At 46.1% G+C, this 144,179-nt stretch overlaps 1 protein-coding gene across 1 annotated transcript; it reads left to right on the plus strand.

Moving 5' to 3' along the window:
* The first annotated feature begins 5,601 nt into the window (after positions 1-5,601).
* On the plus strand, positions 5,602-68,166 carry SH2D4B (SH2 domain containing 4B). The gene is made up of 7 exons (XM_047073061.1): positions 5,602-5,793; positions 7,147-7,294; positions 21,662-21,809; positions 35,151-35,367; positions 37,391-37,515; positions 61,102-61,322; positions 65,571-68,166. Exons 1-7 carry the CDS (start codon positions 5,693-5,695, stop codon positions 65,661-65,663), a joined length of 1,053 nt encoding a protein of 350 aa, XP_046929017.1. The 5' UTR covers positions 5,602-5,692; the 3' UTR covers positions 65,664-68,166.
* Positions 68,167-144,179: the final 76,013 nt, after the last annotated feature.

The raw sequence follows: 144,179 nt of genomic DNA on the forward strand, positions 1-144,179 counted from the left end.
AAATCTCAAGAAATGATTTCCTTTCACAGGGACCGTTCACAAATGCTAATGGACCCACGGTTTTCCCCACAACAGGTAGAGTGCATTGTGAAATGTAAATGAGATATGTCACTTTCCCCGCCCTCCGCTTCTTGTGGCTTCCATCTCACTCAGGATGAAATCCAGAGTCCTTACCTGTGCCATCCGTGTCCACCAGGGCTGGGGCTGCTGCTGCCTCTCCACCTTCTTGCCCACTCTCCTTCTTGTCCACTCTACTGCAGCCACAATGGCCTCCTTGCTGTTTCTTGCACTTGCCAAGCACTTGGCTTCCATAATGATCCTTTCAGGCCCCTGCTTTGCCTGGAGAACTTTTGTTCCCCTTTTCTCTGTAAGAGTTACATTCCTGGTGACCACGATTTGCCAGGGGACCCATGTGGAGTCCAAGGCTTCCACACCGTTCACTGTTTCCACATTCCTGTTTGGAATAGATTCCATGGAGGTGTTTCTTGTATTCCTATGCATTTTTTTCCCCTATTATTTTGTATTTATTATTGTTACGTGCTTGGAGAAGAGAGGTGCATCTTCATGGGGACATCAAAAAGGAAAGCCTTTAAGTCTATAATTTTTCTTTTATGTGCCGATAGTTTTGGGCTACATTTTCCTTTTACATAAAATGCATAATTTCAATTTTGATTTTTTTCTAAGATTTCATAGAAGACCTAGGAGATATCTTGTTAATTATGAATTTATTAATGGCTTTTATTTTTATTTTTTAATTTTTATTTTTTTAGAGAAAGAGAGTGCGAGCAGGGATAGGGGCAGAGGGAGAGAGAGAGGATCTTAAACAGGTTCCACACCCAACGTGGAGCCTGAGGCGGGGCTCAATCCCAAGAGCCTGGGATCATAACTTGAGCCAAAATCAAGAGTTGGATGCTTAACAGACTGAGCCACCAGGTGACCCAAATTTATTAATGACTTTTAAAAATGGCTATTTTCCCCATCGATTTCTAGTTTTTGTATTATTATTAGAGATTATGGCCTATAAAGTTCTCCTCATATTTGCAAGCTCAAAAGGAAAAAAGTATAATGTCAAAAGCTAAGGAATAAAGTTCTGTAATTAGTAACTAAAATTTTGTTGACACATTATTCAAATCCTCTATATTATTTTTAAATAATTTAAAAATTTTTAAATATTTAAATAATTAAAAAAATCTATGTGATCCATCAACTTCTGAAATAAATGTAGTAAAACTTGCATCATATATATATATATACATTTTCAAATTCTTCTTGCCTTGTTAGGAGTTTTCTGAGGGCACTGGGGTGGGTCAGTGGGTTGAGCGTCCAACTCTTGATTTTGGCTCAGGTCATGAACTCGAGGTTTGTGAGTTTGAGCCCCGTGTCGGGCTCTGTGCCGACACCTCGGAGCCTGGACCCTGCTTCGGATTCTGTGTCTCCCTCTCTGTTCCTCCTCCTGCTCACACTCTGTCTCTTCCTCAAAAATAAAGATTAAAAAATTTTTTTAAAAAATTTAAAAAGTTTGGAATGTTGTTTGATGCAAGTTGTCTGCTGTATCACATATTGTGTCAAGTTTCATGACTGTTACATCTTCTTTGTGGAGTGCATCTTTTATTACCACACAGTATTCTTCTTTGTCTTGTTGAACACATTTGTCCTTGAATTTGCTTTGTTTGACATTGCCACTCTTGCTTTCTTTTTGCTCACCTTTTCACAGTCTATTGTTAGCTAGCTCTTTATTTTTAACCTTTTTCTTGTAAAAAAAAATGTATGTTTTATTTAAATAATCCACAGTTAGATTTTATTCTTTTACTCTTTTTTTTATTTTTTTAAGTAGACTTCATGCCCAGCGTGCAGCTCAACGTGGGGCTTGAACTCATGACCCTGAGATCCAGACCTGAGCTGAGATCAAGAGTCAGATGCTAAACCGACTAAGCCATCCAGCTGCCCCTAGATTTTATTTTTTGACCACGTCTGGAAGCCTCAGATTTTCAACAGGGGAATTCTGTTCGTGTTTTTTGTGTTAACGAACATACTTAGGGTTTAGGGTTTCAGTGTTATTTTGTGTTTGTTACCTATATCAGTTAATGATGTGCTTGACTTTACCTAATGGAGCACCTAGCAAATAGTTGCTTCATTAAATAACTATTTCTTGTTTATATGGTCACATTTCATTTGATAATGATAGAACTGTATTCTGTGAAGTTCCTTACTTGCCTGCAATGGCCAGGCTGGAGATGTACTGCACGGGTTAGTATTGGTGTATCTGCTCAACAGAATCATGAAGGCCCCGAATCCTCTCTTTCTCCTTGCTTGCCCTTAGCTTGTGGCTTTCTTCCTCCTAGAGACGAAAGTCTTCCAGCTGTCCCTGGCCTCACCTCTTCATTCCAGGGAGGAGGAAGGAGGAAAGGGTGAAGGGGTTTCTTCCAAGGAGTCTTCCCCTTTTGTTCCGAGGGGGAAAGCCCTTTGCTCAGACTTGCACTTACGTCCACTTTGCCAGAAACAGGGACATTTGCTCTCTTCTAGATCGATCGCTCACCAGTTTTACTTGTCCTTTGAGGCCGGCGTAGAAACATGCCTCTCCCAAAGCTGAGAGATGTCTGTAACACCCTGAGCAGATCGGGGTTTTCTGATGCAGGGAGGAAGGTGGGGGTGGGGTGGGCGGTGGTCAGGAACTGACTGTCTGCTGTAACAGCCGCATAGTTTTTGTTGTTTTCTCTTGTCCCTTTACATATTTTCATAAGATCGGTAGGCCTCTTATCACTTATTTCCCCCCCACTATTAATTTAGAAGATGTATGGGGCGCCTGGGTGGCGCAGTTGGTTAGGCGTCGGACTTCGGCTCAGGTCATGATCTCACAGTTTGTGAGTTTGAGCCCCGCATCGGGCTCTGTGCCGACAGCTCAGAGCCTGGAGCCTGCTTCGGATTCTGTGTCTCCTTCTCTCTCTGCCCTGCCCATGCTCACACACTCTCTCTCTCTCTTTCTCTCCCCAAAATAAATAAACATTAAAAAAAATTTAAGAAGATTTATAATTTTAATAGCGGTTGCCTCCCTGTTTCTACCAGTCATAATTAAGCCTGTGTTTCTCTATTACAATATTTCTTTCAACGTGCAGAAAAATGACAGTGCCCTCCTGTATCAGGGAATTAATGCTGCCCTCGGTAATAGATACACGCTGAAATTTCAGCGAATTAAGTGAGGAAGCTTTATTTCTTGATGTGGATGAGGTAACTCTTCTGTGTCATTGGCTTTCAAACACGGGCTCGTGGATCAGGCTGCTTTTTTCTCACGATGCCACCATCTTGGATGAAATGGGTGGATGAGAGACAACGAGGAAAAGACATACCAGTTGCAAAAGCCACAGCCTGAGAGCGTACAAATCAGATCCCCTGACATTCATAGACTAGAATTCCTTCACATGGCCACATGGAGCTGAAGGGGAGCTGAGAAAAGTAGTCATCTGGTGGGTTCAGGGAAGGGAAATAGGGTGCCAGACAGCACGGCCGTTGTCATAGATTGTCATTCTGGTCCCTCACACATTGTGTTCTCCTCTTCATGTAAATACACTCACCATCTCCTTAACGGGGACACCCTCAAGTCGCAGGCAGTCACTGCATCCAGCCCAAAGTCCACAGTCTGCATGGATTCTGCATTAATCTCTAGAATGTCTGGATGTGGCTGAAAAGACATGTTACCTAAACAACCCCACCCCCACCCCCACCCCGTACGACACAGTGCACGGCAGTAGAGCAAGTCCACTATGGAAAAGAGGAGAATGTGAGCCTCACTCAGTCACTAGTTGATAGCATTCCTGAAGTCCTGCTAGTCAGGCACTGTGAAGTTCTCCTGTCCTGGCAGTGAGGGGACAGCCTTGAATGAGGGTAGGACTGTGCCCTAGAGGAGGCTCCTCCTTGTTCATTGTCCCCCTTGGCTTCATCTGAATGAGTGTTGAGGACCACGCCCTCCTTGGATCAGGATACCCTTTGAAATCTGCCTCCCATTCATTCATGGAGGTTGGGTACCCAAAGGTTGCTGAAGTCTTGAATAATCGAAGGCTTTTTTGTTTTAGTTCAGACTCAAAAACTTAGTAGGCTTCTGATCTGTTTGCTTCCATGTCCCAGGAACAACATCTAAAATTCTTTTCTAGACATATTTTGCAAGCTGACTGTAATTCTCTGCCTCTTTTTCCCTATACCTCTACTTGCAACCGAAGGGCATCTATCTTCAGGCTCTTTGAAAAGTAAGCGGGAAGGATTGCACTCTTCATGCGCTTGTGTTAGCCTGGCTCCTCCGAGGAGTTAGAGACAGGGATGGGGTTACACACACAAGGGAAAGGGGAAGAGTGCTGGAGGAGTGTGGGAGAGCCATCACCCTGCAGCACAAGTCTGACCCTGAGTGAAGGAGGCAGGGAAGGCAGATGAGGGGATGAGGTGTTCTAGGCAGCCATGCAGCCCAAGGGAAGCTTGTCCAGGCCACATGGAAGCTGCCCATCCGAAGGGTCTGGTGTCCCCTAGGAATGGGCCCACCATGCTGAGTCAAAGACTGGGGCCACCTCTGGGAAGCACGGCCATGGGCAAACACAAGAGCACAGGGACTGTACTGTTTGCTCAGTTATGCTGTCTGTAGTTGGATGTCTGCGGAGCACATTCTCATGGCCACCTGTACCTTAGGTCACTTTATTCACCTTAGAAGTTTTATTAGGCTCTGTCATGCAAAACTTAAAAAAAAAAAAAAATCCCATCTCTTGTAATTTGGGCCCTAGAAAGAGGTGGCTTTTCCAATCCTACAAAGTCCCAAATTTCTATATTCTCTCTATTCTCTTTCATTTTGATTTGCTAAGCACTCAATCCTTTCTTGAACTCCTTTCTTTCTCTTAACACCTTGCTGAACACAGCTGCTAGCAACCAACACCCGCTCTCAATGTTCTGTTTTCTAGCGTCTTCCTTAGAGTGGCAAGGTCAGAAGGTACGAGGGTCTGCCTTTCCAGTTGCAGCATCTGACAATTTGATCAAGTGTTTTGCCCTTGCATATCATGGATCTCTGGCCATCCATTCAGCCTGCTGCTGAATGCCAGCAACCTGCTAAGGCAATGGCATTACATAGTTTACATTTCTGTGTCAGCACTACCCCGCTTTGGGGACAGATTTGCATTTTAGTCACGGGAATCGATGGGGTCTGTTGCCGCCGGCAAACCAAGAAATCTCAGTGGCTTAAAACAACACGGGTTTATTTCTTCCTCACGTTACAGGCTGATGTGGGTCAGGGGCCTAGCGTCTTCATCTTGCAACACTATCTCCGTTCCCCGTTTCCAGCCAGTGGACGGGAGGGAGAGAGAGGAAGGACTGGTGCGCTGTCTGCTGAAGATCTCAGAGGGGCTCGGCCTCCAACACCAGTTCCAGCCTTGGGCACCGGCTTTGGCAGCTGTGATGCTCCCCAGAAGGGGCGGGAGGGAGAGAGGGAGGTGGCATTGCACTCGGGCCGGCCGGTATCTCTCTGGAATGCCTTTGTCGATGACACTGCTCTGTAGAGAGGTGTGAAGGTTGTGCTCCGTCGGCCAACCTAGCTCATCCCGTACTAATTGGGACTCAGACCTGTTTCTTCTTCCTTCCTGGTGCCTCCTTCTGCTGTGAGGCAGCGAGTGACAAGCACATCCAGTGGCTCCTGGGGGCAGATGGTGAAGTCTGGGTCTGGATCATGGGAGAAGGCCCTGGCGACAAGCCCTATGAAGAGATCTCTGAGGAGCTGATTGCGGAGAGGGCGCGGCTGCAGGCACAGAAGGAGGCCGAGGAGCTCTGGTGAGAGGTGCAGATGGGTACCGGGTCGGGTCTGAACACAGAGCCTACGGTGGGTCCAAGCCGCAGGACGCTAGGTTGTGGGTGGGAGGGGGGAGGTGCCAGGCAGCTGGCTGGCCGTTTTCTTAGCTCAGCTAAGATTAGGGGACCAAAGCACCAGTCTTCCATCAGGTAGGTCTGGTGGGTTCAAATCCCGGCTCCACCAGTTACTTGTAAGCTGATCTGGGGTCTCAGTTTTCACATCTGTGGTTCGGGCATAACAACACCCTTTCCGTCTGGACATAGATTGGATTCACTGCGATGGTACAGATGGCATGCTTTTCCTCTATTCCTCGTGGAGTTGTCCCTGGGACAGCAGAGGAGTTTGGGTTCACGTTTGTGGCTGCTTGTTCCTCTTCACCGTACCTGCCTTTCTCACACAAGGTGCATAGTTGAGCCCCCAGTGAGACTTGGAGTCAGACTTCTTTCATAAACAACTTTTAACTTTTATTTTTTCGGAAATCCATATGAAGTTGACTTCAACATTCCCCTACCCCCCCTATAAAATAAGTGACAATATTTTCTTTTATTTTTAAGTATTTATTTATTTATTCATTCATTCATTTACTTACTATATGTATGTATTTATTTTTGAGAGAGAGAGAGCACAAGCACAAGCGGGGGAGGGCAGAGAGAGAGAGGGTCAGAGGATCTGAAGCGGGCTCTGCGCACACAGCAGAGAGCCCGGGGTGGGGCTCGAACTCACGAACCGTGAGATCGTGCCCGGAGCCGAAAGCAGACGCTTGACCAACCGAGTCACCCAGGCTCCCCTTAATAACAATATTTTAGTTGTAAAATTGTAGCAACAACTCAACGCCCACCGCCTGAGATAATCACGGTGAGCATTTAGGCAGCACGTGCTTTATAAACTGCTTTATTCACACCTTGATAAATTGATTAATATAGATTCACAGTGTTATTTAAGACTACTATATAGTATCCTATTACATGAGAAACCCAATTTATTGGCCCTGTTGATGGACATTTAGGTTGTTCGCCGTTTGTTATGTTATAAAAATTCTCTGATGAACATCTTCTACCTACATCTTTGTAAACTTGAGTGAGATATAGGATTTCTGAGTCTTTTTTTTTTTTTTTTTTTATCCCTGGCTTCCTGACAATTCTGTTGATTGACACTCCCTTCCAGGAGGGTGACTGTTTCTCTCCAACTTGGCAACATTGAGTTTTGCTGACCTTAGATCGTTGTCATTCTGATGGACCCAGAAATATTGCTCATAGTTTTTATTTGAAGCTCTGTGGTTACGTGGTCCTTCAGTCTCCTGCATGAGCTTATATCTGCTGGTGTTTTATTGGAAGGAGACAGAAGGAGGCAGAAATCACCAAGAAGTTTCGGGATGCGCTGGCCAATGAGAAAGCCCGGATCCTGGCGGAGAAGTGGAAAGTGGAGACGGAAGACCGTAAGGCTGCCAAAGTCCTGGAGGAGCGCATCCATGAGGAATTCAAGGTGAGGCCGTGCGTGGAACGTGTGTGTGGCCACCTATGCGGGCTCCCAGGCTACTGGCGCCCACCTCTGGTTTGAGCATTGGTTGGCACTGAACAGAAATCTCACATGTCTGAGCAGGAAGGAATTTGACACAACAGTTGGGCCAAGTCACTTCTCACTGGACAGATGAGGAAACTGAGGGTTAGACAGAGGAAGAGATTTGCCAAGGACAAGTAGCTGGGGACCGAGCCAGGATCAGAACTCAGACCTTCTGCTTCCCAAATGAAGGGTCCTGCAAAGAGACCTAGAAAGTATTGAGTTTGTGGTCAGACCAGCCTGGCATCCAGTTCCAGTTCTACTGGTTCGTGCTGCATGACCTTGGGAAGCTGGCTGAACTTCTCTGAGCCTTCACTTTCTTGTTTATAATATTAGGGTAATAACAACACCCAACTTGAGATTTTTGGAGGATGTAAGGATATGAAAAATGCACATTTTCTGGCCCCGGACAGAAAATTGTTGGGAACCTTGAATACCTATTCATGCTGGGAAAGTTCAGTGCCAGTAAAGGAGATTTACTGCTCTAGTAAGAAGTTAAGATTACCTGAAAAAAATTTTTTTTCCTGGTCCCTATTTTACGTTTTTTCCCCCTACAGGAATAATACATTTTGGGGGTGAGGGTAGAAAACTCAAAAATACATATAAGTGAAAAGAAGAAAATAATAATCTGCTGAATCCTATTAATGATATTATTTTATAAATTGTATATTCATGGAATGTGTACATTTAAACATTTTAAAAGTATTTTTTCCTATAATGACTAGATAGAACAATGGCCCCTTAAGATCATTTATGTTGCAAATATTCTTCTCAGTGTTATTTTTTCTTAATTATGGTTATAGTGCTTTTGGACGTACAGAAGATTACAAGTTTTATTAGCCAACTATATCAATCTTTTTTTTTTAATGTTTATTTATTTTTGAGAGAGAGAGAGCACGAGTGGGGAAGGAGTAGAGAGAGAGGGAGACACAGAATCCGAAGCAGGCTCCAGGCTCTGAGCCGTCAGCACAGAGTCCGATGTGGGGCTCGAACTCACAAACTGCGAGATTGTGACCTGAGCCGAAGCCAGACGCTCAACTGACTGAGCCACCCAGGCGCCCCTATATCAATCTTTTAAAAATTATTGTTACATGCTAAGAAAGATCTGTGCCACTACAAGCTTATAAAACACGAATCTACGTTGTTTTCTATGTCTTTCATGATTTTATTTCTTTGCACTTAATTTCCCTCCACTTTAATTTTTTTCTTTTAAGGTTTGTTCATTTCTAAGAGACAGAGACAGAACGTGAGCGGGGGAGGGGCAGAGAGAGAGAGGGAGACAGAATCAGAAGCAGGCTCCAGGCTCTGAGCTGTCAGCACAGAGCCCGACACGGAGCTCGAACCCACAAACCTCGAGATCATGAGCTGAGCCAAAGTCAGACACTTAACCGGCTGAGCCACCCAGGTGCCCCAATTTCCCTCCCACCTTAGAGTGTGGTATGATATAGGGCTAGAACTTTGTTTTTCTTCCAAATAGTTAGCAAATTGTCCCATCATCATTTATTATATTATCTACCTTCTTTTAGTGCACTCGCTGCCTTGATTCTTCTTACCTACCTTTGGATCTCTTCATGGGTTCTTCTTCATTGATTACTCCTGAACCAGATTCACTTATTTAATTATTGTCACTTTTAAAATGAAGTTTAACATCTGCTATCAGGGAAGAACCTATCCTTGCTCTTCATTTTCAAAATGTCCTTGGCTAATTTTAGTCATTCTTGGCCCACTAGAGATACATCTGAATCATCATGTCGCCGTCCTCCTCCCCGAAACAACAAAAAAACACATGGTGATTTTCATTGGAATTACATCCGCATTAGAGTTGTATTTCTCATTCAGTCTTCTTTTTCAGGGTGTGGTGTCTTCTTCCTGTTACTCAAAGCTTCTTTTTGTCTTTGATAAAAATTTTTGAAACACCTCTCTATGCACCGTCCACCCAATCCCAAACATGCACAATAACTTATAAATACGCATGGTGCCTCCGTCTTTTGGAACTGGGCGAAGTTTATTGTTTTATTTAAATGCTCCACGTTTCTTTTCTACGTAAACCTTAGGTTGAATATTTTTTGTTGCTATCGTGAAGAAGATTGTTCTCATTACTTTAAAACCTATTGCAATTGCTGCTTATATATTTACATTGCTATTGATCTTATTTAATTTTCCCTTGCGTTATATACACATTTTTAGGAGATTCATTTACTCTCAAAACATACGATTTAAAAGCAATTTCAGACTTGCAGCAACATTGAGAGAAAAAAACAAATGTTCGTGTGTTCTTCCCTGAAATTCACCAGTTATTGATGCCTTGTCCAATTTTCATTCTCCTTCCTCCTCTTCCTCTATATCTGCATCTATCTATACGCAGACATATATATACACACACATATCTACGTATGTACATTTTTATTGCTACTGCTAAATTGTTTCGCTAAACAATTTGAACGGAAGCTGTAAGACATCATATCCTCCAGCCCAGGGGTTAGCAAACTATTTTCGGTAAAGGTGCAGATAGCTAATATTTTAGGCTTTGTCGGCCGCACCGTCTCTGTCACAACTCCTCAACCAGGCCATTGTAGCACAAACACGGCTATAGACAATATGTAAGCAAATGGGGGTGACTGTCCTTTAACAAGACTTTATTTTAAATAACAGGGGGCAGATCTGGGAGCCTTAGTCTGCTGACTTCTGATCACACACTATGTACTTCAGCGTGCCTCTCCCATGACTGAGTACCTTTGCCCCTGGGTAGCCAGGGCAATCCTGATCGCACCTGTTGAAATGAACAATAATTCCATGATAGTATCCATAATCCAGTCAATCCATAGTGGAGAGATGTTCAGTTTGTATCGTTGGATTTTGCTTTTGGTTGTTCAAGTCTGCTGGGGAAGAAAACCAATACTTTCTGTGTATCTCTAACAGCAAGAATCACATGTTCTAGTCTCTGGCCCCCCTCCTTCCCAGAGGTGGGCTGAGTCCCAGATACTGGGAGGGTGGCTCCTTGGAGCTGGGGTCCTGGGGTTCATTTATTTCACAAGGAGATTCCAGAGGGAATGAGTTCTCAGAGATTTTCGGGTTGAACTTCTCCTTGAGAACTTCAGTGAGAGAGAGAGAGATGATACGTTGTGGGGTGCTCTGTGTGGACGTTCATGGAGGGCTCAGTAAAGCCATGAGGTTCACTAAGGAACCCAAACGCAGACTTTTGGTGTTATTTCCAAAGAAGGCCATGGTAATTATATGTTTGTTTTTGTTTTAAGAATTCACTTGCTGAATGTGAATGTTTACACGTCAGTACTCACATTCTGATTCTGATTTGGCATATCTGCATTTTGAAAAGCCTCAGACTTGCAGGTTGTATCTGTGAGGCCCTGGTGGGGCTCATCAGGGCAATGTCTGACAGGAACACCAGCACATGGACTCTGGAGTGGGAAGGGCCAGGTTTATGAACTAGGATATTTCCTGTCAGAGCTGTCTGTAAGCGAGCTACCCTTGTATTGTGATGAGATCTTCATTGCAGGAACCGCTTACCATGGGCTGAAATGGTATCTGAAAAGTTTCTGTGGAGGATTAAATATGGCCGGTGGCAAGTTCTTTGCCATGTCTCTCTTTGAGACTGCTCTTCCCTTGAGTCTGCCCTGGCCTTGTGACTAGCTTTGATCGGTAGAGTGCAGTAGAAATGACTCTGTGTAACATTTGGGGACAGGATACAGGAGATTTGTAGCTTCGGCCCCTCTTGCGATGCTTACTTTTGGAAGCTGCCCCCATGAGAAGCCCTATGACCTTAGCCCATCACTCTGTAAGGAAACCCAGGCAAGCCAGGCAGAGAGAAAGGGGCTGTGTGGGGGAGCACTGAGTCACCAGACACGTGAGTGGAATCTTCTTGGTTCTTCCAGTGAATGACCCCAACCAAATGATTGGCCTCGGATGCCTCGGATTAACCTATGGAACCACAGGCAAATAAGATTGTTGTTGTTTTAAGCCATTATGTTTTCTGGTAGTTTGTTACTTGGTAATAGACAAGCGGATCAGTTTCGCCAAAGGGATTTCCGCACTGGATTAGAGATTGGCTTAGATAATTTTTATCGTGTCTTTCAACAACCAAGACTCTAACCTGACGTGAGGCTCGCATGCAGGCATACGCCAACAACGTTCGTTTAATTTCATACATTTTTCCCCCTTTCCCTGAGAACCTGAGTGCAGGTTGTTTGGGGGAAGTGATGGTGGTAGTTATAAACTCCCTCCTCTCCTCAAGCGTAGCGGGTGCCAGGGGAGAGAGAGAGATAACTCTGGGAGTAACCTTCAGCCCCCACCACGCCTGGGGGACTATGATGGAGCTCAATGGAGCACCTGTACGTGTCAGGGTGTGAGCAGAGATGGGAAATGGACAGGAGATATGTGGAATCCTGAATGGTCTGCTGGTGGGAGAGGAAAAAGTGATGGGGGAAGCCAGACCGGGATCTGGCAAGGTAGGCTGTGGAGCCCTTGGGTGCTACCACAAAGAGGCAGACAGTTCCCTGCGGGCAGAGCGGAGCTGTGAGGATCTCGAAGCAGAGGGACATGGCCAGATCAAGTTCAGTGAGAATAACTGGTGGTGATGGTTATGATTCAAGTGCTGAAGGCATGGCGAGAGGGAGAGGCCAGTGGTCCAAGTGGGAACTGCTGAGTGTGACTATGGTGAGATTCAGGGGGATGGACACAGAGAAACGGAGGTGAAATCGGCAAGGCTTGGCATCAGTTAAATGCCGGGATGGGGGGAACCCAAAGAGCAAAGACATCAGAGCCCCAGGCTGAGGAGTAGGGACAGGGTGCCACCCTGTTGCTATGGAGATCTGGGAAGGCAGAGTAGGCTTGGGGGAAGAGAATGTGCTTGGGCTGGCTGGGCCAATGTAGTTCTCTAGAAGGGGAACTTGGGGTGGGGGCTGGAAGAGAGGGGAGACACTGGATGGGAAGCCTGCTGGTGGAGGGGGGCTGGCTGGGCTCACTTCCGGCTACCGGTGTGGAGGATGCAGGCAGGTTCTTGAAATCCTCCTGCTTATAGGACAGATAATAGCGAACATTCCTTTGAGAAAATGGGGAGGAAAAAAATCCCAGAATCTTGTGTCAGGTTAAAGAGGGAACTTCAAAATAGAAGATACAGACAGCTGGAAACCTGTTTTTAAAAACCATTCTGTTGTGGCTGGCACCATTGGAATGCAATTTACAATGCATATGAAAATGTTCCTTTAGTAAAAAAGGGGATCAGGAGGCCAGATATAATTTGCATATTTTCTCTGCTTTCTTAACTCATAAAACTGCTTTTGGCTGCTTCTGTCTCTGCTTAAGACCGCAGAACACGGACAATAAGGCTCCTTCTCTCTCACTCTTAGTCTCCCTCCCCTCCCGCCTCCTGCCAGGGTTCCTGATAAGGAACAGGCACGGGTTGATAGAGTTAGGCTGCCCTTTAATTTTTTTTTTCCATTTTCTATTCAAGGCCACTCACGCTCTTTGTTTTTTCTTTCTCCTTTAAGGTTGTAGTTCATTTTGGCCCTTCGTGACATCTTGTATGACTACAGAAACTATCCCCACCTTACTTCCAAAAGGATTATATAAATGGTGGGGACACTTTCCACTTTTCAATTTTCTCTAGAAAATTGTAGACTTTATCTGAGTTTCTCTTGGACAAGGCTGGCATCAACAGGACAACATGATATAGTTTATGCTTCGCCTTTCAACAATCATCACAAGCCCTGTCTTACCTTCACTTGTTCACTTGCTCCTCCAGTCAGTGTTTATGGAGCACCTGCTATCTGCCAGGCTCTGTGCTGGGGGCTGTCGATGGGGGAATAAATGATACAGGCCTGGCCCTGCCCTTTTGGTGTACCTCATCTCGAAAAGCATGATGGTATTATTTGGGCCAGATGAACAACTAAAGGGTTTGGGACAGCCCTCCCGCCCCTGGAATGTGCCACTTTGGCATGTGGACTATTTTGAGCTGAAGGCAATTGAGACCCTGAGGTCTCAGGAGAAACTATCGTCCCTCCCTCCAACCACATAGAAGAATCTCAGTGGGGGCTGTTTTCCAGAATGAGGGTTATTAACAGTGATAAATTTTATCTGAGTGACCCATCTGTATGGCAGGGCAGACATCTAATTGCCAAACAGCTGCTCATCTCTTTATCACCCTGTGAGGTGCATTCTTTTCTTTTGAAGTCCCAGACCCCTATCGCCTCTCCTAAGCTCAGGATGACACAGATCCCTCATTTTGCCTGATGGTCTTTGGAATTTCCCTATCTCTGTGCTTTCCTTGTATATCTGTTTATTAAATCTGATTTTCTCCTGTTAATCTGTCTCACGTCAGTCTGATTCTTAGTGCCGCAGGAAGGATCCTTGAAGGGGACAGGACTGCTTGCTCCCCAACACAACAAAAGCGACTATGCCTTCCAGAAAAGCATCTGTCTCGGTGACATTTTCCATCGGGGTGGGGCGGACCCGGGCCTCTGGGGGCTCCTGTGGTGTGCTGTTACTGATGGGTTATCAGAAGGGGGATTGAATAAGCCGGACGGCTCAGAGGGCTTTGGGCCTGCCAGAAAAAGGCATCCATTCCTAATGTGGAAGGGAGTGTTTTCATAGTCGCCTTTTGGCTGCCTTGGCCTGTGGCTGCTAAATTTAAAGATAGACTTTTCACTGGGGCTCATGGAGGAGCCGAAGGATTCTGAAAGCAGCCCCAAACAGGGAGAGCTTTTCAGACAATTTCAGCTGTGAGGGGTGAGTCATTTCAGCAAGACCCTGGAGGGAAGGATGCAGTGCTCTTTATCTGTAGGTGCAAAATGTTTCCTTTTGTTGTCCCCATCCCTGTAAGAAGCTTGTCTTTGTCACAGTAAGTGGCCAGTTATTTTCCTTGGAGATGGAGGCTGTTTTCCGACTCCCAGTCTGTTGTTCATTCGTGGGTGCGGAGGATTGAGTGAACAGTGGCACTGCCGTTTATTTATGTATTTATTTATTTGCTGGTAATTATCACCCCCCCCTTTACTGAGCTACAATGTACAAAGAAAAATTGTATATATTTGAGATGTGCAATGTTTTGGTGTATGCATACATTGTGAAATGATTACCATAATCAAGAAAATGAACGCGTCTCTCACCTTACCTGGTTACCGTTTTCGTGTGTGGTGAGAACACTTAACATCTGCTCTCTTAGCAGATTTCAAGTATACAGTATAGTATTAACTATAGGTACCATGCTGTACATTGTATTTCCAGAATTTATTCATCCTGCATCACTGAAACTTTGTAGCTTTTCACCAAACACAATCTAGTGTCTGTTGACCAATGAATGGATAAAATGTGATATATATACATAATGTATATGTGTACATATATATGTGTATGTAATGTGTGTGTATATATATATATATATATAATATGATGGAATATTATTCAGTCTTAATAAAGAAGGAAACCCTGCCATTTGTGACAACATGGATGAACTTGGAGGACGTCAGGCCAAGCATCAGTCATGACCCTTCTCTGGGGTGCAGTCTCTTTGTTATGGGCCTCATATGTTGACGGCCTAACTTCCACCATCACAGAATGTAAGTGTATGTAGAGGTAAGGTCTTTAGAAAGGTCATAGGTTAAGACGAGGTCTTCAGGGTGGGCCCTAATCCAGTATGACTGGTGCCCTTATAAGAAGAGGAAATTTGGACACAGACATGTGTGCCCACAGAAGACAGGGCATGTGAGACACAGGGAGAAGATGGTCCATCTAGAAGGCAAGGAGAGAAGCCTCAGAAGAAAACAGCCCTGCCCACGCCTTGATCTCGGACGAATGGGTGTTCTAATTGATGAGTTATGGCCTCTGTAGCTCATAAGTGTCTGTTTAAGCCTCCTGGTTTGTAGTACTTCGCTATGGGAGCCCAAGCAAGCCAATACACTCCTTGTCTGTATCAGAAAGTAGGACCAGGAGGCTGAAGCCCCTCTGACTCTGACAGGTCTTGGCTGACTGTATTTTCCCTAAGACCTGCTCCCGCCTGGAAGACCTGACGTGGGCAGGTGCTGGATCTGAAGTGTCTGGGTGGACGCCATTTTGGCTGACGCTCTGTGTGTTGGGTGATGTGACCTCCTTGGTCAGAGGTGGGGGGGCCCTGTGGGGGCACAGGAAACCTGCTGTGTACACTGTAATGCTGTGCCCACGTGGGGCTGATTTTTGCTCTGCTGACATGCTGGTGATTGCCGAAGGGGAGTTTTTTTCACGGCTTTGAGCTAAAACCCCGCTTGTTCTGCTTTGGAGCCAGGCCGACTTTGGTTCCAGATTTGTATCCATCACCAACTCTTGACTCTAGCATTTCTCACCTGAGGCTATTTCCCTCCTGACCCCACACTCCCCTCCACCTGTTGATCCCTGTCTCTGCTTGTCTGCAGATGTCCTTAAAGGGCTGCCTGCGGTCATTCCACTCCCTCCCCTCAGTCGCCTGGATGGCTGCCTTCCCCTCCCCTTACCTTGGCCGCTTTCGCTCTCCCATCACATCCTGTGGCCACCACCCGCCTTCCCTTGTCGCTTCTCTGTCCTTATCTTCTGCGCTGTCTCGATGTCTCTGGGCCTGCAGCTCAGTTTACCACTCCCTTTTACTTGAAATGTTCTCTTCTATTGGCTTCTCCAACAGACATCGCCCCTTCTGGATTTTTAGCTTATCTGTTGGCCTTCCTTCTCAGCCTCCTTTCCTGGCTCCAGCTCTTTCTCTCAAGTTTTAAATGGTGGAGTGGCCCAAGACACTCTGGTTGTTCTCTCTCCCTCTCTTTTTGACTGTTATTATTGAAGTGTAATTGATGTACAGTGTTAGTTTCAGGTGTGCAACATACTGATTTGACCATTGTATGCATTACGCAACGCTCACCTCGATAAGCGTGGTCACCATCCGTCACCATGCAACATTATTACGGTTTTATTGACTATATTCCCTACGCTGTACTTTCATCTCTGTGATTTATCTCTGGTTGTTTTCTTTTGATCTGCATTCTTTCTCTCAGGGATAGCATTAGGTCCTGTGGCTGAGACACTTCATCCCTCTGCAGATGGCTTCTCAGCCAATATCTTCAGCTGAACTTGCCCTGGAGCCCAGGCACACGCATCCTGCTGCTAACGGCAGGCCTCTGGGGACGTCAGATGGCTTCTCGAACTCATCAAAGATAGCATTTTCACTTTTCTTCTTTCAAACAAGGTAGATGATTCCGTACTCAAACATGGCAAACCCATTTGCAATGCTGGCCCTATTGTGTGTGTGGTTTTTCTCTGCCCGGAAATTTCTTTTCCCCAGTACTTACTTACCAATATTCTTCCTTATTGTTCGGTTATCAGATCACATTGTCCCTCCTAGGAGGGCTTCTGGTCACACAGCCTAAAGTAGCTTCCTAAATTCTGTCACTTACCCTGTTTTAATTCTTTGCACACTGTTTATTATTCTCTGGCATTTCCTGATTTTTATTTGTCTGGTGTGTTTCATGCACTGGAAGGTGAGCTCTGAGGGTGGGGCCTGTGTGCGTCATGCCCATGGCTGTGTCCCCAGAGCCCACAGCCCGATGCCGGCCTGAGCCTCTAGGTGCTTTGTGTTTGGTGAGTGACTACATGAAGCCACTTGCCTTCTTTAGCCCTAATTCCCAACTCTTGAGAGTGGCTCATTCGGAAGTGGAAATTTTATTCTTTAGGATTAAAAAATGGATTTGAATTAGTGGAAAAACCTTAATCTATACCATTTCAGAAGAAACAAAAAACTTTGTCTTTATTAAATGAGGGATTAAAACTCAGTTATCTTTTTTTTTCTTTCTCTTGTTGATCCATTAAAATAGTAGCAAAGGACCGAGAAAGTTCTAAAGCACAAGGAGATAGAAGACGAGAAGAGAGAACAGATGAGAAAATATTCACCAGAGTTTGGTTGCCGGGAGGGGGAAGTGGGGAGGGGTTCAGTGGGGCGCCTGCAGGAAGAGGGTGAGTAGGTGAGCTGTATTGGTCTGGTCCAGACGGGCTCAGGACCCGGAGGCACCAGGGACTATGGCGAGGGGAGCTCAGACTGGCTCAGTTTCTCTGTGGTGTGGCTGGACCCCCATGTCCCCATTTTCATCCATTTCTTCCAGGCTGCTACATCCCTCCCTCCAAGCGGAAGGAGATGGGGCGCTGGCAGGGGTCCAGAGCTCAGTGTGTCAGGCAGAGTGGAGAGAGCAGGCCCGGGGCAGATGGGAAACGGTAAAGGTCTGAACACGTGCAGTGGGACCTGCAGCCAGGGTTCCCCTAGGATGCACAGGGCCGCAGGTATTTCTGCATGGTGTCTTTGTTTATAATAAATTATTAACTTGAGCCACATAAAATCAGCCTGTTAGCTCTGTTCTGGTGACCTAATCGCATGCGATCCTGTGATGAAAATATGGTGCTGCGGGCACCTGGGTGGCTCAGTCAATTAAGTGTCCAACTCTTGATTTTGGCTAAAGTCATGATCTCACAGTTCGCGGGATCAAGCCCCACATCCGGCTCTGTACTGACAGTGCAGAGCCTGCTTGGAATTCTCCTCTCTCTCTGCCCCTCCTTCTCTCTTACTCTCTCTCTCAAAAAAAATAAATAAACATTAAAAAAAAAAAAAAAGAAAATACCATGCTAGCTGGCAGGTTTCATCTTCTTGCCAGGTTACCCTCCTGGAACCATGGCCTGGCCATCAGGCTCCAGGATGACTCCATAAATGAATCCTGGAGCCCCTATGGGGCATATGGTTAACACCTTTCACGAAGGAAGGGTCAGAGAGCACCGAGGGGGAGAAACGGAGACTAGGGCTCATGCAGGAGCCGATCTGGACTTGGAGTACCTTACCTGGATTCCACTGCTGCCCCTGCCAATCCTGGGAGGACTCTGTGGCCATTCCTGGGGGGGACCTGAGAGGGATGTTTGCAAAGAAGACATTTCAAAGCATGGTGTTCCTATGAAATGTGAGGTGTAGGCTATGGGTTCTGCTTGCTAGGGTCTAAGGGCTGTCCTGCCTGCAGCCTGCCTCCCCCACAGACTTCTGGTATGCTGGTGGTCAGACATCACTCAGATAGGATAATCTCCGAGAAAGGACTTCTAGATACTTGAGCGTTCCCCAGCGAAATGGCTGATTCCTTGTCCATTCATCCTAGAGTGGAGCCCACCTCTCAAAGAAGTCCTGTCTATATACTCTGAGTCTCTGTGTAGTTATTTTCTCTATTGAATATGAATAGGCAGCCAGGAAACATCAGACATCTGAGGAAAGCCTCCAACACGAATGACAAGCATCACATAAAACACACTTTAAAGAAAATAAAAAACAGAGGAAATAGATCTAAATCAGAATATAGGGGAGAAAAAGCTCTAACATCCTCAGAGATGAAACATTACACTCATAACAGGGATGAAACCAGAACAGGGTGCAATGAAGCCAAAAAGAACGACCAACGAATAAGAAGGAGGGCTTGGGGATTACAAATGCAGTGCTTGAAATAAAAAATGTAGTAGCAGATTTAGACAAGAAAGTCAGTGAAATCAACCAGGAAGTAGAACAGCAAAGACAGGAGATGGAAAATAAGAGAGAAATGATAAGGCACCAAGAGGATCAAGTCAAGGAGTCCAGCATTTGACAAACAGGAGTTCTAGAAAGAAAAACAGTGAGAGGAGAAGAAATTATCCAAGAAATTCTAAGCCAAGGTGTATTAGACTGGAAAGATCTGAGACTTCAGGCAGAAAGTTACCTGAGTGCCTGGCACAGTCAATGAAAGAAAATCGCCACCAAGGCACATCATGTAACTACGTTCAGAATGTCAGCGATAAAGAGAAAAATTAATATCTCATGCAGAAGATTGAGAATCCGAGTGGCAGTCCTGGATGCTAGGAGGTAAAGTCTTCTAAATTCTGCTTTAGGAAAATGATTTTTAATTAAATTCTATGCTCAGCCAAATGAGCTGTTATATCTGAGGGCAGCATATAGATGTTTTCAGCTAAGACTCAGTGAGTGTCTCTCTGTGCGTCCATAGCTGACAAGTCCTGTTGCTGCCAAATGATGAAGGGGCCAGAAAAAGAACAAGGAACAAAGAAACAAGAGCTTCAACTCAGGGAGGGCTGAGAAATGAGTCCCTGGTGGGTGGACAGACAGGAGACTCCGGTAACAACCAGTTGAGTTGGGAGAAAAAGGGAGGCTGGCATCTGGGGGCAGTGATGATCCTGGAAAAATAATAACTGCTGTTTATCTGTTATAATAATAAGCACAGTGGGGCACCTGGGTGGCTCAGTTGGATAAGCGTCTGGCTTCGGCTCAGGTCATGATCTCACGGTTCGTGAGTTCAAGCCCCGCATCGGGCCCTCTGCTGTCAGCAAAGAGCCTGCTTCAGATCCTCTGTCCCTCTCTCTCTCTCTCTCTCTCTGCCCCTCCCCAACTAGTGCTCTCTCTCTCTCTGTCTCAAATAAATAAACATTTAAAAAAATCTTTAAGAAATAATAAACACAGAGAAAGATCTACCACAGGTCTTAGAGAAGTTTGGGAAAACTCAATATTCAACTTCAGGATAAAACAATTATAAACTCAGGAAAGAAACAGCCATCATACTACCATGTTTTACTAAATATAAGATGCCATTATTAGTTAAGTAACGACTTGTCAATCATCATTTTAGGAAGAAAGAAAAAACCGTTGCCCATGAAAAAGGCAGATTGTAGGTTGTGAGACATATACCCACGTTTCAGAGATTGTGTTAGAAGGCTAAAGGACATCACAGCGCCCCACTCTGGCTTTGCGGTGAGCCATATTTAGTCTGACTCCTTGATTTCACCACAGAGAGCGATGTCGACATTGTGAGGATGAAGAGAGGGAAAGTTCAGGTGTGTACCTGTGTGAGAAACATTAGTGCTAAATAGTCATGAAGCAAAAATGAAAGGCAGTAGTTTAATGCCTAGAATTGATACATCAAAATATTAGCCACATTAGGCAGACGGAGATGTAACCACACGAGCAGCCAAAATAAGGGAGAATGGTGGCCTTTGGGCACTGGGGAAGGGTGGGGTAGGTTGGGGTGAAGTGGTTTGGAGACTTGCCGGTTTTTTTTTTTTTTTTATTTATTTTTGGGACAGAGAGAGACAGAGCATGAACGGGGGAGGGGCAGAGAGAGAGGGAGACACAGAATTGGAAACAGGCTCCAGGCTCCGAGCCATCAGCCCAGAGCCTGACACGGGGCTCGAACTCACAGACCGCGAGATCGTGACCTGGCTGAAGTCGGACGCTTAACCGACTGCGCCACCCAGGCGCCCCTTGCCGGTTTTTATTGTATTAAAAAAAAATTTTTTTTAATGTATATTTGAGAGAGAGAGAGAGAGAGAGAGAGAGGACAAAGACAGCTTGAGAGGGGGAGGGGCAAAGAGACCGAGACAGAATCTGGAGCAGGCTCCAGGCTCGTAGCTGTGAGCTATCAGCACAGAGCCGGATGCAGGACTCGAACCCACAAGCAATGGGATCATGACCTGAGCTGAAGTCGTATGCTTAACCAACTGAGCCACCCCCAGGTGCCCTGAGACTTGGTGGTTTTATTCCATTTATGTATATATGTATGTTTATTTTTGAAAGACAGAGAGAGACAGAGCGTGAGCAGAGGAGGGGAGAGAGAGAGAGGGAGACACAGACTTCGAAGCAGGCTCCAGGCTCTGAGCTGTCAGCACAGAGACTAAGGTGGGGATTGAACTCACAAACCGTGACATCATGACCCTAGCGGAAATCAGATGCTTAACCGACTGAGCCACCCAGGCACCCCATAGACTGGCTGGTTTTTTAAATGAGCCTTTGGCATATAATGCACGTTTGACCAAAGGTAGAGGAAAATACACACACACACACACACACACACACACACAGCCCTTTTGGAGATTAAAAGAGGGACAACAATTGCAGAAGTGGGGCAACCCTGCTTGTCTCTGAAATACCTTATTTGTACATAAGGTTAGGACATGGTCCTATCCTGCTTCACTGGCCCCCAGGAAGACTGGTACTTACCCGCCTTTCCCCGCACAATGCAAGATGGCCCAGCGTCCCCTTTTCTTTGCAGAAAGCTTTAGAGTCTACACATTGTTCCATGTGTTTTTACCCATTTGATCCTTCCCGCTGCCTGGATTAGGCCTAACGAACTGTTGCCATTTCTGCGTCAGAGCCGGAAACTGAGCCGCCGCCACCTGCCGGGCCGGCCCACCCCGCCCCGCTGCGCGACGGCTCAGCCCTGCTCAGCCGCACAGGGGCGCTTCTCTCTCGTGACCTCACGCCCCTCTGTCCCCATGATATTTTAGAGGAAAGAGGAAGAGGAGCGGAAGCGGGGAGAGGAGCAGATTCGCCTCCAGGAAGAGCAGAGGGCGAAGGAACTCTACTGGACCCTGAAGCAGGCCCAGCTGCAGAGCCACGCCAGCGAGAAGGAGGAGCGCGAGTGGGAGGAGCAGCGTGAGTACTCGGGCCTGCCTCCCCGCCCACCCACCTCCCACTTGTGTCTGTGCTCCGTCCTCCTTCCGGTTCGCTCGCGCGCGCGGCCCACACGCCTTTAGCTGGGGCCACCCACGCGCGGCCCTGCCGAGGACCCAGAGGGTAAGGGCTCTCTGCCAAGGGGGGAGATTTCTTACACTAAAAAACGAAACCCTACATTTACTGAGCTACCAGTACTTCACTGGCCAAGCCCTGGGCATCCAGAAATGAGGGTTCATGGTGCTTATCTTGGAGGGACTCATGGGCCAGACTCACAGGCGACGGGCTTGGAGGGAGAAAGTAGCACGTACTGCTGGAACAGAGAGTGGCGATCCTGGCGGGCTTCCAGACGCAGCATTACGGAGTGGAGCTTGATGGGGGGCACAGGAACAACTGAGGCAAACAAGTGGAGGAGGGAGAGGGCGCAGGAGATGGAGACCCCAGCAGGTGTAAAGGCATGGTGACCGGAGTGTGGGGTGCTCAGGAGGGTGGAGATGTACGGGGGTGGCGAAAAGGCTTGGAGGCTGTCGGTGGCGAGAAGTTAGGTGGGAGAGGGAAGGCGGGACCAGATTTGCAAGGTGGTGTTTCAGTATGTGCTCGCGGTTCGTTTGAATCAGGTCTGGTGTCACATGCAGATGTGGAGATGTGGATCTTGCAGGAGGAAGTTTTTACTCGAGGGGGCGGGGCTACGTGGGGAAGGCCTGGGGCCAGTCAGGAGGTGGTAGGAGCCAGGGGACAGTGTGGGCCAGAGCCTTTGCTGTGGTTTGCTTGGGAAAGGGAGGGCCAGGCAGGGTAAGCATGTTTAGGATTGGCGGGCTTGAATAATTTCTGCAGTCTCTGGGGCATAGGGGCTGTCTCTGGTTGCCTGACACCTGGCCCTGGGGTGATGGGGGCGTGTGGATAGTGACCCAGAGTATAAGAACTAGATAAAGGAAATGGTTGGGATGTAGGTTTTTGATTGGCTGGTTTACAAATCACTGATTGTGATTGTGATTTGATTGGCTGGTTTACAAAGGCACACTTGCACGTGAGCCCTTTAGTATCTTTGGGACTTGGCTAACTCTGGGAGGGGCAGTCTCTCTGGGCTCAGGTGTGAAAACATCAAAAACTATGGAAAATAAAAAGGCATGGTTCATGCAGATGGACAGTGGGAAGCATCCCGAAGTGGGCTTGGGAGTGAGAGGGAGGAGGTGGCTGTTGCCGGGGTACACGTTAGAGATGATTGGAACCAGGGCCGCAGCAGGGAGAGCGGAGATGTGGGGTGACTTCTACTCGCCAGCCCTCTGGTCCTCAAGCTTTTCTCAACCACATGCCAGAGTCCTCAAACAGACCTTAAAAAAATTGAAATACAATTCACATGACATAAAATTCACCATCCTAAGGTGTACAATTCAGTGGCTTTTAGTATACTTGCTACGTTGTGCAGCCTTCACCACTATTAGTTCCAGAACATTTCGTCACTGCAAAGAGAAACTCTGTACACATTGGTTATTCCTTCTCTTGCCATGCCTCTGGAAACCACTGATGTAATTTCTGTCCTTATGCCTTCGCCTATTACAGATATTTCATATGAATTGAATCATGCGTTGCGTGGCCTTCTGTGTCGGACCTCTTTCATTCAGCATGCTTTCAAGTCCAGCCATGTTGTAGTTTGGGTCAGTACTTCATTCCTTTTTGTGGTGGAATAAAATTTGAATGTAGGCATGTGCCACCATGTTGTTTATCCATTTGTTAGCTGATGGACCTTTGGGTTGTTTCTACTTTTTGGCTATTATGAATAATGTTGCTGTGAACATTGGTGGGTTTTTGTGTGCACATATTTTTCCGTTCTCTTGGGAGTGGAATTTCTAGGTCATATGGTAACTATGTTTAGCATTTAGAGTAACTGCCATACTGTTTTCCAAAGTGACTGTACCGTTTTACATTTCCACAAGCAGTATATGAGGGTGCTAGTTTCTTCCCATCTTTGCCAATGCTTGGTATCTTTTGTCTTTTTTCTTTAATTTTTTAAACGTTTATTCATTTTTTTAAAATTTTTAATGTTTATTTATTTTTGAGAGAGAGTGAGTGCTGGAGAAGGGCATAGAGAGAGGGAGACACAGAATCCGAGGCAGGGACCAGGCTCCAAGCTGTCAGCCCAGAGCCCGATGTGGGACTTGAACTCACAAACTACGAGATCATGACCTGAGCCAAAGTCGGACACTTAACCGAGTGAGCCAGCCAGATGTCCCCGTTTATTTATTTTTTGAGAGACAGAGCATGAATGGGGCAGGGTGGGGGGCAGAGAGAGAGGGAGACACTGAATCTGAAGCAGGCTCCAGGCTCTGAGCGGTCAATGCAGAGCCTGACGCGGGGCTCGAACTCACAAACCATGAGATCATGACCTGAGACGAAGTCGCCTGCTTAACTGAGGCACCTAGGCACCCCTGGTCTTTTTGATAATAGACATTCTAACAGGTGTGAGGTGACACCTCATTGTGTCATTTGATTTGCATTTCCCTGGTGATTAATGATGTCGAGCACTTTTTCATGTACCTGTTGGCCATCTGAATATCTTTTTGAAAAAAATATCTGTTCAGGTCCTTTGCCTATTTTTAAATTGGGTTATTTGTTTTGGCTAATCGAGTTGCATGGGTTCCTATATATCTTGGATATTAACCCCTTATTAGGTATGTGGTTTACAAAGATTTTTGCCTATTCCACAGGCTGCCTTTTAATTTTGTTGATGGCTTCCTTTGCTGTGCAGAAGCTTTCGAATGGATGTAATCCCACCTGTTTAATTTTGCTTTTGGTGTCATATCCAAAATATCATCGCCAAGACCAATGTCAAGGAACTTTTTTCCTAGGTTTTCTTCCAGGTGTTTTACAGTTTCAGGTCTCACATTTAAGCTTTTAATCCATTTTGAGGTGATTTTTGTGTATGCTGTGAGATAAAGGTTCAATTTCATTCTTTTCTAGTAGCTGTCCACTTTTCCCTGCACCTTTTATTAAAGAGACTATCCTTGCCCATTATGGATTCTTAGTGCCTTTGTTGAAAATTAGTTGAGTATATATACATAAGTTTATTTGTGAACTCTACATTATTTTCCATTGGCCTGTGTGTCTTTTTATGTCAGTACTGTACTGTTTTGATTACTATAGCTTTGTAATATAATTTGAAATCATGAAGTGAGATACTTCTGGCTTTGTTCTTCTTGCTGAAGATTGCTTTAGCTATTGAAATCTTTTGTGGTTCCATACGAATTTTAGGATTATTTTTTTCTATTTCTGTGAAAAATGCCATTGGAATTTTATTTATTTTTTTATTTTATTTTTTTTATATATATATGAAATTTATTGACAAATTGGTTTCCATACAACACCCAGTGCTCATCCCAAAAGGTGCCCTCCTCAATACCCATCACCCACCCTCCCCTCCCTCCCACCCCCCATCAACCCTCAGTTTGTTCTCAGTTTTTAACAGTCTCTTATGCTTTGGCTCTCTTCCACTCTAACCTCTTTTTTTTTTTTTTTTTTCCTTCCCCTCCCCCATGGGTTCCTGTTAAGTTTCTCAGGATCCACATAAGAGTGAAACCATATGGTATCTGTCTTTCTCTGTATGGCTTATTTCACTTAGCATCACACTCTCCAGTTCCATCCACGTTGCTACAAAAGGCCATATTTCATTTTTTCTCATTGCCACGTAGTATTCCATTGTGTATATAAACCACAATTTCTTTATCCATTCATCAGTTGATGGACATTTAGGCTCTTTCCATAATTTGGCTATTGTTGAGAGTGCTGCTATGAACATTGGGGTACAAGTGCCCCTATGCATCAGTACTCCTGTATCCCTTGGATAAATTCCTAGCAGTGCTATTGCTGGGTCATAGGGTAGGTCTATTTTTAATTTTCTGAGGAACCTCCACACTGCTTTCCAGAGCGGCTGCACCAATTTGCATTCCCACCAACAGTGCAAGAGGGTTCCCGTTTCTCCACATCCTCTCCAGCATCTATAGTCTCCTGATTTGTTCATTTTGGCCACTCTGACTGGCGTGAGGTGATACCTGAGTGTGGTTTTGATTTGTATTTCCCTGATAAGGAGCGACGCTGAACATCTTTTCATGTGCCTGTTGGCCATCTGGATGTCTTCTTTAGAGAAGTGTCTATTCATGTTTTCTGCCCATTTCTTCACTGGGTTATTTGTTTTTCGGGTGTGGAGTTTGGTGAGCTCTTTATAGATTTTAGATACTAGCCCTTTGTCTGATATGTCATTTGCAAATATCTTTTCCCATTCCGTTGGTTGCCTTTTAGTTTTGTCGGTTGTTTCCTTTGCTGTGCAGAAGCTTTTTATCTTCATAAGGTCCCAGTAATTCACTTTTGCTTTTAATTCCCTTGCCTTTGGGGATGTGTCAAGTAAGAGATTGCTACGGCTGAGGTCAGAGAGGTCTTTTCCTGCTTTCTCCTCTAAGGTTTTGATGGTTTCCTGTCTCACATTTAGGTCCTTTATCCATTTTGAGTTTATTTTTGTGAATGGTGTGAGAAAGTGGTCTAGTTTCAACCTTCTGCATGTTGCTGTCCAGTTCTCCCAGCACCATTTGTTAAAGAGGCTGTCTTTTTTCCATTGGATGTTCTTTCCTGCTTTGTCAAAGATGAGTTGGCCATACGTTTGTGGGTCTAGTTCTGGGGTTTCTATTCTGTTCCATTGGTCTGTGTGTCTGTTTTTGTGCCAGCCATTGGAATTTTAATAGGGATTGTTTTGAATCTGTACATTGCTTTGAGTAGTATATTTATTTTAACAATATTAATTCTTCCAGTCTATGAACACAGGATAAGTCTTTCCATTTGTTTGTGTCTTCTTCAATTTCTTTCCTCAATGTCATATAGTTTTTAGTGTACAGGTCTTTTGCCTCCTTCATTAAATTTATTTCTAGTATTTTGTTCTTTTTTTTTCTTTCCAAGCTTTTATTTAAATTCCAGTTAGTTAACATATAGTGTAATATTAGTTTCAGGTGTAGAATTTAGTGATTCATCACTTACATACAACACCCAGTGCGGATCCCAACAAGTGCCCTCCTTAATCCCCATTGCCTGTTTCATGCACCCTGATGCTATTGTACATGGGGTTGTTTTATTATTATTTTTTTGCTGATTCACTGTTAGTGCATAGAAACACGACTGACATTTGTATGTTGATTTTGTATCCTGCCATTTTAATTTGTTTATTAGTTCTAACAATTTTTGGGTAAAATTATTAGGGTTTTCTATGTGCAAGGTCATGCCACCTGCAAACAGAGATGGTTTTACTTCTTCCTTTCTGATTTGGATGCCTTTTATTATTTTTTTCTTGCCTAATTATTCTGGCTGGAACTTCCAACATTATGGTGAATAAAAGTGGTGACAGTGAGCATTCTTGTCTTGCTTCTGATCTTAGAGCAAAAGCTTTCAACCGTACACTGGGGCTTATGAGGTTTGTTATGGGCTTGTCATATATGGCTTTTATTATGAGGTACATTCTTTCTATCCCCAATTTCTTGAGAGTGTTTATCATGAAAAGATGCTGAGTTTTGTGAAATGCATTTTCTGCATCTACTGAGATGATCATGTGATTTTTATTCTTTTTGTTACTGTGTGTGTCAGAGTTATTGATTTGCCGCTATTGAGCCATCCTTGCATCCCAGAATATATCCCACTTGATCGCGGTGTATAGAGCATTTGGAAAGGCCTCCATGGAGGAAATGGCATTTGGTTTGGGAAAAACGGAGAGGTAAAGAAGGCAGGGAAGGGCATCACAGCAGAGGGAGCAGCACTGAGCAAAAGCAAGGTCATCATCGTGTGCATAGGGCATGGCACATGTTCCGAATCGGCTGCAGCCTGGGGTTCCTGGTGAACAATGACGAGAATGAGGCTAGAAAGGGAAGATAGGCAAGAGCTAAAGAACAATTCATTTAGATTCAGAACGGAAGAAGAGAGGGGAGAAACAAGAAGGCGGGACAAAGGTTTATACTGAAAATATGGTGAACAGTTACAGGGTGAAGTCACATGAGGCTACTCTAGTGTGGGAGGGGGAGGAGCCCTGGACTGGGAGCCCCGGCCCAGCTCTGCCACTGGCTAGGGTGACTGTGGACCAAGTTCGTGCTCAGTTGCTCAGTTTCTGTTTTGTACAGTGGGGACATCCGTGTTGAGTTGAGGCTTGTTGGGAGGGTAAAGGGAGAGGGAGGATGTGTCACTCAGGAGCGTTTCTCTTCTGGTAGTGACACGATGAGGTGGACCGTTATGGGCTGGGCTGGTGTTTCCTTGGGGACGGAGACAGGAGATTCTCTGGCTCAAGTGCTGCCTGATTGCTAATTAATGTACAGCGTGGCAGCGGAAAATGGAAAACCCTCCAAAAGACAGAGGAAAGGTGATAATTCAGGTCCCCTGATTTTGGTTCCCTATTTTATGCTTTCTTGAAGAATGATGCGCTAAACTCTGGAGCCTGTCATTCAAAACCAGCAAAGCCATTCTGCACTCAATTAATTTAATATGAGAGATTATAGTGGGCCATTAATCTCCTGGGAGCAGCAGTTTTTGATAAAACACCTAAATTAAATTCTCCAAGTTAGAGGAAAAAAGGCATTGTTTCCTTTAGTATCACTAGAATACGAAGTTAGTTGTTCAGTTCAAATAGCAGAGCAGGCTCTGGCTTCTGAGAAGCTCTGAATATTCCAGGCAGAAATTCATTTAATTATGTCTCAACTGTGAACTTGCAGGCATGTGGAGTTAGGTGATGTCTAGCTGCCCAGAGATTTGGAGACAAGCCAGCATGACTTGGTGAATGATACACTTTCCAAAAATTGGAGCTGTGTTCTTCTTTACCCCTCTCCTCCCTCCTTGAACCGTGTGATTCTGGTGTGACCCTTAACACACGATCTGTGCTCTGCTTGGCTCCCCCCTTGCCAGGGTGTGGTCAGAACTGAGGGAGAAACTGTGTGCTCAGGCCCAGTATGGAGTCCAATTACGTTGGTTCCCTTCTCTTTGCCCGTAGAAAGGAGACTGCTCTGGAGTCTGGGTTTCATGTGGGTGATTCTAAAATGCTGTGTGCTTGAGACAGGCAGAACCCGCAGGGGTTTGAGGAGACGCAGTGCGGTCTGGAGATGGGGTGGGGCTGGAAGGAAAAGATAACACAGAAGAAGGGCCTGTCCTATCTACTCATGGGATGGGAAATTATGCAATGTCTCTTTGGATGTAACCAGTTAGAGCTGTTCTTCATGCTCTGAGTGCCAAATGTTTTTGGTTTTACAACTTAGAATAGTGCCAGCCTGAGTCTCCACATGCCTGATTCATATCCTGCTTGGGGTTCTCTCTTCTCTTGAATTGCTCAAGAATCCCTGGGGGCTTTCTTTTGTCCCAAAGCAGAGTCATCCCCAGGTTTACCCTGGCCTTAAGGAACCCCTGAAATTACTTCTGGTGGCCATAGGGGGTCACTGTTGGCAGCCATCAAGAATCGTCAGCAGGACAATGGTGGGTGGTGACCTCAGAAGACTTGAGTCAGGGTGGAGAGAGGTCTTCTTCCCTTGGCCACGTTTAGCTGGGGGTGAGCCTCACTTTCTTTGTCCCCAACCCCTGTATACCAACATTCTCCTTTTTGCTGTGTATTTAACTATTGTAAGTACCGTGCGTGGAATATCAGTGGAATCATATGATGTCCTTTTGTGTCTGGCTTATTCACTTAGCATAATGTCTTAAAGATTCGTCCACATTGTAGCAGGTATTGGAATTCCCTTCTTTTAAAAAATTTTTTTAAAAAATGTTTTATTATTTATTTTAGAGAGAGAGAGAGAGAGGCAGAGTGTGAGCAGGGGAGGGGCAGAGAGAGAAGCAGACACAGAACTAGAAGCAGGCTCCAGGCTCTGAGCTGTCAGCACAGACCCTGATGTGGGGCTCAAATTCACAAACCATGAGATCATTACCTGAGCCGAAGTCGGACGCTCAGGCGTCCCAAGGAATTCACTTCTTTTTAAAGGCTGAATAATATTCCACTGCATATATATATATATATATATATATATATATATGCATATATGTATATACACACATACACACAAACACACACATACCATACTTCGGTTATCTCTGTGTCCTTTGATGAACATTTGGGTTGTTTCCACCTTCTGGCTATTGTGAATCATGCTTCTATGAATATTGCTGTACAAAAATTTGTTTCAACCCCTACTTTCAATTCTTTTGGGTATATATCTGGAAGATTGTATGGCAATTGTACGTTTAATTTTTCTGGACCTGCCATACCATTTTCCACAGCAGCTGCACCATTTTTCATTTCCACCAACAATGCACAAGGGTTCCACTCTCTCCATATCCTTGCCAACACTTGTTTACTGTTTTTTTCTAACTAAAAAAATTAAAAACAAAAGAGCTACCCTGATGCGTGTGAAGTGGTGTCTTATTGTGGTTAGTCTATTGTTTGATACCTCGATTCAGCCTTTCTCCTGAAGTCCTTGGTGTTTTCACACTGTTCCAGCCATCCATACAGTGTTACTGTGACATGAGCCTCAGTTTCCCATTAGCAGGAGGAGAAAGGAGACCATGGATCTTACCTTGGAAGTAAGAATGGCCATGGTCACCCTTTGTTCTGTGTGTGGAGCAGGCCTCGCAGTGCCTGTTGGCCAGGCCCATGGGGCGTCACCTTGGGCTGGGACATGGGCTGTGGGAGGAAGAAGCAGGTGTCTTGGTGCGGGTCCTCACCTCTGCAGTGGGTCTGCCAGGCCACGGGGAGAGTCTGATACTTGCTGGCTCAGGGCAGAAAATGCCTGTGGCTCCTCATGTGAGTTTGAGTTATTTTCACTGGGTTAGAAGAAAAATACCCCGTGGGTTCCGGCTGAGGGTTTTCTGTGGCAGATTCCTGGGATACAGTCTGAATTCGTCCCTGATTCTGAGAAGGAACTGAAGCAGTCCCTCAGGAGTTCAAAGTGGAATTTAGGGTAAGCTGCTTGACCCAGAGAGGATTCCCCATGATCGGCCAGCAAGGGTGCCCCCTCCTGGACTGGCCAGGAACTCGGTTTTGGACCTGGCAATTCCGGGGCTGATGAAAAGAAACATTTTGGCTAATACTTAACCATAGTGCTTAATATGTACCTGACATGGTTTTAAGTGGCTTACCTTATGAGCTCTCTGGATCCTCATGACAACGTTATGAGGTAGGGACTGTTATTATCTCCGTTTAACTTATGACGGAATGCAGGCCCAGGGCGATTAAGTAACTGGTCCCGCGTCACACAGCTGGTAAGTGAAGCTGGGATCTGAATCTAGGCACCCTGGCTCCAGACTCAGGCTTCGAGAGATTTGGAGAAAGGATCAAAGCCAGGGGCCTGATTTAGTCAGACATCGCTTTTCCAGGACACTTCATAGTTTATAGTGTTTTTATATGTTTCATTTACTCTCCATGACAACTCCGTGAGGCAGACGTTCGTGTCGTTCTCATTTTGACAGAGGTGGAAACTGAGGCCCGGGGCCATTCTGGAATTTTCTTAGGGAAGCCAGATGGAGCGTGCCAAAGATGTGCAGAAAAGGGAACCGGTGTATGCCGTTGGTGGGAATATAAATTGGTGCAGCCACTGTGGAGAACAGTGAACTTCCTCAGACACTTAAAAATAGAAATACCCCATGATCCAGCAATCCCACTTCTGGGTATACATCCAAAGGAAATGAAAACAAGCTGTTGAAGAGATACCTGCACTCCCATGTTTATTGCATCATTACTCACAATAGCCAGGATATGGAAACAACCCAAGTGTCTATCAATGGAAGAGTGGATAAAGAACGTGTGTGTGTGTGTGTGTGTGTGTACACACAGAGAGTGTGTGTATACATATTGTGTCTACACACACACACACACACACACACACAGAAATACTATCCATAAGAAAGAAGGAAATCTTGCCATTTGCAACAACATGGTTGGACCTTGAGGATAATATGCTAAGAGAGATTAGTCAGACAGAGAAAGACAAATACTACATGATGATATCACTTATGTGTTGAATCAAAAAAAGCGAAACTCCTAGAAACAACTAGAATGATGGTTACCAGGGGCTGGCTGGGAGGGGGCAAAGACTGGGGGAGATGATGGTGAAAGGGCACAAACTGGCACCTAGAAGATGAGTAAGTTCTGGAGATCTAGTGCACAGCACAGCAGCTCCAATGAACAGTGCTGTGTTATACACGTGAGAGCTGCTAAGAGACTAGATCTGGAATGTTCTGACCACAAGAAAGAAATGATTATGAGAGGTGTTGGAGGGGTTAGCTAACGGTATCGTGGCCATCATTACAATTACAATAGATAAATGTGTCAAATCAGCACGTTGTATGCCTTAAACACACTCATTGTTATAGGTCAATTATATCTCAAAGACAAAACAGGAACGTAAGGAGAGAAAAAATAAAACAAACCAAGAAAGTTGTTTTGGAGCTGCCCTTGACCCTGTGTGACTCCACTCCGGTCCCTTTTCCATAATCCCTTTTCTTGTTGCCCAGCGTTGGCTTTGCCAAGGCCAAGGCAGAGCTCCCACTTGCTTCCTGCTTGTGGCTTTGGCCACGTCTTCGCCCCTGAGAGCTGTCAGTGCCTCGGCCTTTCTGTGCTGCCCTGGCTGTGTGTTCATCACAGTTGGTCTGAGCTGGCTGAGCACAGCCGAGCAGGACAGAGTCTGCAGAGCATGGGAAGCCCAGTGCAGCCCAGTGAAGAATGGGGAGGAGCTCAGAAACCATCAGGCTGGGAAAGAAAGTGGGGCAGGCGGGACACTTCTTAAGGGCTGGGGAGGGGAATTTGTCCTTTATCCTGTGTCCAGTGGGAGCCCCTGAAGGCTTTGAGGAAGACAATGGCAGGCTTGAGCTGGCCCTTAGGAGGCTGACTTTAGTCTCTGTGTGTCGAATGGCTCTGGGCCTCACCTGGCTGAGTCCCAAAAGCCCATCTTCCTAGGTTGCCTATGACTTCCTTCTGCAACTTGTCTGTCACTGAGTGTCGCTGTCTGTGTGGGGCTGTAAGCTCTCAAAGGTCGCTGGCTTTTGTAGGGCACCACTGTCTGTGTTTCTTTTGCTGGCTAGTGGCTGCAAAGCCCACGCCTGGGCACCCTGGCCTTGTTTGACCCTCCCACGGCAATGCAAGGCAGGCATCATGGTGTTCCTGGTATCCGGAACTTATAGATGAGCCAGCTGGGCACCAAACCTAGGATTCTCCCTGGGATGGCTTCTTTCTCTGGAAAACGCCTGTTGATCTTCCCAGATGCTTCCTCTCCTGTGATGGCTGTTGGCTTTCTCGCAGAATATGAGCGCTGTTGTCCCTAAACCCTGACAATGCTTTATTTGTCCCAGACTTCATTGTGTTAGAGATATTTATCTCGTTTTCCCAGGTAGCACCTTGAGGGTCCGGTCTCTGTTATGTCTGCACCCAGCTCAGAGTTAAATCCTTAACTGGAGACAGTCGGCCAAGAACAGGCATTGTCTGTTGGCTGGCACGTATGTATTGTAGGCACTGGACGATAGCCATGAGTAGAGCAGAAGAAATTCCCCACCTGACCTTATGGGACTTGGCCTACTGGATCCTCTGCATGTGATCTCCAGGGACAGACAGACTTGATGTGCCCTTCTTCGGATCTGGGGCAACGTTGTTTTTTGTGTTTTTTTTTTTTTTTGACATTTATTTATTTTTGATAGACAGTGAGAGACAGAGCGCGAGCTGGGGAGGGGCAGAGAGAGGGGGAGACACAGAATCGGAAGCAGGCTCCAGGCTCCGAGCCGTCAGCACGGAGCCCGACATGGGGTTCGAACTCACAAACCGCGAGATCGTGACCCGAGCTGAAGTCGGACGCTCAACAGACTGAGCCACCCAGGCGCCCCTGGGGTAACGTTTTATTTCAAGAAAGGGTCTTTGACAAGTTGAGAGACAAATTTAGAAGTGCTGCCTTTCAGGACAAGGGCTTATTTGTCTTGTGTCCTCCAGGCACTAACAGAACACAGTTCTCTGACATTGGCAGGTTGTAGGTGTTGGCTACACATGCGTGGAATGATTGGAATAGAAGTAGATTATGGGTAAGATTTTACTCTAGGAGGGGAAGGTGACCTTCTCAGGCCCACTCAATTACCAGTCATGCACAATTAGGACACGGCCAGCCCTAAGAGTTCTCTGCAGAAAGAACTAGATGTTAGAGGCAGATAGGGACCTGACAGGATGCATTCAGACTACAAAAGAATTAGCTTGAATTCCAGACCTTGCCTCCAACCGGTTTTGTTCCCTCTCTTGGCATTTGCCCAGCTCTAGGACTCCCTTGTGAGTGTTAGAAGCAGCAACACACAGATGTCTCTCCAAGGCCACTTGGCTGAGACAGGGCCCTGCCTGGAGGAACACAAAAGCCTGGAAGGCTGGAGAGAGGGGCCTCTGGGAGTGACAGAGCTCCCAGAGGATCTTCTCGCCAAAACACTCGTCAGCTGTCAAGGCCACTGCAAACCAGAGAAGGGGCACCAGGACCGGGATGCCAGTGTTTCTAACAACTCACCCTGTGGTAGCAGAAAGGATGATTCCTGGCTTGGCCATTGACCCAGCCCGGCAAGTTACTGTTCTAGCATGAGCGGGGGAGGGGCAGAGAGAGAAGGAGACACAGAATCTGAAACAGGCTCCAGGCTCTGAGCTGTCAGCACAGAGCCCGACGTGGGGCTTGAGCTCATGAACCGTGAGATCACGACCTGAGCTGAAGTCGGCTGCTTCACCGGCTGAGCCACCCAGGTGCCGTGGAGGCTGGGTTTCCGGTGTAGAAATTGTGATGGGCCCCCTTCCCTGGGTGGTTGGGGGAAGTGTCTATAATGAGATATCGCAGGCAAAGCATAGAACCCAGGGCTTGGCACAGAGAAAGCTACAATCAATGTGGGTGATGGTAGTGCTATTTGGAGATGCTGACCACCTTGACAGGTGCCCTTGAGGCTAGGCAGATGGGCACATGGTTTGAGAAGCTGCTCTAAGCAGGGTACTCCTGGAAGGAAATACTTAGAGAGATGTATATTTCCATCCAAAGTTTGCTTGCTCGTTCTGGAACAGAGCCATAGGAACAGGCAGATGACCCTGAAGTGTCACGAGTGTTTCTACCTCCACAGGGACAGGCAAGCCCCGGGCTGCTGGCCAGGGCTGGGCCTGCCCCGCCGTTTCCAAGCTCTGAACCTCCGTGTAGCCCATGTGGGTGAATCCAGGTGAATCGTGGGACTCTGGGTGACTCCCAGGGCTCTGGGCCCAGTCCTGACTTGCTCAGTGTACAGCCTGGGCTGCGGGTCTGGGTAAACATACTCTCTACCCCTTTGCAGTGCGCCGGTCCAAGGCTGCTGATGAAGAGAGGAGTCGCAGAGCCCAGCGCGCCAGGGACGAGTACCGGCGCCACTCACTCCGTGCCATCCAGAAGGGCACCGTCGCTGGCCTCAGCTCCATGTTCCAAGAGCTTGGCCAGAGCCAGGAGCAGGAGGCCAGACTTGACCACCACCTTCCCGGCCCAGGGCCACCGCCACCCCTTGCCGTACCTGTCAGGTGGGTCTGGGGGACTCTGCAAATGCAGTGTGGCTGGAGGATCCAGTCCTGTCTCTGCTCCAACTGCTGTGAAATTTGGAGCTAGTCATTTCCCCACTATGGGCCTCAGTGTCTCAGTCTGCATAATGGGGCAGGAGGGGACAGTGAGGAGTCTGGTCGGAGATTTCTAGTAGCCTCGGAGTTCTGGGAGTCTTAACATTTTGGGTCTAGTCCTTTGAGAATCTAAAGAAAGCTGTGTACAGTCTTGCTTCCAAAATGTGCATATGAACATACCCCAAAATGTCTGCATATAATTTCAAGCTCTTCAGGGTCTACAGATACTGGGTTAAGAACTTGTAATATAAGACCTCAAATGGGTTAAATATGGTCCAGCAGCTTGGAAACCAGTGTTGGCTGCTGTTTCTAACCGCAGGTGGCGCTTGCATCCTGGGTTCTGATACCGGGTTTGCAGGTGAGTGTGCTTGAGTGCAGGGGGGTCATCTCAGGAGTGCTTTGGCAAGGACACTTAAGTGACTGCCCATGCTCGCCAGACCCACGGTCAAGAGGTTGCCTGGAGCGTCTCCTTAGACCAGCCCCGAGGTTGGTCCCCGCACGTCCATCACTGCTGAGCAGCTCCTGCCCCGGTGAGGGTGGACAGTGAGTGTTTGCTGCTTCCCTGAACCACAATTAACTTGCAGGACAGTCATTCACTCCCAAATGACAGTGGCTTGTCTGAGTTTTGCTTTAATTGGGATTTAGGATTATTTATAACCCCCTTCTCCCTCTCCCCGCCGTCTAGGGAGATCTGACCACGTCTGCATTTCTCCTTTCCTTCCTTTCCTTCCTCCCTCCCTCCCTTGTCATTTATGATTCACAAACCAGGAAGTTTAAAAAGAAATATGGAAAAAGACAGACTTCCATTCCTGCCTCCACCTACTTGGTTTTCCCGTGCCCCGTGGGTGGGAGCACTGTTCTTAGTTTATGTGTGCCTGCCCACTTCTGTCGTGTAGTTGCTGACGTGAAAAGTCGTAAAAAGTCCTAGCTCAGTCTCTCTCTCTCTTTTTTTTTTTTTATAAGAAAAGGTTGCATGCTGTATACATGGCTCTGCTTTTCACATCAATTCTTAGCTATTCATTTATTTTTATTTAGTTTTCTTTTTTTAAAAATATTTTTAAGTAATCTCTACACCCAACATGGGGCTCAAACTCACAACCTGGAGATGAAGAGTCACATGCTCCCCTGACAAAGCCATCCAGTGCCCCTATTTAGTTTTCTTTCTTTCTTTCTTTCTTTCTTTCTTTCTTTCTTTCTTTCTTTCTTTCTTTCTTTCAGTGAGAGAGACAGAGAGAGAGAGAGAGAGAGAGAGCATGATGAGGGAGGGACACAGAGAGAGGGAGGGAGAGAATCCCAAGTAGGCTCCATTCTGTCAGTGCAGATCCGATGTAGGGCTTGATCCCGTGACCCTGGGATCATGATCTGAGCCAGAAGTGAGAGTCAGACCCTTAACCCACTCAGCCACCCAGGTGCTCCTAGTTTCCTTTTTTATAGTTACATCGTATTCTACTCCATAGATGTGCTAGAAGTTAATTATCAAAAACTACTGGTAGACATTAGAGTTGTTTGAAATCTTTGGTTATTACCAACAGTGCCCTTAAAGAATAGCCTTGTAGACACTCATCTGACACATGGCGGCCACAGGTGGGAGGCCTATGAGCGGCCGGGAAAATGCCTTTTCTTTCTCTCAGACATCTCCTCCTGTCCTCTTTTCCATTCCCACCTGTGTGGCTTTTTTTCGAACCAAGTGACAACAGTTCTCTTTGGGGAAAAGTAATAACAGTTGGTACGTTATAATCTGCAAAGTGCCTTTAAGCACCTGGACTCATTTAATTGTCTCCACAGGCGTGAGTGTGGGCATCGTGCTTATTCATCTCATAGCGGCCCCCCCTCCTCTCCCCTCCTCTCCCCTCCTCCTCCTTCTCCCCGCTCTTCTGGTCCCCTCCCCCTCCCTCCCTGACTTTCCACATCCCTGCTGTCTTCTCAGCAGGACTTGGGAGCGCCCACGGAGACCTGTCTCCAGGGAAGTCATAGTCCGCTGGTTTAAGGAGGAGCAGCTGCCTCGCCGAGCCGGCTTTGAGAGGAACACCAAATCCATCGCCCCCTGGTTCCATGGTAGGATGGCTTTCTGGGCCCCTGGGGTGGATAATTTCCATGTGTCCACCTCTCTCTGGGGTTGGCAGGAGGTCCTGAAGGACTGCGGTCATCAGGGCTAGTGGAAGACTTTGGACTCTGCTACTTTCACACTACCCCCACAAAGACTGGCCAGTCTCCCAGGGTTAAGGATTGGCTGTCCTGCGTCGCCTGGGTGAGAGTGGAGTGGAGAGAGGTCCCGTGGCTGTCCTCTGTTTGCTCATTGAATGTGCTGCGTTCAAGCCACAGGTTGTGATTTCCCCAGGGCCTGAGCTGAATTACTGAGTGGCCTTCATCAAGGCCCTCAGGGACCAAGGCAGACATGTACGAGCAGGGGTCCAGGACACGGAAGGCACCAGGGATTTCTAATGTGCGTTCCCCTCTCTCTGCTGGGGAGGGATGACCACGATCTTGCTCACTGCTTTCACTCACAGACTCCTTGACCATCAGGGCCTCCTCAGAGGTGTCTTCTCTATATACCCAAGCGTGAGCTCTCCGTGAGCTCTCACTGCACCGTGAGCTCCTGGTAGGCAGGGTCCACATCTCGTTGTCTAAGCCTGCATCCCAGATCCCGGCCATAGGCTGGCACACAGCAGGCTCTGAACAAGTACTTGTTGCTGGGATGACAGAATGGCTGAATGAAGAGGTCAGGGTCACCCAAGCATAGAACATGAGAGCTGGAAGCCTCCCTGGAAGTGTCTCATTCCTCATTTTACAGATAAGGAGACAGGTCCAGGTCAGGGAGGACATTTTCATAATGTCACCAACAGACTTGTAAGGTTCAAGAACACATCTCAAGCTCATGACCCCGTCCAGTGATCTGAACCTGTAGAGGCCTCAGACAGGGAAACAGGATTGTGATTTCAGCAGAGACTTGCTACAGTGAAATAAGAGTGGCTACTGGCTATCAGACTCTTCTGTATCAGTTAGCTGTTGCTACATAACAAATCACCCCAAAACTCAGTAGTTGAAAACAAATTAGCATTTATTATTTATTCATACTTTTTAAAAAATGTTTGTTTATTTTTGAGAGAGAGAGCGCACGAGTGGTGAAGGGATAGAGAGAAATCGGGAGACAGAATCTGAAGCAGGCTCCAGCCTCTGAACTGTTAGCACAGAGCCCGATGCTGGGCTGGAACCCATAAGCCATGAGATCGTGACCTGAGCCGAAGTCGGATGCTTAACCGAATGAGCCACCCAGGCACCCCAATTTATTCATAAGTTTCTGAATCAACTAGGCAGTTCTTCTGGAATGGGCCAGGCTCAGATGATCTGAGCTGAGCTTGCTTGTGTGTCCCCAGACAGCAGGCTGGTCTCCTGGGTGCTGGCTTATCCGGGATAGACTTGACCGAGACATCTCCTCTCTGCTCCATGTGGTCTCTTATTCTCCAGCAGCCTGGCCAGACTGTCAGGTTTCTCTGGATGAGTTGTCTCCTGGCCTTGCTCCCCGAGTCTTCCCTCCCTTGTCAGCACTGAGCCGAGGTTTGCCTGAGGGCGCCTCTGGTCAGAATTGATCTCACCTGCCACAGTTAGCATCCATCAGACCCTTACCTGCCTTTGTTGCACTTCTGCCTGCTTCCTGGGAGCTTGGCCAACCTCCCCTTGGCCTGTGTGCCCTCTTGCAGTGTGAATTGCCAACCTGCTTCCTGGCCAGCTTCCATGTGTTCTCAATTCCATCCGGATGTAGACATGACCCCAGTGTCATGATGGGCACTAGAGACTGTGGGATCTCAAGGGCTACTAGGGAGGCCCTCACAGGCAAGCTGTGGGCATGGCTCCAGCTCCAGGAAAGGCAGCTGGAGTGAAATCAAGCAGACATCACGCAGGGGCGAGCAAGGCCACGTACGCCTTCATCCCCATCTTCAAGAGCCTAAAGAGCTTGTGAACTCCTAAGTATAGGCAGTCACAACATTACAGATGGGGTGAACTGTAGCATTTTTCAGGGACTGTCCCAGGTCATAAAGGTCACAGAGGCACCATCCAGTTCATGCAAGAGTATCTTCAGTGGTCTGCCTGTTTCACTCTGACCCCTCTACAATTTATCATTCACACAGCGTCCTGAGAATATTTTAAATATAAGTCAGATCCTGTCACTCCCCTGCTTAATACCCACTGCTTACTTCCCTTTATGCTTGCAGTGAACTTCAAACTTCATGCTGGGGCCTGCAGGTCCCCAGATGATGGGTCTTGCTTCCTGATTCAGCCTTATACCACAATTCTCCCCTTGTCCACCTTGCTTCCACAGCTCTGGCATTTTTCTTCTTCAGACAAGCCATTTTCTACCCCAGGCCCTTTGCACTTGCTTTTAATCTATTTGGTATTGCTCGTTTCCTAGCTTTTTTTGCATGGATGATGCATTCTTATTTCTCATCTCAGATATCCCCTTTTCCCAAAAGGCCCTTTCCTGAATCCTTACCTAGAGCAGCCTTTGTCAATTTCTCTCACTTTACTACACTTATCTCTTTAAGAGTGCTCACTCGGGACTCCTGGGTGGCTCAGTCAGTTAAGCGTCTGACTCTTGATTTCAGCTTAGGTCATGATCTCACTATTTGTGAGTTTGAGCCCCATGTCGGGCTCTGCTTTGTTGGCACAGATTCTCGGTCTCCCTCTCCCCCTCTCTGTCTCTCTCAGAAAAATAAATAAACATTAAAAAAAAAAGAGCGCTCACCCAATTGATATTTATCTTGTTGTTTGCTTTTGTGTATTCTCCTCCCTTAACAAAAGCCTGTGAAACTAAGGACCTTATTCATTTTCCCTGGATACCTGCCATAGTAAGTGTCCATAGAAAGAATAGAAGAAGGTGGAAGTGAAGTGTCAGTTTAGATCCCAGTCTTTCTGGTCCCCATGAACAGCCATTGCTTCTGTGCACTAGGCCCTGGTGGGTGTGTGGGTCCCCTCAGGGTCTGATGAGTGAGGTTAAGCTAGAGCCATCTGCTTGTAGACGCCTTCCTTCTCCAGGCCTCCACTTATCCAACAGAAGGATGGAGAGGCTCTTTATGGCCCAGAAAGAAGGGACTCAACATTCACAGGTGACTGAGCGACACGTCCTCGAAGCTGGTCCTGGGGGATGCCCTGCCTGTCACTCCCAGTTTTGTGTCCCTGTAGCCCTAAGAGAGCTTGAATCATTGTTTTCCTTTTCATTTATCCATTGGGATCATGGAAACACAACGGTAGCGTCTCAGGCACCTGTGTAGTGCAGCTCAGGAGTTCTGTGGAGATGGGGCTTTGCAGGGGCCCTGCATGCTGGTGGCAGCCAGCAGAGAAGGCATGACACAGGGACTCCAATTGATCTCTAGCTTTATTTTCTCTCCTGATGGAAAAAAACGTAATTTTTATATTGTCACAGGACAAACAGAGCCATGATTTAGGTCTCGTAATTTATGTAACTGATTTCATGTTCTTTTGACAGTTCTATCATAAAGTATGTGAGAAAGTTGCTAATACACAGACCGGAGCTATTTAGTGACAGAATTTTTATTTGATCTGTGACAGAATGGAAGAAAAAGGCTCATGTATGGAGGGTGGCCGACCGCCTTTGCTTGGAGAGGACTGAGTCATGTTCTAAGATGATAGCCTTTCCTCAGTTTCAGTGTTCAAATGTTCCATCATCTTTTATGAATTGGTGGTGACAGTAAACAGTAGTTATTTTTATATATTGCCTTTGCTCAGAAGAGTAAAAAATGTAGCAGCCCCATGCTGGTTTCCAAACTCTTGAGAGTACCTTTGCTCATACCTAAAATCCCAAAGCCTGGAACGACTGGTATGGTCCAACTTCTGCCCCAATGTAGGCATTTCCTGACAGCATCTCTGAGAGCCTCCCCCGTACCAAACCTTCCAGAGATGGAGCTACTGACCATAGTGTGCCCAGACAGCCTGCACCCATTTAATTGTTAGGGAGACTTTGCCCCAGGTTGGCTGGGGGCCCTGCCTTCAACTGGTCTTGGCAGACATCTTAGCGGGGGCGGCTCCGCTCCCTGTATCTCCCATGCTCCTCCTGGGGACCGGCAGGCTGGCCCACGCACGCTCTTCTCAGGGACCAGAGACCAAGTGGCATTCTTGGCTTGTGAATCTAGTCTTTGAAGCAGGACGCTATTGCCCTCATCTCACACCATTGGCCACGTTATGTCCCAGGGTTCAGGGGTGGAAAAATATATGCTACTTCTTTCTGTGAGGAAGACAAGGAGGGGAGGAGAATTTGAGTCAATAATGTCATCTGTTACAATCCCAATATAAGTCTTTTCTTTTCTGGGTAGAACAGTCCTAGTTAATTTAGCTGGGTTTTAGATGCAGGTTAAAAATGACCACCGTGATTTCTAGTTCCTTCCCTTCCCTCAAACACATCCGGTTGTGTTGTGGGGTATACAGTCCAAAGAGCAATGTGGACAAGGAGTCTGAAGCTATGGGGCCCACTCTAGAACCTAGCAGCTCTGTGACCTTGGGTGTGTCCTTTATTTATTTATTTATTTATTTATTTATTTATTTATTTATTATTTTTTAAATGTTTATTTTTGAGAAAGAAAGAGAGACAGAGCATGAAAGGAAGAGGGGCAGAGAGAGAGGGAGACACAGAATCTGAAGCAGGCTCCAGGCTCTGAGCTGTCAGCACAGAGCCCGACACGGGGCTGGAACTCACAAACCGTGAGATCACGACCTGAGCTGAAGTTGGACGCTTAACCGACTGAGCCACCCAACAGCCCCTGGGTGTGTCCTTTAAATGCCCATCTATGAAATTGGGATTTTCACATCGATTTCACGGGACTTAGGAAGAGAAGCCAACAAATGTGCTTTGTCCGCCATAACGAGCCCGATCGGTGTGAGTGCTGATGTCTCTCCGAGTCTGAGGTGGGCCACCAGAGACCCCACCCCCTCTGGGAAACAGAGTGTATATGGAGGCGGGGGGTTGGGAGAGGACTCAGAACAAGAAGGGAGGGGAGGAGAACTGGCTTCCTGTTGGGACCAAGGGTTTCTCAATAGTCTCCTCTGTTAAAAAGAGAAAGTGGTAAAGTTATTCCTTGGTTCTCCTTCGTTCATTGTTATGTTCCAGGGTTGTAAGAGAGCCTTGTAGTTATACAAAAATACTCCTGAGAAAAGCTACTGCATATGAGCTTGGCTTGGAGGAAAAAAATCTATTTTTGGACTTCAACATGTATCTAAAATTATTAAGAACATCCTCTGTCTGAACATTGTCTCAGTCAGACCCCATTTCTCTTTCTGTGCTTTACTTGTAGGAAAACAGTCACAACGTGAGCCACGGTGTATTGTCTTGGCGGCTGCCCGCTGGCGTCTTGCAGGTTGACATTAGGACTTGGTAGGGAATCAGCAGTGGCTGATGTAGTTGGTTTGGCAAACTACTCCCACAAGACCCTTCTCAGGGCCTGGGGGCGGACCTTGAACACAGCCTCACCTGCATGCGGGTGGGGTGTTACTGTCATGGCTTTTCTGACCTTCACCGGGGAGGAGGTATTCCCCAGGTGCAGTCTGCAGGGTGCCCAGCAGTTGAGGGTGGCTTTCCACGCAAAGCTTGAGCTACCCAGTGGAACGGGCACTGCTTCCTACCTTTCCACACTGTGACTCCCAGGGCTGCAGGGTTCTAGGATGGGCCCAAACCTTTAGACTCCTTGTTCACCTTGATCTTTTTTTTTTTTTTTTTAATGTCTATTTTTTGAGAGAGAGAGAGAGCGCGAGCTAGCAGTGGGGGAGGGGCAGAGAGAGAGGAAGACATAGAATCCCAAGCAGGCTCCAGGCTCGGAGCTGTCAGCGCAGAGCCCAACTCGTGGCTTGAACTCATGAGCTGTGAGATCATGACCTGAGCTGAAGTCGGATGCTTAGCCAACGGAGCCATCCAGGCGCCCCTATCTTGCTCTTGATTACAACGCTTCCAAATGTATTTGAAGGAAGGGAAGGAAATAGAAGTCATTGTCACGTGTAGTGATTATCTGGGGGAATGTCGGTCTTGGAAAAGAGAACCTGTGGTGTGGGATGGATGGGGGAACAGAGCCGCCACTTCTTGATCTCAAGTTCTGTCTTGAGAGGAGGAGATTATTAAAGGGGATACGACCAGAGCTGGGGGCTAAGCGTTTGGAAGAGATACGTTCCACTTCGGTACAAGAAAGAACTTTTTGGTGGCTACAGCTTACCACCGGGCAGTCTGGGTGGCTAGTGGACTCACCGAATGGGAGAATGGGGACCTTTACGCTTTCTGTCCTTTGTGTCTGGGATACAATGTGATTCTGAGCGCATGTTTTGCTGGCATCACGCGAGGACCATGGGCTCTGCTCCTGCTGAGGCTCCAGAGCTTTCTCTGGTGGTTGGGAGCATTGGAAACTATGGCCAGGGCACGGGGCTGGCCACTAGTGGGCGCTTGGGAGTCTGCGGGCTGAGGATGAAGGGTGTTCTTCCCAAGACTGTTGGCTTCTTCCCCTTCCTCATTTCTCTATTGCTGGTGGCGTTACTGGTCCAGGAGCCGAGGCACAGGCAGTGGTGACCCCTTCTGGATGGTTTTCAGGAGTCCTGCAGCCGAAAGGCAGACCCACCAGGTGTCCTGCAGGGAGGCAGCCCTCTGTGAGGTGGGAAGGATTGTGCCTGGAAGGCAGAGGCCGAGTGGGAATGGAGCGTAGACTCAGTTCCTCCAACTGCATGCGCTGGGAGGTCCCTTCTTCTCTGAGCTGTATGGAAGGACTTGGTTGGCTGACCAGCGCTGATCATCGGCGATCCCTCCAGCATGATGGTTGCATGTGGCTGTTTAGACATATGGGGGTGGGGGGAGTGGATGTGCACCGTCTCACAGGCGCTCTCAACTGCTCTTGACCCAGTCATGGTTCACTTTTTACAGGTGACCATACTGAGGCCCAGAGAGCTTGAGAAACCAACCCCTGTCACCCAGCAGGAATCACAGGAGCTGTAGGGCTTCTGGATCCTGGCCTTTCCTACTCCATTTTGGCGGTCCCTTAAATATACTGTTGCCCAGGGAGGGAGATCGGGGCCTAGAAGTGTTCCCTCTGGATTCCCTATCCCTTACTGTATATTCATTTGAACCTCTTTTGGATGCTGCCCGGGTTCTTTATTTTTAAATCTCACGCTTGCTCGTTCTGTGACCTTGTGGAGTGGAGATGCCACTGGTCTCCTGGCCCAGCTGGAGGGAAATCTGGCAATGCCCTGTTTGGCCTTTGGGATCACTCTCAGAAGCTAGCTTTTCTGGGGCCGAGATGGAGAGAGTGAACCAGCCCAGCCCCCATCCTTGCTGTCCAAGATCCGTGGGAGGACAGGGAACCGTGGTGAGGTTTGGAACCTGCAGCCAGAATGAGGGACTTGGGCAGCTGTGGACCCAGACACAAAATCCATGCTAAGCTTGGAATAGCCGAAGACACCGGCAGGTGCAGAAAGTAGTAATATCCACTTTGTAGTTGTGTTATGAGGATTAAGTTATAATATTTATAAAGTGTTTAGAACATTCCTGGCATACAAGAAATGCTTCCATTTGTCACCTGGAATAAATAAACACGGTAGCCTTTGGAGATGCATATCATGATTTGAATATGTAAATGGTGGCCTCACACCCTGAGGCGATGCTTCTGCTGTCAAGGAAGTGAAGAAAAAGATGACATCAAATGACTGTGCTTAAAAGGAAGACGATACCTGTTTAGCCTTCCCACCCCCAAAAAGCGAAAGTCTGGATTTTCTTACGTTATGGACATGATCCCCCTCTTGCAATGTTTTTTGAAAGCTGTGAGGGTAACACACGGGGTCATTTGGAAGGATGGTTGGCTTGTCACAGATCCATCATGTCAAAGTTAGATTGCTAACTCCCCTCTGCCCAGCAGAATGTGGAATGGAAATTTTCCACCAACTCGGATCCCAAATGCAAACATTTCCAAAGAGGAAAAAAGTAGGTCAGTTGACCTACTTTCCTCTTAAGCTCTTGCTTAAGCTGTTCCAACTAAGAAATAAAGGGATCTTTTTCCTTCTTTCAAAAAAAGGTTGTGCGCTGGCTGTAAAGTCTCAAAAAAGGGAAAAAAAATTACAAAGAAGAGCAACACTAATTTTTGCTTTGGGAAGGCGTAGATTGTAAATGGCATTTTCAAGGTCTTAACTCTTTCCTTTCGGCCGGCCGTCTGTCGTTCTGTGTTTTTGATTTCGGCCTTTTGTGTCTTGTCTACCTCACACGTTTATTTTGGCTCTTTTGCTGCCGTCTTTACTTTCTGATCCACAGGTGGGGGTGACTAAAATGTGTGGGCAGGGACAGGGCTAGGGGATCTAGTTGGATTTGAGAGGACTGAATTTTTGTTTTCTTTCTGGATTTAAAAAAAGCACAGAGTAACAATAAACCATGATTTCTGTTGATGTAATTGATTTAATATTCTTCTGACAGTCCCATCGTATTTCTGGTGTTCCCAGAAGATCCCTCCTATCTTCCTAACTCTGGGAAGTGCCTATCATAGGTTAGACCCTTCTTCAACTCCAGCAAGCTATTTTGGGACTTTCTTTGCTCCAGGCTCTGTAGTCTATCTAGTTTCTCACCCGTTTCCAACCCCAAGTTCATCCCAGCCCTGGCACCCACGGCCACTGCTCAGCCCAGAGCATCAGCTGTGCATTTTCCTGAGGGCAGGCATGCGGTTGAGAAGGAAAATTTAGAGCGAGGGGCACAGCTGCTGTCTTGAAACCACCAACGTCCCCTAACCTGTTGAAGGCCTCAAGGTCAGGATGTGAAGTACATGGTGAAAGGCGCAAGGTGCTGACTTTGATTCAGTCTGGCGAACTTTGCAGCACTTAGCTGTCCGGAGACGGAATAAGTTGTCTCTGGGAGTCGTGAGCACCCAGTGCTGGGGTGTGTAAACAGAGGCCAGACAGCCCTTCGGTCAAAACAGCGAGCCTGTGGATTGTCCAGTTTGATGGGGATTAGGTCTGATCACATGACATTTCCCCCCTAACGTGCCCACTGTTAGTTATTCTGTCTCTGCTTACCTGAGAAACAAATAATGGTGGCTTTGGCATTTGCTGGAGAATCAAGTCTAGTCTCAACTACAATAGTAGTTGAGAAGACTTTCTGGAAATGAAGATTCATTAATATTTATGCTTAATTATTAAAAGTTTATCGGACTCAAATTACCTTCTGTCTAGTAATTAAGTTCTTTATGGATTTACATGCCCGAGCATTTGCTTACCGGTTTCATTTCAAACCAGGATGCTGCTTTTGGGTGTTGTGATTCACACTCTGTCTCACCAGCCTCCAGGGGTGCACAGGGCAGGAGGGTAGCCCCTACCCCTGCGACAGCCTAGAAATGCTTCCTGGAGGAGAACAGCATGGCTTGCATACGCAATCAACGTATGGTTTCTCCTGTAATCGACACAAATGTGCCGCCCCTGCAGACAGTGGGGCATTGCCAACATTTGTGCAGTCGGGATGTAGGTGTCAGCGTCCAGAGAAAATGCAGTTCCCTTGCTTTTCTACATTTTCTCCCATATCCTGAACTTCTCATCACCTCCTTTTCCTTTCTGGGTAGTAGGGAAAAAATAAACTCTAGTCCATTTTTGGTTAACTTTGTCCTACTCAGTGGAGTAGTCTTTTTTAGTTAAACTGCCTTTTGGGGGAGATGAGGTCTTTGGGTTTTCTCTCCCCACCCCCTTGCTTCTCTGCAAGGGGGCATTTGGGGTGTTTGGGGCTTCTCTCCAGGGTGAGGAGGTGGTCAGGGGCAGGGCTGCAGGGCAGATGTTCAGACTTCGTCTTGCATGAGGGTATGTGGCTGAGGCGACCAGAGAGGCAGAAACCTGGGTGTCTGCTTCCGAGCCCTGTATGCCGTATGGGGCTGTGTCCATCTGGAGCACACCAAAGTCCCGCTTGGATTGGTGGCACCCCCGGAAAGGAGGCACTTTTTTTTTTTTTAAGTTTATTTATTTTGAGAGAGAGCTGGGGGGAGAGAGAGAGAATCCCAAGCAGGCTCTGCACTGTTAGCACAGAGCCTGACACGGGGCTCGAACTCACGAACCGTGAGATCATGACCTGAGCCGAAACCAAGAGTCAGTGCTTAGCCGACTGAGCCCCCTAGGCGCCCCTGGAGAGGGGGCACTTCACCTTGTACTGGTCCTCAGGTGTGCAGTGCACTGGTTGCTATCCACAGGGGTGTGGTTGGTTAGCCTCCCCTGTGGCGTCACGCTGGCTTTGATGTTGTAACAGATCATTTATTAAGTTTTTGCTTTGTGCTGGGCTATGGCAGGTAAGCATGGAACAGCCGGTGTTTCATTTAGTCCTCCCACAACTCTCTGGAAGAACTAGTAATACTGGCCGTGAGGCAGGTGCACAGTGTTTAAAGTGTGCTGGCTTCTCGCTCACATTTGTTAATTTATTTAAGCCTTATAACATCGCATGTGTGCTTCTGCTAGCATTAGCCTCGTTTCACAGACGAGGAAGCTAAGGCACAGAGAATGGAGGCCACGTGCATGAGGCCCACTGTTTGTAAGGGGGGGCAGTGGGGTTCAAACCCCAGTGGTCCATGCTCGGATCTGTGATGCAAAACAGCCTTGTTGCCATTTCACAGTTAAGTAACTGCCGTGGGGCATGCAGTACTCAGGGAGCTAGTTCCTGCCCAGTCCAGAATGTCTCCTTGAGCAGGGAGAGATGGCTCTTCCGTTAGGAGACACCAGCGTCTCTGGGTCGTGGGGTGAGCTGTTTCAGCTGCCATGCCTTATTCTTGGCTGAGGCAAGTGTCTGCTGTTTCCTAGGCCTCCCTCCCACAGAATTCCTGAAGGGTGCCCTCCAAGTCTCCTACAGTCTGCAAAGTCCTCACGCAATAAATAGAGCGAAACTGGGAATTGTCAGTGTTTGGAATTACCCAATTACCTGGGCAGGGGCACGAGGAGGCAGGCTCCCTGCGTAAGGCATTTGCATAATTAATTTATTGATTGTTAATATTACGCTGCTGTTGTGTGCTAGGCACATGCTAAGTACAGAGCATGTGGTGGTGAATGAAACTGACAACTTTCCTGCCCTCACAGAACGTACATTCATTTGCAAGTAACAGAAAAAAATCAAACTGATAGAATCAAAGAGAGGATTTATTTGCTTATATGACTGAAAAATCCAAAGGTATGTCTAGCTTCAGGCTTTGCTTGATCCAGGGAGCTTAGGTTGGCCTGGCCTTTCTCCATCTCTCAGCTCTGTTGCTCTACATGTTGTTTTCATTCCCAAGCAATGCATCAGCCTGTGGTTGCATGCCCGCTTTTGCTGAGTTTGAAATCCAGGAGACATAGGGCATGGTTTTCTCTCAATACTCTGAATACTAGTCCCCATATCCTGCCTTGTTGGGTCTGCTTTGGTCACATGCTCACTCCTGACTCCAGTCCCTATGGTCAGAGGCATGAGACCTCTGATTGGCTAGGCTTGAGTCACATGACCATACCTGGCACGGGAGAGAGTCCATCCCACTGCAACTGCATAGACATGAATGAGAGGGTGTGGCTTTCTAAAAGAAGGTCCACGATCCCTTGCCAGAAGAAGGGCAACTGGTCCTGAGTGGGCAAGACTGATGGATGTCTATCATAGAGAGGAAAAAAAACCTGTCCTCTGTCCTAGTGAAACTGTCCGTCCGGTCAGCAAGACTGGCATGAATCAAATAATTTATGCTTCCAGTTGAAGTTAGTGCTACACAGGATCCTTGGGTAGCCAGGTTGGGAGGTCATTTTGCTGGGTGGTTGCAAACCTCTGTCACCAACAGTGGCATTAGTGATTTGAACCTGGCATGTCAGCTTAGAGCAGGCAGTCATGGGTGTGGGATACTGCCTCTTGTGCATGGCTGTATCTGGAACCAATAAGCTCATCCACTGAAACCCTCGTCTCAGCAGTTCGCTATGTTAAATTCGTTAAATTTCATTTGGAGGTATAAAAAATGAAGGCATGCGAGCTCCTTTATCACAATCTCTGTGGCTTTAGGATGCTTTAAGAAACTGTTGAGAATGAAGAGCTTAACAATTCCAGCCTCTTTAATGATACCGTCCGGAAAGTATGGCAATAAGAAAGGAAAGTCACAAAAATGAGTGAGAAATAGCTAACCCGTCATGGAGGAGTTGCCGGCCGGTGAGGCGTAGCTATAGTGAAAGCTGTAAGAAATATGCACGTCAGATAAATTGAGACCCATAAAAAGTAAACCCGTCGTGTCTGGCCCTCCTGCGTTTCTTTCTTTCCAGAGAGAAACCCTAACAGAGAAATAAAAGAAGCTCATTTGGTTACCCAGGTGCAATTCAGAGCTAATGATTTCAGGGAATGGGCATGGAGGTGGAGGAGGGGCTGGGAACTGAATCCCGGGCCGGCCTTAGAATTTGCTAACATGTGGATTTTTGGGTCCCTTATAGCTGAGCGTCTTTTGAAGCTGTGCCTTCCCTTTCCTGGGGCTGCCACAGTTAGCACCGGTGGGATAAATATTTTGATAGCAACTTGAAGTTGTTGGCAGGTTTGAGAGCATCTGCATGGGATGCAGAGAGATGATTAGGTGGCGTGGGGAAGAAGGCACGGGGATGCATGGGGATTCGTGCTCTGTGCAGTAAGAAGGGAGTCGGGAGCTGTTGGCTGCACCTCGCGGGGGGGTGCTGGGTGCAGACGCCTGCCTGCCTGCGACATTAATGGGTATTGGGACAGGGATAGCAAGCCTTGCCTTAAGCCTTGACTTCTTGGCTGGCCATCCTCCCCTCCTGTGTTCCTAGCTTCTCAACCGTCAGGGGGCAGCCGCCCTGGAAGGCTTAGGTTCCCTGACCTTGGCCCTGGCTTTTTCTGCCGAGGCCCAACAGAGGGCGCTGTAGTTGCCTTTGAAGCCCAAAGCCCAGAGGAGCCCTGGACTATTTTTGCTCTAACTTTTGTTGTTATTGTCAATGAGAGATCTGTCGGGTCTATCTCCATGTCAGTGGTTCTCAACTTACCAGGGGTGATTGTGCCCCAGGGAAGAGCTGATAGTGTCTAAAGGCATATTTGGTTGTCACAACTGCAAGGTGCTGTTGGCATCTAGCAGGTAGAGGTCAGGGATGCTGTTATACATCCTACAATGCATTCTGCAGACCCTTATCTGGCTCAAAATGTCAACAGTGCCAGGTTGAGAAACCCTGGTCTACCTATAGATTTATGTTTACCTCTCCACCAAGCTTTTTTTTTTTTTTTTAATTTTTTTTTTCAACGTTTTTTATTTATTTTTTTTGGGACAGAGAGAAACAGAGCATGAACGGGGGAGGGGCAGAGAGAGAGGGAGACACAGCATCGGAAACAGGCTCCAGGCTCCGAGCCATCAGCCCAGAGCCTGACGCGGGGCTCGAACTCACAGACCGCAAGATCGTGACCTGGCTGAAGTCGGACGCTTAACCGACTGCGCCACCCAGGCGCCCCTCCACCAAGCTTTTTAATTGTTGCTGGAAAGACCTACAAGTGTAACTTCTTGTTTACTTCTTTAAAAAAAAGTTTTTTTTTAATGTTTATTTATTTTTGGGAGATAGAGAGGCAGAGTGCAAGCAGGGGAGGGGCAGAGAGAGGGAGAGGCACAGAATCCAAAGCAGGCTCCAGGCTCTGAGCTGTCAGCAGAGAGCCGGATGCGGGGCTCAAACTCACCAACCTGCGAGATCATGACCTGAGCCGCTATCTGACGCCCAACAGACTGAGCCACCCAGGTGCCCTACTTCTTTTTAGAAATGATCTTACCTCGTCAGGACCTCCATTCTGCTAATGCCTGAAAAAAAAACCCTTAAAATTTCCGGTTCCTCTGGTTTAAGAGTCTCTTTCAGTTTACCTCAGTTACTTTCTAGCAACTATTCAACCTTAATTTTAAACTCGAAGTTCTGCTTCTCCCTTCTCACGGGGTCTCTCCAACATCACTCCTTCCCCCCAAGTAGTGTCTGAGTGTAAGGGCAGCTTGTGGCTTGGGAGGAAGCCAAAGAAAGGCCGTGGTTGGTTGCTCATCTCTGGACTTCGTTCTCTGCTTTTAGGGGTCCCCTTCCCCGTGCTGATTATCCCCTAAACTTGACTTGGCTGTACCTTGACTCTTGCTGGGGCTTCTGAATTTTAACAACTGACATCAATTAGCTGTTAGTGAAGACCGTCCACCCACCCCAAAGCCTAAGTTCGGGGGTCACCTTGCCTCTTTTCTGGGCTCTGCTCTTTTTTTTTTTTAAGTTGATTTATTTTGAGAGAGGGAGGGACGGAGAGAGAGAGAGCGAGCGTGCGTGTGCAAATGGGGGAGGGGCAGAGAGAGAGGGAGAGAGAGGCAATCCCAAGCAGACGCTGCGCTGTCAGTGCACAGCCTGACTCTGGGCTGGAGCTCACCAACCCGGAGATCATGACCTGAGCTGAAGTCTGATGCTTTATGGACTGAGCCACCCAGGCGCCCCTGGGCTACACTCTTAATGACGATTATTTTTCAAAAAACCCTAAGTCCTAAAGGTTCATTTCACTGGCTCCCTCTTCCCTCTCTTGTCCTCACAGTTTATGATCATTATGGAAAGGAACAAGGCTGTCCCTTATTGTTTTATTTTCTTACTCTCCTTTATTTTTCACTCACATTCCCATTCCTCCTCAATAAGCAGCCTCTCTGATAATACTGTGTATCTGTTCAAACGGTTCTTGTATATATATTGTATATATATATCACCCGAGGGGGGTTACTCTGCTCTTTATTTTCTTTTTTTCTCATGGTAGCGTTGACCTTGGTGCTTTTCTGTGGCTAGTTTTTATGTGAAATTAGTTTGCCTGAACATTTCAAGTGAAACAAGAGCCTGGAGAGTTGTTTTGGACTCTCCAGAGCCACCTGTTCTATTATTTTTGTGAAGTGCTCACAAACAGGGCAGCTTGCCTCTCCGGAGTAGCTCGGCTCTGTTCCCCTCCCCCCACATGGGTCTGGACTTTCTCTTTCTTTCTTTTCTTTTGCCCTACCCGGCTCAATTTTTATGCCACTCCCAGTGGTCGAAGGTGGCTCTGGAGGGTGTCACCATGGGCCTCTTGCACTTCCCCAGGATTGCAGAAGGCAAATCCTTCCCAAGTTTTGACTGCTGTTCTTAAGTTAGCCTCCTGCTTTCCAGTGAGTTCCTGTTGACTGCTCTCGGGTCCATTGGTCACTCTTGCTTCTCTCTTCTTCCTGTGGAAACACCTGGTATCGTGAAGGTCTTGTGTTGACTATTTGTTCCCACCACTGTTTGTATGTGGGGTTCATGGGACCACCTTGCTACCTAGTTCTGTTGTAACCATAGCCCATGGACTTTTGGTTTCGTCTTTACTTGTCCTGCTTCTTCTTATTTGGGGATTTGGACAGATTGGAAAATGATGTTGCTGCCATCACAGATTCTACCTTGTCCTACCCTGTGCTTAAGTACATTTACCTGAAAGCTGAGGTAAATCATTCTTGTTCCTCACTCTGTCTCACCGAGCATCTGTTACGAGAGCCATGCTGTTCCTGTCTCTGGCCTGTTATTTCTAATTGCTGCACAGTATTCTTCAGGGTGAATCTACCTGGTTTTGCTCATCCACTCTGAGTCATGGACACCCTGATTGCCCCCAACTTACCAGCACCACAGATCAGTCCAAGAACCAGTTACGTCTCTTGGCGCCAGATGCTTATGGACCTGTGTGACGATTTCTTTAGAATATATCTCAGTAATGGAATTGTTGGGCCAGAGGGTATACATGCAGTTAATTTGACTAAGGGTACCAGTGGCTCTCCAGAAGGCTGATCCGGCCCCTATTGCCAGCAGCCAAATGTGAGAGTTGCTCTAGCCCCATGTTCCAGATCCCACACCAGAACGCGGTAGAGGTCCTTGGTCCCCTCCACGATTCACAGGAACTTGGGGAGGCTGGCAGACATCATCATCAGGCTCTTCTGTCTCCAAATACATCATTCTGCCCTAATTGTGGCTCTATTATGTGGGCAAAATTGGGGTACGGGGGGATATTCTACTTTCTCAATATCTGTGGGGTGCAGGAACATGAGTGGGGCCCCTCCCTTTAGTCCTTCATCCCCTCTGTCCCACCCCAGCCCAGGAAAAGCTCTTTCCCATCTGGCAGAGACTTCTCATAGGACCTATCCCATGTCCTCTCTAGAGTAGGTCAGTTAAATTGTGTTCAGACCTCCAAGTATTACTTTAAATACAGAGGAAGTTTCTAGAATGTAAAAATCACTTTTTACCTTTTTGCCAATCCTGGCTTGCAAGACTGTTTACACTCTAGCTCGGCGAGTCTCAAACCTGGCTGCCAGTTGGAATTACCTGAGAAGATTGTAAACATGACTGATGCTTGTTGTTCCCAAAGTGACTGACACAAGACTCAGTCAGAGTGGGCCAGGATTGAGAACCATGCTCTAGAGACTCAAAACAGCCAACACTGACATTTAAAGCTCATTAGCGATCCTTTTTTTCCTAGGTGGTAACCTCCCCATCCCTCAAAGGACATTGACCGACTTTGAATGAATGTCATAGCATAATGTGTGGGGAGGTACAGAGCAATGATATTTAAATACTTAAAATATTCAATGTTGAATATACGTGGTGTGTGCACGTACAGATGTGAAGGGCATGAAGGGAGCTTCAGCAGCGGGGACACGACCAATCCTGGAAGCACCTGTGTGCTCGTCCCCAGGGCAGCCCCTGCTCCTTCCACCAGATGTGATCTGTCGCCTGAATATTTTCTCCATCAGCTCTTTGCTTCATTTCTTATTTCTATGTTAATCTCCAAACACTGTAGTGTTTAGCTTTGTGAGCTTTTCCATTTAATATAAACGGAACTATAGTGGCGTTATTTTTTAGTTATTAGCTTGTTTCATGCTTCATTGAAAAAAACTTTTCTCTCATTGCATTTTTCCATCTCCGTTGTTTGGAGGTTATACCGCTCTCAGTGCTCGTCTTTTGGTGGTTGGTTTAGAGGATTTAACATTCATATTTCACGTATCCTAAAGTTGATGTATATCGTTACCCTCTTCCTAAACACACAGAATTTTTATTTATTTTTAATGTTTATTTATCTATTTTGAGAGAGAGTGGGCACACGAGAGAGGGCGTGAGTGGGGGAGGAGCGGAGAGAGAGGGAGAGACAGAGAATCCCAAGCCGGCTCCGTGCTGTCAGCGCAGAGCCCAGCTCGGGGCTCGGTCATGAACCGTGCGCTCATGACCTGAGCCGAAATCAAGAGTTGGAAGCTTAACTGACTGAGCCACCCAGCTGCCCCTATTTTTGTTTTTTATTATTTTTTGAAGTTTTATTTATTTAGGTAATCTGTATACTCAACATGGAGTTTGAACTCACGACCCCAAGATCAGGAGTCGCGTGCTCTTCTGACTGAGCCAGCCAGGTACCCCCTAAACACATAGATTTTTTGAAGTCCAGCATTTCTACTCTCAACTGATCAGATGTTGTCAACATTACAGTTCTATCTTTTTTTAAACCCTCCACTATCCATTATTAGTATTATTTCGTAAGTCAACAATATACTGTTAACTTACCTGTGATATCTGTCCTCATCATGCCTTCTAGCCTCTCAGATGGTCTATCCAGGATCCAATTTCTTCTACCTGAAGTACGTCCTTTAGAATATCCCTAATTGTCAATTTTCTCAACTTTTTTTTTTTTTTCTGAAGATGCCTTTATTTCGTCCTCCTTGAAAGATAGTTTCATTAAACACTGTTATTTTTTTTTCTCAGCGCACTGAAAATATTATCCCATTGTCCTCTGGCTTCTACTGTTGCAACTGAGGAGTTAACCAACAGTCTAATTGTTCATTCTTTGTAGACAATCAGCCTTTTTATCTCGTTGACAAAATGAGATGTTAAGTGGCTTTGTGCAGTTTCCCTGTGATGTGTCTGTGATGAATCACTCTTAAATATTGCCTCCTCTCCATTCTCCTCACCGGTCTTCTCTGGGATCCAGATCATACACGTGCTAGATCTTTCCGTCCATCTGCTCTGTCTCTTCCTGTCCTGAGACTTAAATTAGGCTTCTCTTAGGTTGCATTTTTATAAATGTGCCATGGACTCGTTCTTCTTAGTCTTCGCTGTGACTCTTCACTCATTTTATCCCTCCTTCTCCCCTTTTACCTCACCACCTCGGCTTATGGCCACGGAATCTACCCAGCCCCCAAGGCCTGCTTCTCATCCCCCTTCGTTGCCTCTTTGAGGCCTGCCCTGACTTTTCTACAGGCCACATTAGTCTCCTCCTTCTTGCGCCTTTCATAGCCCTTACTGTCCTCTGCATGAGATAACATGGTGTAGAGCAAAGAGTACTAGACTTGGAGTCTGAGGACCTGAGTTCAAATTCTGATTCTGCCATTTAATAGCTCTGTGGCCTTGGGGAAGTCCCTTTTCTTGCTGACCCTCAGTGTCCTCAGTTATGAAGTGATGATAATTGGGATGGTAGGAAGACTGGAGATGAGGCCCACTGAGGCCCCAGATGGTGTCCCATGCTGGCTGTGACATGAGGCTTTTCATGTAACCCCCGATGTGTCCTTTTGCCCCCCTGCTTCAATATAGAAGCCATTTCTGGCAGACTAGTGGTCTGGGAGCTGGATTCCAGTGCTGTAGCTATGGAAATGTAGCTATGAAGCAATGCTTAGATGAAGGAGCCCTCATTGCATTGAGATCGCTAGCTTGTGTGCCTGTAATTCATACCCCGAGGCCATTTTTTTATCCTTGAGCATTCTCATATTCTTCTTCTGCTTAGGGAACACCAGTCGTTTCTCATTGCCCTCAGAATTAGGCCCAGAATCCTTCTAATGGTCTGGGGAGCGCATGGGAGCTTGGCCCCTGCCGACCTCTGTGTATGTTGTCACCACCCATCTCCTACGTTGGCCTCCCCTCCTGCCACTTTGGCCTCCCCTCCTGCCATGAAGACTCATGTGCTAATCCCTTCTGCAAAACAGATACTTGCCTCACCCCTCTGTTTTAACCCTTCTGGTCTTAGTCTAGCTGTCACTTCTGCCCCTGGCACCAGAGCTGGGTGGGGTGCTTCCCCTGGGTGCTCCCATTAGCACCTGTGGCCTTGATCACCACTGGTTACGGTGAGCCTTTTCTTAAAAAAAAATAAAAATAAAAAAAAATAAAATAAAAATTCTGCCAATCTCTACTTCTGTCCAGAGTTAAAACTTCTGGGAGGCAGGAACTGTTTCTCATTCAGTGCTGACTCCCAGGTGCTGAGCATGGGGCTTGGCTCCTAGAGAGTGCTTAATACATACTTATTAAAGGGAGGAAGGAGAGAAATTACAGGAAACGCTACATTTCTCATCGTTGGTGGGTGAGAATTGGCTCAGAAGGGATCTACAGTTGCAGTCTCCAGTGACCATTCCAGAACAGGTGCTGTGGGGCCTCGGCCATGCCCCTCAGCCAGCCCTGGTCACTGGCTGAGGCAGAAAGTTCCCGTGATCCCTGGGGAGCACTGTGCTCGCTCCCCAGTCAGAAGGGGTGAGGTGAAGCTCTCCCTTCTTCCTCAGCCAAGAGGTTGTGGAGTGTTTAGAAGGGGCAGAGGTGGGATGGGTTGGGGTATGGTTAGTGCTTAGGCTCAGTACACTTGGCTTAGAGGCCATCCAGGGAGAGAGAGAGGGAGATAGGGAGGGCAGGGTGAACGGGGCAGGAAAATGTGACAGCTTCTCCTTGTAAGTGTCCCTCGGGGCTCCCAGCCACTAATTCTCTTGGGGGTCAGGTTTGCTGTGAAATGGCCGGTGCCATCCTAAACGATGAAGCTGTACTCCTTTTGGTCTTGGGCCCAGTTACAATTTTGATTTCTAGGTTAAGTATCCAAGAGTGGGGCAGATCTCACAGATGTTTACTATTCCAGACACCCGGAAGAGTCTGTGGGGGGAGGGGGGGAGGTGGTGATGGCAGTGCAGGCTGGGGCCCAGGGACCCGAGCAGTCCCCACCAGAAGAAGTCCTCCTCAGCAGCCTCTGTCTGGGGGGATTGGGTGCTTGGGCAGCACAGCCTGGCAGCACGATGACCAAGGCTGCTACCAGCACAAGGTGACATCCAGTCTTGGCACACGAGCAGCACCCTTGGTGTGGCCAGGACAAACTAGTTACGTGTATTAGACGGCCATTGCGGAGGTGCCTGGTGGCTCAGGCGGTTAAGTGGTTGAGTGTCTGACTCTTCATTTCGGCTCAGCCCGTTCGGTGTGAGATCGAGCCCCGCGTTGTGCTCTACAAGGAACATGGAGCCTGCTTGGGATTTTCTCTGCCTCTCCCTCTGCCCCTCCCCTGCTTACATGCATTCTTTTTTTATAAAAAAAAAAAAATTAGATGGCCATTGTGTTCTCAGGCACTGTGGTAAGCACGTTCACACATTAATTTAATGTAGGCTCGAGCAACCTTAAGACGTAGATAGTATTAGTGCGACTGCTTAATAGATGAGGACGCCACCCTGGGTTTCAGAAGCTTAAGTAACCTGCCCAAAGCCACCTCTGTTGAACAAGTCCCTGAGCTGTGGTGTTAGTCCACGCTCTGGATTACTGCTTCGGACAAGCCCCCCAGCATTCCAGGTCCTTGGGGCACAGACATCAGCTTCTGTGTCCGTGTGGGGCTTCTGGGAAGCAGAAGCGCAAGGGATTTACTGGAAGAAATGCCCATGAAGGATAAAGGGGAGAGGGAGCAGGAGAAGGTGGGGAGTCTTCAGACAGTGGTGCAGGGAGGGAGGGAGGGAGCGAGGGAAGGAGGGGCGGTTGGGGGAGGAGCCTGCTACTGGAGCGCAGCTCAGGGCAAGTCTTGCTCGGGCTGATGGGAAACCCCAGAGCAAGGACTGCTCACTCAGAAGTCCTGCACTGGGTGGCACGGTGGCTCCAGTACCCTTGTGCTCAGTCATAGAAACCTCTGTCTGTGCTCTGAGGCAAGGGCACCCAGTCTTTTTTTTCTTTTGATGTTTATTTTACTTTTGATAGAGAGAGAGAGAGAGAGAGCAGGGGAGGGGCAGAGAGAGAGAGGGACAGAGGACCTGAAGCGGGCTCTGCGCTGACAGCAGAGAGCCTCGTGCAGGGCTCGAACTCTCGAACTGTGGGATCATGACCTGGGCTGAAACTAGGAGTTGGACGCTTAACTGACTGAGCCACCCAGATGCCCCAAGGGCACTCGGTCTTGTACCCTCTGTGCCAGAAGCAGCCTGGGGAGAATATGCTTCAGCAGTGCGTCCTGAGCAGCAGCTGGAGGCTGTCAGTCCAGACACCGTTTGCAGCGGAGTCCGTCCTGAGGGTCCCACGGTTGCCACAGGCTCTATCCTTGAGCCGTTCACAGCCTGTTTCCTAGTGTACTGTAGCCTCTGGGCAGGGCGTTATGAAAGCTCGAAGGTGGGTATCCCGTGCAGCCTCCTGGTGTAGAAGTGATTTCCTGACAGGGTTGAGCAGATTGCGCACCGAGTAAAGCGAACTTGCCAAGAGGGCTAGTTGTGGGCAGGAGGGACTGAAATGCAGAAACGAGAGCTTGGCCATTTGGGTCCAGACGGGCACCCTTTTCAAATTCTGCCACTCAGAGGGACATCTTTTCCTGACTTGCACAAAGGTGGAGTGTAAGTGATCAGCAGCCTGTGCTTCCCAGGAGAGAAGAGACATCCTTCATTGAGGATTTGGGGTCAGCTGGGACAAAGGGGGCTGGGCTGGGGCTGAGGCTTCTGCACAAGGGGGGCTGGAGGTCAGCAGCCAGTAATGGCTCATGAGGGAGGGAGTGAATGAGCCTAGAGAGGTGGGTGAGATGGGGTCCCGGAGCCCAGTGCCTGTCATTGCTGAGCCTGGACTCTGCTGGATTTCAGAGGGGCTATTCAAAGGTTTTAGATGGCAGAGAGACATGACATTGTCCTTTTGGTCTTACTGGTCACTTTCGGGCGGTAAAAAGTCGAGTCCTATTCAAGTTTGATTGTTCAGTCTCCTGCCCCATGTAACACTTCTCTCCTCTCCCAGTTTCCAGTCTGGGCTGGGCTTTAGCTTGAGGTGTGGGGAATGGGGTTGGGTGACATTTGCTGGTCCCTCTTCCTCCTGAGCCGGCTCTACACTGTCTCACTTTCTTCCCCACCCCAGCTACCTTTAGGGTCTAGGTCCTCTGATATTGGGGCAGGGAGGTGGGTGAGGGACTGTGCTGAGTCTTGTGACAGATTCCAGGTGGGCCATTTTGGCCCTCTTTTGGCTGTCACTGCTTCCCTGGCCGAAGGCACTAATGCCCTCCCTGGGGGTAGGGGACAGCCCCAGGGTGCACCCTCCTGCCTACGAAGGGTTTGTGTGCGATTCTTCAGGTGTCCTGTGGCAGAAGGGCTCCCTACGTCCTTTCCTTCCTCTCTCTCTTCCTAATTTCCTACTTCTATAGCCTAGTTGGGGAGAGGGTGGCTCACTTGATTGCCTCTTGATAAGTCCTGGGCAAGGAGGAAAGACGTGGCCCCCATTTGTGTTGGCTGTCTTTAAAAGGGGGACAGGTGACAGTGTGATTGCCTCTATGTCCTCTGCTTTGGGTGCAAGGAAAGTCTGGCCAGATGACCTATAAGTAGGAGAGTGATGGTGGTGTGTGTGTGGGGGGGAGGGGAACACTACAGGAAAGTGCAATATTGAAAGAGGTACCAGGGTGCAGCGTGGGACAAGTCACAAGTCCCTGGGTCACAGGGATGAACAGCCCAGCTGCCTTCTACCCCGTGGCTATGTCACTGCCGTAAATGATCCCACTGAATGTATGCAGCAGGTGAAAAGGTGGGCGTGTGAACAAGACAGTGTGCTCTTCCTCTCCCCCGAAATAACAGAGGACAACAGCAGCCAACATGTCCCCAGTTGTTCTCAATTTATGAAAGGCTTTCACGAACTTTATCTGACTTGAAAGTTGTGAGGTGCCCTTGAAGTAGATGGATTAAGATGATCACTTAAACGTCGAAGGACACTGCAGAAGTTGAGGGGTTGGCTGAACATCCCGTAGCCCGGATGAAGGCAGGGGTCCGAAGGTAATCTAGGTTTTCTGGCTCCTGCCCTCTTCCCACTGCCCTGCCCTCAGAGGCGGACCCACTGCACGCATGGCTTCCTGTGCTCTATCCAGATGAGCGCAGCTCCCTAAAAGCCCTGCTGGAGTTAGCCACTGGCGAATACTCGACTCCAGGGCCAGACCGCCTTTCATACTGTGGTGAAAGCACATTGTGAAGGACTGTAGAAAATTTTGTCCTTTGAGCTGTTTGCCTGGTGTCCGCAGGTGGATGGAGGAAGCCCTCTTTCTTCTTAAGAGGACATGCTGTGTTCAGGCGTTCATTCACGGGTACAGGAAAGGTAACTGGGGTAGTAATCTTAAGTCCCTCCAGTGTTGTGATCAAAGCAGGACTCTTATTTGTAATTGATAGATGCTATAATCCTGGCTCATTGCTAATTCTTTGCTTACCCAGTTAATCCAAGTTAGTGTGGCATAATTTGGAGGAAAGAATGCTAAACTCAGGTCCGAGTAGGAATTCTGCCCAGACACCTTGTTCTGGGCCAAGATGAGCCCACTGTGGAATGAGGCAAGTACCTGAGCCCCCCGCAGCCTCCCTTCCTGACACCCTTGAAGGAGGATGAGGGGCAGGGATGAGTGGAGGAGAGTGGCAGGGGAAGGTTTGCTGAACCTATGGCCTTTTTTTCCCCCCTCTTTTAAACCAGGAATTATTAGCCGAGAAGATGCAGAAGATCTCCTTGAGAACATGACAGAGGGAGCATTTTTGGTCCGGGTCAGTGAGAAAATCTGGGGTTATACCCTCTCCTATCGCCTGCAGAAAGGGTTCAAGCACTTTCTTGTGGATGCCTCTGGAGATTTTTACAGCTTCCTGGGAGTGGACCCCAATCGCCATGCAACGCTCACTGATCTCATTGATTTCCACAAGGTATCCCTCGTAGGGGTGCTGGTTGAGAGATGGGACTGGTAGAAACTTGAGCTGAAGGAGAGCCAGGTTGTAGGTGTTCTAAGAGAGGAGGTGGAGAGGGAGCACGCAGCCCCTGAAGGTCTGTAGGATCACAGGAACATGGAACATTGGGGTGGAAGAGAGTACAGTTGTCTAGACAGGCTCTGGGACCTTCTGTTTTTCTCTCCGGCTTACCCCCTGACTGATACAGGCACCTGGTCCCTAGTGTCTTCTCACCTCGAGTAGCTGAGGGCTTCCTACTGTCAACACTTAGGAGCTGGTTGACTCACCTTCAGTCCAAGCCTGCATCTCACCTACAACTCATCCCTAGGATGTCCTGCTTGGGAACATTCTAGGCAGGTCTCTGGCAGCTCTGTAGGGTTAGCTGAAGCCTAGCTGTCAGCCCCGTGGTTTGAGAAGCTTTTCTTTTCTTTTCTTTTCTTTTTTTTTTTAATTTTTTTTTCCAACGTTTATTTATTTTTGAGACAGAGAGAGACAGAGCATGAACAGGGGAGGGGTAGAGACAGAGGGAGACACAGAATCTGAAACAGGCTGCAGGCTCTGAGCGGTCAGCACAGAGCCCGACGCGGGGCTCGAACTCACGGGCCGTGAGATCATGACCTGAGCCGAAGTCGGACGCTTAACCGACCAAGCCACCCAGGTGCCCCGAGAAGCTTTTCTAGTAGAGTTACCATGTCTCTTGTTCCAACTACAGCTTTACCACTTGGTATGTGTATGACCTTGGTATGTGTATGACCTTGGTATGTGTACCACTTGGTATGTGTAGGTTCCTTAGCCCTCCCTGAACCTGAGTTTCCTAACCAGGCAAATGGATGTAAATAGTACTTAGTTCAGATCCCGTGACCATTAGATGAGGCAGTGTACATAACAGTGCTCTGTAACTGGGAAGCGGTATGGAAGTTCTTGTTTTCCAGAACCCTGTCTTGTTATTTGTCCCCTGCTGTAGACCTCTCATTGGGAAAGATGTTGCCTTCCGAACAATATATTTAGACAGGAGCAACTTTTGTGTTGATGTGGCTGTTGGCACGGTGGTAACTGGTAGCTGGGAGAAAGCCTAAGATGGAACTCGATGGCCCAGAAGGGTGGGGGAGGGATTCCGAGAGACAGAGTGGTGGGAGCTCACCATCTCCCTGAGCTTTGCACCTGTGGAAAGGTTCTCAGGGTTACTTGACCATCTCACTGGGTTTTTGCTGTAATAGGGACTCATGGATTTGTATTGTTTTCTCTTCATGGATGTTCCCAGGGCTCTGAGGACAGCTCCTGACTTGACCTTATAAGTCAAGCACATAGACAATCACCCGTTTACAAATACCTAGACATTGGCTGGAGAGTACGGCTGGAAAACTGGACTCACCAGGTTGAAGGCAGATTTCTACCCATGTCGGGAACAGTCTTCTAACAATTCTAGGAAAGAGAGAGTGAGGGCATGTGTGGATGTTGGCACCTTCTCTGTATCCGGCATTGTGCCTGTTGCTGGTCTCACGTAATCTTCATGGCAGCTCTGTGAGGGAGGCATATTTCACAGATCAGGAAACCAAAGCCAGGGAGCTTGGGTAGCTTCCCTAAGTTTTCGTGGCTGGTACCACTAGGTCCAGCAGTTAATCCTCAGGCTGTCTGCCTCTAAAGCTTGTGCCTTGTCCCTCTGTACCACACTGCTTGGTTTCCCCTATCAAATATAATGTACCTTGAGCAGCGATGAACTTCTTGCCCCTGGAAGTGTTTAGGCAAAGGGAAAAGGTCCGTCTCTCGGAGATGCTATGCTATGGTTCCTGCACAGGAAGGCTTGAACAGTATCTTTGAAGGTCTTTATTCTCTTCCGAATCTGGGTTTGGAGACTGCCAATCCAATTTTGTTTCTTTCACAAAAGGGAGAGCTCATCTATGCCCATGTGGCAATCTGATGGCCAGCGTGTGTAAATTAAAATTTTAATTACACAACTCATTTATGATTACATTCTAAGAAAAATCAGATACAGTACAAGGTGAGAGCCTTGTTCTTTAAAGATTTTTTTAAGTTTATTTATTTATTTTGAGAGAGAGTGCAAGCAGGGGAGGGGCAGAGAGAGAGAGAGAGAGAGAGAGAGGGAGAGAGCGAGAATCCGAAGCAGGCCCCGCACCGTCAGCACAGAGCTTGATGCGGGGCTCAAACTGACAAACCATGAGATATGACCTAAGGTGAAGTCTGCCACTTAACTGACTGAGCCACCCAGGCGCCCTGTGCCTTGTTCATTTAATACCCCCACTTCCTCTGGGTGGCTCAGTCGGTTAAGCGGCTGACTTTGGCTCAGGTCATGATCTCACGGTTTGTGGGTTTAAATCCCACGTGGGGCTCTGTGCTGACAGTTCAGAGCTTGGAGCCTGCTTTGGATTCTGCTTCTCTCTCTCTGCCCCTCTCCCACTCACACTTTGTCTCTGTCCCTCAAAAATAAGTATTAAAATGCCCACTTCCATCCTCCACCTTGAATTATTAGTTTGCCATGTATCTATCCGAGTATTTCCTGGGTATTAACATAGAAACTTATGTACATAAGGAAATACATAGTTTTGTTAATTTTCACATAAACTGGACAATTCTTTACTTACTAGCTCAGCAATATGATTGTTTTGTTTAACACAACATATCATACGGTATATTTTTTGAAAGCATGGTCCCTGGAAGCAGGCTGCTAAGTTTTAAATCCCAACTTCATTACTGTGTGTGATTGCAGGCAGCTACTGATGATTTGATGCTTTAGTTTCCTCCTCAGTAAAATGGGTTTCAAAATAGCACGCGCCTCCTTAGGGTCACTGGCGGGTTTCACTGAGAGAGCACTGTGTAAATTGCCAAAACAGTATACCTGACATCTGTAAGTGATCAGGACGTTGGCTGTTACTGAAACGTTTCTGTTCAGTCCACGCACCACATCCTTGTACGTGCCCCATGGTGTTCCGCAATGGCCACTTAGTCAGCTTCCAGGCTCCCACAGTCACAAACGGGGCTGCAGAGATTTGCTTGTCTGTGTCTATGTCACTTAGGGCGCATGTGCAAGGATTTCTCTGGATGGATCCCTCGTACTGGGATTGCTGGATAGAAGATTATGCACATTTTAACTTGAAAAGATCTGCCAGATTGCCCTCCAGAAACATAGCGCCAATTCATGCTTCTGCCAAAGCGAGATGAGGCTGTTTCCCCACACTGCTGCCAGCCCTGGGGATTATCAGTCATTTTAATTTTTTCCCATTAGATGGGCAGATGCTGTATCTCCTTGTTGATTAGCTTGCATTTCTCTGATTCCTACTGGCACAGAGGATCTTTTCATATGTTTACTGGCCACTTGGATTTCTGCTGGGGATTGTCTGTTCCTGTCTTCTGTCCATTTTCTACTTAGACATCTCCTTTGTTACTGATGTGTCAATTCTTCCAGCAACAGAATCGCTCTTTAGTTATGTCCATCCTGCCCCTCAGGTCTTCTATGGAGATTTTTATTTAAATGGGCATTCTTTTCATTTCCAGGTTCTTTAATTTTGAAAAAAATATAGCCCATTCTTATCTCATGGATGATTTATGTTCTTATACCCATCCCTTAAAGGCTCCTTCCGTTTGTTTTATAAACTTGACCTTCTCTTCAATGTCCATTCTGTTGTTGAGTTTGGCATCTTTCTTTTACAGGTGTGATTTTTCCTTAAATATTCATAGATTTTGAGCTATGAGGTGGTGTCTGAACTTGAAATTTCCTGTTTATCCATCAATGGATGTAGTCCCTATTTCCCAAATCTGTTCTCTCCATGCTGTAAGGGTTGGAGTTGATAGTGAGTAGCTAGCTCATCTTTTGGGCATGGGAGTGTAGGAGCTTTGGTGGTCTCTCCTCACTTCTGATCTGCCCAAGGCAAAGACCTTTGCTGTCTGGGGTTCCCCAGCCCCTGCCCTACGTTATCTCCTCCGACAATCTCATCCTGTAGGTCTTTTGGTTTTTCAGTACTCTTTAACATTTAGCTTTGTGGATGGCCTTCCTTCTTATTTTCCCGTGTTGGATTTCTTTCCATTTTCCCAATATGGATTTACTTCTTTTTAAAAGCAGATTTTTTTTTCCCTGTCATTTCTATAAATTTGAGTGAGGAGAAGGCAGATACATATTCATAGACTTTCTACCTTGAACTGGTCTCTCTCTGGCGGATGTTTATTTCCCTTGCTTGATTATAAGTGCTCTTTCCTTTTTGTTTTCCCTTTTAGGAGGAAATTATCACTGTTTCAGGGGGAGAGCTGCTGCAGGAACCCTGTGGACAGAGGGACAGCCCGCCAGACTACCATCTGTTGTTTGAATGATTTTTTTTCCCCCTTACCAATTGGACTTCTTTGGGCATCCAGTTTTTGAACTCAACTTAAGAATTTCCCAGCTCAAATCCTTCCTTATGGCCTTCTGGAATATCCACCACCATCCAGTGGATTAAGTAGATTAGTATGCCTCAAAGGATATGAAATATATGGCATATGTGCTATCGGTCCCTGTCCCGATGCCCAGGACAGAAATTGCAAATAGCTGCTGCAACTCTTTCACGAAGAGTTTAGTTATGACTTCAGAAGAGAAGCCTATCTGCCCTAAATCGAGCTCCTAGAGCACACGGACCATGTTTTAATAATCGAAAATAATTCCAGTGCCGAACTCTGATTTTAACATATGGTAGGCATTCGATAAATATTTGTTTGAATGAATGCAGTTCTTCTGAAAGTTTTCCAACACTAATCAGCAGTCGTTTCTAGTAAGTTATTTCCTACCTGTCCTGTTTATAAAGCCATGGAGAGGATGGAAGAAACGTTGCAAAGAATTTATATGGAAAATAGAGACGCTGCGTCTTTAATGGTGTATGTTATTGCCCTCATTGATTTTATCGTTGGAATTACCCAAGGCTTCTGAGACCCTGCTTCCAGAATAGGTGACGGATGCTGCCCTGCCTTCCTTATTTGCCACCCCTGCTTGGTCTTGGAAGCATATCTTGACCCTGGTTTTACAATATTGAGGCAGTGGTTTCATGCAGTCCCAATAAATGTGCCCAAAACCTGGGGTGAATTATAAATCCAAAAAAGCCTTTGCTCTCTAGGATTTACCCCTCTTTATGCAGGTTATTCAAATGATTACTTCTGCCTTTACGGTCCTTTGGACATTGATCCTTGTGTTCACTTACTCTGGCTATGTTTTTCATATCAACAGGATTCTTCCAGTGACCCCTGAATAACTCTCAGGGGCAGTGTCTTTGCCCACACTCTGCCTTCACATTTATGGACATATGCGTAGAGACAGCATGTTGTGATGGGAATATTATAGTGGCATCAAGCAGACTTGCGTTCAACTCCCCACCCTGGACCTTACTAGTATTCTAATGTTAGAAGCCCCGTATTTGGTGGGAGTGGGAGGATGGATGGACTTTGTGCCTTGTCGGTGGACGGGCATACATTACTTGATGGTCACGTCACACATATCTTACGTCACACACCTCTCACATCATGCGTCTCTTCTGTCACGTTATCTCTTATGCTCCATTTCCTCTCTTGCCTCTTCTACTCTTCACATCCTTGGCTGCTTATTATGCCCTGGTCACCATCACTGCAATCAGTTCTGTGTGGACTCTGTTTTTCGCCACTGGGCCCATCAGCTTCATTTGAGATGAGCCAACGCCACCTGGCCCAACGTGGGGCTCTGGGCCTCTCATCCCCTATGGCTGCAGCCGCAGAAGACACCAGAAAACCAGCAGGAGCAGGGCAGTTAACTCCCCATGCGGTGAAGCTTGCATCAATGGGAGACAGCAGCTTGAGGATTAGTTCTTCTGTCTTCCTCCTCTGGGGGGGCTGTTTGGACCAACAGCTCTTCCTATGACCTCTGGGAAAACAGTCCTACAAGACGGAGCAACTAGTCCTGATGGAACCAAGGAGCGGCCGGATGAGGCCCACCCCCTCCTGTGTGGCCCCCCTCCTTCCCCGCCTCGCTCTCCTGCTCCCCCCCAGGATGGCACTCTTGAGCTGAATGACACCACAGAGGCATTTGCCGCAGGCTCTGCCTCTTAGGGAAAGCCAGGGAAGGCCCCATCGTACAGATGTGTTCGATAATGTCAGCTTTGCAACCCGGCGCCCTTCTGCCGTCTCACAGGGCCCCTGAATGAATAAAACCAAGGGAAGGCAGGAAGCCGGCTTCCTGAATACGGAAGTGCTTTAAAACTATTACCTATTATGGTTCGATTTTCTTCTGTTAGACGTCGAGTGGCCTCAGATGAGCTGAATTTTAGTTTTGGCCATGCCACTTACAAACTATGTGACTTTGTTCAAGTCAGTTAACCCCATGAAAGCTTCTCAGTATACTGAGAAGAGAGCTTTTCGTGTGGCCGTCACTGGTTTTTTTGGAGGGTCAGTTACATGAGCAGTAGAAAAGCTTCATCTAAATGGAAGGCATTGCTAATAACAACCCCACTAACAGCAACAATTATTCTGGGCTCAGCAGCGATGTGTCAGGGGAACATGGTGTTGATTTTCAAGGTGTTAGAGGAAGCTTCTTATTCCAAGAACTAGCAGCAGCTCTGAAAGCAGACCAAGGGTTGAGAACCTGACCCCCTGAGCTGTTGTTTCTGTCGCTCCTAATTAATATGTGAGAGACAACAGCTGGGTTTTCCATGCCTAACACATTTATTTCATTCTGTTTGGGGCCTGCACTTTCTGCACATCTCATATATTTTAGGTTTTACCTGGCCTTAAAATAAATTCCTCGTAAGTTGTCCTGCAAATGAAATTACTGTCTGGAAAACTGCAATTTCATCTTGAGAGTTTTATTATGCTAATAAATGTCAGGATTCTCAAATAAAGGGATTGGCTTTTTTTTTTTTTTTTCCCTCCCCGAGCCCTGCAAATATAATGAAAAACAGTCAGTCAGCTACAAGATTCCGCAGAGAGAAAATTTACAGTCTGGAACTAGAAAGAAGTTGTAAAAAACACTAGGCAACTTATCGGAAGATAAACGTCGACGAATGGAAGGGTGACTTGGGGTCCCGGTCAGGGAGAGCCCTATGTGGCTGAGCTGGGGAGCTGGACACCTGGGGTGCAGGGGTCTGGGGAGCATAGGCTGCAAGTGGCTTCTGGGAGTGGGAATGGAGCCCTGGACATGAAGACCCGGGTGCCTGGGGAGTGCGGCCCTTTTTTATACCCTTGAACCCTTCGTTAGCCTGAGGACCAAATCTGGAGCCAGAAAGACCTCTGTTCGGTGACCCTAGACAAGTGTTTCCAATTCTCTGGGCCATCGTTTCCTCTGTGAAATGGGGTAAACCGTGACTGTCTCAGATGGTGGCCTGTGAAAATGTAGTTGACCCTTGAATAATGTGGGGGTGAGGGGTACCGGCCCCCCACACGCTCAAAAATCCACATAGAGCTTTTGAGTAACCTCAAACTTAACTACTAATAGCCTGTTGTTGACAGAAGCCTTACCAATAACATAAACGGCCAATGAAACACCTACTTTTTTATATGTATCATATACTGTATTTTTACAATAAAGAACCTAGAGAAAAGAAAATGTTATTAAGAAAATCATACTGGGGGCACCTGGATGGTTCAGTTGGTTGAGTGTCTGACTCTTGATTTTGGCTCAGGTCATGATCCTAGGGTCGTGGGATTGAGTCCTATGTCGGGCTCTGTGCTGAGCATGGAACCTGCTTGAGGTTCTCTCTCTCTCTCTCTCTCTCTCTCTCTCTCCCCCCCCCACCCCCGTTTGGCTCTTTCCCATGCTCATGCTCCCCCTCCATCTCTAAAATAAAAAAGATAATAATAAAAAAAATAGACAAAGAAGAAAATCATACTGAAGAGAAAATACATTTAGAGCACTGTATTTATTGGGAAAACCACGTATAAGTGTACCCGTGTAGTTCAAACCCATGTGGTTCAAGCATCAACTGTCACATGATGTGAGATTTTGTAATAGTAATGACAAATTCTGTTTCAGCTGTGTGTGTGTGTGTGTGTGTGTGTGTGTGTGTGTACTCACAATCATGCTGAGGCAGACAATGCTATTATCTCCACCTTGCGCATGGGGAAACTGAAGCACAGAGGAGTTTAGGACCTCCCCAGTGTTACCTGTCTGGGAATTCGTATTTTAGAGCTGGGATTTGCCAACCTGGCTTCAGAGTCCGCGTAGACCTTAAACCAGTGCTTCTCAAACTCGGGTGTGCAAATCAGACACAAAGGGATGTTCTTAAAATGCAGATTCTCCTTGCGTGCATCTGGGGTGGGGCTTGAGGTTCTGTATTTCTACTGAGCCCTTGGGTGCTGCTGATGTTGCTGAACTGTCTGCCACACTTTGAGAAACCAGCGTTGAAAGCAGGGCTTTGCAAACCATTGCTACAGGCCAAATTTGGCCTGAGGCCCTATGTTTCTACAGCCTAAGTAAGAGCCAAGAGTGGTTTGTACATTTTCAAGTGGTTGGAAAAAAAGTTAAGAATAACATTTTATGACCTGTGAAAATTTTATTACATTCAAATTTCAGCACTCATAAAGAAAGTTTTATTGGAAGAGAGCCACGCTCATTTGTTGACATCGCGTCTTTGGCTGTGTAGGGCCTGGAAAGCCTGAAATAGTTACCGTCTGGCCCTTTACAGAGAATGCTTGCTGACCCTGGCTTTAAATTACGTGCATATGTCACGAATTATTTTGCTCTCTTGGTCTGCTTTATCTAAATCTACTCTTAGGAGCGATTCTCACACTATATTTATACCCTGAACAAAATGTGTTACATTTTCCGACAGCGTTCCTATTTTAAATACAATACATCTCACCCCCTCTCTGGTAACCAGAAAGGAGGCTCATTTCTTTGACAAAGGGTTTTAACCAAATGTAAGCCAGTAACTATCACGGTTATATAGATGCTTCACGTGGACATTGAATCATCTGCCTCTAAATTTATCATCCTTTCTTACACTTAACTGTGCCTATGTCTGTTTTGCCCTTCTGTCTGTGCGGTCGCCGAGGTCCGACAATGTCATATTTACTGGTGTTTTATCATGCGTGGAACAGTGGATGTTGTTGGGTTGTGTTTGTTATAGACTCGGGACAAATGGACTATGCAGATCTCAAAGCCTTGCTTTACCCTTGACAGGAGCCCCATAGTCGAAAATCACAGGCTGAGCTAAATGATGGCTGCCTTGGGTTGGAATCTCAAATCCACTACTTTGAGTCGTCGAGAGGAACGAACCAACCAACCAACGAGACTGAAAAGGTCAGAGACAGCCCATCTAATAGCTAGGGTGGGATGGGCGAACTGAGAATTAAAACAGAAATCGCATCTTGGCCAAGCTGTTCTGTGACTTGCCAAACGTAGACTGAACTCAGCCACAGCAGGCCAGAGAACTGCCTGAGCCCAAACTCTTTTAGCTTGTTTGTGCAGACTCGTGTGTTCTCACAGGACGTCGGATGCGCTGATCTAGCGGTCACTCTGCGTGACTTTTTTTTATTATGGTAAAATATACATAACATAAAATTTACCATTTGAATGCACTCGGCACCCTGCCCGTGCACGGAACACTTCATCTTGTAAAACTGACGCTCGGTACCCATTAAACAATAACTCCCCATTCTCCCCTCCCTCTGGCCCCTGGGAATCAGCCTTCTACTTTCTGTCTGTTTTAATTGGATAACTCTAGGTAGCTTATATAAGTGGAATCATTCTGTATTTGGCTTTTTGTCACTTGGCATGATTTCTCCAAGGTTCGTCCGTGTTGTAGCATGTGTAAATATTGTCTTCCTTTTGAAGGCTGAGCAGTATCCCCTTGTATGTATGTACCACGTTGTGCTTATCCGTTCATCCATCCGTGGACGTTTGGGCTGCTTCTGCCTTTTGGCCATTGTGAAAATTATCCCGCTAGGAAAACTCCCTGGTTTACAGATTCTGACCAATCCCTGCCCAAGCCGTTTCCAGTCTCAATAAGAAACCTTGCCTAACTCCCGCCTTACGAGAAGTTCATGATTCCTCTGGTCTATGCTCTTTCTTGTCGCAATAAGCTAATAAACCTAACTTGGGTTACACGTATGCTCTAGGTGGGCTTTAGCTGGTGGGCTTTAAAACGATGATATCTGTGAAGCATGGGGTCCATGAGAAGCACTTAATAAGAGCTGAATGTCTTCTCCCCCTTGACCACGCTAAGAGCAGCTGTGCAAGTCCGTGTCATGAGTCACAGTGTGTGCACTTACACCCTCGTCTCAGAGAATGAGCTTCTGGACTGGCTGGGCTATGAGCTCATCCCCCAGAAGACTGTGTAAAGTGGTCTTTGCAGAGCCAGAGGCAGACTCAAAAATGGTGCACCAGCTGCTCTTCTGAAGGGAAATTTCTTATCCCGGGGGCACCCAATGTCAGAGGCCCAGTGTTCAGAGGGACCCCCTCAAGGGAGGCTGAAGGAGGAGGCCTCAGCAACACCTGCATCCTGTAGAATGGGGGGGGCAGCGGAGCTTGTTTACGGTGGACCCTTAACCCATTTGCTAAGGGGCTTCTACCCTCCATGGACACCTATCCTACTCCCCCCTCGCCTCCTCTGCAGACAGGAGGAGACAGCAGAGGATAGTGGGAAGAGTAATTCTTTGGGGCTATCAATATAAACCTAAATTTAAATGGCAGAAAAATAGAAGAGGCTGCCAGGGGGCACCTGGGTGGCTCAGTTGGTTAAGCGTCTGACTCTTGATTTTCGCTCAGGTCATGATTTCACTATAGTTATGAGATCGAGCCCTGCAATGGGTGTGGAGCCTACTTAAGATTCTTTCTCTCCCTTTGCCCCTCCTCAATCATGTGTGCGTGTTCATGCATGTGCTCTTTCTCTCAAATAAAAAGAGGAGAGAAGAAGGAGAAGGAGAAGGAGAAGGAGAAGGAGAAGGAGAAGGAGAAGGAGAAAGAGAAGAAGAGGCTGCCAGGAAGAGGAAACAAGTGTCATAAGCAAAGGCTCGGAGGCATGAAGGTGCATAAGTGTCTGTGCATGTGTGTTTGAGGGTCAAAAGCCTTAAATATGATCCAAAGGGGTCATTCAGACCCAAACATGGGCCGTGTGTGTGTGTGTGTGTGTGTGTGTGTGTGTGTGTGTGTGAACGAAGGCCTGAGGGTCGCTCTCTAGGATACTATTCTCTACTCCTCCCTTATCATACCAACTAAACATTTGCATGACCAAATTCATCACTGGGGACGCATTCTGCCCAGATTCTCCACCGTTGGCCAAGTGCCTTGGACACTTCTGCAAGCCTATGGGGCAACAGCATTTTGTGCGTATAACTTGGGTGTTGACCAAAAATTCAGCATAACCTTCCATAACTTGGTTTGTTCCTTATATGTCTTTTCCTGAATCCTTTAATCAATATTGCTTTAATCAGTATTGCTGACCACCTTTTATGTCCTCTGCTGGAACGTCTCTGGGCAATTTCTCTTTTATTCTCACATCGTCATGGATTTTTGGTGGGTTTTCCATTTGTTTTTTTCTGACTGGCTGTCATTATTGCCTTTCATTTCACCATTTTCTGATGGTTCTTTCTGCCCTGGGCAGCTGCCAGGCAATTCGATGAGAGGAGGGAACCCACCCCCTTATATGTGGCCTGGGTATTCTTTGCAGTGTCATGTTTCTACTGGGTTGTTTGTTGTTGAACAGAACTATAGAAATTTCTTTGGGATAATCAAACCTCCCCCCTCATTTCTGGTTTCTAAGGATTTATGAAAAGTATGACACACGTATAAGCCGATAAAACAAACAGCCAAAATATTACAATGAAACACAGAAATTAGTATTCTAATAAATAACTACATCCATAAAAAACATCTGTGAGCTAGTAGCCCAAAGTCTGACTCTAGCACACTGTTTTAGGAACAAATCTGACACCTCCCCAAGTCTGCCTAACAAAACATCGTTTTCCATTAACAGCTTAGCAATTTGTTCAAGAGGCATGGAATCCCTGAACAAATGGGCCATCGGGAAACTAATTAATGACGCTCTGCATTAGACACGTTCTTAACCTTAAAAAGCAGACGCTAACTCATAGTTGAAACAGAAACACAAAATCATTTTAGGAACAACTTAGCTTTTATTACTTAGTGCATACCAAGGGAGGAATACTTTGTGTGAAAAGCCCTTACCTGACACATCTATAAAACAATAGAGCCCGGGCTGATAGGTGTACCACACATGGCCCTTAAAGAGAAACTGTCAGTATTCACAATAGAGATTTATGTTCTCAATTAAGCAATTCAATTATTGGTTTAAGGGAGGTATCATTTCTCCCAGCAATTTAAAAAGCCCTGAGCACTAATTTTTTAGCCAATTGTACTGAAAAGTACGATGGTGGCTCAAAAAGGAGAAAAAGTTAGAGATACATTTCATGGGCTCTTACAAGCTTTTTCTTGTGTCCCTGTTACTTCTTCAGATAGAATCATTTTTCAATACCATTGAATATGTATTCTGTCTTTTGCCACAGACATCTGAGAGTGGCCAGAAGCAGACCTAGGGGCTGTTGGTGTCTATATTAGTCAGATCCCTTAATAGGAAAGAAGAGGGAGCCCAATACAGGGCCATCTGATGAGGCTTCATTCCCAAAGGTGGGGGTGTAGGGGAGCCAACTGGAAAGTGCAGTGACCTATGGCTTAGTAGCTTCCCAGCTGTCTCCCTCCCTAGCTCACCCCCAATGACAAGGGAGGAAGCAGGTGCCATATGAGGAAGGAGATCCACATGCAGGTGACCAGAGATAGAGCTGGCCTCAGGTGACCTTGCAGGCAGGTCCCTGGGGCAATAAATAAATACCCTGACCTCACCCTCCTCCTTCCTTCTAATCTCTGCAGCGTGCCCCAGTGGCTGCACCGCCTAAAGCCAGAGGGTCTGAAACTCTGGGTAAAATCTACCCAGGTCAGTCTCCAAGGTAGAGGGGGCCAAAGGTGTATCTGGGGGGCAAAGTTAGTCTGATGGTGTCCCAGCATTCTTTGCCAACCCTGAGTCCTCTCACACATCCAGAGCTATATCTCTGCCTGCTTTCCTGTTTCATCCACCCCTGTCACCTTTCCAGTCCCCCTCGGAAAGTCTGTGAATGGGCCTCTTCATCTTGCTTTGAAGGCAGACACCATTATCTCATTACCTAACTTCCAGCTTTTCAACTTGGCTCTAGTGTTTCGGTGCCTGCCACCACCACCAGGTGACGCTCACCTTTCCCTCCTTACCTGAGGAGACAGACAGCATGGCAGTGGTCACTGGACCCCGGGATGGCAGACTGCCTCATCCTCTATACTCTGATGTGCCCATTTGGATGGATTTTCTATTTAGTTTCATGTTTAGCAAGGAACCCATTCTTGGGATATTTCGGTCCTGACTGTGACCGTTTGATCCTTTTGTGGGTCTCCAAAGACAAAGTAACCATGGGAGATTTGTGAGGGTCATCAGAGAAACACACAACTGGAGTCAGTACACTCTGAGCATCTCTGGAGGCTCAGGGCTCCCGCGCAGGTCCCTCAAGTCCCTACAACATGAAGCCTGGGTCCCGCCCCTCAGGAAGCTCTGTCCAGGGTCTCCACGCAGTAGTTCTACAGTGTTGGCAGGATGAGGGGGTGGCCATTCAAAATGGCTGTTGTCATTTCCTCACTGGTTCATCTGAGCATGGGATGAACCACTCGTGTGATTTCTAGCAAATTAGGAGGAAGAAGTGAAATTCAACTATAGTTGAGACTTCTGGCTGAGTCTGATATGGCCATATTTGAAATTTGGCCACAACAGGAGGACAGAAAACACACTAGCAATGAGGGGAAAGACCCGTAATTGTCTGCTTCTGTCTGTCCAGCCAGTAAATTGTCTAGACACAGGATCACATACCGGGCATGAACAGGAAGATCTAAAGTAGTTTCCAGTGGTACATGAGAATAATCCAGGGATCTTTAAAACTAACAAACAAATGAGCAAGCAATGCCTGCCCTAGTTATGTGGACATTGTTGGTCTGAGCTGGGGTCTCTGTATCAATATATTTGAAGGAAATGGGGGACTCTGTGTGTCAGAGGCTAAATTTGCCCTCTGTGGGGCACAGGATAGTGTGGACATACTGCGTTTGTGGGGATGATGACATTTATAACCTTCATAACTTCAGGTAACTGTGCAAGAAATTAACCTTTAATTTTCTGTAATTAAAACTAATTTATGTCAAATTCTCATTCTGCTGAAATAAACTTGGTTATTTCAGGTTAAACTCAGTCAATTCACAATCCCATCTTCTTCCCTGCATGGATTTAAAGCACTGGGGGCGGGGGTTTGTGACTACTCCTGGGTGGGATGGGGCTGGCTAGGGGTCTTCCTTTCAGGAACTGTTCCTTCCGAGTCAACGTCCACTGGATGTAGCCCTATGTGATGTTGGGGTCTGTCCTGCTTTCCTGCTGGGTGTTGGTGGACGTTCCCATCTTGTTCCCAGCCATGACATTCACACTGCCACTACCGATAGTCCTGGTCTGGCTTCAAAGCCCCAGTAGGTCCACCCTCTGTGAAAGGCACACAGGGAAAGATCTGTCTGCTTTCTGAGCTCTCTCTATCCAGATATGTGGAGACTGTGCAACCTCCTGGGACTGTCCTTCTAGGTACATTCATATATATATTTAAATAGAAACATCACTTTTATTGACAAGTTAGGGCCACAGATAAGACAGTCCCAAGACATACACACACACACACACACACACACACACACACACACACACACACAGATGTATATCTATCTGCAGGGTTTGTCTTTGGAGAAATGAACCTGAAGTTACAGTTCAGTCCAAAGACTACTGCAGATTTTCCGCTTGCTCAGGGGAGGTCAGTCTTTTGTTCTATTTAGGCCTTCAACTGATTGGATGAGGCCCACCCTCAATACAGAAAGCAATCTTATTCAAAGTCCACTCATTTAAATATTAATCTCATCCAAAAACACCCTCACAGAAAGATCCAGAGTAGTCTTTGGTGACATATCTGGCACTGTGGCTCAGCCAGATGACATAAAAATAACCATCACAGTGGCCCTTAACTCTAGAAGCCAATGGCGATGTTAAAAAGCATTGACTTCCTGATGACAAGACTTGGGCCATGGTGTCCCTAAGGAGGGCCTTACTTGGTGGTCCCCTCTCTTGGTGTTCTGCCACACCTATGCCTCAGACTAGGAGGATCCAGCTCTCTCTAGCCTCCCAGATCAAAGCCTTTGGTAAATCGCTCCCTGCTGCTTCTTCAGCCTAAAATGGGAGAGAGAGATTGCCCCCAGGCTCTGCTCTTTCTCTGAGGTTGCCAATTCAAAGGCATAGGATTAAAAATAGCCCTCTTTCCAGAGTCAGCCTGGATGAATTCCTCGGGGGGCTCTCCCGTGAAAGCACATCTGTCAGGGGCTTATGAGCCTGTCCAGTCCTGCCTTCCACTTGCTAGCAGGTGAAGAGAAGTGACCTGCTGTAGCAAATCGCCCGTGTCCTTTGGGTATTTTATGTGACTTCTGGAAGCCATCTGCATTAGCTCCAGCTTCTATCCTCCTCCGAAGAGGATGGATAGTTGTAGACTGGCTGTGTCTGAGAACTCCATATGCTTGTTCACCTTCTACAGACAAATGCGCACTCCACACTGGATCCTTTCTAATGGCAGGGGTCTTTTCACCTTGGAAACTCCAAGAGTTTTTTTTCCTTTGGCAGAGACAGTGTGGTCAGGACTTGCACGAGAATGAAGGGAGTGTAAATCCAAGTTGGAATCCCTGACCTGCACTTGCTTGCCTCCGGTCGGGTCTGTGCTCATCTCTGTTGCTTCATTTTGCATCCCAGCAGCAAATGTGCCGATTGTAGCCAGCATTTATTCACTTTTTGACATTTCCAGGATGCCTGCTAAGCTCCTGCCCTATGTGGGGTGCTGGGAACGTAGGGACAAATCAGCCACAGGCAGTGCTTTCAAGGGGGCTCCCAGTCCAGTGGGCCCCTTGGAGCGGAGAGTGGCAGAGCTCTCTCCCACCTCCTTGGACCCCACTTTACCATCGCTGTTGTCAACATCATGTTTTTAATAGCTTGTGTCTGCTGCTCTTCTCGAAGGACTCTACTAGGGTGACTGGAGCCACTTTGCAAGGATGTGCCTTGGGGTTTACATTAATTTCCCTCTCCCACCCTGGCTGCCACTAATCAATGCCTGTTGGGCATGAAGTGTGGGAGCCCAGCCCCTTGTCTGGGGGTGGGACACTTCTGAGGTGCAGATGACCCTCGTGAATTCCCGAGGGGTCAGCCCGAAGCCACCCTCTGCTTCACTCCCGTCTGAGATCTCCTCCTGGCTCAGCTTCCTCTCCCTTCTCCCCACACTGATCTTCCCCCAGGAATTGCCTTCATAAATCCCTGCTATGTGATCCCTCTTCTGAAGGTCTGCTTTGGGGGGAGTGTATTCTAAGTCACAGCAACCTAGTCAGAAAAATACAGAACCATATGATTAAGCTTAAGGGGTGCTGGGAACACAGGTCAGGGACTGTGGGTGAGTGAATGTGTGCGTGTGACACACACAGAAAAGCGTGTCTGGGGAGTTTTGGCACCACGGGGATGCTCGTGTAGAGTCGCCGTGTCTATTCTGTTTCTGGCTGCCTGGCATCTGAGCCCTTTACCTGAGTGAGTCTGGCTGGAATGCAGGCTGTGTGGCCCACCACGGAAGTTGAAAAGCCCAATTTTCCCATTCTCTGCCCCTCCTTATAAGAAGGGCAAAGTCCCCCAGACTTGCCCATTTGGACAGATCTGTCTGAACTTGGCATTGCAGCTGCTGAGTCACATTTCTCACTGGACTGGTGACGGTGGCAGTGTGGGGGCAGTCAGCCCGCGGCAGGTGGTGATGGTGAGGCCCACACCTATGGCTTCTGGTGCTTGGCAGTGGAGGGGTCGGCCCTGAACTGTTTTGCACTGCGGTCTTGGCCGCGGTTCTGACTGCGATTTTCCATCATTCCCAACCACCTGCCTAGGCTTCTCAGTGATGCTGGGAGCTCCTCTGGCAGGCTGCTTTAGTGCTGAAGTCACCTGGAGACAGATTCTGTTGTAGCCAAGAGGCCTGACTGGCCTTGGGTCAAAAGTCTGGGGAGGATGGAGGGAAAGGGCAAGGGGAGGGGGCATGTGAAAAGCCACGGGGGTGGAAGGGGCAATCAGGAGCTACGGAAGTTTGACATTTATTGGACACAGAGTCAGGGATGAGTTGGAGAGGCCAGAGCAGAATCTGCGACGGAGATGGGCCTATGTTTCTGTTGCTTTTTCTTCCAGATGTAACCCAGATGGGGAGATGGGCCTTTGATGCTCAGTGACTGAAACTCTTTGGCCGTAAGATAAATTGTAGTATATTTTATTTTCAAATGAACGTTTCTGTAACATCTCCTGCCTCTAACTTCCTGGAACCTGGGACCCAGAACTAACCACGAAGAAAGGGTCCTGGTTTTTCTGGAATTCCAACCCCTCTGACACAAGAGGAGCCAAGGCAGTGGGGATGGTCCTTTTCAAAGCAGTTCCCATTCTGTGTCTAACTTATGCGTTCTGTTTATCAACTCCTTACAGGTAAGAAAACTGAAGCTCATGTTACTTAAAGGTTGTTTGAGGTGACCCAATGACGGAACATTGATGCTGGTATGTGAACCCAGACCTTCTAGCTCCATAGCATTGAGTCTTTCCCTCTGGGCTCACTGAAGATTTTATTTGCAGGTCACGTTTCAGTGTCTGCCTGGAGCACAGGTGAAATACGGCTCACTTCCAGTGTGGCGATGAGGCATCAATCTTATTTCTTCTGTGTCTTTCCAGGTTGGATGTGAGAGAAGATGTACATTCATCAGGGATGCCTAAGACCCCTGTTAAGAATTCAGCTCTAACTGAACAAAAGCCTCGGGGTTCACAGTTATAGGTGGATCTCGCCTTGGCAATGAGGGGGCTAATAAATGACTCTGACGTCCATAAGTGTGAGACGCTATGATTTCCATGTTTGTGTAAATCAAAGCCTTTTACTCGTATGAGCTGCTGAGGACATGAGCCTATTGGGAGAAAATTCGCATAGTGGTGCTGGTAATGCTCACCTTTCACTGCACGCCCATTACACACTGGAGACCATCCTAGGTACTCATATATGGTATCCACACAATCCAGGCAAAATGCAGTGAAGAAGGTATGGACACGCCCATTTTACAGACAGGGACTTCAAGGTTCAAGACGGTTAAGTCGTTTGTCTGAGATCACACAGCTGGTAAGTGGGAAAATTGGGGTTCAGACCACTCCATCTGACTCCAAAGTTTATGCACTTTCGTCTACAATCTTGCTACTCAGAGTGTGGTCCTTGAGCCAGCAATCGTATCACTGGTGACCTTGTTAGTGATGCAGGGTCCCGAGCTCCACCTGGAGCCCAGCTAATCAAAATTCGCATTTCCACAAGATCCCCAGGTGAACAGGTCTGTTCACCTTAAATTTCTTAAAAAGGTTCTTTTAATGTTTAATGAGAGAGACAGAGATACAGAGCATGAGTGGGGGAGGGTCAGAGAGAGGAGGAGACACAGAATCTGAAGCAGGCTCCAGGCTCCGAGCTGTCAGCACAGAGCCCGACGCGGGGCTCAAACCCACGAGCCACCAGATCGCCACCTGAGCCAAAGACGGATGCTTAACCGACTGAGCCACCCAGGTGCCCCGCGTTCACATTAAATTTCAAGGCACTGCTCTGGACTAGGCTACCTGGGTTTCATCCTTTCAGGATCTCGTGGATGGAATTCTGATGGCTATAGTTTCAATTGAACATGAACAGAACAATGTCTCATGGAATATTTCATTTCCCCTCTCTGTGGACAGTTGTTTCACTTTGGCCCCATAGCTTATGTATAGGTTTCCAACTGCTGGCGATGGGCGGGCAGTAATAGGGAGGGCGGGCAGGACTGTGATACTCTGTTTGTCCAGCAGGGGCATCTGCTGCATCTGCCGACCTCTCTAGCTGCAGACCCCCCAACATGGTGAGTGTAGTGCGTGGAGCAGACCATGCTTAGGTGAAAAAGTCTTGCCGTCTGCTTTCTTGGACTGGGGCCCATGATGCTGCAGTGCTGTGGCGCAGAAATGCAGGGGGCTTTGTCAGTGTGTGTGTTTCCGAGTAAGCCATGCTACAAACCCCCCTGGAAGAGCCTGCACACTTCTCTGCAAGTTGCAAGCCAGCAAGCACGTGGAGGTGGGAGCTTGTGGTCAAGGGCAAGGGGCCTGGGTTCTAACTCTGCCGCTACCTCACAGTGTGATTTTGGTTCCTGGTTCTTTTCTCCACCTTAGTTTCCCCAGCTGTCTGAGACTAAGGTGCAGGACTAAGGATGAAGGTCTTTTCAAGCTGTAACAGTCTATGAAGTCATAATTAAAATGCCCTGGGAGAACACATTGTCTATTTAAAGGATTTTTTTGTTAAATGAAACTGTGCAAAGCTAATTATCACTCCTTAATTCATTTATTTTATAGCTTTCTTTTTTTTTTTTCCTGCCTTTTTTTTTTTTCCGGTACAAAAGTGAATATTTAAAATGTGAAAAGAAATCCCAACAACACACAAATTTGAATAAGTTGCCAAACACCACAAACATCTTCAAATCCAAGGTGGAATAATGTTTGCTAAACAAGTGCCTACCACCCGTCTAGAATACTTACATCTTCCTACCTTTTTCTTGGCTTCATATTCTTTGATCATCTTGCCCCAGAACTGTCATTTTCCACGCAAAGAATTAAAAGGATAATCTCCTGTTTCTTCTAACAAAGTTGATCAAAATTTAAGGCGTATTCTTGAGATTTGGGACGTATATGTACCACGTGACTTCAGACACACACATACATACTCATTTGTTTATAGCCTTGCTACAGGATTGTGCTTTTCAAATAGGAAGTCTGAAAAAAATTGTGTTTCACTCAATTTTCATCAACACCGAGAAGGTATAGGGTACATTTATAACTCTATACACTGCATCCTTGAGTATGTTTTTGAAAGGAGAGCACTTCCATTTTGGCTAAACGGCAGTGAGAATTCTGGCTTCCACTGTCAATTGTACACATATGATGGCTTGAGAACTTTCTCACAGATTGACTTCTGGCTCAGTACACGTCAGACCATGTTTCTCCTTCTCTGTTCTCCATTTATTTCTGGGGCCAGGTGCAGTAGGATGTGTTCACCGGGTAATGGAACTGGTGGTCCTATACCTTCATGAGAGGATGTAGATATGTCATCATGTAGAGTATTCTGGAAGCCATTCCTGCACTCTTGCCTTCTTCAGAGATCTGGACAGAAGTTGGGCTGAGATTCCATCATTGCTGCTGAGGGAAGTTCACCTCAGGGGGCAATGTAGGCCACTGGCTATGGTTGAGCCAGGCTTTGATCTTCCTCAGGGAAGGTGCCAGTGGAAGATGGGGCCACCGGAAAAGCTTCTTCTAATGCTTTAATTTCACCTCCTCTGAGCAATTTCCCTCAATGCCATTTCCCTTCTATATGATGTGTCCTTTCTTTCCATTAACTATTTTTCTCACCATATGCCCAAAGCCTGAAACTGTGGGTGGACTTGGGATGGAAATAGTTGCACCCTACTTTCCCTCTCGCTCCAAACCACAACTTGAAGGGTAAGTAAAAAAGGAAGCAAGGGGCACCTGGGTGGCTCAGTCAGTTAGGGATCCGACTTTGGCTCAGGTCATGATCTTGTGGTTCATGGGTTCAAGCCCATTGTCGGGCTCTGTGCTGGCAGCTCAGAGCCTGGAGCCTGCTGCGGACTCTGTGTCTCCCCCTCTCTCTGCCCCTCCCCTGCCCACGCTCTGTCTCTTTCTCTTTCTTTTTTTTTTTTTTTTAATTTTTTTTCAACATTTATTTATTTTTGGGACAGAGAGAGACAGAGCATGAACGGGGGAGGGGCAGAGAGAGAGGGAGACACAGAATCGGAAACAGGCTCCAGGCTCTGAGCCATCAGCCCAGAGCCCGACGGGGGCTCGAACTCACGGACCGCGAGATCGTGACCTGGCTGAAGTCGGATGCTTAACCGACTGCGCCACCCAGGCGCCCCCTTTTTTTTTTTTTTAAATCTTTCTCTTTCAAAAATAAATAAAAATATTAAAATTTAAAAAAAAATAAAAGGAAGCTAATGTTTTTGGATGTTCTGTGCCTTTAGAGAATATTTCCCAGCCAGGTCTCCTGCTTCTCACCTGTGCTGGTAATTCTTTGCCTTTTTTTTTTTTTTAAATTAAGCCTCATATGAGGATGTAGTAAGCCAAATTCAGAATGAGAGAAATCCTATAGGACAAATGACCTGACTTCTTCAAAAAAGAAATGGCATAAAAAAGTGGGGGCGGGGCAGTAAGTTGTAGATGAGAAGAAACTTAAGAGACAGATCAACCCAATGTAATGTGTGGACACTGTTTGAATCCCGAGCTGAACAGATTGCCTATAAAAAGGATGTCTGTGAAAGACGTGGGATGTTTAAACATGGCCTAGAAATCAGCTGATGCTAAGAAATTTTTGTTAATTTGGCCAGATGTGCTGTGCTGATAGTTTGTTTATTTATTTATTTTTCCCCCTGTTATTGGTTTCTTTTTTTTGAATTAATTTTATTTTTTTTAAATTTACATCCAAATTAGTTAGCAAATAGTGCAACAATGATTTCAGGAGTAGATTCCTTAATGCCCCTTACCCATTTAGCCCATCCCCCTTCCCACACCCCTCTAGTAACCCTCTGTTTGTTCTCCATATTTGTGAGTCTATTATGCTTTGTTCCCCTCCCTGTTTTTATATTATTTTTGTTTCCCTTCCCTTATGTTCATCTGTTTTGTCTCTTAAAGTCCTCCTATGAGTGAAGTCATACGATATTTGTCTTTCTCTGACTAATTTCACTTAACATAATACCCTCCAGTTCTACCCATGTAGTTGCAAATGGCAAGATTTCATTCTTTTTGATTGCCAAGTAATACTCCATTGTATATACATACCACATCTTTATCCATTCATCCATCAGTGGACATTTGGGCTCTTTCCATACTTTGGCTATTGTTGATCGTGCTGCTATAAACATGGGGGTGCATGTGTCCCTTTGAAACAGCGCACCTGTATCCCTTGGATAAATACCAAGTAGTGCAATTACTGGGTCATAGGGTAGATCTATTTTTAATTTTTTGAGGAACCTCCATACTGTTCTCCAGAGTGGCTGCACCAGCTTGCATTCCCACCAATGCAAAAGAGATCCTCTTTCTCTGCATCCTCGCCAACATCTGTTGTTGCCTGAGTTGTTCATGTTAGCCATTCTGACAGGTGTGAGGTGGTATCTCATTGTGGTTTTGATTTGTATTTCCCTGATGATGAGTGATGTTGAGCATTTTTTCATGTGTCGATTGGCCATCTGGATGTCTTCTTTGGAGAAGTGTCTATTCATGTCTTTTGCCCATTTCTTCACTGGATTATTTGTTCTTTGGGTGTTGAGTTTGATAAGTTCTTTATAGATTTTGGATACTAACCCTTTATCTGATATGTCATTTGCAAATATCTTCTCCCATTCTGTCGGTTGCCTTTTAGTTTTGCTGATTGTTTCCTTTGCTGTGCAGAGGCTTTTTATTTTGATGAGGTCCCAGTAGTTCATTTTTGCTTTTGTTTCCCTTGCCTCCGGAGACATGTTGAGTAAGAAGTTGCTGCGGCCAAGATCAAAGAGGTTTTTGCCTGCTTTCTCCTTGAGAATTTTGATGGCTTCCTGTCCTAAATTTAGGTCTTTCATCAGTTTTGAGTTTATTTTTGTGTATGGTGCAAGAAAGTGGTCCAGGTTCATTCTTCTGCATGTCGCCATCCAGTTTTCCCAGCATCACTTGCTGAAGAGACTGTCTTTATTCCATTGGATATTCTTTCCTGCTTTGTCAAAGATTAGCTGGCCATACACTTGTGGGTCCATTTCTGGGTTCTCTATTCTGTTACATTGATCTGAATGTCTGTTCTTGTGCCAGTACCATACTGTCTTGATGATTACAGCTTCGTAGTATAGCTTGAAGTCCGGGATTGTGATGCCTCCTGCTTTGGTTTTCTTTTTCAAGATCGCTTTGGCTATTCAGGCTCTTTTCTGGTTCCCTACAAATTTTAGGATTATTTGTTCTAGCTCTGTGAAGAATGCTGGTGTTATTTTGATAGTAATTGCATTGAATATGTAGATTGCTTTGGGTAGTATCGACATTTTAACAATATTTGTTCTTCCTATCCAGGAGCATGGAATCTTTTTCCATTTTTTTGTGTCTTCCTCAATTTCTTTCATAAGCTTTCTATAGTTTTCAGTGTATAGATTTTTCACCTCTTTGGTTAGATTTATTCCTAGGTATTTTATGGTTTTTGGTGCAACTGTAAATGGGATCAATTTCCTTGATTTCTCTTTCTGTCGCTTCATTGTTGGTGTATAGGAATGCAACCGATTTCTGTGCATTGATTTTATACCCTGAAACTTTGCTGACTTCATGAATCAATTCTAACAGTTTTTTGGTGGAGTCTTTGGGTTTTCCATATAGAGTATCATGTCATCTGTGAAGAGTGAAAGTTTGACCTCCTCCTGGCCGATTTGGATGCCTTTTATTTCTTTGTGTTGTCTGATTGCAGAGGCTAAGACTTCCAATACTATGTTGAATAACAGTGGTGAGAGTGGACATCCCTGTCTTGTTCCTCACCTTAGGGGAAAAGCTCTCAGTTTTTCCCCATTGAGGATGATATTAGTGTTGGGTCATTCATATATGGCTTTTGTGATCTCAAGGTATGATCCTTCTATCCCTACTTTCTTGAGGGTTTTTATTAAGAAAGAATGCTGTATCTTGTCAAATGCTCTCTCTGCATCTATTGAGAGGATCATATGGTTCTTGTCCTTTCTTTTATTGATGTGATGAATCACATTAATTGTTTTGCAGATATTGAATCAGCCCTGCATCCCAGGTATAAATCCCACTTGGGTGTGATGAATAATTTTATTTAAGGTATTGTTGGAGCCCTGCATCCCAGGTATAAATCCCACTTGGTTGTGGTGAATAATTCTTTTTAATGTATTGTTGGAGCCAGTTGGCTAATATCTTGTTAAGGATTTTTGCATCCATGTTCATTAGGGAAATTGGTCTGTAGTTCTCCTTTTTAGCGGGGTCTCTGTCTGATTTTGGAATCAAGGTAATGCTGGCTTCATAGAATGAGTTTGGAAGTTTTCCTTCCATTTCCATTTTTTGGAACAGCTTCAAGAGAATAGGTGTTAACTCTTCCTTAAATGTTTGGTAGAATTCCCCTGGCAAGCCATCTGGCCCTGGACTCTTGTTTTGTGGCAGATTTTTGATTACTAATTCGATTTCCTTCCTCCTGTTTCAGTTTTGGTAGTGTGTATGTTTCTAGGAATTTGTCCATTTCTTCCAGATTGCCCATTTTATTGGCATATAATTGCTCATAATATTCTCTTATTATTGTTTTTATTTCTGCTATGTTGGTTGTGATCTCTCCTCTTTCATTCTTGATTTTATTTATTTGGGTCCTTTCCTTTTTCTTCTTGATCAAACTGGCTAGTGGTTTATCAATTTTGTTAATTCTTTCAAAGAACCAGCTTCTGGTTTCATTGATCTGTTCTGTTTTTTTGGTTTTGATGGCATTAATTTCTGCTCTAATCTTTATTTTTTCCTGTCTTCTGCTGGTTTGGGGTTTTATTTGCTGTTCTTTTTTCAGTTCTTTAAGGTATAAGGTCAGGTTGTGTATCTGAGACCTTTCTTCCTTCTTTAGGAAGGCCTGGATTGCTATGTACTTTCCTCTTATGACCGTTTTGCTGCATCCCAGAGGTTTTGGGTTGTGGTGTTATCATTTTCATTGGCTTCCATATACCTTTTAATTTCCTCTTTAACTTCTTGGTTAGCCCATTCATTCTTTAGTAGGATGTTCTTCAGTCTCCAAGTATTTGTTACCTTTCCAAATTTTTTCTTGTGGTTGATTTCGAGTTGCATAGTGTTGTGGTCTGGAAATATACACAGTATGATCTCGATCTTTTTGTACTTGCTGAGGGCTGATTTGTGTCCCAGTATATGGTCTATTCTGGAGAACGTTCCATGTTAACCGGAGAAGAATGTATATTCTGCTGCTTTAGGATGAAATGTTCTGAATATATCTGTTAAGTCCATCCGGTCCAATGTGTTATTCAAAGCCATTGTTTCCTTGTTGATTTTTTGATTAGATGATCTGTCCATTGCTGTGAGTGGGGTGTTGAAGTCTCCTACTATTATGGTATTACTATTGATGAGTTTCTTTATGTTTGTGATTAATTGATTTATATATTTGGGTGCTTCTACATTTGGCACACAAATGTTTACAATTGTTAGGTCTTCTTGGTGGATGGACCCCTTGATTATGATATAATGCCCTTCTGCATCTCTTGATACAGTCTTTATTTTAAAGTCTAGATTGTCTGATATAAGTATGGCTACTCTGGCTTTCTTTTGTTGACCATTAGCATGATAGATGGTTCTCCATCCCGTTACTTTCAATCTGAAGGTGTCTTTAGGTCTAAAGTGGGTCTCTTGTAAACAGCATATAGATGGATCTTGTTTTCTTATCCATTCTGTCACCCTATGTCTTTTGATTGAAGCATTGAGTCCATTGATGTTTAGAGTGAGTACTGAAAGATATGAATTTATTGCCATTATGTTGCTTGTATAGTTGGAGTTTCTGGTGGCGTTCTCTGGTCCTTTCTAATCTTTGTTGCTTTTGGTATGTCTGTCTGTCTGTCTGTCTGTATGTATGTATGTATTTGTTTATTTATTTATTTATATATTTTCATCTTTTCTCCCCTCAGAGAGTCACCCTTAAAATTTCTTACAGGGCTGGTTTAGTGGTCACCAATCTCCTTTAATTTTTGTTTGTCTGGGAAACTTTTTATCTCTCCTATTTTGAATTTTTTTTTTTCAACGTTTATTTATTTTTGGGACAGAGAGAGACAGAGCATGAACCGGGGAGGGGCAGAGAGAGAGGGAGACACAGAATCGGAAACAGGCTCCAGGCTCTGAGCCATCAGCCCAGAGCCCGACGCGGGGCTCGAATTCACGGAGCGCGAGATCGTGACCTGGCTGAAGTCGGACGCTTAACCGACTGCGCCACCCAGGCGCCCCTATCTCTCCTATTTTGAATGACAGCTTTGCTGGGGAAAGAATTCTTGGCTGCATATTTTTCTGATTCAGCACACTGAATATATCCCGCCACTCCTTTCGGGCCTGCAATGTTTCTGTGGATAGGTCTGCTGCAAACCTGGTCTGTCTTCCCTTGTATGTTAGGGACTTTTTTTCCCTTGCTGCTTTCATGATTCTCTCCTTGCCTGAGTATTTTGTGAATTTGCCTATGATATGCCTTGTTGATGGTCGGTTTTAGTTGAATCTAATGGGGGTCCACTGTGCTTCCTGGATTTTGATGTCTGTGTCTTTCCCCAGGTTAGGAACGTTGTCCGCTATGATTTGCTCACATAAACCTTCTACCCCTACTTCTCTCTCTTCCTCTTCTGGGACCCCTATGATTTTGATGTTGTTCCTTTTTAATGAGTCACTGATTTCTCTAATTCTTAAATCGTGTTCTTTTGCCTTAATCTCCCTCTTTTTTTTCTGCTTCATTATTTTCTGTAAGTTTGTCCTCTATATCACTGATTCTCTGTTCTGCCTCATCCATCCTTGCCGCTGCAGCAACCGTCACGATTGTAGCTCAGTTATAGCATTTTTTATTTCATCCTGACTAGTTTTTACTTCTTTTGTCTCCTCAGAAAGGGATTCTAATCTATTTTCAACTCCAGCTAGTTTTCTTATTATTGTGATTCTAAATTCTGATTCGACATCTTGCTTGTATCTGTGTTGGTTAAATCCCTGGCTGTTGTTTCTTCCTGCTCTTTCTTTTGGGGGTGAATTCCTTCGTTTCATCATTTTGAAGGGAGAAAAGGAATTAATGAGGTAGAAGAAATTAAAATTAAAAAAATTAAAATGTAATAATATTAAAGTTAAAAAACTAAAAACACACACACAAAATCAAATAAATGATGCTAGATACTAGGTGTGTTTTGGTCTGGGTGTTGAAAGTGGCTTGATCGACTAAAGAAAAAATGGAGGAAAAAAGAAAAAGAAGAAGAACAAAAAAGGAAATCGTTTGAAAATTTGAAAAAACGAATACACTACTGTAGACTAAAGTGAAATGATGGAAGTAAGATAGAATTTGAAAAAATTTACACAAAAGTAAAGAATATAGTAGGAAAAATTAGATAAAATATTTTTAATAAAAATTGAAAATAAAAATGAATTTTTTCTCTTTCTGTATTCAAGAAAAAGAAATGAAAAAGAGAAAAAAGAAAAAGAAAAAAGGAAATGTTTGAAAATTTGAAAAAGTGAATACACTGAAGTAGATTAAAACAAAATGATGGAAATAAAATAGAATTTGAAAATATTTGTGCAAAAGTAAAAAATATAGTAATAAAAATTAAAGAAAAACATTTTTAATAAAAATTGAAAATAAAAATGAATTTTTTCTCTTTCTGTATTCAAGAAAAAAGTGAAAAAGAGAAAAAAATGGAATAGATGGACCTGCTAACAGATTCAAATATGACTGAAATTACTTCGTTTTCCGCTAGAAGTCAGACTACAAAGCTCTTTATAGTTCATAAACTAAGCAGGCGGTGAGACTTGTATTCTTGAAGAGTGAGGCTGGCCCAATTGGGTGGGGCTTAGTGTAATGGCTCCGTTCTCCACTAGATGGCGCTGCTAGCCTACTGGGATGGATTGTTGTGGTGCTCGTAGGTGCGTATGTGCATGCGCGGGAGCAGTGAAAATGGCGTCACCCAGTTACCCAGTCTCTAGTATCAGAACTCTGTTCTCCTGATCAGCAATCATGCACCGTCCTCTGTCTTCAGCTTTTGTCCACTCCCCGCTTTTTCACTGTCCGTGAGCAGGTGCCAGGCAGTACCTCTCTCCCGAGTTTTGTCTCAGCTGCAGCTGTTTTCCCCGGCCCCTTAGTTCTGAAGGACTTTGACTTTGACCCGTTCCGCCCCTCTGTGGAGGGTCTCACGGAGCAATGGCCGAATGCCAGCCGCACCCAGGAATGTTCGCAGGACCGTGCTGCTGCCGAAGCCCAGAGACTGTGGCCAGGTGCCAGCCGGCCCCATAAAAAAGTTCGCGAGACAGTGTAACAGCAGCATTTCAGGGATTACGGAAAATCACAACACACAACTGGCACCAGGCTTCACCCTTAACGACCTTGTTCCAGCACCAGCGAATGCAGCCGTTCTCTGGGGTCTGCTGGGCCCAGGTTGCCTCAAGCCTCTACCAAATGTCCTTCCAGCAGTGGAACCGCTTTTCCCCATGTGGCCCGAGAACCTCCCGGACCCCACTCTGCTCCTGGGGATTCGCCCTTCCCACCAGAGCACCGCCAGGTATGGAGCTGTGGAGTTGCAGACTCTGTGCTCGCCCTGTTTACAGTTTTAATGGAGTTTAAACCCTCTCCTTTCTCCTTTCTGCCTTTTTAGTTTAGTCCCTGCAGCTGTTTCCAATTTTCCACTTTCTCTCCAGCTGCTTTTCCTGTATTCTCCACCCCCCAACCCCAGTCTGTCCTCTCTCCACACGCAAAAGCACCTCCCTGCCCTCCGTGGCCTCTCTCTCCCCCGGTTCACCTCCTTGCACCGCGCACCTGCTGAATTCTGTGGTTCAGGTTGTGCAGATTGTTGTGTGAATCCTCAGATCAGTTTTCTAGGTGGGCAGGATGGTTTAGTGTTGGTCTGGCTGTATTTCATGGACACGAGACACACAAAAAGCTTCCATGCTGTTCCACCATCTTGGCTTCCTCCCCGATAGTTTAAATTATGGGTCAGCGCAGGGTCACCCGCTACTACCCACGCCCCCCAGCAGTAGAGGATGTGTAGGGAGGGAGGAGGCAGATGCACAAATCCAGAGGGGAGATGGCGACGGCTCGGACAAGGGGGTGGCCCTAGGGTTAGTGGGAAGGAATAAACCCCAGAACCATTTTCTCTTTCCGTTTCACCCATTGTCTCCTCCCCATACTATCATGCCTTTTCTTGTCCTTGGGCTTTGCTTACTGGGTTGCCCCTTCTTAGAAGCCTTTTCTTTAGCTTCATTTCTCTACCTTCCACCCAGCCTACCTTTGGCCTGCCTCCTCCAGGGAGCATCCTCTACTGTAGCACTCACTGTCGGCCCTTCTCTGAAAGCCCACTGTATGCCCACCGAATTCACGGGCATTGGCATACAAATCAGTTCTTGGTCACGTGCTCATCTACCCAGTTGGACAAGGGTTTGTTTTTTTTGTTTGTTTATTTATTTATTTTGAATGAGAGAGAGGGAGGGAGGGGCAGAGAGAGAGACAGAGAATCCCAAGCAGGCTCCACACCGCCAGTGTAGAGGCTAACACGGGACTCGAACCCACGAACTGCGAGACCATGCCCTGAGCCAAAATCAAGAGACGCTCAACTGACTGAGCCACCCAGGCTCTGCTGGACATTGGGTTTTTTGAGGAAAGGCAAGGGCTGGGTCTGATGTGTGTGTATCTCTCCTAGTGTGCATGCTTAGAAAAGATTTGCTGACTGAGAAGCACACCAGGCAAAGATAATTTATCCTGGAAAATGCACTTGCATTGAGATAAGGTTGGCCCCGGCAGTGCCTCTGCCAACTCACAGTGGGTTTGGAGGCAGCGAGAACACCAGGTGGGGACCTGCACATACCCCGGAGGATAGTGAGTAATGTGGCTTTATTTCATCCCGTCTCACCCCCGATCATGGCACTTCAGAGGTGCTCTCCTCAATGACGAGGCAAGACTCCTGGCAGAGAAGGTGTTGATCTGTTTCACGGCCGTGCTTCTCAACCCCGGTCATATGTTAGAATCACATAGGATGGGGGGAAAGGCAATCCTTACACATGGCCCTCCTCACCTCTTGCAGACTAATTAAAACAAAATCTCTGGGGGTGGGGTGGAGACCCAGGCATCTTATTTTTAAAAAAAACCCATCCAGGTGATCCCATTTGCAGCTGAGGCTGCGAAGCACTGGGCTGTGGGAATCTTTGCCCCACTACAGAGCTGGGATTTACTGGAGTCATTTACAAAGCTGCCAGCTGTTCCGTGTTGGCTGTGCCAACAGAGAGAACAAGCTTATAGTTTTTTATTTCTATAAAATACAGCCAATAGTCCCAACAGTAAACAAGGGAGGGTTCTTAAAGCCATATGCTGCAGGAAAAAATTGGGGTCTGGGCTCAGCTGCCAAGAGGAGAAATTCAGAAGAATGGGATGGAAGTCTCTTTGCCGAAAAGAAGGGACTGAGCAATCATTTCAGATGTTTTAAAGTTCCTTGTCCTGGGAAGGAGGCTGGAGCATGGGGTGAGGACAGTGGGCAAGAGGGCAGGAGAAAGGGGAGAGTGAGGAAGAGCGTCTACCCTGGGATCTGTCTTCAGAGGAAGAACTCTAGCAATCCGAGGGGGACTCAGCTGCCTCGAGCCCAAGGTCCAGGGAGAGGGTTAAAGTATCCCACTCTCTGAGCGCCCTGATACCCCTCCATACCATTGCCAGTTCTTGCCAAATGGATGTGACCTGGTGGGGCATGGCTGGGAGCTGAGCGGGGCACATGCAGGTGGCTGAAGGATGCTGATAAAGGAAGCTAACCAGCTTGGTGACCCCCTTCTGTGCTGCCATGTTAGGGGTCTCCCTCCCTCTCAGCACTTGCTACCCTGTATGACCACTGAGTGGATAAAAGAAATGAATGACTGGAGCGCCAGGGTTGCTCAATGGGTTAAGCATCAGGTCATGATCTCACGGTTGATGAGTTCGAGCCCCACATCAGGCTCTGTGCTGACAGCTCAGAGCCTGGAGCCTGCTTCAGATTCTGTCTCCCTCTCTCTATGCCCCTCCCTCACTCACACTCTCTCTCTCTCTCTCTCTAAAATAAACATTAAAAAAAGAGAGAAATGAATGACTTACATGATACTTGAGGTACAAAAAGTGACACATTTCCTATTTTTTCTAAATCCTATAAAATCCAGCTCTGAGATTCACTCATAAACAGGCCCAGTCATTTCTGGGTTTTCCCTAGACAAGTACCAGAGGCTTTTTACATCCATGGTTGTTGCCAGTTTCCTTTTCTTCGCTTCATCCGCTAATGATGTCACTGCTTCCCTGGGAAGTCTGCAGTGAAGATGTTCTAGTCTTAATAGGAGTGGAAACCCAAGCCCTTCCCCTTATGCAGCTGATCTTGAAGGGCTGGAACAACACTGCATTCAATCCCTAATGTCCAAAGGGGCCAGTTCCCTTGGTGGTTCCAAAGGGCCCCCTTAGACTAGCTGTTCTCACTGGAGTCTTCTGGGGAACTTGGGACACTACTGATCATTGGCTCTCACCTCCAGATTTTCTGACTTAATTGGCTTAGATGTACTCTGGCCATAGTGACTTAAAACTTCCAGGTGATTCTACCCTGTAGTCAAGATTGAGAGCTACCGCCAGCCCAACCCCTCTTCATTGAGCATAGAGAAGTTTCACAAACCCAGCTGCAGAGGGCGAGTGGTTAACATCAACACCACACACCAAGTCTCCCACCCACCCAGGTCCAATGTCTTTTCAAGTTTTGTGCAGGCTGAAGACAGTGGCTATAGGGCGGCCCTCAGTGACCGGTGTGAGATCACTTGCCCAGATTTTTGAACACAAATCTTACTCATGCACTCATCCGGTGGGTAAAGGAGGCCCAAGCCTTCAGACTGAAAGCCCTGGCTATCTCTTTGGGGCAATAAGACACAGCTATTTCTAAACTGGGTTATAACATATTTTTCTTTTTTTTTTTTTAATAATTTTTTTTGAAAGAGAGAGAGAGAAACAGAGAGTGAGCAGGGGAGGGGCAGAGAGAGAGGGAGACACAGAATCCGAAGCAGGCTCCAGGCTCCGGGCTGTCAGCACAGAGCCCGACGTGGGGCTCGAACTCACGGACTTGTGAGATCATGACTTGAGCTTGAAGTCAGACACTTAACCGACCGAGCCACCCAGGCGCCCTGGTTATAGTGTATTTCTAATGAATCATGCTGCTATGCTAGTGGACTTGTCTGTATTTGTCTGGAGAGGCAGTTCCACGAGACTGGGGGCCAGATCTGTGAGTTTACTGCTACGTCCCTACTTTATAGGACAGAGCCTGGTAACCAGCCAGTCATCAGGAGAACAGATGAATGCCTGAGTGGATGGACGGATGCGTGGGTGGGTATATGATGGCTATGTGGACGGAAGAACTGGAACCACAGCCTCCTGAGAGGCTGTGGGAAAACCAGCCCCTCACTCAGGGTTTAGGATTCTTTTCAAAAGTCAGAATTAGAAGGACATCTGAAAGCAGAACAGCCTAGAAATTCGATTTTTCAAAAGGCCAGAGCCTCTGAGTCCTGGGAAGTTTTATCTTATCTATTTATGTTGTTGCAATTTAAGCTCTCGTAAGAGTAGCCACCGCATTAGCCTCTCTATCTTGTGACATGCAGACCCCACGACTGAGGAGCGGAAAGAAAGCACATTCCTAAGAAAGCCATCAATCTCAGGGTGACCTTTCAGCTACGATTTATACGAGAGGAAAAAAGAAAATGCTACAGTGAAAAGACTAAGATTTCTTTCTTTCCTTCTTTCCTGGCTACCTTTCTTCCTGGAGGAAATACCTTTGGGCTGCCTTTTATACCATCATTGTGAAGGCCTTCTCTGCAACCTGTGCAGAGGGGGTCCCTCGGGGCAGAGACACCTCTGAGCTGGTGGGTGGCGATGGGAGGGTGTGAGGTGGCTGTGGTTGACTCCTGTGCCGACGTGGCTTCATTCTAGCTGTGCCCGAGCAGCGTGCAGTCCTGTGGGCTTCTCACCTGTCTCTAAGTAAGGAGAGAGCAGCCCATGTCCCTGCGGCACAGTCTGACTTCTGCTGGGGACACGGGACCCAGGCCTGTCTGTAGAACGGTATCTCGGGTGGCTTGCGGGTTCTCTTGCTTGCCCTACGGAAGCTCTCAGAACCTGACATCGGTCGGGCCTATAGACCAGACCTATAGGCCTATAGCCTACAGAAGGGCCAAGAATTCAGTAAGAACCCAGGGTCAGCAGGTGCGTTCTACACCCTGATCAGCTCTCACTTCTGACCCCTGACCCTTGCCTCAGCAAACCCTATCATGAACTGTTAGGTACCATCATGAACTGGAAACCCATCCTTGGAGGAGAGTCAGTGCTCTGCCCCTGTTTGAGGTGACGGTTGAGGTTTGGCCATTTTGAACCTTTCTAAGTAGGGGCAGTCAGCTGTCCTCCCTCATCCCAGGCAGCGCTGGACGCTAGCGCCGTAAAGGAAGCGGTGAACCCATAAAGCGTGTATTGTTTCAAGGATGTGAACTTTCCTTTGGGGTCCTGCTCTGTGTCAGGCTCTATATGCTTTATACATTTCATCTTCTTTAAATTAAAAAAAAAGTTTTTATTTTATTTGAGAGAGAGAGAGAGAGAGAGAGAGCATGAGTTGGAGGGAGGGACAGGGATAGAGAGAGAATCTTAATCAGGCTCCGGGCTCAGCATGGAGCCCAACATGGGGCTCGATCCCATGACTCTGGGATCATGACCTGAGCCGAAATCAAGAATTGGACGCTCAACTGATGAGCCACCCCAACACTCCACATTTCACCATCTTTGATCTTACAACAGCCCTCCAAATGAGCATGATTGCCCCATCTTACAGAGGAGGACACAGAGACCCAGAGCCATACAGCTAGAAGGAGTCATGTTTAAAATCTTGGCCTGTTTGATGGCCCAGTGACTGACAGCAGAGACCCCTGCAGAAATTCCTGAGACTCCAGAGGGTACATATAGGAAAGGTGGGTCCAGGAGGGACACAGGTGAACGGGAGTTCACCCAGGCAGCGTCAGGGTGAACAAAACCTTGAGAATCTGAGACTCACAGTGAATGCCAAGGGCAGGTGCACTCAAGGTCCTATTTAATTCTGTCTGGAGTTAATTGAACAAGGACGGGGTCTGCCTGCTGTTTGGGGGCAAGGTTGATAGGTGGAGTGAAAGAATGCTCTTTTGCTTTCTCTTTCTGTGGGGGGGGGGCACCACTTCATGTACTGACCCAGTTTGGATGGAAGAACCAATACAATGGGCCGTTGAATAGACCTTCAGAGACAAACTGTATCATTTAGATAAAATAAAACAAATCTTAGCATGAATGCGTCCCAAGTTCACTATTCGGCCCTTAACATCAACTAGTCAGGTACAGGTCAGTCAGAAGAGGCAGAATTTAGGCTCACCCCAAAAAAGGCTGAAGGGTCTGCTTCGGGAACGTGGGCTCTGCTACGAGAGAGATAGCAGAACCAGAGAAAAGATGGGTGTTCTTGCTCTACAGAGATCTCATCCTGTGGACTGGGCTGCACTCTTCAGATGATGTTTGGGAAACTGAAGCATGCACAGAAAAGCATTCATTCAGATTCTAGTCCAAGATGGCAATGTAGGAAGACCTTGAACTCACCTCCTCCATGGACGCACCAAATCTACATCTATTCATAAAGTGATTCTTCCTCAAGAAGAACTGAGGGCTGACTGGACAGCTTCTATACAACAAAAGCTAGAACGGCAGGAGAGAAGGAGACATGAAGGGACCCCTACCTCTGACACGGGGGACTGCAGTGGGGAGGTAGAGCACAGAGGGAGGGAGCACATTCATCTACCCCGAGGCACAGGAAAAAAGCCATGATTTAAAAGAACAACAAGGGGGCACCTGGGTATCTCAGTGGGTTAAGCATCTGACTCTTGGTTTTGCAGTTCCAGTCATGATCTTTACAGTTTGTGAGTTCAAGCCCTGCATTGGGCTCTGCACTGACAGTGCGGAGCCTGCTTGGGATATTGGGATATTCTCTCTCCCTCCCTCCCTCTCCCTCCGCCCTTCCGCCCCTCCGCCCCTCCTTGCCTCTCTCTCAAAATAAATAAGTAAACTTAAAAAATAACTAAAAAATAAAAGAACAACTAGTGTATTAAAGATCCAGTTCTAGAACCCCGCCAGGTGATGGGTTGGAGGAGTTGGCAAGCACCACAGTTTATATTCCCCCTTGGCCTTGATAGCACACACAGGAGCAAGGTCCAGGCACCATAGCCTGCCTGCTGCCTCAGTGAGCTCTGGGCTGCCAGGCCCACCAGCCCCAGCCATCCCACCAAAGCGGCCCCTAGGACACCCCTGGCCAGCACTCATTACAGCTCAGGCCATTATGCCAAGGCGACGCAGGTACAAAACACCCCAGAATACTCCAGGCCCACACTACTTAAGGTCCAGATGGCTTTCTGGGGCACCCCTGGCACAGAGCACTGTGGGACTTCCTGGTTCACACCTGCTTCCAGCCACCTGGCCAGGGCGTCCCCTGGGACACCTCAACTTACACCCACTTCAGCTACAGCTGTTCTGCCAAGTTGCTCCTTGCACAGAGCATTTTGGGATTCCCCAGCCACCCTGTCAGAGCACCTCTTGCGCAGGGCACCCTGGGACCCCTCAGCCTGCACCTCACCTTGACTCCAGCCACCTGGCAGGGTGCCCTCTATGCAGAGAGCCTTGGGACACCCTGGCCCATGCCCACTTCACCCCCATGCCATCCTGCCTGGGTGACTCCAGGATAGAGTGTGCAGGACCCGCAGCCCAGGCCAGCCAAAGTCACCAGTCATACACAGTCTATCCAAGGCATGACCATACACAAGAACATTCTTTCAAGTCGAGGAGAAGTAGCTGTTCCACCTAAATATAGAAACAAATACAGAAAGTCAAGCAAAATGAAGAGACAGAGGAATATGGTCCAAATAAAAGAACAAGGCAAAACCTCAGGAAAAGAACTAAATGAAACAGAGATAAGCAATAGGCCCGATAAAGAGTTTAGAGTAATGATCATAATGGTATTCACTGGACTGGAGAGAAGAGTGGAAGAAAAGCATTCATTCATTCATTCTTTTATTCAAAAATATTCATTAGCATCTGCCAGGGCCAGGCACTCATGAATTTCTTAATCTAATGCAGACATGGTAATAAACAAGTGTGGAAATAACAAGGCAGATTCAGATGCTGATATAAGTGCAATACAAAATTGAAACAATGGGGTATGTCAGAAAGTCCACGGTGAGTGGAGGCTCCTTTAGATCGAGTGGCCAGGAAAGCCCTCTTGGAGGATCTGACATTTGAGCTAAGGTCGAGATGATAAGAAGGAGCCAGCCACGCAGAGAGCCAGGCAAAGAGAACAGTGGTGGGCAGCCTGAGGTGGAATAGACCCAGGTGTTTGAAGAACAGAGATAAGGAATTGAGCACTAGTCCTAAATTGATGGGATGTATGGCAGGGATGGCTAACTAAGCCCTTTCTTCTTCTAGGCACCCAAGTCTTGTATATTTCCTAGCCACCCTTGATGCTGGGTATGACTCTGATTAAGTTTCAACCTGTGGCCTGTGCGTGTAGGTGATAGGTTCTGCTTCCAGTCTTGGCCTGTAAGAGGCACCCCAAATCCCTATTTCCCACGTCCCATTTTCTTCTGCTGGTCTGCTGGAGATGAGCAAGATATTAGGAGCCACGTTTTGAAGATTAAAAAAAATATTGTTTATTTTTTGGAAGGAAAGATCAAGGTTCTTGTTTTGGTTACATTAGGTTTGAGATGCTAGTTAGAACCCATAGGAGTTTGCCCACTGTGAAGTGGGTGCATATTAGATCACCCACACTTCTGACACCAGCTGCAAGCTTGGGGACTTTTTTTTTTAATTTTTTAAAAATGTTTTTATTTATTTTTTTGAAGGAGAGAGAGAGAGACAGAGAGAGAGAAAGAGACAGAGCATGAGCAGGGGAGGAGCAGAGGGAGAGGGAAACACAGAATCGAAGCAGGCTCCAGGCTCTGAGCTGTCAGCACAGAGCCTGACGTGGGGCTCAAACTCACAAACCGTGAGATCATGACCCGAGCCAAAGTCGGACGCTCTACCGACTGAGCCACCCAGGCGCCCAAGCTTGGGGACTTTTAAAACCACCTTCATATTTGATAATTCACTAGAAGGACTCTTGGAGTTCACGGAAAGCTGTTTTACTCATGTTTATGGGCTATTACAAGGCAAGGATACAGATTAGAATCAGTCAATGGAAGACGTTCATAGCAGAGTCCAGGAGTACCAAATATGGAACTTCCATTGTCCTTTCCCTGTGAAGTCAGGATAGTATTTCTCTCCCAATATCAATGTGTGACAATATGCATGGAGTATTGCCAACCAGGGGGCTCACCTGGGCCTTGGCATTCAGAGGGCTCATCACATAGGCATGAATGAGTACTCATGGGGCTGATCTTAATTTCCAGTCTCTTTGGTTATGCTGATACTATGTAACCTAAATCATGTTGTTAGACTATTTGGTGCCATCCAAGGCTCTCAGGAAAATGAAGACGCTCCTATCAGTCAGGAAGTCCGTAAGTCCGTAAGTCTGTAAGTCCAAGGACTTACAGATAAGCTCCCATAGGTGAATGGCAAAGACTAGATATTTTTTGGGGGGGGCAGGGTTAACTTTTTTACTACACAATATCCAAATGGAAATGTCTAGTAAATAATTGGATATGTAAGTGTAGAGCCCAATGGAAAGGTACGAGCTAGAGTTAACACGGTTGGGGCAGTCCTAGACATAAGGATGTTATTAGAAGCCAGGGGTAGAGAGAGGAGGTTTGAGGGCCTAGGACAAAGCCCAGGCACCCTACCATTTGGAGGCATCCAAACAACCTGAATTAACAAAGGACACCGAGTGGTATCAGCCAGTGAGGTAGGAGGAAACTAGACACTTACAGGGAGCCATATATATATATATATATATATATATATATATATATATATATATATATATATGTAGTTGAACAGTTAAAGGTGTCAGAATCATAAATATATAAGAATTTGAAGGAAGAATAATTACTAGTATTTAATGGAATACTTAATACGCATTAAGACTTATGCTGGCATTGTGCATAAAACTCTATGAGCTATATCTTCTCCTGTAAATTCTCCATTTTATAAAAATTCCCAACATGTATTAAGTGCTTAATATGAGTTAAGACCAGTGTACACATTGTGCACCAGACTCTATCAGGTGTCTTCTCTATTAAATTCTCTGTATTACAGAAGAGGCGTTAAGTCTTAGGAAGGTCAAATAGCCGGACCGGGCCCCAACTAGATTCACTCCACATCCATCCGACTTCAGAGCCCTTGTGATTAAGTAGTGGGCAACAGAGTTTCTGTTTGGTCTTTGGGGACTGAGGAAGGAATGGGGAGTCCTTAGTGGAGACAAGAGGTGCTTTCGTAGGGGTGTTGGGGTGACTCAGTTAAGTGTCTGGCTTTCAATTTTGGCTCAGGTCATGATCTCACGGTTGGTGGGTTCAAGCCTCGCATGGGGCTCTGTACTGACAGCTTGGAGCCTGGAGCCTGCTTTAGATTCTGTGTCTCCCTCTCTATCTGCCCCTCCCCTTTCATGCTCTCTCTCTCTCTCTCTCTCTCTCTCTCTCTCAAATAAATAAACATTAGGAGGTGCTTTTGTAGGGCTGCCATTTGGAAGCAGATGTAGAACTGCTCTATGTAGCAGCAGAGGGCAGACCTCGAGCCTACACTGGTCTACTGACAAGATTTCATTTGACACAAAGAAAACTTCCCAGTGGCTAGTGTTCTCTGAGACAGGTGCAGGTGGTATAGAAGGTGTTCAGACTGGTGAGTCATGGTCAGGATGGATGGATGTCCTTCTTCCAGTTCACTTTGCTTCTTCTCATACGTGGGAAGCTGCTACTGGGGTCCAAGCTTTGCTTCCCCTCGATGCTTTCTGGGCCATTAAGTGTAATCCAAATACCACAAGCCTCCAATCCCCTCAAGTTTTTCTTCCCGTATCTTCAGTTTCCTTAAATGGAAATCAGCCAGTCAATAAGCTGCAATTGGGTGGGTGCCACATGGTTGCTGCCATGGAGGGCTATACTGAGCACTAATTTTGTGTCAGGTGCTGTATTAGGTGCATCTCAATAATCCAATAACATAGGTACTATCATTCCCTCATAAAGGTGAGGAAACTTCAGAAAGGTGTAGTTGCAGAGCCTGCATTCTAACTCCAGCTGGCCTGGCCCCAAAGCTTGTCCACGTGGCTGTGTATCATTGACCAGACCCTGGGTGACGTTCCTTGTGGCCGTCCAGGCTACAGTGCAAGCTGTCTTGTCAACCTCATTGGTTAATTATGGGATTGCTGTGTTTCTTCCCTTGAGCCGTTAGAGATAAATAACTAGCTATTGATGTTTTGGGGAAGGTCCAATAGCAGAAATGTCAGCTTTTTCAGAAGAATAACAGCTAAGGAATATTAGCTGAGGAATAATGTGGATTTTGCTTGAACATCAGCTCTGGGAAGTGGGGAATAGACACCCCACCCACATCTGTAGCCACCAGTATTCATGCTGACCTTGACACTTAGCCAGATCTTAGGCTGGGAGGTGAATGTGCAGTGTGGGTGTGTGAGTGCTCATTTCTAAATAACTGAGTCTTCCCCTCAGGCTTTTTTTTCTTTCTTTCTTTCTTTCTTTCTTTCTTTCTTTCTTTCTTTCTTTCTTTCCTTCCTTCCTTCCTTCCTTCCTTCCTTCCTTCCTTCCTTCCTTCCTTCTTTCTCCTTAGTGACTGAACCACTGTTCCATTAGCAAAGTGTAAACAATATTCCATAATCTAATGTGATTCTCCTAATGGGCCTGGAGGCACACAAGACTATGCTATTGTTCCTGTTTTACAGGTGAGGAAACTAAGATCCAGCGAGTCTGAGCAAAATGCCCAAAGTGACATAGTGGGTTAATGGCCAACACCCGGGTGCTTTCTACTCTACCACACTGCTAGCGCGCCTCGCTCACAGGCCCAGAGAGAGGAGTCCAATCTGTTTCCAGAGTGGAGAAGTGAGTGGGGAGGAGGGAAAATGGAGATAGCAGCTATTGTGTTTCTTTACGAGAACCATTCTACAAAATTTGATTCTTCCCAGATCTAAACCAAGCATGGCGGCTGGGCTAGTACCTAATTCTTAGGCTTGACCATGCATGGAGGGAAATGGGATATTGAATGCTTATAAGGTGTTATTGTCGTGTTAATGCAGGAACTTGGAGTGATTACACTGTGAAATTTACCTGGCAGCTCAGCAGTGAAATTGCAGCTAATTAATTTTGCCTGACTTGATGGAATCCTCCTCATTCTTAATCCTCTCTCTGCTCTTTGCCAAAAGATGAATGAGGGGGATGTAGATGGAAATGTAACTTGCAAAGTAGCTTCTCTGTGTGGCCACCTGGCATTTCTCCTGCAGCCCACCCATTTTCAAGCACAGAATTCTCTTTTCATGGGGTCTGGGTAGAAAGAAAGCTGGAGGCTCTTAGGGGGTTTCATTCATTTCCAGCAGAGCTATAGAGGAATTGAAGATGAAGAGTCTGAAGTAGGAAGAAGGAGATTTAACAGTCCAGTTTTGTAGAGTTCATGGAGAAATTCAGAAAATTTTTTAGAGCTGGAAGTATAGAACTCATCTATTCTGTTCTAGCACTCTCTCATAAAATTGTGGCAATCTGTGAGTGAGTTTGGACTGAGCCCTGGGAACTTGACCTGAAAGGGGCCAGCTTGGGCAAGGACCCATGGTGGTTGTCTAGTGTTTGGTATGGCCAGCCAAGGGTTGAGGATGATCTGAAAATGATCTGGGGCTGCGGCCATGGAGAGCAGCCTCTGAGCCAGGTAGGCTCTTTAGAGATGACTGAACCATGATTGATCATGTCTTAATGCTTTGGATGGTGGAAGGACCCCCTACTGGGCCATTGTTGGGGTTCTAGCCTGGGCTGCTGCAACTCCGTAGGTCTCAAGCTTAGGGTGCAGAGCAGCAGATGTCCCTACAGCTGTGACTACATGTTCTCAAGGCATGCCAGGGCTCCTTTTAGGGAACGTTTTGCTGATCAAAATTAGGACGCTTCCCAAGCCTAAGCTATTTCTTTTTTCTTTCTTTCCCAGGCTCTGTCTTTAAAGTGTTCTACCCAGGGGCACCTGCGTGGCTCAGTCGGTTAAGCATCTGACTTTGGCTCAGGTCATGATCTCATGGCTTGTGAGTTCGAGCCCCACGTCAGGCTCTGTGCTGACAGCTCAGAGCCTGGAGCTTGCTTCAGACTCTGTCTCTGTCTGCCCCTCCCTGACTCACGCTGTGTCTCTGTCTCTCTCTCAAATATATACAAACATTAAAAAAAATTTTTTTTAAAGTGTTCCACCCACATTCTGTCCTGTAGCCTGGATAAGTGACAAGAAGCAGGCTTTCCATTTCTTCCCATCTCTCTCTTGCAGCCCTGATTACTGATCTCTGTCCCCTAGGAATGTCATCACACAAAGGGCTACATTTCCCAAGATAAGGGACTGGAATTTAGAAGTGTTGGGGGAGGGGGCGCCTGGGTGGCTTAGTCGGTTAAGCGTCTGACTTCGGCTCTGGCCATGATCTCGTGGTTCAAGCCCCGCGTCAGGCTCTGTGCTGACATCTCAGAGCCTGGAGCCTGCTTCGGATTCTGTGTCTCCCTCTCTCTCTGCCCCTCCCCTGCTCATGCCCTGTTTCTCTCTGTCTCAAAAAATAAATAAAACATTTAAAAAAATTTAAAAAAACAAAAGAAGTGTTGGGAAATTATTGAAAGTTTTTTTTCCCCCTCTACCAGTTTCTTTTTAATTTAATAACTGTTCATTTTACAATAGTTTTTAGATTTACAGAAAAATTGCCAAGAGAGAACAGAGAATTCCCATGTATCCCACACCCAGTTTCCCCTATTATTAATATCTTACAATAACTGGATACATTGATTACAATGTATGAACCAATATTGATATATTATTATTAAAAAAATTTTTTTTTTGCTGTTTATTTATATTTGAGAGAGAGAGATAGACAGACAGACAGAGCACAAGCAGGGGAGGGGCAGAGAGAGAGTGGGAGGCACAGAATCCGAAGCAGGCTCCAGGCTCTGAACTGTCAGCACAGAGCCCAATGTGGGGATTGAACTCATGAACTGTGAGATCATGACCCGAGCCAAAGTCAGACGCTCAGTCAACTAAGCTACCCAGGTGCCCCTATTGATATATTATTTTTAACTGAAGTCCATACTTTATTCAGCCTTTTTGAGTTTTTACCTAAGGGGCCTTTCAGTTTCAGGATTGCATCAGAGATACCATGTCATATTCAGGTGTCATGTGTCCTTAGCCTCCCTTGGCTGTGAGTGTCTCAGAACCACCAAAGGGTGCTATCTGGTCACATCTGGGTTTCAGAAAATTCTGAGACTAGAGTGATGGAAGGTGGGTGTCTTCTCAGAGATGAGCCTTGGGGTATGAAGAATGACAGGTGGACTTCTGGCATCTGGGCTCAGACCCTTAGTCGGTGGGGCAGGGATCTGGGGCCGTGGGCTATTGCTTCTCACTGGGTCAGACCCACGTTCTGCTCCTCCCAGAAGTATTGTCAAGAAATCTATTACTTTATCTCAGTTTTTAAGATTTATTCATGTGTAGTTGTTTTATTTATTATTTTATTTATATTGTGCCTGTAGGTGTTTCCTATTTCATTCCACTTTTTAAAAAAAATTTTTTTTTTCAACGTTTATTTATTTTTGGGACAGAGAGAGACAGAGCATGAACGGGGGAGGGGCAGAGAGAGAGGGAGACACAGAATCGGAAACAGGCTCCAGGCTCTGAGCCATCAGCCCAGAGCCCGACGCGGGGCTCGAACTCACGGACCGCGAGATCGTGACCTGGCTGAAGCCGGACGCTTAACCGACTGCGCCACCCAGGCGCCCCACATTCCACTTTTTAATTTTCCCCGTTTTGTTCTGATCAGTGTTGCCAAAGTTCTATGTTGTTAATTTCTTCAAAGAACTAGCTTTTGGTTTTGTACAATGTCTATTTTTTAGTTACCAATTTCATTTATTTTTGCCTTTTTGCAATTTCTTGAATTGGAGCTTTTCAATTTCTGTTTTTACTGTTTAGATGAATTTATGAGTATCTGGAAAGTTCTTCTATTCCCACAGATTTTGAAATGGAGTGTCTTAATTGTTACTGAGTCTTAGAGCATTTATTAATTTCAGTTATGATTTGTGAGACCAAAAGTTATTAGTCATATCTAATCCTATTTCCTGATACATAGAATTTTGAACTTAATTTTTTGTTAGTAGTCTCTACTGGAATCTGAGTAGAGAACATACATACCTTTGTCATAGTAGAATATACCTTTTAGAATTTATTGACACTTCCATGGTGTTATAGATGGTCATTTCTTGGTGCAGGTTAAATATGTAATTAGAAAGAATGCATACTCTGTACTTATTGGGTGTGAAGTCCTCTATCTTCAATAATTGCATTATCCAGATAGTCTCTACTTTTGCTCAATTTTTATGGCTTTATTTATCGGTTTCTGAGAAGGGGATATTAAATTCTTAACTGTAATTGTTGATTTATAAATCTCTTCCCACAATCCTGGAGGTTATTGCTTTGTATATTTTGAATTATTATTACAATTATATTGTAAGATATATAAATATTCATCATTATATTTTTTTACCCTACTATTTCTTTTGATCAATATATATGTAACAGTACTCTTTGGTCTTTGAATTCCATTTTGTCAGGTATTGAAACTGCTCTCCCAGCCTTTTTTGGTTTCATATTTGCCTGGTATATCTCTCCTCATTTAAATACTTTTTAGCTTTTCTCTATTTCTTGGTTTGAAATGTATCTAAGACAACATGTTGGTAGATACTGTTTTCTTTAATCCAATGTGGAGAGTCTCATTTTAAATTGGTAAGTTTAACCCATTTGGGTTTACTATTATTAGATTAGAACTTATTTGCCATCTTAGGTCATATTTTCCATTTGTTTTGTGTGTTTTTCCTCTTTTCTGTGTTTCATTGGGTAGGTTGAGTTTTTCTCTGTTGATATAAAAGCCATACGTTCTATTTTGCTCTTACTGTGATTTTCTCCTCTTATCTAACTGATTGGCTATTATCTCTCGTAGTGTTAAGAGTTGTGAAAATGGCATCCTTGCCTTGTATCTAACGGTAGAGCAAATGCCTTCAGCAATCCCCCATTAAATGTGATGTGTGCTCCGAGTAACCACATTTTCTCTATTATCATAATTAATGATAAAACTCACTTTCCCCCTCCTCACTTGAAGCCAAGGCATGAGGAAAGTAATCATCATTTACTTTCATACTTTCTGACTTGCCAGGTTTGCAAATAAAGGTTGGAGTCTTTCTGAATGAGCCCACATTAATATACAAATGGATGCATTTTCTTTTGTAGGAACAGTGGCATATTAATACAATAATTTTGAAACAATATTTATAATATATTTAGTATTAAGTGCCTGTGGCAGAGGCAGTTACTTGTTTACCCTAATTTCCGTTTTCCGTTTCACATAAGCTTTGATTTTTTACCAGGGCACATGGCTGCATTGAATAAGACTACATTTCCCATCCTCCTCTGCATTCGGATGAAGGCACGTAATTAGGTTCCAGGCAATAAGGGTAAATGGCATTGTTGTATAATAGCTTCCGGAGTGCTTTGCCCCTTCTTCGTCTCCTTCTGTCCTTGCTTCTTGGAATATGGATGTGATGGCTGGAGCTTCATGATGGGACATGAGCAGGAGGGCTGTCCTCTGGGAATGGTAGTGACTGATGATGCTGCAGACACTAACCTGGCCCTGGCCTGCCCACCTTCAGACTTTGAAATAAGGCAAACATAAACCTGCTTTAAGCCACTGTCATCTTATGTCACTGTTAACTGAAGCTGAACTTAATCCTAACCACTATAGTTATGATTTTTGGGTGTTCCTTTCTTATTGCCCATCATTTTATATTATGACTTTTATGTTCTTTATTTTGATTTGACATTTAGTCTGGGAAGTTGGTCTTTGAACTAGTCAGATTTGAGTTTAAATTCTTATTTTCTTGTTTATTAGCATAAAACTAGGACTATTTTCTGTATTTAACCTAATTCTTTATTTGCAAATCACTAATAACATGTATCTTACATGACTGTTGAGGGATCCAATGTTTATAAAATGTTTAACAAAATGCTAGTCCTATAATAGCCTCTTGATGCATTTTTGGGGTTCATTGTCCTCTTTACTCTCCATGTTGGGGAATCATATCCTGTGCCACAGAATAATATTCCCAAATCTTTCCCATAAAACTCATTGTATGTTGGAACCCAGTGACTTGTCCTATGGTCGCTGCCCCACTCAGTAGCTTGATCTTCTTTCCCTGTTAATCTCGGGGCACCTTGTGCCATTTGCCAGTACCTAGGATGAGAGTGAATAATTTTACCTTACCTTGAAATGTGTCATCATCTTTTACTTTTAAATATCATTTTCAAGGATGATAGAGAAGTACATACTCAGACTCTTTTCACAAAGTGATGAACTTCAGGTTTTCTGCAATGAGTTGGTTGGTTGAATTGAGTTCTGTTCATTCAGGGGGACAGGACCTCCGGATTTGTGACAAAGAAAGCAAGACGTCTGCTTTTGAGTAGTCCTGGGAGACAGACAGGAGGTAAACACGTTTGCTCAAGTATATAGAGCATATAGAGGAAGGACTAATTAGTGCTAAGGGGAGATTAGATGTGTTAGGTAAGTGTTGGTTCATCAGACCATACCTGAAGAGGACTATGAAGAACAATAGGGATTTCCCTGGCAGGTGATTGGCAACGTTTTGGGAGCCCTGGGCAGGGCAAATATAGATGAAGAGACCAGACCGCACTGAGGGATATGGGTAGCAACTAGCACGGTCTGTCTCTGCACCTGGGAATGGCTGTATATTGCCAGGTGCAAGAAGGAAAATGCTTAGAGTCTGCACAGTCCTGGGGCTGGAGGGACAGAAAGCTGCAGGAGGGTGCTAGCAAATACAATGCTTTTAGAGGTTAGAGTTTGCATTTCCTCAAGACCCCTGAGGCAGCAGAGTTGAGGGAGGATTGGATTATTCAGGGGAAAACCATAGCAGGCAGCCCAGTGAGGAAGCCACTGCAATCATCCACGAGGGAGAGGAGAAGGGCTGGAATCAGGTAATATCATCTAGGGGTAGAAAGAAGAGGGCATGTTTGAGACATATCAAAGGGCCAAAATTGACCGCACTTGACTGCTGATTGGTTGTAAGAGTTCAGGGCTGTCCCCCACTCTCTGGACTGAGTGACTGAACGAATGATGAGTCCATTAACCAGAACAGAGCATCTGTAAGGAGAAGGCAGTGGAGGAAGACAAGGAAGCCCAATGTGGGGCACAATGAGATGATGCTGCCTTTTCAGAAACCTCTCCATGCCACTCAACTCTGGTCCTGATTCTTATAGGGTGCTTCTTGAAGCCAGCTGTCTTTTACCCGCCTCTATTGTTGGCACATAACAGTAGCTTGGTTTCAAACATGCGGTGTTTTAGGAAAAGTACTTGGTACACCCGGGAGAAAGCTGGAGTCAGGGCAGTGTTGGAGAAACGGCGTAGGAGCTCAAGAAGGCAGACGTAGCGCGTTTTGAGTCTGTGCTCAAATCCCAGGGGAACGCCTTACAGGAAAAGTAAGTGAACTCGCAGGAGACAAAACACGAAGAATCTCCAAATTATGGAAAGCATGTTAGAAGGGATGGAGGAGGAAGCATGGGCAAACCCATGCACGAGAGTGAGGGGGTTTGGGGGCGAAGGGGGTTCGGAGCTGATGGCCAAGAAAGAATTCTTGAAGATGTCTTTGGTGCAAAAAAGTGATTTTAGTAAAGCATGGCCCTGTGGGCAGAAAGAGCTGCACTGGGGTTGTGAAGAGTGACTGCTTATATACTGTGGAATTGGGGGAGAAAAGACAAGAGGAAGTTTCTTGAAGGGATTTCCATATGCTAAAGAAGACTCATAGATTACTGGAGGCCTGGCAATTGTCAAGCTAAAGTGGTTTTTCCTTCTAGCAAAGCATTATCTTTAAGACAGTAGGGAATTCCTAGAGATTAGGCTATTGATGAGATATTTGTAAACGGATGGAGACTCATCAGTTAACCATCGGTTTTCTTTCCCTTTCCTTTATCATTGGGCAGCCAGGAGTGCCTGAGGAATATAACACATATCCTACCCTAGGTGGTGGGGGTGGGGGTGGGGTACTAGTTTGTGCTTGGCCTTCAGCTTGCCTTATGGTCCCTCATCCAGAGGATGTGAAACAGTGGAAGTACTCCGGCCTGTGCTCAGCACCTGGAGGAGGCCGGACCTGGAAGCATGAGGATTTCTCTGGAATAGCAGTCAGGTGGGCTGGTGTCCTCACCACCCTCTCATTGCCCCACTTGGTGCACAGGACAGTGACAGGGGTGGGAAGAATGAGAGGTGGAAACGTGAGAACGGCAAGGCAGTGTCTGTTGGAAATCACCCTGGAGGTGTTCCTGTGGTCCCCAAATGAGGTCCTGGTGCATTCTGCCCTGTGACGCAGATGCTTTGCCCCCACCGTGATCTCAAGTCCACCTCACCTACCACTTCCTTTTCTCTGTTTCTACTTCCCAGTGGAAAGTAAAACTGTAGGAGGGAAGACCTAAGAAAGTCTATACCACTGCCTGTCTGAAAAATGAGCTAAAATCTGAGTTTGTAGTGGATATAATTTAATCATAATAAAACTTCTACAAATATGATTTTACAATAACCCTTTCAATTTCCAGTTAAACTCCTAGAAGTTTGGTGATTTTAGACACTTAAAATTTTTTTTTAATGTTTGTTTATTTTGAGAGAGAGAGAGAGAGACAGAGTGCAAGGATGGGAAGGAGGGGCAGAGAGAGAGGGAGAGAGAATCCCAAGGAGGCTCTGTGCTGTCAGTGCAGAGCCCGAGGTGGGGCCTGATCTCACAATGGTGAGATCATGACCTGAGCCTAAACCAAGAGCTGAAACTTTAACCAACTGAGCCACCCAGGTGCCCCTTTTAGGTACTTTTATGATGTGGAAGGGCATTGAGTCCTACAGTGAGATCTCTGGGCTAATGCACTTGTTAACTTTTAAGATTGGTGGTTGCTGGGAATTTGTATGATATCACACAGGGACAGCACAGACCAGCTACATAGCATACCCTACTCGGCTGGTTAGCAGTCTGGGAATTACAGCATCCTTTTCTGCTCATGTCTTAATTGATTGGGGGGGGGTAATTTACTTATGAGGATTGAAGTAGCATGATGGCTGGTTTTCTTTTTTTTTTTTTTTTTTTAATTTTTGGGACAGAGAGAGACAGAGCATGAACGGGGGAGGGGCAGAGAGAGAGGGAGACACAGAATCGGAAACAGGCTCCAGGCTCCGAGCCATCAGCCCAGAGCCCGACGCGGGGCTCGAACTCACGGACCGCGAGATCGTGACCTGGCTGAAGTCGGATGCTTAACCGACTGCGCCACCCAGGCGCCCCATGATGGCTGGTTTTCTAATGAGAAGGTCATAGGATATAGAGTTTTCTACGTGGCAAGGCAATGTGGTGAGGGGCAAAGTCATGGGTTTCAGATCCAGGTGACCTAAATAGGAATCCTGCTCCCATCACCTATTTGCTGGATGATCTTGGCAAGTTACTTGACCACCCTGTATCTCAGTCACCCCATTTATAAAATGGGGGTGATGACATCTGTCTCATGGGGCCACTGCAAGGATTAGATGAGATGAAGCATATAAGACACCTGGACCAGAGTAGGTGCTTGATCAAGGGGCCTTTTCCTCACCCATAGAGAAGCTGGAATGAAAAAAACACAGCAATGAGGAGCAAAGAACCTGGACTCAAATACCACATCCAATCCTCCCAGCTCTGAGAAGCTCTTAACTTCTCTGAGTCTCACTTGCCTCATTTGTAAAAGAGGATTAATATAATTGTACTCTCTAATTACTTCTCCCTGATGCTATGAGGCCCTCAACCATAGTACTGAAAGTCCTTTAAGAGCCACGAAGCCTTCTTAGTTAGTGTGTTGTAGGAGAATGTGTATGAAGGGTCAAGGAAGAGAGCAGAGAGGATGTCTTTGTTTAGAATTTGTGTGGGAAAAACATTCATTTAATATTCAAGAGACATTTGTTAGTGTGGGCCTAAGGTATGTTTATCCTGGGAGTTAGCATGGTCTGGAGGACTGTATAGAGGTGGGATTTGACCCTAGAGTTAATTCACAGGAAGATATTGGGTCTCTCTTGACATTTTGATGGAGGAAGAGAGCATCATCGTGCATATGTATGGCTTCAGGCCAAGAGGGTCCTTTTGAGGGTTGATGTGGGATTCCAAGGAAGACGGGCCTTCACTCCAGGCACTTCTGACAGATGTCTTAAGTGAGTCTGAATGGGTTGTATCTTAATGGCCCTGGCACCAAGCAGATGCACAGTCACCTATACTGAATGAATAAACGTGTTGACTGTGTCTTTGTGGGACACAGAAAAGACAAGGCATGGATAGATTTAGAACGGGGGGTGGCAGTGACATTGACTTCCCATGTACTTGTCATTGAGCTTCAGCGCCTAACGAGCAGCAACTGGGCCATGCGGGGCACTGGGCCTTGCCCCACTCTTTGAGTAGGTAAAGGAAAGAGATATTGTAACAGCTCTTGGAAGACAGAAGACAAGAGGTAAATTGCAGGTGTCCCATGGTAGCTAAGAGGTCTCATTCTCAAAGCTCATATAAGAAACCTCCTGGCCACTTAGAGAATTGGCTGGAAGAAAGTTTAGAGGATTCAGAGTTTCCGTGGAACAAGTGGAGTTGTAGTTAGAGAAATACATTTGGATGCCCAGACCAATGTGTTGTAGTCTATGTCCAAGGAATCTTGGGTAGAAACAAAAATGAATGAGCTGGAGTCTCAATTCCTAACAGACTTTATAGTCTAGTGGTGAAGTAGACACATACCTCCCTGATTTAGGATGGAAGGAAGTAACTAGGGTTGGAGGAGAGGTCAAGGACAGGTGACATGAGTACTTAAAGGAGGAGGAGATGTGCTCTGCTCAGGACATCAGGGTAGGGGTGGGCTTTGATCTGGGCAGGGATAGACCAGGGAGATGAGGCAGAGACTCTTTCAGACACCAGTGCTAAATCCCTAGAGGGACAACCCAATCGTCCCCCTGCTGTGTCATATGTGCATGCCGTTCCTCTCAACTGGGGACGGGAAGGAGGCATCATGAGAGGCAGAAATGGCTGCAGGATCTACACGTCTCACCCCTCCAGTCAGATCTTAGAGATACCTTCCCAGGTACCCCTTATCAGAGCTCTTTACAGCTTGATGTGGACAGTCTGATTTCCACAGAGCCACCCAATTAATCTTGCAGAAGCATGACTATTTATGTTATGACCCTGCTCCAAAACCTTCAATGACTCCCAATTGCCTCTGCAACGTTTTTCAAACTTCCTCAATGACAAGAATTACTGGAGGGGTCCCTGAGTGACTCGGTAAGTTAAGCGTCAGACTCTTGATTTTGGCTCAGGCCATGATCTTGTAGTACGTGAGATCAAGCCCTAGGCTGGGCTCTGCGCTGACAGCATGGAACCTGCTTGGGATTCTCCCTCTCTCCCTGTCTCTCTGCCTCCCTGTCTCTCAAAATAAATAAACATGAAAAAAAATAATTATTGGAATATCAGGACTCTCCCCTGGAAGTTCTTTTTTTTTTTTTCTAAGTTTATTTATTTTGAGAGAGACAGAGACAGCATGAGTGGGGAGGGGCAGAGAGAGAGGGAGAGAGAGAGAATCCTAAGCTGTTAGTGCAGAGCCCGACGGGGGGCTCGAACTCATGAAACTGTGAGATAATGACCTGAGCCAAAACTGAGAGTCAGATGCTTAACCAACTGAGGCACCCAGGCACCTGTCCCCCAGAAATTCTAAACCAGGATGCCTAGGTTAGGCTCCAGCAATCCATTGCTTTGATAAGCACCCCAGATAATTCTTAAGCTCAAGAAAACTTGAGAAAACTGCAGAATAAATTGTAAACTCATGAGCGTAAGACTCTGGAGAATGCAATAAAGTGGCCCACAGACAGAGAGCTAGGAGATGGGTATGCTGGGTGGGGTGGACAGAAGTCAGGTCTGGACTTAGCACAGCACCAGGTTAGAAGTCTGGCTCCTGGTCTGGTCCCAGCTCTGCCCCTGACTCACACTGTGGCCTTGGACTCTACTTTCCTCTCACTGGGCCTCAGTATTTTCTCTTCTATAGTACGGGAGGTGGGGATCATCATATCAGCTCCCAGTCAACCTCTGGTTTTGGCAAGATTCTATGGAAACCGCCGAGGTGTGCTCAGAAAAATGTACCCCTTTGAAGTTCTAACGTTGCCAAGTACTTACTGGGGTTTGCTTTCCTATCCTGGGACCTGGGTGAACCTGGAAGAGGCAGGGCCTCCTGGACAAGCCCATGGTCACAGCCAGACAAGGTTGGCCTGGGGCACCCCCAGGCAGACAGTCAGTGGCCAGCACGCACACTAAGCCATGTGTGGGGCTAGAAGAACAATCAGTCCTGTGATTCCAAGGTAAGCTCATGGAACCAGAGGTGAGGTGAAAGCTAGAGATCAGAAACGTATTGTTGGGAAGGGTCCACGCCTCTAGCATCAGGCGGGTCTCTCATCTGTGCTGGGTGCCTGCAGAGCATAGTACTATGGCATGCATGAGGCCAATTGGTTTAAGGCTGCAGTTTCTGGCTGGAGGCTATAAAAATCCTTTGGTGTTCAGGGCATATAGACAAGCCAGGCCTGCTAATTATGTCAGAAGATCTGCTAGATGATGTCAGGCAGGGGTGCTGGGGAAGGAGCTTCGGGAAGGCGGGGAGCTTTCTTGGCAGTCCACTGTCCCCTGCCCCGACCCTTCCCCGCTCCTGCTTCCCACCTCCTGCCCAGGACCAATGATCTGTGGGGTGTGTGCTGGCATCCTGGAGGAGGTGCAGATGGAGGGGTAGTGAAGCAACAAAGCCGAAAACCTTGTGTCATTTTAACGAAGAAGAAATGAAACATCAGGCAATTAGGCAGGAGTGCATCAATTAGTGAGCCAGAAAAGAGCTTCACGATATTTTGATGACTCAACACTGGCAAACAAAAACAAAATTAAAAAGGAAAAAAGCCCTCAAACAAATACCAGAAAACCCGCAGAAATCCTTAAATAATCACTTCATTTAAGCGCATTTAAAATATTGGAAACAGGGAAAAATGGAGAGACGCATTCGGAGGGGAACAGAGTTACCACGAGGTGATTGAGTTCCCCATTTGTAAGAAATATAGTGCACCGATTCTCTTCCCGGACTCCCCTCTCAACAAGGCCCCCGCTTTGACCATCAGACTGCTGTGAACTTCCATCCACTCCCCAGCCTGGGAAATAGAGAGAGGAGCATAGAAGGCACCTCACACCTCCCTCCTGGGGTCTGATGCCCGGTGTCCCTCCTCAGCTAGGACAAGAACCCTGTGAAACAAGTCGTGTGCAAGTGGGTAGATAAGGAAGAAGGATGCGTTTTTGGGTTGACCTCAGCTTTGACATTCACTGGCGATGCGACCCAAGGGAGGATAGATTAGCTTGTGAGTTCTAGTGTCTTCATTTGCAAATCAGGGTAATGATCCCTATGTCACAAGGTCATTGTCAGGATTTAATGAGAACATGTATAAAAAGTTGGTGATGTATACTGGGTATTAACCACACACTATTTTCCTGTCCTCAGAGCTTCAGTCTCAGAGATAACCAGGATCTCCTGAAGTGTCAAAACACGCCAGCTTTCCCTGTCCCAACTTGTTTTATGAGTAAAAGAAAGGGCCTTTTGGCCACACGGCTACATGCGGCCATGCTGGGTGCCAGGCCTAGAAGATTTCCTGGAAGGTTTTTTCGTTGTTGTTTTTTTTTTCAACTTTGTATATGTTTTATTTTTATCAATATATGAAATTTATTGTCAAATTGGTTTCCATACAACACCCAGTGCTCATCCCAAAAGGTGCCCTCCTCAATACCCATCACCCACCCTCCCCTCCCTCCCACCCCCCATCAACCCTCAGTTTGTTCTCAGTTTTTTTTTTTTTTTAATTTTTTTAATGTTTATTTTTGAGACAGAGAGAGACAGAGAATGAACGGGGGAGGGTCAGAGAGAGAGGGGGACACAGAATCCGAAGCAGGCTCCAGGCTCTGAGCTGTCAGCACAGAGCCCGACGCGGGGCTCGAACCCACAGACCGTGAGATCATGACCTGAGCTGAAGTCGGACGCTCAACCGACTGAGCCACCCAGGTGCCCCTGTTCTCAGTTTTTAAGAGTCTCTTATGCTTTGGCTCTCTCCCACTCTAACCTCTTTTTTTTTTTTTTTTTTTCCTACCTCTCCCCCATGGGTTTCTATTAAGTTTCTCAGGATCCACATAAGAGTGAAAACATATGGTATCTGTCTTTCTCTGTATGGCTTATTTCACTTAGCATAACACTCTCCAGTTCCATCCACGTTGCTACAAAGGGCCATATTTCGTTCTTTCTCATTGCCACGTAGTACTCCATTGTGTATATAAACCACAATTTCTTTATCCATTCATCAGTTGATGGACATTTCGGCTCTTTCCATAATTTGGCTATTGTTGAGAGTGCTGCTATAAACATTGGGGTACAAGTGCCCCTATGCATCAGTACTCCTGTATCCCTTGGGTAAATTCCTAGCAGTGCTATTGCTGGGTCATAGGGTAGGTCTATTTTTAATTTTTTGAGGAACCTCCACACTGTTTTCCAGAGTGGCTACACCAATTTGCATTCCCACCAACAGTGCAAGAGGGTTCCCGTTTCTCCACATCCTCTCCAGCATCTGTAGTCTCCTGATTTGTTCATTTCGGCCACTCTGACTGGTGTGAGGTGATATCTGAGTGTGGTTTTGATTTGTATTTCCCTGATGAGGAGCGATGTTGAGCATCTTTTCGTGTGCCTGTTGGTCATTCGGATGTCTTTAGAGAAGTGTCTATTCATGTTTTCTGCCCATTTCTGCGTTGAGCATCTTTTCGTGTGCCTGTTGGCCATCCGGATGTCTTTAGAGAAGTGTCTATTCATGTTTTCTGCCCATTTCTTCACTGGGTTATTTGTTTTTCGGGTGTGGAGTTTGGTGAGCTCTTTATAGATTTTGGATACTAGCCCTTTGTCCGATATGTCATTTGCAAATATCTTTTCCCATTCTGTTGGTTGCCTTTGAGTTTTGTTGGTTGTTTCCTTTGCTGTGCAGAAGCTTTTTATCTTTATAAGGTCCCAGTAGTTCATTTTTGCTTTTAATTCCCTTGCCTTTGGGGATGTGTCAAGTAAGAAATTGCTACAGCTGAGGTCAGAGAGGTCTTTTCCTGCTTTCTCCTCTAGGGTTTTGATGGTTTCCTGTCTCACATTCAGGTCCTTTATCCATTTTGAGTTTATTTTTGTGAATGGTGTGAGAAAGTGGTCTAGTTTCAATCTTCTGCATGTTGCTGTCCAGTTCTCCCAGCACCATTTGTTAAAGAGGCTGTCTTTTTTCCATTGGATATTCTTTCCTGCTTTGTCAAAGGTTAGTTGGCCATATGTTTGTGGGTCTAGTTCTGAGGTTTCTATTCTATTCCATTGGTCTATGTGTCTGTTTTTGAGCCAATACCATGCTGTCTTGATGATTACAGCTTTGTAGTAGAGGCTAAAGTCTGGGATTGTGATGCCTCCCACTTTGGTCTTCTTCTTCAAAATTATTTTGGCTATTTGGGGCCTTTTGTGGTTTCATATGAATTTTAGGATTGCTTGTTATAGTTTCGAGAAGAATGCTGGTGCAATTTTGATTGGGATTGCATTGAATGTGTAGATAGCTTTGGGTAGTATTGACATTTTGACAATATTTATTCTTCCAATCCATGAGCACAGAATGTTTTTCCATTTCTTTATATCTTCTTCAATTTTCTTCATAAGCTTTCTATAGTTTTCAGCATACACATCTTTTACATCTTTGGTTAGATTTATCCCTAGGTATTTTATGCTTCTTGGTGCAATTGTGAATGGGATCAGTTTCTTTATTTGTCTTTCTGTTGCTTCATTATTAGTGTATAAGAATGCAACTGATTTTTGTACATTGATTTTGTATCCTGCAACTTTGCTGAATTCATGTATCAGTTCTAGCAGACTTTTGGAGTCTATCGGATTTTCCATGTATAGTATCATGTCATCTGCAAAAAGTGAAAGCTTGACTTCATCTTTGCCAATTTTGATGCCTTTGATTTCCTTTTGTTGTCTGATTACTGATGCTAGAACTTCCAACACTATGTTAAACAACAGCAGTGAGAGTGGACATCCCTGTCGTGTTCCTGATCTCAGGGAAAAAGCTCTCAGTTTTTCCCCATTGAGGATGATGTTAGCTGTGGGCTTTTCATAAATGGCTTTTATGATGTTTAAGTATGTTCCTTCTATCCTGACTTTCTGAAGGGTTTGTATTAAGAAAGTTGCTGAATTTTGTCAAAGGCCTTTTCTGCATCGATTGACAGGATCATGTGGTTCTTATCTTTTCTTTTATTAATGTGATGTATCACGTTGATTGATTTGCGAATGTTGAACCAGCCCTGCATCCCAGGAATGAATCCCACTTGATCATGGTGGATAATTCTTTTTATATGCTGTTGAATTCGATTTGCTAGTATCTTATTGAGAATTTTTGCATCCATATTCATCAGGGATATTGGCCTGTAGTTCTCTTTTTTTTACTGGGTCTCTGTCTGGTTTAGGAATCAAAGTAATACTGGCTTCATAGAATGAGTCTGGAAGTTTTCCTTCCCTTTCTATTTTTTGGAATAGCTTGAGAAGGATAGGTATTATCTCTGCTTTAAACGTCTGGTATAACTCCCCTGGGTGTTTAGGAATTTGTCCATTTCTTCCAGGTTGTCCAGTTTGTTGGCATATAATTTTTCATAGTATTCCCTGATAATTGCTTATATCTCTGAGGGATTGGTTGTAATAATTCCATTTTCATTCATGATTTTATCTATTGGGGTCATCTCCCTTTTCTTTTTGAGAACACTGGCTAGAGATTTATCAATTTTGTTTATTTTTTTCAAAAAACCAACTCTTGGTTTCATTGATCTGCTCTACAGTTTTTTTAGATTCTATATTGTTTATTTCTGCTCTGATCTTTATTATTTCTCTTCTTCTGCTGGGTTTAGGCTGCCTTTGCTGTTCTGCTTCTATTTCCTTTAGGTGTGCTGTTAGATTTTGTATTTGGGATTTTTCTTGTTTCTTGAGATAGGCCTGGATTGCAATGTATTTTCCTCTCAGGACTGCCTTCGCTGCATCCCAAAGCGTTTGGATTGTTGTATTTTCATTTTCGTTTGTTTCCATATATTTTTAAATTTCTTCTCTAATTGCCTGGTTGACCTACTCATTCTTTAATAGGGTGTTCTTTAACCTTCATGCTTTTGGAGGTTTTCCAGACTTTTTCCTGTGGTTGATTTCAAGCTTCATAGCATTGTGGTCTGAAAATATGCATGGTATGATTTCAATTCTTGTATACTTATGAAGGGCTGTTTTGTGACCCAGTATATGATCTATCTTGGAGAATGTTCCATGTGCACTCGAGAAGAAAGTATATTCTGTTGCTTTGGGATGCAGAGTTCTAAATATATCTGTCAAGTCCATCTGATCCAATGTCTCATTCAGGGCCCCTGTTTCTTTATTGACCGTGTGTCTAGATGATCTATCCATTTCTGTAAGTGGGGTGTTAAAGTCCCCTGCAATTACCACATTCTTATCAATAAGGTTGCTTATGTTTGTGAGTAATTGTTTTATATATTTGGGGGCTCCCATATTCGGCACATAGACATTTATAATTGTTAGCTCTTCCTGATGGATAGACCCTGTAATTATTATATAATGCCCTTCTTCATCTCTTGTTACAGCCTTTAATTTAAAGTCTAGTTTGTCTGATATAAGTATGGCTACTCCAGCTTTCTTTTGACTTCCAGTAGCGTGATAAATAGTTCTCCATCTCCTCACTCTCAGTCTGAAGGTGTCCTCAGGTCTAAAATGAGTCTCTTGTAGACAGCAAATAGATGAGTCTTGTTTTTTTATCCATTCTGATACCCTATGTCTTTTGGTTGGCGCATTTAGTCCATTTACATTCAGTGTTATAGAAAGATATGGGTTTAGAGTCATTGTGATGTCTGTATGTTTTATGCTTGTAGCGATGTCTCTGGTACTCTGTCTCACAGGATCCCCCTTAGGATCTCTTGTAGGGCTGGTTTAGTGGTGACGAATTCCTTCAGTTTTTGTTTGTTTGGGAAGACCTTTATCTCTCCTTCTATTCTAAATGACAGACTTGCTGGATAAAGGATTCTCGGCTGCATATTTTTTCTGTTCAACACATTGAAGATCTCCTGCTATTCCTTTCTGGCCTGCCAGGTTTCAGAAGAGAGATCAGTCAGGAGTCTTATAGGTCTCCCTTTATATGTTAGAGCACGTTAATCCCTCGCTGGCTTTCAGAATTTTCTCTTTATCCTTGTATTTTGCCAGTTTCACTATGATATGTCGTGCAGAAGATCGATTCAAGTTACGTCTGAAGGGAGTTCTCTGTGCCTCTTGGATTTCAATGCCTTTTTCCTTCCCCAGTTCAGGGAAGTTCTCAGTTATTATTTCTTCAAGTACCCCTTCAGCACCTTTCCCTCTCTCTTCCTCCTCTGGGATACCAATTATGCGTAGATTATTTCTCTTTAGTGCATCACTTAGTTCTCTAATTTTCCCCTCATACTCCTGGATTTTTTTATCTCTCTTTTTCTCAGCTTCCTCTTTTTCCATAATTTTATCTTCTAGTTCACCTATTCTCTCCTCTGCCTCTTCAATCCGAGCCGTGGTTGTTTCCATTTTATTTTGCAGCTCGTTTATAGCATTTTTAGCTCTTCCTGACTATTCCTTAGTCCCTTGATCTCTGTAGCAATAGAGTCTCTGCTGTCCCCTATACTGTTTTCAAGCCCAGCGATTAATTTTATGACTATTATTCTAAATTCACTTTCTGTTATATTGTTTAAATAATTTTTGATCAGTTCATTAGCTGTTGTTATTTCCTGGATGTTTTTCTGAGGGGAATTCTTCCGTTTCATCATTTTGGATAGTCCCTGGAGTGGTGCGGGACTGTGGGGCACTTCCCCTGTGCTGTCTTGAATAATTTGTGTTGGTGGGCGGGGCCATAGTCAGACCTGATGTCTGCCCCCAGCCCACTGCTGGGTCCACAGTCAGACTGGTGGGTGCCTTCTCTTCCCCTCTCCTAGAGGCGGGATTCACTGTGGGGTGGCGTGGCCCATCTGGGCTACCTACACACTGCCAGGCTTGTGGTGCTGGGGATCTGGCGTATTAGCTGGGGTGGATCGGCAGGGTGCACGGGGGCGGGAGGGGCAGGCTCAGCTCGCTTTTCCTTCGGAGATCTGCTTCGGGAAGGGCCCTGCGGCACCGGGAGGGAGTCAGATCCTTGGGGGGGATGGATCCGTAGGAGCACAGTGTTGGGTGTTTGCGCGGTACAAGCAAGTTCCCTGGCAAGAACTGGTTCCCTTTGGGATTTTGGCTGGGGGATGGGCGAGGGAGATGGCGCCTTTGGAGATGGCTGGGGGATGGGTGAGCGCCTTTGTTCCCCGCCAAACTGCGCTCTGTCGTCCAGGGGCTCAGCAACTCTCCCTCCCGTTGTCCTCCAGCCCTCCCATTCTCCGAGTAGAGCTGTTAGCTTATAACCTTCCAGATGTCAAGTCCCGCTTGCTGTCCGAACACACTCCGTCCAACCCCTCCGCTTTTGCAAGCCAGACTCGGAGGCTCTGCTTGGCTGGCAGGCTGCCCCTCCGCCCCGGCTCCCTCCTGCCAGTCCGTGGAGCGCGCACCGCCTCGCCACCCTTCCTACCCTCTTCTGTGGGCCTCTCGTCTGCGCTTGGCTCCGGAGACTCCGTTCTGCTAATCCTCTGGCGGTTTTCTGGGTTATTTAGGCAGGTGTAGGTGGAATCTAAGTGATCAGCAGGACACGGTGAGCCCAGCGTCCTCCTATGCTGCCATCTTTCCTTCTCCTTGGAAAGTTTGAGGAAAGTTACCTTTCTGTAGGGACGCTTCCTTCATTTTCCCACAACGGTTTTGTCTCCAGAGGAAGCCTATACAAAGAAGTCAGTGAAAATAAGTTTTCACTGTTATTTCCTTGTTCTTGCTGAGCAGAATATGCATGTCAGTTTCCACCTGCTTTGTATCTCTTCAATGCCTTAATTCCTTCAATTCTGGAGCCCAGGAAAGACATTCAATGCCTAGGGAACAAACTGGTCTATGATTTCGTTCATGCATTCATTCACTTGTTCATTCATTCAGCATAGATCTGCATGTTCCCATTCACATAAGAAGGTGCTAATATGGTCAGTCCTTCGGGGGTGGAATGTGGGATGCAGGGAGGAGGTTGCAGATGTACGGGTGCCTCCCGCGGGGTGATGGCAGCATCTGCAACGAAGAGCCCCAGTTGCCAAGTGTGCTGGAATGACTCCAGGACCATCAGTGATGCTGGTTCAGAGGTGCCTTCCTGTGGCTCTGCCCTCAGCCTGGGAGCAGGTGGGCAGGGTTTCCTTTGGCTTAGTTACAGAAGGGCCGAGGCTGCCCTGGACAGACCCTGTGCCTGTTGGAGTTTGAGCACCCTTCTGAGGTGTGTGGGGGGGCAGGTGTGGCCTGGTTCTGTGTGACACTCAGGCTGCCATGAGCAAGAGAAACGTATTTATCCTCACACCCAGTACCCATAGTGCATCCATCCACATAAACCCACATGCCCCCAACTCCAAGCCACAGAGCTGGACAGCCACTAAAGGTCACTTAGATGGCACCATCATGATACAAATGGCGAAACTGAGGCCCAGAGTGGGGAGTTCACGGGTCTGAGATCAAGCAGGGAAGAACGCAGGACCCAGCAGACCCCGGCCTCCCCCTTCCCACCCAGTGCTGCTCCCTAGACACAACCCTCTCTCAACTCTTTAGCCATTCTTTCTAGTATTAACTTTATTGTCTTGAAATACAAGGTTAACCTACTGTTTCTTGATTTATCTCTATTAGGCAATTATCTATGGACTTCTTGTCAGTAGATGTGGGGTCAGCTCTCCTGTTTCTTGCCCCCTCCCTCTCTTTAGTTTCCTCAGCCACCCAAATCCTCTTAATGTAATGAAAAAGACTGCTCCCTGCAGGTCAAGTTGGTCCCCTGATCACATTTTCTTTCTTGTACAACTTTTCATTTGCCTGGAATTAAAAAAACACGCATTCCTTTTTCATTTGCATGGTTTGTGACGCGCTTGTCATTATTTTCATTCCCATTAGATATGCTATAACCTTAACAGATGGCTTTTCCCAAATGGGGAAGGGCATCGTCACCCATGGCTTGGATCAGCCCAGTTCCTCCCCACTGTGGCTAGGGGGCATAAATTGGGGTTATGCTCACAGGAACCCTCTGCATTTCAGGGTCCCTGACATATAACTTCACGGGGGGCCTCGACCCTCCCTCCTTAATCCAGGCCCTCCTGGAGCTCCAGAGCGCTCACAAATGGCTCAGCTTTTGCTGTGTGCGTGCTTTGTCAGACCCCCTCTCTCTGCTCCCTCCAGGCCTCTCCATGAATGAATATCTACTGGGAGCTGTAGACCTCTGCCAGATACCATGCCTCGTGTTCTGAAGGCCCCGTGGGGCCAGCTAGTGCTGTGGCAAGACGGGTTGGAGGTCTCCTTCCCCTTTTGGCTACCAGGCATTACATAACACTGTAACACCAGGGCTGGGCCACCACGGCCCTGGATTGTAGGGATGGCCCATGGCCGTCAGGGGCAGGGTTCTCTCCTGGTGCTCTCAGCCCCACCAACAGAGCAAAGTCCCAGTCATCAGCTCACAGGGCTTTGCATGCGGCCAGGGCTGTTGTCTGCAGGCCGGGCTAGCGAGAGGGTGGCTTGAGACTGGGCCCTTTCAATCTGCTCCCTGATCCTTTGGCTTGCTGGTTTTTCTTCTCTTTCCCTCTGCAAGGACGCTCCTTTCTCCTCTTGTTTCTTGACTGATCCTGGCACTGCCAGCTGCTCCCTTCCTTCCCTCTAGCCTTAGTCTCAAATACATTTGCGGAGCAAAATAAAATCTCCTGCTTCTGATGAAAGCACGGTGGACAGAGGCTGTCTTTCTCCAAGATCAGCACCTGTCTCCTGGAGTCTTTGTTTCAGCTGGGGTGCCCCCAGGGTAACCAGCGGGAAGGGCAGGAAGTACACAGAAAACAAATCCATGAATGCTTTGGTCTATGCTGCCTCAGGACCAAAGTAGGTGCTGCCCACGGCCTGAGTCTTCAGCTTCCGAGCTTTTAAGGGAAAGGCTGTTATCCGATTTGCTGATTTGATTTTTGTTCGCTTTGGGAACCGGGAAGATTTCTGAGACTGGCCTGAGGGCATATTCTGCCGCGCGCGTCTGTGTGATCCTTTCTCCCAGGTGCCTGGGCCAGTATCTCTGTCCCTGGGTCAAGGCCACCCTGCCCGGTTCCCTCTTTGTTGAACAGGAAGCCCTCAGTCTTTCCAGCAGACCTGGATCCAGCTTAGGCTCCAGCTGCAACCCGGTGCTCTTGATTGAAATGCCGTAAGTTCTGGAATGGTTTTGGTGTGTCTTAATGACAAGATATTATTTTCAATATAAAATGTTTTGCATGTGTAATTAACTATGATGGATTTTGCAAATCTTTGTGAAACTTTTTGCAGCAATTGACAAATCAGAGCCAATTTCTCTTATTGTTGTTTTGTACTATATTCGGTGCAAAGATACAGCTCCATTGCTGGTAGGGGGACATCCACAGCACCCACCCCAGTTGTGGCTTGACTTGTCACCTCTTTCCCAGCCTGGCTCTGCACCAGCTTGCCCAGCCTCTGCCTTCTGTGCCTCTGGGGAAAGTACCATCAAGCAGATGGATGGAGACTTTTCAGCTTTAGAGGAAATTCACTTTAGCAACCCAAGAGCCATTTGAGAAACCAATGTTTCTGTTGTAAACATCTTACACAGCCATAAACTTTAGCCTCTCTTTAGAGCCCCATAGAAGGGTGACCCTGCCCTTCTGTGACCTCTGCATCTGGACACTGGTTTGTATGAATTGTCTCCTCTGCAGGGAACCTGGTGACTGTCTGGTAGGGATGGAGAGAAGCAGAAATTCAGGCAGCCATCCCCCAGAGCCTCAGGCAGGTCCCGCCAGACTGCCCGGGGTGCCAGCTCAGTTCAGTGCCCCACGTGGAACTGAGGCAGGAAACCAGATGTGCGGATCCCTGCCAGGCCCAGGCCCGCTGCCGGTGTGGGTCCGTGCCCTGGCGGACTCATGCCTCCTGTCTGACCTCTGTGTGGACAGAAGTTCTGTCTCACTGAGCAGCAGCTGTCTTTATTGGACTAAGATGGTGTGTTAGTCCGCTAGGGCTGCTGTAACCAAATACCACAGCCCCAGGGGCCTGAATCAGCAGAAATTTACTTTCTCACAGTTCAGGAGGCTTTAGTTCAAGATCAAGATGCCGGCAGGTTTGGCTTCTCCTGCAGCCTCTCTCCCGGGCTTGCAGATGGCCGCCTTCTTGCTGTGAGATCTCACGGTCTTTCCTCCACCTGCAGCCCTGGCGTCTCTTTCTGTGGCCAGCTCTCCTCTTTTATTTGACTTTTTCTTGTTTTCTTTTTGTTTATTATGGAAATAATTAAATGTAACAATATTCACCCATTTTCAAAGTACACTTTGATGAATTTTGCTAAGTATATACAATCGTGTTACCACCCTCCTACCCAATACATATATTTTTAACATTTATTTATTTTTGAGAGAGAGAGAGACAGAGACAGAGACAGACACAGCATGAGCGGGGGAGGGGCAGAGAGAAAGGGAGACACAGAATCCGAAGCAGGCTCCAGGCTGTCAGCACAGAGCCCAACACGGGGCTTGAACTCACCTACTGTGAGATCATGACCTGAGCTGAAGTAGGACCCTTCACTGACTGAGCCCCTTGGACGCCCCCATCCTACCTAATATTAAGACCAGCCCCTTTACCCTAACAAGACTCCCTGTGCCCCTTTGCTCCCACTGATCCCATTTCTCTACCCCAGGGCCAGGCATACATTGATCTGCTTTCTATCACTATAGTGTTGCCTTTTCTAGAATTGAAAGTTTATTTATTTATTATTTTTGAGACAGAGAGGAAGCATATGTGCGTGGGAGGGACAGAGAAAGAGAGACAGAGACAAGGAGAGAAAGAATTCCAAGCAGGTTCCTCGCTGTCAGCTCAGAGCCCAATGGCAGGGCTTGAACCCATGAACCTTGAGATCATGACGTGAGCTGAAATCAAGAGTCAGACGCTTAACCAACTGAGCCACTCAGGCACCCTACCTTTTCTAGAATTTCCTATAAATAGAATCCTTCGGCACATAGCCTTTTCTGTGTGATTTCTTTTATGTGGTATAACATTTCTGAGATTCATTCGTGTTGTCTTCGTGTTGTCGTAAGTATTAATATTTTGTTCCTTTTTCTTGCTCCATAGGTATTCCATAGTGTTGTTTCCATTTTTTGTCCATTATGAATCATGCTATCCATGTTTCGTGAGGGCATATGCTTTTATATCTCTAGGGTAAATACCTGGGAATGGAATCGCTTGACAGTCTGGTAAATGAGCATTTAACATTACAAGGGATGGTCATCTTGTTCTGGAAGATGGCTGTAACATTTTGCACTCCCAGCAGTGATGTAGGAGAGGGTTGCAGCTTCGCCAACGCCTCCCCAGCCTCACAACACTTGGTATTGACAATCTTTTTTAACTGTGTCATTCTGATGCGCGTAGGGTAGTACTTCATTGTGGTTTTAATTAGCATTGCCCCAAGGACTGGTGATGGTGAATGCGTGCTTCTTAGCCACTTGTATATCTACTTTTGGGTAATGTCTATTCTTAAGTTTTTTTTTTTTAATATTTATTTTTATTTTTGAAGGAAGGAGAGACAGAGTGTGAACAGGGGAGGAACACAGACAGAGGGAGACACAGAATCTGAAGCAGGCTCCAGGCCCTGAGCTGTCAGCAGAGAGCCCAACATGGGGCTCGAATTCACGAATGTGAGATCATGACCTGAGCTGAAGTTGGACGCTTAACCGACTGAGCCACCCAGGCGCCCCTCGGTAATGTCTATTCTAATCTTTTGTCCATTTTTTTATTAGGTTTTCTTGGTCTTTTTTTTTTTATTATTGAATTGGAAGAGTTCTTTATATATTCTGAATGCAAACTCTTTGTTTTGAAAAATTTTGTTTTCAGCCTGCGGCTTACCATTGTGTTTTAAGATTTTCTCATAGGACACCAGTCAGATTGGTTTAGGTCCCATAGTAATGGCCTCATTTTAACTTAATTACTTCGGTGAAGGCCCTCTCTCCAAATACAGTCATATTCTGAGATACTGGGAGTTAGGGCTTGATGTGTGAATTTTGGGAGGGGAGACACAATTCAGCCAGTAACAGATGGGAAAGAATGGGCTCATTAGGGAGCAAGGAGCAAGAGAGAAAAGAAAGAAAAAATAACACTTATTAAGTGAAATAGAGCAGAGCATGCCATCCCAGGTATAACCTCATGGTTCTGATAAAACTCTGAGAGTCACTGTTATGTAGTAATTTATTGTTGTGCTGGGGCTTTGCTTTGAGTTCTGTGCCCTGCAAGTCCCATACGTGATTAAGTTGATGAAACTTTATCTCAAAAGGGCTTTGTTCTTCTATGCACATTTTACAGAGGAAATAGTAATTTTTGAGACCCTGTAATATTGCGTAATAATATCCAGTAATATTTGAGAACCTGAGCCTGTCTACAGACATATATTTCCCAGCTCTTAGGGGCCAGCCATGACATGTCCAGCAAACACATGGCTTCACTGGGGTGGGTGTGCAATCATCACTAAGTCTCCTTGCCCATCTCACTGAGCTCCTGAAACAGGTGCGTTATCTTGTTCACACAGCCCTGCATCTTAATGGATAAGGAAACGGAGGTTCAAAGAGTTGGGGACTTAGGGTCCCTAACTGAGGGGAAAGGGTGAGGATAGTCTTAGAGCCCCGAAAGCAGCAGAAAGAAGAAAATCAGTGCCAATAAATAAATGAACAATCCTGGCGATTGAAACCATGGAAGATCCAGATGCCCACTGCACGAGTTTTTTGGTGACGGGATGAAGGTCTGTCTCTGGCCAGGGTCGGGGTAGAAGAGATAGCCAAGGACCAGGGGGAAGTGGCCCCAGCAAGCAAGGTTCTCCGGTGCTGCTGCTGGAGAGAAGAATTTCAGTTTCTCCAGCAGGTGGCACTATCCAGCCGATTATCCCAGAAGCGCGGGCTCTGGCTGGAAAAGTGTCTGCTTGAGGTTTTCCCAAACTGTAGGAGTGGCCACTGTGCCACGGGGGTGCCGGGCTGGTGCCTTCTCTCCTGGAGAGTGAGAAAGAGGGATCTGTCCTCACCTGAAAATCAGACCTCTACACATGGGTTTGCCGGAGGGAAGGAACACTTCTGTGTGATCCCAGGGCTCGCTGGCAGGGGTGGCCAGTGGGCCAGGCTCCAGGGCCAATGAGAATGCTCTTTTTTCCCCCCAGCCTGAGCCTGGAGCTTTTTCTAGAACAGGGGTGAAAAACTTCCCGGTAACCAATAAAGGAAATTCTCCCTGAACACCTCGGCCCTTCGCACAGCAGCTGGCCAACTGCATTTTCTCTGAAGCTGTCCTTGAGATGTGAGAACTCTTGGGATAAACCAACCAATTATAAGCATTTTCCTGAATATGCCCATTTTGGATTGAATTCATATCTCTAAAGAGCCGGGGACGACTCAGGTCTTTCCCGTGCTGTCACCCCTTCCCTTGTGCCACAGAACATCAGCCGCTGCCAATGACAGTTGCAGGTACAGCTGCTGGGTCGAATCCAGACACATCTAAAACTTGCTGTGTGACCTGGGTAGATTACTAAACCTCTCTGTGCCTCAGAGCCCTCTTCTGTAAGATGGAGGTGGTAACAGTTCATATTTCATGAGCTTACTCTGAAGATTAATAAGTGTGAGGGACTCAGGGACACCATGTCTAAGCAGCTGTTACCACCATCAGTTGTGCACAGGACAATTTTCTCAACTAGGTCATGTACCGCTAACTCTTGGCATGCAGTAGGTTCCCAATAATGCTGAATTGGATTTAAATAGGGGAAAAAGAGCCTCCGGCAGGGAGTGGGGGAGTGGGAGAGCCCATATTGGTGGCTGGAGTGTCCACCCGTTTCCAAGAGGGACCTGCTATTTAGGCCAGCAAGACTCAAGATTCAGTAACTCTGAAGAGTAGATGGGAGGGGGTGGGTAGGGGGAAGGGCTGAGTCCAGCAGCATATAGTGGGGGTGCCAGCGCCAACCTGGGGCACCCATCTGGGTCCACGACTGAGAAATAGGAATAGAGCCATGCTCCAGGAGCTCTGCCACCCAGGAGCATGGCCAAGCAGCCTGGCCTGGGAAAACCGAGAGTCAGGTCACACACACAGCCCGGACAAGGAAAGAGGTTCAAAGCTGGTCTGTCGGGAAGGCTACTGAAGGCTCTAGAATCATCTGTCACCCCCGACGCCTGACTTGGGAAGAGCAGCGGGCCGATGTAGGGCTGATAGGATAAGCCACAGCAACCTCTCTGGACCCCACCAGCCAGGTCCGCAGGCACCTTCTGGAGGCCCCATGCAAGGCCAGGGGTTACCCCTTCATTGTTGGATCCTGGGTGGGGGCGGGGAGAAGCGCTTTGCAGGAAAGGGGCTGGGCGCCGACTTTTTGTCAGTTTGGAAGTGTTCCAGAAATCTAACAAACCAGCTGGTCTGTGCTTGCGTGACCTGGCTGGACCCCAGCCTTGGCGCTCCTGTTGTCCATCTCTGCAGGCATCTGATTCTCATTGTCCCACTGAGGGTGCTGAGGAGAGTGCAGCTGGGTAAGTGTGGGAGACAGGCACTGCCTGACCTCTAAATTATGATCTTATTTCCACGGTCTCTGGAGTATGTCTCAGATAGGACCCAGAGATTAAACCTGGTGGTGAAGAGCCAGGGGTCCTGCTCTCTGTCACCCTGAGTATGTTATGATTCCACCAATTCCAAGCTGGGTGATTTTGGGCAAGTTAGTTGCCCTCTCTGTGTCTCAACTTCCTTCTTTCTTTTTCTTTTTTTTTTAGATTTTATTTTTATTTTATTTATTTATTTATTTATTTATTTATTTATTTAATATATGAAATATATTGTCAAATTGGTTTCCATACAACACCCAGTGCTCATCCCAAAAGATGCCCTCTTCAATACCCATCACTCAACTTCCTTCTTTCTAAAAAGAGAACCGGAATAGCGCCTCCCTCAAGAGATCCTGTGAGGATTAACTGAACAATGCATGCAATGCACTTGGAACAGTTATAATTATTTATAATACTTCATATTATTCCGTAAGCATTAATGATTATTGCTAAGTATACATTAAATTTGCATCCTATCCCAAACTCCATAGTTTCTGGCCGTAAGGACACATACATATTTGGGAAGGAACTGTGAACTATATGTCAGTCCTCTGCCCCTGGGTATGAGCTGGTAAACCCGGGACTAGAAAGGGAGGGGATTGACCCAGGCCATGAGAATAAGTGGCTAACACAGAGGAGGATCCAGCCTACCTGACTCATGCCAGTCTTCTATGGGTATATGCTTTGATAGAGTGATCTAGTTTCTTTTCTCCTCTTCTTCCATCCATGCTGATGCTTGGGCTCCGATCTCCAAGGGTGAGAGAGAACTGAAAGCAGAAATGGCCAGAAGTCTTCTTGGTTTTATTTCCCAAGGTCTTAGCCTCTAAAGGGAGCGGAAGCGAGAAGCAGACAGGGAGGGCATCTGGCATGAAACATTCAGGGAGAAGAAGCATCTACTCTGAGACTAGAGGGATCAGAAGAGGGAAGCAGAAGGGCTCGTTAGAACTCCACTGTGGGCCAGCAACAGGGCTGCCATTGGGGCCCCACTGCTGTGCTTTTCCATGAATTGCATTTCTGCCGGTGCAGCTACTTTGTGCCGTGTGGCTACTTTGTTGCTACTTTGTTCTGCAGAGATCCAGGCCACTGTAAGCGTCTTTCCATCCCAACGCTCTCAGCAAGGAATGGCCGCAGCAGCTGCCTGGAACAAAACACCTTCTTCCCGCTGCCCTGCTGCTGGCGTGTGAAGGGTTTTATAGACTGCCCTGCTTTGGGTGGAAGTAGAACAGCTCTGAACTTGCTACCTATTACCTGGAAGTCATTTCCCATAAAGTTATGCCCTTTGGTGCACCATCAACCATGTACTGCCGCAGCAGTCGAGAGTTTGTTATTTAACCATCTTGTGCGTGCGCTCTCTCTCTCTCTCTCTCTCTCTCTCTCACACACACACACACACACACACACACACACACACACGACTGGGTTTTGACTATGCCTTTGTGAGCTCCCTGGCTCATACCCGGGTGTGCTGGAGACTGTGTGGCTGTTCTCATCACTGCAATTGTTATTCGACTGCAGGCTGCGTGAGGGGCTGGGGTCCCAGCTCTGACCTGAACTGGGCTTAAAGCTTTCCTCCCCCCATGCCCATATGTTACTCTTTGTGCCCCAGTAATCAGCATGTGTATTTTAGCCAGATTCTTTCCGGAATCCCCAACAGGGAAGGAAAGGGGATGAGCAGGAAGCCAGGTCCCTGGTGGAATGGAGTGGGGGTAGGGGCACACCAGGTGCCTGAGGAGCTTGAGTGGGGAGAGTGCAGGGCCACCCAAATCAAAACTCTTCACTTGCCAGGGCTGCTGAAGGGTCTCCCAGCACCTCAGAAGGAAGCAGGGAAAGTCCAGGTTGTAAAACTTTCTTCCTAAAAGTGTTGTAAGTCACTTTCCTTTTTGCCCCTCTTTGTTTTCCAGAGTCTATAATAGCAATCGGGTCCTTGCTCTGTCTCCCTTTACGTGGCATCCTGGGGCCAGGCTGGGCTGGGGGGCGGGGCTGTTGGTTGATGGGCCACAGAGGCAGTGACGATTGCCTGGCTCCGGCCCCCGGGGTGGCTCCATCCTCCGAATGGAGGCCTCAGACAGAAGCCTCATGACGGACATGGTGCTGGTGTTACCCGGTTGGCCCTGTCCTGGGCCATACAATGAGGTGGAGAAGGCAGTGGGGAGGAAGGAAAGATATTGACTTTCAAGCCCCTGTTGGTTGCTGTAGCAACGTTCAGAAATGACTGGAGATCAATGGCAGCAGCCTGAATTTTATTTGCTTTTATTTCCTCTTCAGGAACAGCAGCAGGCCTAAAAATAAGAATGGCAGCAAACCGGTGGTGGGGCGGGTCCCCGTGACTGTGGTGGCTTCTTTCTGTGTCTGGAGGGTCTACAGCAGGGGAGAGAGAAACGGGGGTTCTTTCGAGTGGCAGTGGAGGGAGGTGGGGGTCATGGGAAGAGCCATGGAGAGGGACATCCCTGCTGGGCCATTTAGCCTGTTTGGGTAGCCATACAATTTGGCAGCCAGGGAGGGGGGTGCGGGGGGTTCGGAGGAAGGAAAAATCAATAGCACTGTCCACACGTTTGTGCCTCTCTCAGCTTCTGACCACTTTAACTTTCATAAAGAGGCATCAAGGAGTATAAATAGAGCCTGGGGGTGGGGTTGGATTTCTGCCCTTGCAGAGTTCTTGTGGGGACCAAAGGGGTCTGGTCCATTCAGGATGCTTGGAAAAAAGTGACGCAGGCCAATGTCGATGCATCCATGCAAAGAGTGAAGGTTCCAGTTTGGATGAAGTTATCTCTGACACCTTGTAAACCTATGTGCAGAGATTCCCTAGTTCGATCCTGAGCTCCTGCGTTAAAAACCCGCCTCAGCATCGCTTTGCAGATTACTAAGTACGCCATATCCATTTTCCCCTATGGTTCTTGTAACACTCGATGAGCTCTGTGGAGTGTATTGTTGATTAGTTGGGTTGACTGATCAGTTTGTCATTCGTTTGTCCACTCACTCACACAGAATACACATGCATGAGGTGACTGCTTTCTGCCACTCACTCTTCAGATGAACGAAGCAAAGTGTATGCCCTCAAGGAGGTTACGGTCTAGTTGAGAGTTGAGGACGGCAGGTTCTAAGTGAGCAAACAGGTGTCTGATCTGTGAGATGCTGTATATCCTCTGGAGAAATGAAGAAGGGCGTGGGGTATAGGACATGGAGCTGGGTGCTGATGGCAAATTTGCCTTTTCTACCAGTGCTTGGGGGATTAATGCCTCTCGGACAGTGGCATGTAAGCAGAATCCTGAAGGAGGTAACGGGGTGGGCTATCAGATATTTGGAGGAGAGCATTCCAGGCAGCAGATTCAAGTTCAAATGCTCCGAGGCATGGCCATGCTGTTGTATGAGGCACAGCAGGGAGGCCAGCCTTGCTGGAATGTAACAGAGACGTGGGGAGTCCGGTCGGAGAGGAGAAGGGACCAGGTGACGAACAGCCTGAGAGGCCCTTCTGGAAACTTGTGGGGCATCAGTCACGTTCACACAGCAGAATTATGTGATTGACTTATGTTTAACAGGATCATCTATTGGGGTGCCTGGGTGGCTCAGTTGGTTCAGCCAGCAACTCTTGATTCTGGCTCAGGTCATGATCTTGTGGTTCGAGAGTTCTAGCCCCATGTAGGGCTCTGTGATGATGGCATGAAGCCTGCTTGAGATTCTCTCTCTCTGCTCCTTCTCTGTTTGCTCTCTCTCCCTAAAATAAATAAATAAACCTTTTTTTCTTTTTTTAAAGGCTCATCTATTGTTTTACCACAATTAAAAAAAAAATCACCTGCTGGGAAAAGGCTACTGTCGGCAGTGGGAGTAGGGAGTGTGGAGGCCAAGGGTGGCTGCTAGGGTCAAGTGACCCAGGTTGTCACCGCAGGAGTGGAGAGATGCGGGGGGATTCTGGCTGTATTCCCAAGTCATCGCTGGCAGGATTTACTGAGGGATTAGATACGGTTTGTGATGAATTTTATATATAATGGTAGAAGGATAATGTTATATAATTAGTCTAACCATTAGCATATGAGAACTATATAATATGAACATATCATTTATTCAGATGTTACCAATCCTTTCATTTTATCCCACTTTGCATTTTACAAACTGTTTTTGCAAATGTGCCTACTGTGTCCTTCAAACCCCATGAAGAAGATTACAGTTTGCATTTTCAAGGGGAGGAAATGGAAGCTCAGAAAGAAGAAATGGTTTTCCCAAGGTAACATACCTATTTTTATTTTTTACTTTCAGAGGTCCTTCTCGTATGGTAGAGTCAGGGTTCTGACATAAAACCGTGAAACCACATTTGCCCATAACTTATCTCACAGCGTCCCCAGCAGATCATGAGTTTTCTGAACTCACTGCCCCTGCCTCACCTCATTTGTGCACAGGGCCCGTGTCCCAGCTGCCCACCCGAGCAGGGTTCTTGGGTGCCCTGGACACCTGTACAGGCACATGGAAGGTGAGACCAGAGCGAGGGAGGGGCGGCACCCGGCAGAGGACAGGCAGGGCCCGTGCAGTATCCACACCACAGAGCGACTCATTGCCCCAGCAGTGGGGGCAAGGCTGAGAGCCAGAATTCAAGGCCTCTTTGAAAGTGGGGGTGAGCAATGAATGATCTAGACAACAGATAATAGAAAGCCCAAGTGCTTAGTCTGGGAAGACAGTTTCTAACTGTCCACCTGGAGTCCTTTTTGAAAGACTCTGGTGCCAACCCCAGGGACACGCCTCTCCCAGTCTGGCTTCCGATGGCCTTTTGCTCACGGTGCGCCCTTCCTGAAGGTGGGTGAAATACATCCAGGGCACGCAAGCAAATGTAGCACCTTGTCGTCAGTGTTCTTCCCAGGGCCTCCTACTGGCCAAGCGTTAGCATTGCAGGCTCCTTCGCAAGCTTCTCCCGGAAGTTGCTGCTAGCCTGGAAGGATCTTCCCTTTGGAGAATTCCCAGGCTGGAGAGGCGAGTTTTGGCCTGGGCCTCACAGGGAAACTCTGGCAGCCAGTGTAGGACCTTTGTCGCTGAGTGGAACCCTCCTCCCCACCCCCCCCCCAAGAACGAGGGAGATAGGGTTTTTTATACACGAACTCGTCAGTCATCTGTTGATGAGGTGGAAGGACAAGGTAGACTCTGGGGACGCCTGGGTGGCTCAGCCCATTGAGCGTCTGGCTTCGTCTCCGGGTGTGATCTCCTGGTTGGCGAGTTAGAGCCCCACGTGGGGCTCGCTGCTGTCGGTGCAGACTGCTTCAGATCCTCTGTCCCCTCTCCCTGTCCCTCCCCTACTCTCTCTCTCTCTCTCAAAAATAAATAAACATTAAAAAAAAAAAAAGTAGACTCTGTTGAGAGAAAGCCCATAGACGAGGAAATACAGCCCTTGAGGCTGGGAATCAGGCCTGCTGCCTGACCTCGTCAGAATCAGGGAGCTGGAGTGTGAAGCTGCATGGTGTGTGTCGACAGGAAGGGCAAGGGGAGGCCTGACCATCTCAGAGGAACAGGAACTCAAGACCAGGAACCATGTCTCTTGAAACTTTCTAGAACCTGGATCTTTGTAATTTCTCTGGGCAGGTCCAAGTGGGTCCTTAATCTTTTCTTACATACCTCAGTCTTCTGATAGGATTTTTTCTGTCTCGGTTGGGGTGAGGAACCAAAGTTTGGCACAAGCAATGAACGCTATATTCCAATGCTTCCACCACATTCCACAGTAAATGGCCAAGAATTGTTTAAGCCAGTCCACAAGGTGAATGCTCCTGGACTACAATGGCATAAGGGTCTTGAACTAGGAAGTAAATCAACTATGTCCCTAGGCACATCGTTAGTTTAGCTGACTTTTGAAGATTATTATAATTATTAATAGCAAGGCTTTCCTTTTTTTTTTTAAATGAAATTTATTGTCAAATTGGTTTCTATAAAACACCCAGTGCTCATCTCAACAGGTGCCCTCCTCAATACCCATCACCCACCCACCTTTCCCTCCCACCCCCATAAACCCTCAGTTTGTTCTCAGTTTTTAGGAGTGTCTTATGTTTTGGCTCCCTCCCTCTCTAACCTTTTTTTTCCCTTCCCCTCCCCCACAGTCTTCTGTTAAGTTTCTCAGGATCCACATAGGAATGAAAACATATGGACTCTGTCCTTCTCTGTATGACTTATTTCACTTAGCATAACACTCTCCAGTTCCGTCCACGTTGCTACAAAGGGCCATATTTCATTCTTTCTCATTGCCATGTAGTACTCCGTTGTGTATATAAACCACAATGTCTTTATCCATTCATCCGTTGATGGACATTTAGGCTCTTTCCATAATTTGGCTATTGTTGAGAGTGCAATAGCAAGGCTTTCCTCCTGAAGAAAGCAGAGCACTGACCTGCTGTCCAGGATAAGTTCCTTCTCTGGTTTTCCAAGACCACACTGCAAAGTAGTGCTGATGGAGGGCACTTAAACTTGTCTTCGCATTGAGGATATAAAAGGGTTGCAAAGGAGAAATGATTTTTTGCAAAGGTGTTGGGACGCCTGTCCCTCACTTTAAGCACTATAAAAGGTGCTCCTATGGGACTGCTATGTGAGGTTATTAAGGGACCTGCTGAGAAATCTAAGGGGTGTGAGGTAGGATCGCTGCAGATGAACTGCTGAAGGTGGTGCAGAGGTGACCAACACTCATCTGTGTTTCCGGAATTTATCAGGGCCGGGCTGAGTGTTTTCCACAGAGCAGCGAAGGCTCTTCAAGTGAGGGAGCTGGTCTGGGTCATCTTCATTCCTGGCCACAGGGCCTCCTGCAAGGCTGGTGGGACCCCAGCAAGAAAAACCCTAGAGCTGGACCACCACATTCTTGAGGTGCTGTAGGAGGAGTCAGCCACTCACCAAAACAGAGATGTGTCAGTTCACGTCAAGGGAGCAGCAGGGGAGAGCTACCTACAGAAGGATTCTCCAGAGAACCCACCGCAGCTGCCCATCTAGGAAACGTTCTGCCATAAACTCTGGCCAGGGCAGCGTACAAAAGAGCTTGTGACACTTTTATTCCGGTAAAACTTCCTGTTCCCATGGTGCCTGGGTGGCTCAGTTGGTGAAGCTTCTGACACTGGATTTTGACTCAGGTTTGTGGGATTGAGCCCACGTCGGGGCTGTGCACTAACAGCGTGGAGCCTGCTTGGGATTCTCTCTCTGCCCCTCTCCCTGCTCCAACGTGTGCACGTGATTTAAAAAAAAAAAAGACTTCCTGTTCCCGTCACTTCTCCATGGGCCAGGGCTGGAGGAGGCAGACCTGCGGTCAGATGGCGGTGGTGAGAAAGGGATAGTTGAAGCAAGATCCGCCATGAGCCGGGCAGGTGATAATTGTTGAAGGAGAGTAATGGATTTCTTTTATTCTCCTTATTTGTGTATGCTTGGAAGTTTCCATATTCAAAATACTAAGAAAGGAAGAGAAACAGAAGGTAGCAAGTGGGAAAAGAGGTGAGCAAGAAGAGAGAATCTTTGTGACCGCAGGAAACTAGCAGAGGAGGAGGATTAAGTGTTATTTTCAAATTAAGATTGAAGTGTTAATTATTAGATGGAGCCAGACCTTCTAATTGCACAATCAGGACTGAGCTTTGTGGCTTCAAATGGCTACAGGACTTTATAATAACCAGAAATGACCAGGAAAGTCCTGGGAATTATCCCTAGGAGTAGATAAAAAATTAATCCCACTGAGCAAATTTAAAGGGCATTAGACAATTTTTGCTAAGAGAAAGCAATCGCCGTTTTATGTAGGTTTTGATCTGGATTCAGACAGAGTGTGGGTTCAAAACTCTGATCGCTGTGCAACTTGGGTCTTAGTTTTGTCGTCTGTACGGTGTCTGTGATGCCTGTAGAAGGTCATGGTGCCAGAGATGACACATATGGAGTGTTTTACATAACAAGTTGCAGATGCTATTGTCAATTGAACTATGTTACCATGTTAATGTAATGATTACGTAGGGATGCAATCAGTTGTCAACAAATATTGATTGAGGACATGCTACAAGTCAAGTCCTAGAATGAATTCAGAGGATATGGAGGACGGTGTCAGGATCTAGAGGAAGAAGAAGAGGGAGACGGAGACATTGAATAAGTTTGTGATTATATCTCATGAGTTGTGCCTCTTCAACAGGCAGGTCACTTGCAGGGGACCAGGAGCAAACCTGAACATATTCAGAGCCTGGGGTCATGTCTTTGGAGCAACTTCCTACGCCGCAGCACAGGCTATGTGTGTTTGTGGGGGTAGGTGTCCTCAGCTCCTGGGAGGGTGAGGAAAGCTGAGTTCCCTGGGCTGTGAACATCCTGTCTGGACCTAAGAAGAGAAGACCTCGCATTTATCTGCGCTGCGCGGCCACAGCTCTGCTCTGCCCAGCTGTGTGGGCTACAGGGGTCATTTCAGTTCTCAGTTCCATCTGTAAAGTGGGAGAAGGGAAAGGGAAGAAAACAGAAGGATCTCAGAGGTGGTCTTCACAGTACATCATAGAGCATCAAAACTGAACTTAAACGTCTGAGGTCTATCTCCCGGAAAGGTCTGAGAAACACACTAGAAAGCAATCCCTATTCAGCCATAACCTCTGTTAAGAAATGCTCGTTATGGACTCCGAGGAAATTCACCTCAGGGCTAGGTAGCTAGGTAGCATGTCACATGGGTTCCTGGTGTGGCAAAGGGGTTTGCCTCAAGAGAGAGGAAGGTTTCTCAGGGGCAACTGGGAAACCTTGATATCATTCTTTCCTGGGGGTTCCTGACATGCAAGATTGTGTCAGAATCCCAGGTCCTTGCATGATTTGTCCCTAGAGGTCAGGTACTCCTGGCCACTGACCTTTTCATTAGGCATGGACTTCTGTGTCCCGCACTCTGCTTTGCACCTATGTTCCCCTTGGTGCATGGGGTCCACTTGGGGGCTGCCCACTCTGGTCCCACAGCCAGTTCTTTCTGGGGTCTTTCCAGTTGCCGGCCATGCCTCCTGGATACTCCCTGTCTTGGGACCCACACAGATCACGCACTTTTTTCTCGCTGTCTGCCCTCTGCAGACTGTTTTCGGTCTGGATATGGTCACAAGAGGTTCAGGGAAAACTCTTACACCAATCTCTGTTCTTCCTTCTTTAGCAATTAAGCTTTTGGAAATAGATGCCTAGAAAGCTCACAGGCTATTTTTACTTTCTATGTTGCTACAGCTCTCTCTGCAGCAAAGAAGATCTGCTCTTCTAATAGAAATTATGGTAGGTCCCAGTAGGCAGCCTTCTCAGAAGTGGAGGCCCTTTCTCCTAGTTGGAATGGCCACAAATTAAACCATTCTAGGCTGATTTGCAGCCTCTCCCCACCCTGACACACCTCTAGCAGAGAAAGGGGGATGACCATCATATTGTACTGACCTGAGGAATGATGATACTTCTGATTCTGCTTAAGTCTCTTCCCTTTGAATTTCATTAATAACGTGATTAGCAATGAAATAACTCCATTAGACACTTTTATGTGTTTTTTTTTATTACAAAAGTAATAGAAACACATTGTAGAGAATTTAAAAAGTGAGAAGGGAGCAGGATGAGGAAGGAAGGTAGGTCCAGGGAGGAATGAAGACAACCAGATACAGATTATTCAAGAACACGTCTTGTGTGCGGAACTCCTAGGTGTTTTACGTGCCCACTTACTTAATCACCACCACATCCCTGTGTGCTGTTATTATCAGCATTTTGCAATGGGGAGAACACTGGAGCACAGAGACGTTAAGTAGCTTTTTCAGAATCACACAGCTCCAGGCAGTCTGAATCACCATCAAACAATACTGTCTTCTGGATGTTATATTCCCACCTCAGTTGGATTTAATTCTATTCTTCGCATCATTTAAAGAATAATGATTTGTACTTTTGGGGTGCCTGGATGGCTCAGTCGGTTAAGCGTCCAACTCTTGATTTTGGCTCAGGTCATGATCTCACGGTTGTGTGATCGAGCCCCGTGCCAGGCTCTGCACCGGGCGTGGAGCCTACTTTAGATTCTCTCTCTCTGTCTTCCTCTCCCTCTGCCCCTCCTCTGCTCACTTTCATATGCATGATTCCTCTTTTTCTCTCTCAAAAACAAAACAAAAACAAAAAGAAAATGACTTGTAGTTTTGATTTTGATTTCCTTTTTAATCTAGCCCAAGAGATTTTTGTAACTTTCAGAACTCCGTTGGTTACGATGACATTTGAATTGTTTTCTCATGCAGTTGAATCATGATCAGACTATATAGTTTTGTAGATTTTTGAATTTCACCAAGCTTTTCCTTTGGCTAAAGATGAAATCAGTATTGTAAAATTTCTTTGGATGTAAGACAGGAGTCAATCAATCAATTAATCAATGTAGCTGTTCTCAATCAAATCTTCATTCTTTGTTGGCTTTTTGCCAACTTAATCTGTAACACTTTACAGACATGATTATATTTTAAATTTAAGTTGTATCTGACTCATATCTTAAAGTGTTTATAGGAGATTTTGATTTTGATGCTATGTTATTTGCTATAAAGTATATATGACTATTATAATGCCATCATGGACTATATCTTTTACCCTTACACCATCTACCGTGTGAGATGCTTTGGACTTGAAATTGAGGTTATTTGATATTGAGATTATTGCTATCGCTTTTTGTTTGCTTGCTTGTATATTTTCACTTGTGAGTATTCTTTCTGTCTCCCTCATTTTCCACATTTGCCGCTCTGCTCTAGGGGTTTCTTGTGAATAACACAGGGTATGGTGTTGTTTCTAACACAACCTAATAGTCTGTGCATCGATCTGGAAATTCCGGATGATAGGTGATAGCTTAGATTTTATTCCTGTCATTTTATTTAAAGCTTGCCATTTATTTTATTTCACTCTCTCCTTTTTCTCTCTGTCTTTATGTCTGGTGAGTCAACAGAACACATTTTTTATTCTTCTGTTCCCTCGTTTTAATTGGGAAGGTCTGATATGCCCCTACCTTCTCTACAGCTTTCTCTTCATATTCTAAGGGAACTAGTAACCCTCCTTTCCCTCAGATGCTTTCATTTCCTACTCCTCTCTGTCACTTCGTGCTGCGAGTCTCCAACAACCAGGGTTATTGTAGCAACTTCGATAACTTAAAATTTTAATTTTATATAAAATTTCCCCAAACTGCATGTCTGCTTGTTTCAAGACCCCTCTTGGGAAGGGGGGGGGGTGCCCTGTAAGAGGGCCACACCCAGCCTGGCTGTACCCTGAGTCTGAGCAGTAGGGCACAACAGGGGCCAGGTCTTAAACTGCCATCTTTGAATTAAAGGCATTAAAATTAATTTTCCTGGTCTATGACAGCAGAAAGAAACTGAAGGAAGTGCTGAGTTTCAGATGAATGTTTGTTTCTTTATTACATGCCATTGCTCCCTTCCCCCAAAGATCCTTCTGGAGTTAAGGAACAGCGTAGAAAATGTTACCAGGTGGTGGTTAGCTTTTAAACTTGCATCTTTAAAGGAAGCCTGAGTAACTCAGTCGGTTGAGTGTTTGACTCTTGATTTCGGCTCGGGTCATGATCTCAAGGTTTGTGGGTTCGGGCCCAGTGTCGGGCTCTGTGCTGACAGTGCGGAGCCTGCTTGGGATTCTTTCTCTCCTTCTCTCTCTGCCCCTCTCCCACTTGCTGTCTCTCTCTCTTTCTCAAAATAAATAAACACACAAAACGTTCTAAGAATTACATCTTTTAAACAGTAGACACTTTATCAACCAGCTGCTTGCTGTGCAGGATTTAAAAAAATGAGCACCTTTCACTTTTTTTCTTGTCTCCATTTCCCTCATGTCTCTACTTTTGTTTGTTATAGTATTACTTTTCCTTCTTTTAGGACATTTGCATTCATGTCTTTAAATTTCATAATACTTGAGTTTTAGTTGTATATTTAAATAGATTCCATAATCTCCACTTATCTTTTACCACAGTTTTTCATATCTGATTTTTTATTTTAATCATTTCTTGGGAGTCAAATCCATTATCAAGTAATTTTTACAAGAAAGGCTCAGAGTCATATATACTCAACACTTACCATAATTCAAGGCAGTCATCATTGTTTAAATGCTACTTAATAATCATAAATAGAATAATAGAATAATGATAATAATACCTTTTATTCTATTGAGAATATTTTACTTATTCATCTACTATTTAATTGTTTTCCTTTTTAAAATTGATATTTCTTTGTTCCTAACAGAATGAAATTATTACCTCTTTGTTTTTTCTAAAGGTATATTAACAGAAGTATTTCTTTTCTCATCTGCCTTTGTATTTTGGTTTCTTTCACTATGCAGGAACTTTAATTATATGTAATTAAATCTGATGATCTATTCTTTGTGATTTCTTCTATTACTTCTAATTTACATACTTGATACTCAAGTTTATAGTCTATTTCTTCTATAATTGGAATTTAATATCTTAGCAGGTAGCTCTGTAATTCATTTAAAAGTTTATTTAGTATATGGTTTAAGGAAAAACTCAAAGTAAACTTTTTTTTCTCCAAATTCATAACCAACACAAATTTGGTAAGTTCTTCCCTTCCTATATTTGCTGAATATTAAACTCTAATAACCCCGCTCCACACACACACTTTCTCGCTCTTGACTTCTTTTTGTCTTTTTTTCAGCTGCCTATTTTCATATTTTGATCTCTTCCTTTTGTGATATAGGACTTAACCCCCTGCTCTGCCATTTGCATTGATTGTTTCGTTGAGATAATTCTCTAAATCAACCTTTTCCAAACTGTGTTTCCTGTGTTTCAATGAAGTCTCTGCAAACACAGTGCAAAAATCCGGTCACATCACTTATTTCTCCGACTTAAATTTAATAGCAGATCAAATGGCTGCTTTCCATATTTAACCAAGAACACTGGAAGTAATTCTGTCTAAAAAGGTCTCTGTGTGGGGCACTCTGTCTTATCTTCACAGCAAGGTTGGGAGACCAATTAACTGCTCAGTTATGTAAACGGATTTGCTCCCCTCCTCTGTGAACAAACTTTTCTCGTCCCAGAGATCTTAAGAAGCCTCTGCAGGATGGGGTCCAAAAGGGTTTCTTACACCATTACATTGGGACAATGAGTGTAAACTCTCCACGCACGTGTCACACCAGGAGAGTCACCCTGGATGGTATCTATAGGACAAACACACTGTTCTTACCTCTATTATAGTGTTTAATCATTTGTTCTGTGAATTTCTCTTTTAATAAGTGTGAGTCTATCTTCCCTGACATAATGAATTGCTGGAGGGCAGGAAATCTATACCTTTAATTCTGTGTCTCCAGTGCAGAGCACAGAATCTACTTTGTGGTTGAGGCTTAATTACTACTCCTTAGTGAATGATCACCTAAATCCCATCTTCTCCCCCAGACCAACCTAGACCAACCAACCAACTGACCAACCATCACACCATCCAATAGAAACAATGATGCGGTTTTCAAGGCAGTTCCCCAAATTTACTTAAATCAGTTGTGTTTGTATGCAGTCAGCCTGTTTCAGTTATTGGATCTAGATTCTGTGGCAAATCCAGACAGAGATGAATCAGACATGATTCCCTTCCTCAAGGAACTCAGAATTTCTGAGGATTGATGACACATTGGCTTAAATATAATTCAGAGAGAAACTGATGGATGTCACACAAGCTGTGTACCAGGAAAGGGAAGAAAGGAAGTGAAGAATAATTTTTCCCCCTATTAGCCTTTGGGGATAAGAAACACCATAATTTTGGTCTTATTAAAGGCTGCCCCATGATTAATATTTCCATCTAAGAAGCAATTAAGGAATTATTATCCAGGGAGATTGTGACAAAGGAATTAAGTCACGCCAGCTCTGTTCAGACAGAATAAGGCTCTGCTCTGAGTATTGAAAATTAAGTCTGTTTAGAGTAAAGGCTTACATTTTGTCCTTAGCTTTTGCTCAGGTGCTATATAAGAACCACTGAGTGGATAAGTAATAAATTATCTAGACCTACCTAGCAAATACAGTCTACAGTGCTAAATGGAACACATTATAATCATGGTGTGAAAATCAGAATAATAATAATTTAACATGTGGACTCCAAGGGGCAACAATCTGTTTTAGTCTGTTAAAGTACATTCATTTTGAGATATAAAACTATACTTTTCAGTGTTATAGAAAGTGCTTAATTATTTCCAACTATTATTGAAAGAGTGGAGAAATCCTCTTGCCTCTGTGCTGGAATCATATGGTGTTCACAAGGGCATCTAATTATAAACATTTTGTCAGGATTTTTTCCAAACCCATTTTTTTTTGAGGCGCTAAATGGAAAAGCTTACTACAAATGCCTGTAAAACAACTTTTAAAAAAATACACAAGACATCAACTCAAAAGTAGGTGCTTCCATATCTATGGATTCACAGAAGAGCAGAATAGTAAGGTCTCCTTTTACTTAGGAGAACGCAGTAGCCCAGAGAGGCTAATTGTCTTGCCAAGTAGGAATAGGGCTCAGAGTAAAACCTATGCTTTCTTACCTTCTTCCTAGTGTTGGTCTTTAGAGGGTTTTTTTTTTTTTTTAAATGGAAGGAGTGGGATTTTTATATCCTCATTTGAGAGGTGGAGACGTGGAGGTTTTTTGTCATGAAACAATGTAGCTGAGCCATGTAGGTTGCAAGTGGTAGGTCTCTGATCAGAATCAGAGTCTGCTTGCTGCTGTCCCCTCCGTGGTGCCTGGCACAAAGCTGGGCCCCTCTAGGGACACTCTCCTCTGCTGTAGGATCAGAGTCTCCTACCTAGTATGTCTGCACACCTCTAAAGAGGTTGCCTCTCCTCTTGGAACCACTGAGGGGTTATCAGGAAGGGTTCTGGATGTTTCTGTGGATCTAGTCAGGGTAGGATCAATTTCCATTTGATAAATGTTTACTGAGCACTTACTATATGCTAGGCACTGCTTTAGGAGCCAGAAGCAATGAATAAAACAAGAACTTTCTCTCAAAGAGCTGACAGTTTAGAATAGAGACAGGCCAGAAGGAGGAAAGAGGAAAGGGTGATGGTAAGACCCTGGCCTGGGGAGGCGTCCTCAGGAATGACAGCAGTCTTATTCCACATTTTTGATGGAAACTTTCTTTGTACTGAATTCCTGAATCCCACAGATCTCAGTGTAGTGACATTCTACTCATTCCTCAGCTCACCAGCTTCAGAATATGTGCTTGTCTACACTAGCCTTTCCAGAAGTTTTCCACATGATTAATGTTACATTTAAAAATCTCCTCTTTGGATAGGCTCGCAGTAGATGCCACACAGCTGTAGCTGTCAGCGGGTCATGCTGCGTGATAAATTAGCCAAATGGAGCTCTGGAAACGCTGTCACTTTCCTCCATTAATGCAAGAGCCGTGGATGAGTCCCTGCATTGTCACTGTTCCAAATGACACCTGGGGTCAACAACAGAACTCTGTGTGCAGAGGAGTCTCCTGATGTGAGTCCCAGACACTTGAGGGATGGCAGGTACCAGTGGCGCTCTTCACAGAAGACTGATTCTCCTCCACAGTGGTAGGCCAACAGTGGGACCCTAAATCTCTTCTCAGTTATAGCCTTCTTTTTCCTATTCATGCTGCATGTTTCCATTTTTCTAGGTGGTGCATTTGCTTATGGTGTGGGGAAGTCTGGAATCATCCTGAGGTGAGATGTGGTGTCCAGAGGTCATCCAGAGGTCTCCATCTCTGTGTTGACATGGGGTGGTTGTGGTTTTGTGTCAGGACACCCTGTCTTGGGGACCTGCCTGGGCACTCTCTCTTTCTGTCTTTTTAACATGAATGCTCTGGGTTTGTATCCCATGCTGCATACAGCCGTTTTCCAAAGAGGGGACAGGGCTAGTGACTAGGTTCCTGCTTACTGAACTATAATTATGGCCGCTGTTCCTTGAGGTAACATGAAGACCCCTTCGGCAGAATTTGGTGGTTCAAGTATTCTTTGGTCGATGTCCCTTGGTTTGGTCCTGTGGGTGGCCTATTATAGTGTTTGTGA

Source organism: Lynx rufus, unplaced genomic scaffold (assembly GCF_022079265.1).
Source record: "Lynx rufus isolate CCGP_SWC_20201006 ecotype Redwood Valley unplaced genomic scaffold, mLynRuf1.p SCAF_11, whole genome shotgun sequence".
NCBI classification, from domain to species: Eukaryota; Metazoa; Chordata; class Mammalia; order Carnivora; family Felidae; genus Lynx; species Lynx rufus.

Excerpts from the sequence above, each read along its gene's own strand:
- SH2D4B (XM_047073061.1), top strand. The coding sequence starts at position 5,693 with ATGGGAGAAGGCCCTGGCGACAAGCCCTATGAAGAGATCTCTGAGGAG. Across the intron at positions 21,810-35,150 it reads GCGCGAGTGGGAGGAGCAGC|TGCGCCGGTCCAAGGCTGCT; the intron begins GTGAGTACTCGG and ends ACCCCTTTGCAG. Across the intron at positions 37,516-61,101 it reads CATCGCCCCCTGGTTCCATG|GAATTATTAGCCGAGAAGAT; the intron begins GTAGGATGGCTT and ends CTTTTAAACCAG.